Source organism: Athene noctua, chromosome 7 (genome assembly GCF_965140245.1).
Source record: "Athene noctua chromosome 7, bAthNoc1.hap1.1, whole genome shotgun sequence".
NCBI lineage: Eukaryota > Metazoa > Chordata > Aves > Strigiformes > Strigidae > Athene > Athene noctua.
This window is the reverse complement of record NC_134043.1, coordinates 41318385-41462563: the sequence shown is the minus strand read 5'-3', so window position 1 is coordinate 41462563 and position 144179 is coordinate 41318385. Positions and strand designations below refer to the sequence as shown.

Sequence of the window (144179 nt, the reverse complement as noted above, 5' to 3'; positions counted from 1 at the left end):
GCCTCTCTCTCCTGCCTCCTTTCATGCAGTCAGAAAGACCACCAGCAAAATTCACCATGGCCTTTACTTCTAGGATGTGTCAACTAATTCCACAGAGGGAGAGCAGCTAAAAGGAACTGAAGGTTGAAAGAGGATGCAAGTTACTTTTTAAATTAATCAGGAGGCAGAAACAAAGAGAAAAAGCCCTTTCCTTTGCCCTCCAGCTGCCCGGAGGAAGGCCTTTGAGAATGTGGCGTATTGCACTGCAAAATATAGGAACTAATGCTTGCACCTGATAAGAGTGACGGTTATATGGGCAGAGAGGGGTGCTGTGCTCCAGCTCCCAACAGAATCCTCAGTGCCCCTACCTTGCCAATGACTTTCCATATGATGAACACATCAACTGAACTCTGCCTCTTCACAGGTCTAGAAGCTGGCTGGCAGCTAATCTACAGCAGAGGTAAAGAAAAATCCTCCTCCAAAGACAAACCCTCTGCAAGAAGGTTTGAAACAATTGGGTCTTTATTAGAAATGCCAGGAGCTAAATAATGCCTCCCTTCACCAAGCACCTGGCTCTCCTACTTAAGCCACAGGACCTGAGTCAGATAAGTCTTATGGGCTGCAGCACTCTCTGTTTGGAACATAAAAACAGATGGAGACATCACATTCCCTCAAAGCAAGAGTTAGGCTGGCTTAGCTGATGCTTATTTCAGATCTCTTTAAAATCCTACAGGAGAAGGTATGCAGCAGATATGCCTCTCTATTTCTGGCACTGTTAGCAATCTGAACTGCCTCTCCTTACTCAGGCTGTAGGAGCATTGTCTTTTTTATTAGAGCACACCTCTGCAACACGCTAGCTAAAGGGAAAGCTTGTGCTCATTGAGCTTGGGAAAATGCTGAACTCTGAACACTGCTGACAAGATGCTAAACCATGTCAACAGACTATGGAACAAATACATTTGCAAACAAAATGTGTTGCATATAGATTGCTAATATGTTCTTCAGAGTATAATGGTGTCATCTGAGTGGATTTAGAAGATTCACTGCAAGTCCTGTAAGAGGCATGAAACTCCCATATTAACCTAGCTTGTATGAGCATGCCATGAACTCAGGGGGAACCATGAGGGCCTCTCTTGCTCCACCACTGAACTCTGTATTGTCCAGTAACTCCCTGTCACGCCCACTTCCAGAGATATCCCTCAACAAAATGCAATTCACGCAGACTTTAGAAGGCAGATAAATACACTGAAAATTATCAGCATAGAACAAACATGATTTAGCATGCTCAGGGGCCAGATCAAGTTTGCACAATGCTGGCGACTGTTCCACTTTTGACAGAGAGGCCGAGTCCTGGCGATGTCTTTTCAGCACCCATCTCCAACTGTGGAGAAGCAACTTAGCAAAACAAGAAACAGAAGGTGGCTACAGCTGTCCTGGAGGGAACCTGATGATCTCCATCCCCAGACCCTGAAGTCTAAATCACAGCTCTACATCTCAGTTCCATTTTGATTGCCCTCTGCTATTCTATCAGTAACAGCTACTACTGTCTGGATCTGCTTTGGGGTATCAAATTCTAACCACTGTCAGCTTCTTAATGTTTGGGGTTTTTCTTAATCTAAAGATGTATGTTAATTAATAACTCTCCCCCATGAAGGACAATGATCTGAAGAACTTGGCTTTGCTACAGCTTTACGGGGCTGAAATCCATTTCCCTGTTCATATGACAGAAAACCTGGGAGTTACAAAGACATTTCTGGAAGAGGCGAGTTTTGGCACACACCTTTGGCATATACTGCATAAATGATGGGAAGAGTTGTTCCTGCGTAACGCGAGAACTCAAGGGAAATGGCAGGTGGAGTAGGAGCCTCTCAGTTTCCAGACCTCAGTCTCGCAGCAGGCCGTTCCCTCACAGGGTCACCTTAGCCCTCAGTGGAGCAGAGGGCCGCTCCGGGCAGGCCGCGCTAGGGCGCAGTCCCACACGCACCCACAGCAGGAGCACCCTGCTGCCCACCCAGCAGTGGGGCCGCGGAGCAGCCCAATCCCACTGCCCCCTAGTCCCGCTCCCGCTTTTCCAACATGTTTTTATGTCTCTGCACAGATTGACTGTGGCACATTTATATCCAGCAGCGTTCCTCTACAGCAGGGGATTCTTTGTTGTGAATTTATGGCTGGATTATGTCCCTCTTTAAGCTACCTCATAGGACAAAGCAGCTGTAACACATGGTCCTCACAGCACTCCCGCTCTGGAAGGAGGTGTGAGCGATGGGCACTACTCTCACCCAACCTCCCTTATGTTTTGCCACAACAAACCCCTCTAATGTGGTAAGAAAATTTAGGCGACACCCTTTTCCCTGAGGTAAGCAGTTTTAAAGCTCATATTTCAGCCGAGCAGTGTAAGAAAAATAGGAAATGAAATATGCCTGTCTTCTGAAAGCGTATTTTCAAAATTCAAGCTGTATGCAGAGTTTTGGTTTGAGCTGCATCATTCCTATTTAAAAGTCCATTTCAAAAAATCCACAAAATAAGTATACAACAGCCAAGTTGGGGGTTTTTTTGCTGACTCCTCAGTGATATTACGGCATGTATGCAAATAAGGGTATATTTATTTGTCCATGGTGATCTCTCTCAGCTCATTTTTCTGCCCCAAGAGAGCAGTCTCAGAATTTTAAGTTTCCTAAATCAAATAGTAATAAAAAAAATACTTCAAGCTAGGGACAGTGAGGATTACTTGCTCATGGTAAATTCCCAAATCAGAAGTGCTAGCTACTGTACTGCCCCGTGGCTGCCTAACACCCTGTGTATACTCCTAAAAGACTAAATGATCTGTACCTGTAGGTCCTATCAAATGCATATAATAAGATATTGATTCAGTTCTGATTGCTGTAAAACGTCAGTCTGGAGATGGACACATGGATGCAAAGGTTACAGTTGGCGAATGCCTCACCCATTTAGGGTGTGTTGTTTGCGCTTCTGTTTTTACTAACAATTTGGTTGCTTTGTTTTGGTCTTAAGAGCTAAATAATGAAACTTCACTCATCAGGCGCAGAAAACAGTTCATAGCCTGACATCTTCTGTGACAAGGGCTCTCCTGATTTTCAGTCTTAATTTTCTTTCCTTTAATTTCTATTTCTTAATTGGAGTAGTGTATGACATGCTAACTAATTTCTCTCCATCATTAGGCTGTACTCCTGCACGTATTTATGCACATGATTAACTTTGTTATCACAAGGAATCTGAAATGAAGGCGGTAAAGCAATAAATGTGTATACACGCATGGTGTGTTGGGGATCTGAACCTCCTCAAATATCTGTTGACTCAGACAGCACTAATCTCTTTAAACACTGCATTGTCAACCTACATATTTTGCCTAGGTTAGCCTCCTTTCTGAAAGCAATCCATCCAGATCATCAATCATGTAGTAACTTTTCCTCGTTAAATATCCAGCCTCTTCAGTTAATTAAGTATCCCAATATGAACATGATATTCCAGATCTGTTTTCTTCACATCTGTCCACTAGCATATAAGACTCCTTCACACTGTTTGTCACAACCATTGATGTACATCCATGTTCAGAAAGACACAGCTCCCAACTGGAAATGCTCCTGGGGGTGAACAGCATATGTTCCATTTTATGACACTGGAATGGATGTGCATTGCTCAAAAAATTTCCATACTTTTTTTATAATGCACAAAATACATTAAGTAAGACAGAAAGAGTAAGAAGATCTGGTAGAGTAGAGCATTATCTACCAAGAGGAATCAGCCAAGACTAAAGGAGCAGTGTTACTTACAATGCTGTAAACTGGAATTCCTAATTTAATGTAATGCAAAGCCTTTATCTCAGATAAGAGCACTAGAAGTTCCAGAACTTTTCTGTGTTTTCCTTATGCAAAAAAATCTAAGGAATAAATAAATAGGAAGTGCAAGAATATTAAGTAACAGCATGGTAATAACTTTGAGCACAGGAATGATTAAATAAATAACTAACTTATTTAACCCTTATTATCATACACTTTAAATGTCTTTCTCAAACACAGATGATCCGACATTAATATCCAACAAAATCCAGGCTCTCTATAAGGTGCAGTGCATAACTGACAGCAATCCCTAGGATTCAGCTGATACTTTCATCAGACAACAGCAAAAAATAAAGTTGCATGAGCTCTCACCACTACTGTAGCCCCTGCAAGCAGTAGCAGGTGGAAAGTCTTCGAGCAAATACACAGTGCTGTCTTTTTTAATCATGAATCTCCCACACATTATAATACATTCAAGTGCTGTGCTTGCTCTTTAAGACGGCCTCATCTTGATAATCAATGTAGCCAGTCTAGTGAAGTGCCACTTTCCTGCTGTGAGAAGGCACAATTCTTCTTACTGCCACAGCCCCCTGCTGACATGTTTTACAACATTTAAGCAGGAAACTGTTAAACCTTACTTCTCTTTTTTCCCTCTCTGCAGACAGAAATCTTCGTTCCTGCTGGTTTCTCACTTGAATTAAGAGCCGTTAAGATGTGCCCTGGCTTTTACCCTGAGCATTGCCCTAATTTTAACCTAGTGCAACGGTTATCTTAGTTTTACTCAGATTTTTAAAACTGACTCATTCAGTAAGACAAACTGTGAAAGTGTCTGGTAAAAGAGTAGATTTCCAATAAGCACGGTAAAAAGGTCACATACACCAAGTTTTCTTCAGAGGCAGGCAGGAGGCAGCTTCGGTGCATTCACATACAAACCGCATCGAGTCAGTTCAGGGCATTCTTGTTGCTGTAAAGAATGCAAAAAGCCAAAAGGCTGGACTTTTAAATCTCTATCTGCAACGTCAGGCACGCGTTTTCATGCCGTGAGCCCCGCTTCTCACCAGCAGCGCTTTTAAAGAAGGAAGGGGGAAATGAAGTTAAGGGACTGATAGCTCTGTCAAGCTGATAAGCACCATTAATAGATGTTGAAGTTTATGACTGGGAAGCTGATACAGGTGCAAGTTTTATGAGTTTGAAACTTTACTTTGACATAATGAGTAAAGTTAAAGCTGGAGGCCTTTATGCCATGATGAGAGTCTCTGTCAGTGAGCACTGTAACCTAATTAGTTTTGATGCAGCAAATCAACAAAGCCACTACTGGTTATGACCTCTGCCAAGAGCATGAGAGAGCGAGACAAATGAAGCTTAAGATGTTATTAGTTGTTCTGTTGCAAAGTTCCAGATAAAATATGACAGGATGTTGTTGCTTGACTTCGGCATCAGTTCTCCAGATGGCACTCAGCACTGGCTTGTAGCGAGGCTTGCAGGGAGGCTGCCACATTGTCTCTGTCAAAACGAAAGTTTTCCAATTACAAAGAGATAATGCGAAGAGATGCAAACTTAATCTCCTGAACGAAAGGTTGCAAGCTGTGTAATAGCAGTCGAGGGGAGAGATTTCGCATAGTTCACTTGCTTTAAACACTGCTGTTCAGGAAAGCTTTATTATCCTGCCCAGTAAAACAAAGAAATCAGATGCACTTGACTCTGTGCGTTAGGGCAGCTGTGGCTGGACACAGCCGTGTCACAGCCACTCTTGTGGAATTAGTGGGTCTGATCCTCCTCCTGGGCTGGTGTAAATCAGGGACAGATGCCCATGAGATAAAATGGTGTAAAATGGATCAAAAAGGAAAATTACGGACCTTTAAACTATCTGAGAGCTGTTCGCTTTTATTTAATGGTATTCTGCCAGTTTGGTTGAGGGAAATAATGTGTTTTGTTTCTCAAATTTTAATGAAATCTTTAGTGGAAAAAACAAACAGAATGTCTTGCAAGTGGTGAGCTTACAGGATTTGACATTGATGTTATGAAATATTATCTTCATATTTATGATGCTGTACCAGGCATGCTGAAGTTATTCAGCAGCCACAGTGACCGAATGACAGGCTAACAGCCCGACAACCAGCAGAAACAGCATCTCACCTAAAGATCATTTTGAGCTGCCGGGAAGCATCAGGAATTGTATAAAGGCTAGGAAATACGGTAAAGTATCCTCCCCTTGACCCCTATGCATAAAGAACTGTGAAATGAATGGACCACATCCATTCCAAAAGCTCTCAGTAGCAGAGCTTTCACGTGTCACTCGGTATCGCCGAGTCACGACTGCGCTTTCCAGGGTGAGTGCCCGCTCCCATCTGACACTCTTCTGACCTTTGAAAGCAACGTGCTTCAGGAACGTCATTTGAAATACTCCGACGCAGGAAAATTCGCTTTACGAGTTAAGAGAAAAGTCTTCATCCTGCGGGGGTGGTCAGAGCGGCACACAGGTTGCCCAGAGAGGTTGTGGAGTCGCCACCCCTGGAGGCCGGGCCGGGCGGTGGGTGCGCACCTTCGAGCCCCGGCCGCGCTGCCTTTCTGAGTCTATTCGATTTATCACCTACTGAAAAGCATCAGCCGTGGACAAACCCATTTAAAAAGAAAAGCCAAAATTCAGTTTAAAAAGGAAGTCACGTTCTCTAATTATAGGGATGTACATACGAAATACATCAGTACAGGCAAGCGATACCAGAGCACGGGGATTATTTTCGATTCCCGGGTTTCTAACTACAACACAACTACCCCCAGCACGGAAAGGACGGGCGGGGTTTCTGCCAGCGAGCGGCCCAGCACCTCGGCAGCCCCGCTCGCCTTTGCCCTGCCCGCGGGGACGCCGAGCGCCCCGCCCGTGTCCAGAGAGGGGCCTGCGGCCCGCCGCCGCCGCTCCCGCCCCGGATGGGAGGGACCCCTCGGTGACCGCCGGACGGGAACCCCGCGTCCCCGCGTCCCCGGCCGCCGCACGGCGCGACCCGCCGCGGCGGCAGCGCCACCCAGCGGGCAGCGTCACTCTGCGGCAGCGTCACCCCGCGGGCAGCGTCACCCTTCGGGCAGCGTCACCCCGCGGGCAGCGTCACCCCGCGGGCAGCGTCACCCTTCGGGCAGAGTCACCCCGCGGGCAGCGTCACCCCGCGGGCAGCGTCACCCTTCGGGCAGAGTCACCCCGCGGGCAGCGTCACCCCGCGGGCAGCGACACCCTGCGGGCAGTGTCACCCCGCGGGCAGCGTCACCCCGCGGGCAGCGACACCCTTCGGGCAGAGTCACCCCGCGGGCAGCGACACCCCGCGGGCAGCGACACCCTTCGGGCAGCAACACCCTGCGGGCAGCGTCACCCTTCAGGCAGCGACACCCTTCGGGCAGAGTCACCCCGCGGGCAGCGACACCCTTCGGGCAGCAACACCCTGCGGGCAGCATCACCCCGCGGGCAGCGTCACCCCGCAGGCAGCGTCACCCTTCAGGCAGCGACACCCTTCGGGCAGAGTCACCCCGCGGGCAGCGACACCCCGCGGGCAGCGACACCCTTCGGGCAGCAACACCCTGCGGGCAGCATCACCCCGCGGGCAGCGTCACCCCGCAGGCAGCGTCACCCTTCAGGCAGCGACACCCTTCGGGCAGAGTCACCCCGCGGGCAGCGACACCCCGCGGGCAGCGACACCCTTCGGGCAGCAACACCCTGCGGGCAGCATCACCCCGCGGGCAGCGTCACCCCGCAGGCAGCGTCACCCTTCAGGCAGCGACACCCTGCGGGCAGCGTCACCCTTCGGGCAGCTCACCCGGGGGTGCAGAGTGTTAGTGCCCCACGGGGCAAACAGCTCCCCAAAACCTTCCCCGCGTGGAGGCGCCCGGCCCAGGCTGCGAGAGGCGCTTTCCCCACTGTGTGCCTTGAGAAAGGCCTAGCGATGCTGGAGCCGCCTGCGGGGCGCGGGAGGGACACCCTGCACAGGACCGAGCGAGTTACGGTTTGCCTTTTGGGGACTAGTTGTAAAGCTAAGGACCACAAGGGAAAAGGGCTTCGAGGGATACAGAGAAATCTGGATTTTGTCGTTTGGAAGCAAATCTCCAGACAGGTCTTCAGGAGGGGCATTTCTGCACCTTTTTTCTGCGCCTTATTCAGGCAGCAAATTCAGAGGCATTACTTTCTGACTACAGTCTGTTCTTCAAACCCCACTGCTCTTGCTTCATGTACTTCAGGATGTTTGTTTCCCAACGTTTATATATCCGTACTGGTTAATAGAGCACATAGACACTCCTGACGGTACACTAATGCCTGCCTCAGCCCTAAATACTCAGTAGGCCAGAAGTACCTCTGCTTACTAGAATGGAGAGGAATGGCGATATATATGCCTGGTCACAGAGCCAAGCAGGGCCTTCTTTTCAAAGATGTTGCTGTCAATAGCTTGTATGATGCATCCTCTTTCCTCTAGATTAGGACAGGACTTCTGCACGGGTGCGAACAGCTGTGACAGCCACCGTGCTGCCATCATGGAAAGTGAGGAGTTAAAGAAGTAGGTCACTGAATGGCACAAGGCCTTACTGGCAAAGGACTGTGTACCTTTATTTCCTGCGGAATCCAGTGGGAATAGGATACTTTGAGAATCACCATCAATAGCATAGCTAGAGATACCGAAAACTTGAATCTGAAGGGAGATGTGAGAGCGTTTTCACTGCTTCAGAGTCGCATTTGTTCAGGCAGCCAGACAGCAAAGATGAGGGAGGAGTTTGTCTTATAATTACAGGATTTGTCTTCTCCAGGGTCCAGAATGCAGCTGTCCCAGATTTTATTCATACATATGGTTTAAGAGAAATGCACCTCTCCCAAAAATCTGTCCCCAGAACGTGAAAGAGCTTATATTGAAACTGGGAGCTGTACCGTGAAAAGAGGATCCAACTGAAGAGCACAAAGTAGGTGAGAGACAGTTATTAACTCGACATGTGCTCGTTAGTGCCTTGTAGGCCTCAGCTGTTGGTAAATGCTTAGCTGAAGGATGAGGGGTGCTCTGGATCTCCCCCGGGAGCTTCAGGCACAGGGAGACCTCGGAAGATGGCCTGGAGCTCTTTTCTGGGGCTGTGGTCTGCCCAGCAAGGAACAGGCAGAGCAGAGACCCTGACTGACAGGTCACTGCAGTGCAAACCATCATCCAGACGTGGGTTGGACATGAACAGTGTATAAAGAGAAGAAAACTCTTTTGCATGTTTGATTTGGTAGAGACGGGAAGGGTCTTTTTCCCTCAGTGGTTTAACTCTCCCTCAAATGAGCAGCAGACTAGGGCCTGCCGCTGCTTACAGTTCGAAGTTATACTCTCCCTTTTGTCTATAAAGAACCATGAAAAGTATCTTGCTCCAAAGCGTAGCTGTAAATTCAACATTAATAGGGCAACAGAACAGGACAAGGGCATTTTTTTTTCACTGAAAGAGCAGGATGTGAAAATCTCCAGTTCAATTGAAGGAGGACTCTATAAACAGGATTAAAGAAGTAGATAAATGCAAAACGTGAAGACAGGAAATCAGAAATTCATGCACAGAAAAATGAAAATATCTAAAGCAGAACAGCTTGGGGGAAGTGACTAGTTTCACATAGGTGTGGATGAGAACAAAACAGCGGTGAAGGAAAACGCCCTACAAGGTGACATAGGCCTTTACTGAAAAAATTAGTAGGGCTATGGGGTTTATGGGTGTAATTTTTCACTGTTTGCAAGATCTGCAAAACCTTTTGCCCCTAACCATCTCTGCACAATTAACTGATCCCTGTCTAATCTTTCTGAAGAAAACTTAATTCTTGTTTCCTCATCGAGGAAATACAGGTTTGATATAATCAGAGGTTTTGCAAGAATACATGATGTTCATCAGTATTACCTTTCATGGAAATCATTGAAAACCCCCTCTGTATTTTTGGTCAGGTGCAGCCACTTTGTTCTGGCTGCTCAGATGCTGATAGTGGTGCTCTGGAAGGCACACATGCAAATGGTAACATCAAAACGAAGAGCTCTGATCTTAGCATAATGCAAATAAAGTCCCTCTGGAATTTCCAAAGCTCGAGGTTTTTTCCATTCCAGGACTTTCAAAATTTCAAGTCCTTATTCTGTTTTAGAATGAAAGGAAATTATGGATTGCTGAGCCTATTGTTTGTTCATGTCTGTGCAGCAGACACAGAGAGCAACTGAGGCTTAAAATTCTCTTCCAGTGGACATTATGTCTGGACAGTTTTTTAATAATAAGATTCTGTGACATGGTTGAAAACATTCTTTCACAGCTGTTGATGTGTTAATCCAGCACGGGGAAGAGAAAACTGAAAAGACCTTTCAGCCATACCGTTTATATTTATATATAAAATTAGTATACGGTTAAAGCCGACAGCATGTTTACATCTGGATCCTGTATGATAGCAGTTGATACATTTAATATGGCATGTGGCATAAAACAGGATTAGATAAGGTTTTCTGCTTAGCCATGCCTCTCGCACAAAAGGATATTTATAACAATGTTCTCTACAAATCATAACATAATGCTGAATACTGTTTTGAAATGCACTGTGCATCAGCAGTATTTTCCAAAGGTTATGTCCCTGTGATTCGTGCTAATTAGCAATGAGTTGGCTCTAGGATAGCAGACATACTCAGAAGGATTTTCAGAAGTTTGATTTCAAAAATCCAAACTGACCAGACCATTCCCCAAATTAGCTGGTGTGGATGGACCTGAAAAAATAGTCTGGAGCAGGACTTCACAAAAGATCCATCATTTGGAGCTAGATTATGTAGAGTTAAGAAAAAAAAAAAAAAAAAAAAAAAAAGTTAATGTGAACTTTGGGAAAGCCTGTACTCAAAATCCTAGGCAAGGGCTCAGATGGGACTTTATTATTTGACGTTTCTCATCCACATGACTTAGTCTTCATGTCCTCCCAGAATGTGAAACTACACAGATGTCTTTTCACACAGGCCTTAACAGCTTCTAATTTCTGTGTGCTCCCATTTCCATCTCCTCGCTCCTACAGCGCTGTCCTTCCCAAGTGGAACACACAGGATCTGAGTGTGAATTTTTTGTGAAAAGCCTAACTAAATCATATTAATCTGTTCAGAGGAAACCTTCTCTCTCATATCCTGGTGCTGAGCATCTCTCTGTATGTCACTACAGTGCCTGGCAGTGTGTACTGGAGGCTGGCGTGCCTGGCACTGTGGTCCCCAGGTAAATAGGAAAAAAAAAGTGAACATGTGAACCCAAAGTAGCTATAGCATGTACTACTGATCTCAGTCCACTGGACCCTGCTGCCCAATACCTAGAAGTGATGAAGGGAACAGGCACCTGCAGGTCAACAAGAGTGAGGAATCATACCTGTACATGTACTGCAGGTACACATCCAAATCCCCTTTTAAGTGATAGAGACGTAAATGGAGTTAAAATAGATGGAAGGCAGTGCTGCTAATCGTTCTCTGGGCTATAGGTATAACACAGGGTAATGTTTGCTGCTGTCAAAGAATGGGCAGTTCACAGCCTGAAGAAAAAATATAGCTGTGTTTTCATATACATCCGCTAAAGACCGGAAAAAAAAATGCACACGATTTCTGCAGTCAGTGGTAAGCACTGCTGGCATCACTCTGCGTCTGAATAAGAATAAACACTAAACGTTATGAATATCAAAATAATGAACTATAACTCAATTTGTATTTGGAGAGAAAAATGGCTTATTTCAGTATGTATCTTGAGTGCATTTATGAGTCACATAGTCTAAATAACGAGAGAGTTGAAGCACCACAGACAGGTAGTAAATAAAGCCCTAGAAATGCCTGGTCTGGCATGTGTTGCTCTGTCATGAAACGGAAGCATTCAATAGAGAGGAAAATTGACCAGCTACTGACAGGAGATAATGGACTTATCTGTTATGGGAGTGAAGATAATGTAATATTTAATATGACATTCCTGATAACTAGTCAGGAAGATCTATCTGTGCCAGATTTCCAAGGTTATTTGTAATTGAATGCAACTGAATATCACTAGAGAGGAACATAAAAAGGAAAGAAGTCTCCTGCAATTTACTGTCAAGTGCAGAGCACCTTCAACTCTGAAGAGAAAGTCTCCATCTCAGAGAGCTTACAGCCCCCAATTTAGGGCCAATTTAGATTTAAGCAAGTAGCTGAGCACTTTGCAGAGAGAGGACAGCTCATTTTGCCACTACTGAAGAAGGCAGACGTCTTCCCATCCTCCCTGTCTCTGCATCTCTGCCCCTGCTCATGGCTATGCAGTCACGCCTGTGCATGAGCTCTGGCATCTCTCTGACCCCAAACTGAGCTGATGTAGCATAATGCAGCTGCACAAAACTAGATCTTTTTTCCCCTGTATTCCTCATCTTCTGGTTTAATGAGCTGGGTTGGCCTGTAGTTTATTTCTCAGCTGTTAGAGGGCTGGAAATTACAGCTCCCAGTAGGTACAGTCCTTAGTCCTCAGCATGCGGTAGTAGCTGTCTGGATGTACGGGGCAGAGCGGAGCTGGTGGGGCTTCTCATGATTTAACAATGTGATTCTTGACATGTTTTGAATGATTGTTTTTTTTCTGTAGCATAGGGTCTGATTCCCCACATCTGCACCAGTGCAGTATCTGCTGGTTTCAGTGCAGCTGGTGTAGGGCCAACAGGAAAATTGGGCTGCTCATGTTTGCTAGAATCATTCGCGTAAGACTATTCACTTTACATATGTGTAAAATCAAAAACCTCTCTTTTCCCATTCTTGACGTATTTTTCCACTATAATTCCAGCAAAGATGGAGTTCCTCCAAAAAAAAGCACTAATTTCTTAATGCTGAAGGCATTTAGAGAAGATGTAGAGAGCAAGCCAGTAAGTGGTATGTCAACATTTAAGGATGCAGACTAAACTGTGGTATTGATAAATCACCATAAAACAGAGCCTTATTTGGGGAGTATGACTTCAGCAGAGCTCCTCCTGCTGTTGACAGAAATTTTGTCCACATAAAGGATTTCAAATGTGATTGGAACAGTGGCATTCACTTTTCTGTCAAGAAGCGAAGTGCAAAATTAGTCTCCTGACACAATTCTCACCTATCACGTACTGTAATAACTATTTTCCTCAGACAAAAGCCTGATACTGGCACTGCAAAGTACTCCTGACTGGAAGGATAAAGTGCAGTTCAGAAATAAGGGATGATGAGAAGGAAATAAAGCATGGGACGATTTGATGGCAGCCATGGGGAGAACACAGATGGGATGGAAAACTCGAAAAACACATATCCTTGTTATTTAAAAACACAAGGTTGATAAATTGGAATGAAGAAAAGGAAGGAAGGAAGGAAGGAAGGAAGGAAGGAAGGAAGGAAGGAAGGAAGGAAGGAAGGAAGGAAGGAAGGAAGGAAGGAAGGAAGGAAGGAAGGAAGGAAAAGAGAGAAATAGAGATAGAAAGAGTGAAAGAAAGAGAAGGGGAGAAGAGAGAGAGAAAGAGAGAAAGAGAGAGAAAGAGAGAGAAAGAAGGAAAGAAGGAAAGAAGGAAAGAAGGAAAGAAAGAAAGAAAGAAAGAAAGAAAGAAAGAAAGAAAGAAAGAAAGAAAGAAAGAAAGAAAGAAAGAAAGAAAGAAAGAAAGAAAGAAAGAAAGAAAGAAAGAAAGAAAAGAAAAAGAAAGATACTGCCAGACTGCAGAGTGCAATGCGAAACTGTCCAGGCCCACAGAGTAGCTCTGCTCTGTGCTCAGAAGAGCGTAACAGGAAAGGATAGGTAGTACCTGACATGAGTTGTTCCTGGAAGCACCAGCAGCTCAAATTAGAACAAGGACTTCCCTGGCAACTTATGAGGGATGGGGTGACTTGGTTTTGTGTGGTTTTGACACATGGCAGTGTGTAACTTGAGTCACATTGCAGGATGCTCTCCAGCGTGGAAAGAAGGAGCAGAAGGAGCATGTAACTGAATTTGAGAAAAAGACAGGAGCTGGCTTTCACTGTAAGATGGAGAGGAAGTATCCCACTGCTGTCCCTAATTCTGTAGGGAGCCAAGAGTACTCTCTATGCAGACAGTGAGAGCCCCTGATGTTGAGGAACACCATTATTGATTTTTTTGTTAGTGTCATTCCCACCTATGCAACAGCTTCTGTCCCAAAACACTTGAGCCGCCATTTCAGTCAGCCCAGCATGTAATCTTGTTCTTCAACATGTCTTTTTTCTGAAACTGCTGAGAAATACTGAGGTAGAGAATATACAGATCAGTACCTTGGAGCACTGGTTTCAATAGAGCGGTATTGAGCTGTATCTATTGACAGATACAGGTCTGAGGTATCCCAGACCCTTGGCACAGATTTGTAAGGGGGTTGAATGCAATTATGACTTGGTAGAAGATAAAAATAAGGGACTGACTGAAGTATACATGGAGGTTAGCATAATGTAACAGTACTGATCCACCTACAGGATTTTTGGAAGAATCTGAAGGAGAATATTTAAGCCAATATTTCCAAATTTATATTCCAAAAGTTTATGATGTCAATTATTACCAGCATATGACTTAATTTCAAAGGCCCTCTTGTTGATGTTAATGTACAGGCTAAGGCCCACCATTACCTTCAATAGATAGGAGAAAATTAATAGGATTAAAAATCCTTCTCTCTCTGTTGCATCTTTTGATGACAGAGAAATAAACAGAGAACTGTAATTCTAAGACACAATAAAAGCCTAAATGACATGAATCGCAAGTCTTGGGTCCAATCTGTCACTGCTCCATCCATAAGGTACGTTCTGAGTTAAACTTGGGGTGTATGGCAGACGTCAATGGCAGCTGCCCAGACTTAACTAAAAGGAAAAGTCAGGTATGTAGTCACAGCTCACAAAAATACTTTTGCCAAAAAAACCCCAGTCTCTGGTTCAAAGCTGCCATAACCAGAGATAGGTCTCAGGGAGTATTTTGTTGTCACTGTTCTTTTACCTTTTCTAATTCAATGTAGACTTTCAGCATTCCCAACAACATCCTTGAGGAAAGGAGTTTCCTTACATGCTTCTTCAGTGCTTTGAGGAGTATTTGTCTTCAGTTTGTTTTGAGATTGAGCTGCCCTTGCTTCATCCTGGCATTGGAAGAGACAGTGAGAAATTAGTCCCAGGCACCACTCTTGGATGGCGAGCAGTAGCTCTGTTCCCATCATGTACATAAAGTCAGACTCTTTTCCTCCTGCTTATCATTTTACATTTAACTATACTGAATTTTACTGGCTGTATTAAATTCCGGTCACTGTAAGTTATTTTGATAGTTCTTCACAGACGGGTTTCTTCTTAACCACTTTGAATAACTATGCATCAGCAGCAAACTTTGTCCCTTTAGTATTGTCCCTCTATTGCTTGCTTGCTTTTAAAAGCTTCACTTATTCTGTAGCTAGGGGTTTTTTTCATATTTTTAAAGATAAGTGCTTTGCTCTGAGACCCTATATGCTATCTCAACAGAAACACTTTTCTTTACATACTTTCCAGTCTGCTTATAGGGATTTTACTCCTTTGAATGTACTCCTAGCGTACTATTAACAAGCTTATACATTTTCATGGTTTTTTGTTTTTTGGTTTTTTTTTAATTTTCATTTTTCCAAATATGCCTTGGTTTCTCGATCTCCAGTATGGATGCTGGATAGAAGTATTTTTTGGGCCCTGTTACGGGGTAGGTCTGCAAAAGTAGCATTTTGTCTGCAATGAGTAGGGCTGTGGTGCTTCTCTTTTTCATTTATCAGTGCTTTCTGTAGCTGCTCAGTCTTGGGCTTCCAGTCTTCCCATCATTTATTATTTTATTAAATAAAAAATGCAATAGTCGTACAGTTCCAGAACCAGCTTCATCCCTAACCCTGGGATGGGGCTGAGGCTGAGCCTGGGACCCCAGCCACAGCCCAGAGGATAAATTAATCTGGGGACTGGTCTTTGAGCAGCATGGCCTCTCCCTCAGTGGCCTCCATCCAGCAGCACTCCAACCCAACGCCAGGCTTTGTCTGTCTCCCAACCCCATCCCTAACCCTAATGGGATAAGACCAGTGAAGGCCCAGTGGGATCACAGCCATCTCAGAAGGCAGCAGGCATGGCAGCCGGGATGGGGAAATCTGCACCTTCCCGTCCGCATCTTTTGTCTCACAGTCAAATTGCCATCCCTCTCCCTAGGAGGAGGATGAGTAGAGCTGTCCATCTGTTCATTTGCCACCAGTCAGGCCTAGCTCCAGCACGTCAGTTTTGTTTTCTTCACTCCCACTGTCTTGCTCCTCTTGTTTACCAGAAAAGTCCTTTAGGCCTGTCCAAGCTTTTGGGTTTTATTCAGTCAGGCTTTATTTCTGCCCTGTGCATTGTGTTGGATTTTCGCAGCCACAGTGGCAGGGTTAGCTGGCCCTTGGTTACTGACTCTCCGAGGAGCAGAGACCCCATGCTGAGCATAGCTGGCTCCTTGCCACATGCTCCTGTGATAGAGGATGGGTGTCAGAACAAAGCTGGCGGCATGAATTGGCATGATGAGGTGAGAAAGTAGGGTGCACGGTGCTCCAGCTGATGCTTGCCAATGTAATTGCCCTTCAGGCAATAATTCTTGCCAATGTGATGGCCTCCAGGGACCTTCTGCAAGCCAGCGTAAGCCAGAGCCACTTCTGCTTCCCCATCACTCAGCTGCCGTGAGTGTTAACCTTATATTAATTCAAGACTGAACCCCTAGATTCACATGAGTCAGTTTTTCATAACAAATTGAATGAAATTACCTTTTCTTTCAAAACCCTTAAAGTGGAAGGAAAAGAAAGCTGTAGCAATGTTTGGAAGGATGGTCTTGGGAGAAAAACCTTTTGTAGTGGTACACAGTATAAACACCATGAGGAAGGTGTACTCATCTGGTGCTTGCAGCCTGCTTGGCACTTGCTACGGTAACTTGGTTGTTCTTAAACCAGCAGAAGCAGCTCTCAAAGCCACTTTCCCAATGTGTCCCTAACAATGGCCAGGAACCGCTAACCACCATAAACTTAAGGCAGAAAAATAAAATGAGGACAAGACCTGAAAAGAGCTAAGTCGGTTTCCTCAGTTGTCTGCAATGAAAACAAAATCTTAAATCTTACATTGCAAGAGACAGCCAGGTCCTTATATTATAGTAAAAGTCAGCTCTAGCAGGTCAGAGCAGGTAGTGCTCGAGGGGACTTTTAAACCTTTCCTTCTCCAGAGCTTCATGTTTCCCAAATGCTTGAGTCTCCGGGCACTGCAAAGACCTCATCCACTCCCTTCTGAAGAGCTAGGGATTGAATACCAAGGACTCTCTTCTCACTATACTTCCAAATTGCTCGCAAATAAGCTTCTCGGTTGATTCTTCTTCTGTGAATATTTTTATTTTACTGTGTGGCAAATGTTCCTCGGCTCTGGATGACGGTTATATAAATAAATAGAGTTGGGTCACAAAATGTTCCTCCTCTCTTCGTAGTTCCCCCTCTAAATGGAATTTTGAAGGTTCCCAAAGGCCAACTGACCGAACAGCAGCTAGAAGGTCCCCACCAGCCCAAGGGAGCGAGCAACAAGGTTCCTCATGAAGTAGCAACTGCCTATAGGGAGCATCACTGTGGTGGATGGGGCAGACGGGTCATGAAGTGCCTGTTGTGGGGGCTTAGTGCCAGGAGAGCTCCCCACGATGCTGCCCTGAGTCAAAGTCCCAACCTGCATGCTGGCCTGCTTGGAAAAAGCCCGGTCATTTTAAACCAGCTTTCCAAGCACCACTGCTGACCGTTTAAATTGTTAAATGTTTAAAAAGTCCACAGTCAGGAAGTAATTGGTTCCTCCCTGTGCAGTCTGTGGGACTTGGGGGTATTTTTGTAGGATATCCAGCACATTTTCAGACCTACAACATGTTCAAAGCATAAATCTCAGTAATTTGCATGAACCATCCCCCTCTGCAGTTTGCGGCTCTATGTCTTTAATAAAATCCCTACCACAGGAAATGTCTTAAGACAACTACTACTTCACAGCTTTACTACAGGTTCCTATCTAAGTTAATAAGGCAAACACAGTACCCGACATTTGCAATGATAATTGCACAGGCCTCACTTTGAACGATGGCTAAATCCGATTGTGCGTGTCTTCCTTTGCAGACTGTCTGAATTACAGTGTAGGCTGAGGCCTGAAAAATCAATGGCTGCTTTAATCACTCAATTAAGGCCTTTGAAAATCATTAGCAATTTGGTAAATTTAGAATATTTATCCATACGTCATTTTTAAGCAGACAGTGCCAGACTAGCACAACTCCATTTGTTACACCGGGGAACTGCTGCTGGAGGAGCAAAAGGAACAGCATTAGTGCACTGTGGCTGAGCAGGCAAGTCTGTCACCGAAGCTGAAAGACTGAGAAAGTCACAAGTGACCTCTGTCAGCTTTACCTGTTTTACATTATTTAGCTGAGGCAAAATACACATCAGGGGCCAGGAAAAATCTTGCTGGCTTGCAGAGCAGTAGTCCCCTACAACTGCCCTGGGCTTGGGTAAACTCCTCTGAGGCCTGAAGAGCAGAACAGACCATGCAAAGGAGAAAACGAAGCAGCGCCACCAGAATCCTTTGTCACAGAAAGAAAACCAGCTGTTTGTAAGGCAAGTTTTCAGAGGGGGACTTATGAATGAAAATGGCTCATAAGAAGAGGAAAAGGAACTTTCTGACACTGGAGACCTAATATTTAATCTAATAAAATAGAAATTGAACATGATATTTCAGTCCATCTGGACTAAATCTACATATCCGCAAAGATTTAACAGAAAGAGAGTTGAAAATCTCTCACCTTGTGTATTTATTTTCTCTAACTGCCTCTTCTTTGGAAGCAGCGGCCACTAAGTGCAGTGCTACTATCCTAAATACGCGGTCTCTCTTTCTGAGAAAAAAAAGAGACTCTCCGAGAGGATGAACAAGTTGGTTGAGCTGTACCCCAAGGCTTCTCACCCCTCTCGGACTGTTGGGCTTGTGTGAGTGATATTTAATTTTGTGGAACTTAAGGTAGCTTAATGAACTTGGAGGAGAACGAATAGCGGGTTGGTGGCAGATATTCCTGACAATCTGTCACAGTTTCTTAACAATTTTGGGGCTCAAAATACACTTTAAAGCGAACTGTCTGTCCTTTGGCTGCTGGCGGGAGAAGGCAGGACGTCGCCCCGCGGGCAGCCCCCGAGCAGGCCCAGGCCGGGGCCCGGGCCCGGGGTCGCGCCCTCCCGCCCCGCACGGGTGACTCGCCGCAGCCCCCGCCGCCGCGCCCGGCTCCCCCCGCGCCCCCCCCCGCGGCCGAGCCCCGCCGCTCGGGGGGTGCCGCGGCGCCCGCCCCGGTCGGCCGAGGTCAGGGCCGGGCCCGGGGCTCCGCCAGCCGGCCAGGGCCGCGCGGAGGCCGGTGCCCGCCCCGCCCCGCGCTCAGCGCTCGCCCCGCAGGGGCGGCCGGCGGCCGTACCCGGTGCGGCAGCGCCACCTAGCGGGGCGCGGCCCAACCCGCGCCCGAGGAGGCGCCCGGCGCCCGCCGCGGCCCCGCCGACACTCCGCGGCCGCCCGGGCGCCTCCCGCCGCCCGGTCCCGGGCTGCCGGCCCGGCGCGGGAAACGCCGAGGAGCGGGCCGCGCCGCTCGTGAGCCGGCCGCGCAGGAGCGGGGCTCCCCGCGGCGGGAGAGCTGTCGGCAGCGGGCCGCCAGCGCCTCGGCCCGCGGCGGGCACACGGCCACCGGCCGCCGGGCCGGGGGCGGCGGCACAAACCGCCGAGGCCGGGCTGGGCAGCGCTCGGGCGCGGAGCCGCCGCCGCTGCGGCCGGCTTTGAAAAGACCGCGCAAGGGAAACCCCAAGCGTTTTGCTTGGCTGTTTCCTCGGCTTGGTATTTATTTGGCTGTGCCTTTTATTTTATCGCCCGCGTTTCCTCATGGAAACGCAGGAAATTGTCTGAGCCAGAAAGGCCAGCATTTGAGTTGTCCTAACTTTAGTTTTTCTTCAGTGCCAAGTTCAGACACGCCATGTTCTTCATGTACGTGACAGTTTCTATTCTCCTTCTCCCTCACTCCAGCAAAACTCCACAGTAGTCAATCTTTTTCATTTATTATGTCTGCTAGTTTATAAATGCTTGGATCAAACATTATACAGCAGGCAAAGGAAAACTGCAGTAAGGTCCATGATTTACCTACATAACCTACCGAACTAGGTAACATCCTGCTACTCTACAGCATAATCTTCCAGAACTACTGTGTAATTTAATTCTTACTCCCTTTAAGAAACAGGTCATCTTACAGTCAACTAAACCAACAAACAAATCTTAAATGATACCTTAATGTTTTCAGTTCTTCATTAAGTTTATACTTACGAAAAAAAATAATGTTTGGAAACAGAAGTGAATAGAACAAAAAATTTTACTAATCATTCCAGCAGTGAAAAGACAGAGCATTAGCTTCCCAGCTAAAAGGGAAACCCAGGCAAGGGCAGAAAAGCATAGAGTGTATTAGTATTTCCATTCAGAAACTGATAATGAAATAATTTGTCACTTTAATTCCACTGCCTATAAATTAGGAACCGTAAGTACTCTTAACCTCTTTACTTAGCATGCAGCCAAGAGATTCCCAGCTTGGTTCAATTTTTCACAAATGTAGGCAGATTTAAAATGCTGGAATGCATCAACACAACTGTAGACTCCACTTGCTAGAAGCTGCCTTCCTTGGTACAAGAAATGCCATCATGCACCACTGTACTTTAACAGCTTCATTCTGCTTCCATTTACCGCCTTGGCATCTCCAGCCCCACTATTGCTGCCTGGCTCCGTGAACGAACGCTCGACCGCATTATTTCCAACCCATCCGTATCCTTCAGAGATACATCCAACTGCTGTGTTCAGAGGAACGGTCCCCCACAGGATTTGTGATTCACCCCTGTCTACCTATATGATATTCCAGAAAACTAATCTCCAGATGACAGCTCATTCAGCACTACCGAAAATTTACCCACGCTGAAGCTCCTCTTTAAATAATGACCTGACATTTGTTCTGTAGAGGGAGACAAAGCCCAGACTGATGAAAACAGTTGGCAGCTGCTTTCATTTGTGCCATTCAGAAGCCAGATGATAATTTGTCCTCGGGGACCCATCACTTCTTGGCAGACAGACCTGTCCAGTGCACTTTGCTATTACTTTTGCCGTTACCTCCCACCCCTGGTGCATGCAGCACACACACAGAGTCAATATTCAAGGCAGACTACGCTAAAACTGACTGCCAAGAGTCATAAAGGATTTCATGATACTGAGAACTGGGATATAAGATCACAGATGAATTTGGTGATGATAAATACAAGGTGGTGGATATTGGGAAAGACAAATTTGTTAGGCCTACATAAAAGGTTACATTAGCTATTGCTCAGAAAAGAGATTCCACCATCTCTGAACACAGCTTAACAAAGACGTTAGCTACGCAAGAAGCAGTGGTCAAAAAGGCAGACTCTTACTAATTAGGCAAGCAGACCAAACCAGAAAACATTATTCCAGATGAATTGTGAGTTCACCCTTTTGCATACAGCACACAGCTCTCATTCCTTTAAATTAGCTGGAGCAGAATTACAAAATGTACAGACAGGGGTGACCAGGATAATCAGAGTTATCTTCCATACAGGGAAATGAGGACTTTCCAAGTCTGGAAGAAGGGGCTACTAGGTGCTGATAATAACAGTACATAAAATCATAAATGGGATCAAGGAGGAGAACAGATGCAATTATTATTTCTTACGGTACAAAACTAGGAGACATAAAATGAAGTGTTCACATAGCAATTACACGTGAAATAATCACGTAACAAAGTATTTTTTCACACAGTCCATAATTAAGCTGTAGCATTCACTGTCAAAGGATGTTGTGGATGGTAATGATTTAGGATGGTGCAAAGAGATGTGTATCTTGGACAACAAATTTACAAAATGCTTTCCAATGCTTGGAAACACTACACAAACAGGTAGGGCTGTCCACACTTTACCTGCAGAAGACCAATAGCAACGAGAGACAACTTTATGGATTTGTTATCCATGCACGTGGTTACACCACATCTTACATCCCTACAGATGCAGGGACTGTGCTCAGACATAGGCACCAAGAGGGGATGAGATGTGCACATTTTTCATACTATGTCTCTCGTTCTATCTATTCCTGGCAGGTTTTATTTTTAAGGATCCCCCAAATTGTTGCTAGCATGTTGGATGCTTTCCGTTCTCTCCAGCAACACAGGCAGACATAACTGCACTCCAGAGAGACATGCACGCAGAGAGGTGGTGGAAGACAAGCTGAAGCAGTTTTCCTCCTTTATGGATAAAAAAGCAAAAGCCCTTATGTGCTGCAAATGTTCCAGTAATTATCTTCCAAGTGCATTATCTGTTCTTCCACCTAAGCTACAGCTGAACGTGTCTAATTATCACTGACACCAGCAAGGTCAGGCAGCAGTATAAGCTGCCATGCTGTTGTCTCACTTCTCCCTTTAAAACATGTGCTCTATTACAATATCTCTCCTGTTGTCTTGGGATCCTCTCCTGCCACTTTCAGTTAGGGTGGTTAGTATGGGAAAGGGAGCGGGTTCCGAGGTGCTGCAGCCTTGGAAGGTACCACGCAATGCAAATGCAAGCGGTGCCACCATGCAGAGGCTGAGGGGATACTGTACACGAAGCAGCACCGAGTTCTCAAATGCATCTGTTCCCTAGCTATAGCACGGGCTGCAGAAATACAACGCTGCTTTATATCTGAGTCAAATCTCATTTTAGTCATGCTACTGTTGCTGTCCTTTGAGGCTGTTTTAGTTCAGGATGCCCGCACAGGCCTTTCTTCTTTCAGACAAATATCCAGTGCTGAGTTTTGCTGAAGAAAACGCAGGAAAAATGAAATTAATTCTTCAGCCTGGAGTCAGGAGTCCTTCCTTTGCCATCTGCGCCCACGCACACAAAACCCCAGGGGCAGAAGACCTTGAGACAGATGTGGAATCTGTTGTGGTCTCCAGCCTCCTCCCCTACAGCGCCGTGACCTGGGCAGGGCCATGGGGAAGCCGTGGCAGCAGCAGTGGCAAAGGGGCAGCCAGGGCTGCCCTGTGGCTCAGACCCACACCCAGCTGGTGTGAAGCCCCTCGGCCCGAGCCCTGCAGCTCTCCATCGTGTTGCAGGCAAGGGGGGATGCTGCTGCGAGGCCACAAATCTGGTTCCCATACATGAAGAAAGGGAGAGGCTTGTTCTCACTTTCTGCAATACCCATGGCCACAAATAAGCTGGTACAGAGCAGGAACCGGTGTGCAGCAGAGCATAGCAGTTTCCTTTTCCCCCCAAGAGGCAGGGAGGGAGCAGAGCACAAACCAGACCCAGTTCAGTTCCTGCTTTCCTTAAGGGGCTGTGCAAGCCTGGCCCATGGCTCGGGCTACCCTGCAGTCTTGCTTTCTAGCCTCGTATGACTCCTTTCCCATCCTGGCCTTAAGACTTTCAATGATTACTAGTCAATATTGATCATTAAGCAAGACTGTCTCCACATAAGGTGCCCCACACACATCGCTAGGACAGTACAGAACACGAAGCAGTTCACCAAGAACATGTTAGTACAGAAATAATAAGGCTGATATATATTTGCCTTTCAATTGTATTTAATCTATTTATATATAATACATTTATACCCACCCAGCCCTTCTCATTTGATATGACAAAGAATTGGCTCTGAATGTAGCCACCACCTCAGCTGAAAAGCAGAGAGATGTGACTCTGCCCGTTTGGTCTGGCCCTCTCTGTTCCTCATCAGTGTCACAGCCCAAGGGCTGGGACAGTCCGTTCCCACCTGAGCGTGCCTTCTGCCAGGAGGTCACAGAGCCCAGTTCGGGCCCCTTCCTGGCCAGCTGCGTGTGTTCCCCACTCAAATCCCAAAGGTAACAAAAGAAGAAAAGCCCATCCAAAATGGAGAGGAAGAGGGGATGTGCAGTACCTTTAGCTGGTCTTTGCACAAAAATGTAAATTCAGTTCACTTTTTCCCAAATACAGAGGCCAGCGATTAGCAATAAGAAGATGGAACTGAAAATTAGAACCGTAAAATAGGATCAGTGCTGTGCTTTGGTAGTGTCCGGTATTCAGCCCAGCAGATCCAGGAAGGAAATAGTTTGAAAACACCAGATGCTCTTTGCAACTGATATTTTAGATATATTTCCAGCAGGGATTTCTCCCTCCCCCCCATGAAAACAGACACACATTCTCATTTAACAACTAATTGATTTATTTAACAATACAAATTTCTTTCTACTGCATGGTTTAGCAGAGAGAACTTGAGAAACAAAATTAGCTTCTTTTCTTTTTTTTTAAAGTTTAAATGTTTACACAAAAACAACCTTTACTTCAGTAAATATAAAATTTACACACAAAAAAACCTACATTAAAAAAGAACAGAATCATGACAAACCAACAAAACAAAACAAAAAAAAAAGGATGGGAATTCAGTGTAAAGGATCCAATTGCAAGGAAGGCAAGAGGGGGCAACACTAACAAGGCATCCCACTTGTACACCTAGGTATCTGAAGTTGTAGGTACAATACAAAACCAAAATACATTAAAATTAGGATTAAAACCTGTATTTTATACCATAATATTTTATGATATAAATATCTGTAAATTCTGTAGGCAACACAGTTAACATGTGAAATACATAGTTTGCTCTTCACTGGAAAGTCACTGGAGTGGTGTACGAGCCCCGTGTCACCCACGAGTGCGCTAATGGTCAGCAGCGAGCAGACTTTAGACGTCCAGCCCGGATGTGATAGCCCCTTGTTTCTTTGCCAATCTGTGCTATTTCTCACACGTCCAATGACATAATGAGAAACTCTGGTCACCTTCAGCAGTGATTTCCAGCACTTCATCTCCTGGCATTAGTCTGTTACCTGACTTAGGCATATTCACCTGCCAGATCCCCTGTTTCTCATTCCCTTTTGCACTTTATAACCTGAACTCTAAAGCTATCTTGTAGCTACCAAGAGAGACTGGCTTCTAGGTTGAGATATTTGGGATACAGAGTTCTTCAAGCCACCTTCAGGAATCTGTAGAAATATTTAAAGTAGGGTGGACAATTCATGGTCAAAGGTTATGTGATACAAAAAACAGGGACCTATATAGTGATGGCTAACTTTAGAGCTAAATCTTTAACATTTTTTCTATTGCTTTAATATTTAAACTTAACATTCAGTTTTCATATATTAAATGAGCAAAGCATCTTATCGATGGAAGTGCTACATTATCTCCAAAAACACCAGGTAGCAAGGGAGACTGTAAAGTTTAAAATTAAGTGTCATTTTAAAAATCATTTAAAGGGATCAAGTCTCTTTTTTTATAATCAATATTGTGACTGGCAACCTATAAAAGCTTAAATTATAAAACTATTAGTGACTCTACTTTTTAAACTGTATGTACTATAAAGCTGTATATCTTTGTTACTTACAGATGTTACAAAGTTTCCAAGCCAGAAAGTGAAGGGGGGGGAAACGTAGTCTAAAAGTTTTACAGATTTCATTTTCACTAACAAAGGTTCATGTCCCCCACAACAGCTTTTATGCCATAAAAATCTGATTAAATTTATTCTACTACTTTCTTTTCTGGACAGATGATACAGTGTTTAATCATGCTTTGGAAGACCATTTTCAATGGGTCACTGTAGTTCTCTAGATCAGCAAGTCCGACTTGCCCTACTCGGAAACAAAAGCACCAGACTATCTCTAACTTGGCCCTCGTCCTGCAAAGAAAATCTGTAGCAAGACTCAGGCAGTCTGTTCTGAGAGCAGGACTGGCCCTGAAGCAACCAGCTACATTAACTTCTGGAGTAAGCATACGCCATGCTCTCATTCCAACTTGAGAAAGAGTCAAACGGCATTAAATTTAAGGAAATTGTAGAAATGACATTTGTTCTGTTAAAAACAAAACAGGGAAAACTTAAACAATCCACAGGTGTGCATTAAGCATTTAATAGCAAGCTTTTCTTATGTATATTAATTTAAAGATTATCCACAGGGATCTGTGATACATTGGCCCTGCCTTGTTACTATAATTAAATTTATTCAAATATTAATTTAAAATAGGAAAACAAAGAAACTACTCCTTGGGGAACATGTTTATTGTGTTTGAGATGATACACTGGGTGCTCTCTGAGCTACAAAGGGAAAAAGGAAATCCTTTCATTACAAACTGACAAAGGTAAAAGTTAAAACAGTTTTCACAACAGCATGTACCACATATTGGAAATAGATCTGGGTTTAATACAAATGACATAATTCCTAGTAATCTACAGCTACCTTTAATAACTTCATACAGATAATGAATTAGGCTAAAATGCACTATAATATTTGGTTGACTTCAGGAACAGTATCCTTAGTACATCACAAAATACATTTTGATATCCCAAAGAAGCAAGACTTGCAAGTAGGCATTTTAAACATAACTAATCTACAGCTACAAATTTCTACTCTTGATAGCATTTACCTTTTTGGGGGGCAGTATCCCAGTCTTCAAAAGGATAAAAGCAGAGTAGAATCAGTATAACATATACACAGAAGTCCGTATTGTAAAGGCTATAAAGATTTGTTGCACACTGCAAAGTTGCCTTCTGCACCTTCACACTGCACAAGCAGTTTGTCATTTATGTTGCATATCTCTTGGTCCACTGTCTGGCTATCCTGTCATGTTCTGCTCTGTTGGTCAGGTACTGAGTGGCTATGCTTCCAACCAGAGGGTCAGCTGCAAAAGGCAGGAGAAGATGCATTAGAAACCATTCCGCAGTAAACAAACAAACAAATGATTTAAAATACAGAATCTGTTCCAAAATAGTCTTTGACAGGCCAGAAAATGCTGTGAGGTATAGTGGGCCTCTCATACAAGACATTTCCAAGAGACAGCACACAGGGCACAATGTACAGAAAAAGAAAACACAACAATCTGTTGTGGTTACCTGCATATTAACAACTCTTGCCCCAGCCAGGTGTGCTGCTTTCACCCCTTTGGAAGGGCTGCTGGGTGCGGGGGACATTCAGCGACTCCTGTCACAGTGCTGGACAAGGCTAGCGTACTATTAGGGGATCAGGACTGCAGGACACACACCGAGGGGATCCAGTTTTGTTTAAGAGTCATCAAACTTTTGTATCAAAGAGGTTGATCTGTTTCTCCCTAATCATTACCAGTCTTCTGTAAATGAACTGTCATCTTAGCACTACTCCTCAGTTCCTGCCCTGACTGCAGGCAGTTAGCACTCACTGCCTAACGATACTGGTCACACAGTTGTTGCTGAGCTGTACTGCTGCCAGCGGAGTTCCTCCCTTCCCAGCAGGAACAAAGAACTCTCTCTGAAAAAGGGAAAAACCTCTCTGAACATTGTCCCTCTCACATTTGCAAGATTAAACATTACGACTGATGTCTTCAGAGAAGAGGCTTCCTATGACCCCTTCTGACCTAAGGATTTATGAGTTTATAACTCAGGAGAACTTCTTTGCTTTCCTGGATCAACCACTCACTTGCTGGAGCTCCTACAACACAGACCTTCAATGACATCAGCTGATTTTCTCCACCATACCTTGGGAAAAAAGGGGCTTAATGCTATTTACTTTCTGTTGTGCTACAGAAGTGAAAAGTGCCATTAAATCTGCGACTGCATCCAAGTGGGAGTGTTTCATCCCCAATTTTAAAAATACTGGTTTTTATTTAATCTGCATACAATCAAATATACCATTACATTCCATGGCAACTAAGTCAAATGGCTAAGAGTAAACTATCAGCTCCTTACCTGGGTTGCAGTCTGTCAGAAGAGAACAAATAGACAGCAGAACCTTTGAAATAGTCAAAGCAGGGCTCCAGTTGTCTTTCAGGATATCCAGACAGATGACTCCCTGACTGTTGATGTTGCAGTGATAAATTCTGGTACGGAAAGTAACCTGGAAACAGGGCATAAGAGACAGAGTCAGTCATTCAGTGTTGCCCACGGATGCTGCCCCTTTGTCTCCAAGCAGCAGCAGCAGGAGCAGCACCTGGGGCTTTCCCAGTTCTGCAGCGCTTCTGTGGAGACAGCTCCTTTCTGCTCGTTTTCTAAAACACAATTATTTATCAGAAGAGTGCGTATTTACCGTAGTCATGGCTACCTTTAAGAAACCTACCATGGAGATCTTTGGTGCGTAAACTGCTTTCACACAGGCTCTCCGGTACCCACAAGAACGAGGACCTACTTTGTAGTACTGCACACTCGTTAATGAACAAATTGCACGTCAGGAATGATCTAATCGCAAATATAACTTTATGCGGTTCCGAAGGTGAAGAAGTAGACAGAATTTGGCTGAATGTGCAATATTAGTTTATCTTTTCCTTTCTTTCAATACCCTAACTATAGACCATGAAAATTAATATTTTAAATTGGAGTATTGTATTATTCTTGTTCAAATTAGCAATTAAATCTTTGCCTTACCCTTCATTAAGCAGGACATAATATACAGCCAAAACAATGCTATCACAATAACACCATCCTTGTTTTTAAATTATTTCAGACTAATATTGGTAGCGCATGTAAGCATTACTGTGCACAAATAAGAAGTTAGAAAGATTTAAGTACTTTAATTACATAAAGCACAAGAAGATGAGGAAAATTTTCTGCAGAGGGGCAAAATCCATTTTTATTAAACTACTGAAAATTCAAACATTATCATGCTCTAATAAAAAACCCTACAAGATTTTTGTGAGGAATTTGTCTAAAACTCTGCATCTTAACTCAGAGAACATTAAATTTTGTGGGTTTCAGAGAAGTGTGAAGTACATAGAGATTATATTATTCTTTATGCTGTAATCCTTCGGGGAATGAAAAAGGGTATTTGATTTATAATAACAACGTTATAGCCACAAGGGTCATAAGTTGTAGAAACGCTGTGTGGTAGAATGTATTTAGTCTTTGTGAATGCCAGCAGTGTCCTTTCTGGTGACTTGGTCAAGAGACCAAGGTAATTTGGCATTAAGGGAGGGGAGAAGGGAAAAACCTTTAGCTTCTCTGGTATCTGTTAGCAAATTATAATTTCTTAAGTGTCCATACTACTTCTGAGCAAAGAATGAAATTTTAAGTTTAGTTTCATTTAACAAAAAAAGTTTTGCTTAAAAAAATTGTCAAACAAGGTTGCTGATTTTACCAGCAGTAAATTGATTGACATTTTACAATAACGGAAATTATCACAGTAATTTACCCAGTTTAAAGTCACAAAATATATCACTCTAGTTGTCTAAACTTCTTTTAGCTTTCTGTTATTTTGATAAAAATTATGTGAAAATATATAATATAGAATCGGGTTCGTAACAGAAAAAAGTTTACTACACATATATTTTAGTAGCTGGAATAAGAAGAAGGAAGCATAAGAAGGTCTTGTGCTGTCTTTATTAAAATTAAGATTCTTGAATCTTAACTTTTGATCACAATTATCATCTCATTTATCACTTGGTAAAGCTTGGAAATCAGTATTGACTGTGGTAATCGTGAAATAAATTAGACACAGGAATTTTCTGAAACTGCAAGGCAAGATTTTGGACCTCGTAGTTTTCAAGAGGCCATAAACAATTTTGATATTCAGAAAGCAATGAGCACTTGCCGCAAGTTACATTCTTCTCACACATAAAAAAAATAATAAACACAATTACAACCTTACCCTTACCTTTGGTGGCTTGAATGGATAGTCAGATGAAAATGTGATATCCAGGAAAAAAACGCCTCCTTCGTATACAGAACCTGGAGGTCCAAGTATAGTAGATCTCCACTCATAAATGTTATCTCCTTTAGGACCGGCACTGTGTAAAAAAAAGAGGAGAGAGAAAAAAAGATTAGGCATACATTTGAGAGAGGTGTTTTATGGATTTCCTTCTGCATTCATTTTGTAATACAAACCACCTGCCTATCTTTAACATCTGCCTAATTTCCAACTGATTTTCGTGGGTTCGGTGTTTTAAAAACAGGCATGAAAGCTGGGCACTCCACTGTCCCTTTGGACACACAGCAATGAAACAGATTGACCAACAACTACTGGACTGTCACTGTCTGAAACATACCCCCAGATCTGCTTTCTTGAGTATGTGGTTGCCCTGAGCTACTATACGATGCCCTTCCAATGACATCATATCCATACACAAAAGGAGTTGTATATCTTGACCACAATCATCTTCTCCAGGCATTAAATGGATCATACCTTCCTTAAAAATGTGACTTGCACATTTATTGCCACTTGTTTCATGGCTAGAGTGAAATGTTACACCATCAGGCAGGAAAACTGGGGATGGGAGAGACAGACTCAAGTAACCTGGAACTGAGCTTCTTGCAGCACTGTCAATCCAAACAACTGTTTTCTTCAGGATGTATTTGTGTCGTGCCTCCAGGCAATCAGCATTGAGACTACTAGCCAAAAATAGTTTATTTAAGAAGTACAATACCGAACGCATTTCTCACTAGGGGAAGTGTTATTGCATAATTAATTATTAAAATAAAGCCTTGAAAGAAAGGATAACGAACAAGCATTTTCTCGACTTCTGAGCCATCATACTTAATGCTATTATCACACAGTAACTATCTAACATCCTTACAAAGAAAAAAAAAAAAAAAAAAGCAAAGCACAGTCTTATTTCTGTAAGCAAGTCTCAGGGTGAAAACTAACCTAATCTTCCACAAAAGGTCCCGAATTTGAACTGTTGAGATCCAAACTGACTGCTAGGGAAAACACCACTGCTGAGCTCATGCAGGCACACCGGATTCATCACATCCATGCACACAAGTCAGTAACGTGGCACTGTAAAAGATCCTTTCAATTCTCCCCACCTTGGCAGCCTCCCAGGCACCACCTACATCTCACAGACACATGGTGGTGAAGCATCCTCATCCTTCTCCCTCTGTGGTCCCAAGGAACAGGCACTGAGGACTGTCATATGGGATGAAACATGAAGCAAACAACTGGGCACAGCACCAAGCTGTAGCCTGGGAGTTTGTGGTTTCTGGCATTGCTCGACACTCCAAGGAGTCTCCCTAGGAGCCCTCCAAGTGTTAAGGCTCTTCCCATGTCACGTCACCTCATGTATTTGTCATACATATGTCCGTAGTCTGTAACATGGCATGCTGGACATTCATCCTTCCTACGTAGCCAACCACATGGAGACACTCAACAGAGGAAAGGAATATGAACAGTCTGCACTACGCATCTGCAATTCCCGCACCAAAAACTCAGCTATTTTTACATTAAGATCATATCTGAGAAGCAACCAAAAGCTGATTTTCATTATGAATTCCCTTTAAATTCATAACTTCCCAACATGTTTTTTATCTTGCAGATGTTTCATGTACTAAATGTTTAAACTGTTGCAGGCCTTTCATTAACAGACAAAATAGTCATGGATTTTGGCTGACATCCTATTTAATTAAAACCAAAAAATTATTTGATGAAGCTGTGGCTATTTTCCTGTTGCCAAAATGGAAGTAGGTAACAACAGTGTGCTGATCTCCAGAGTACAGCTAAGAAAGAAAAACTAGAAGTGCTGTCAAAATAAAGTTTGGGTCTAAAATCACTGATCTTACCTTTCTATTTGCAATCAATACACAGAAGTGGAAGAAAAATAGTAAATAAAATTTTAGGGAAAAAAAGAGAAATCCAGAGGCAAGGAGATCCATTTTCAATGATGTAATGAACCATTGGTACTCTCAGTCATTCCAGAAGATAATTCCATTCATGCTCTCTAAAAAGCAATTAGTGTAAGAACTGAAAATATTGGGGCAATAATGATAATATTTAAAACCCACATAGGCCACTGAAATGTTTTAATTAATTCTTGACATTCATCAAGCTTACAGCCAATTAGTATTGTGCTTGGAAACCAAATTTCTATGGAGCAATTCAATTTCAGCATTAGATGTCCTAATGACTGTTTCATAGTTTAATGCAGAGGTTAGTGGTCCCGTCTCGTGTGTCAGGTACCCTTCTTTCATATACCTCTAACAGCTGGATGTAATTCAATCAGATTAATGAAACAGCTGAATTAAATTAGTGACATATTTCAGCCCAATGAATCAGTCACAATTAAGTGTGGCACCAGTCTGGTGCCAAACTATCTGGTAATCACTCACCAAGTCAGAGCAAGGGCATCTATCAGCTAGTAGCCAGAAGCTAAGTGCAATAACTCTCTGTCCATTACTATCTGCTATCCTCTTCTAGGCTACAGCTAGCAATATATAAAAGGATCGGGTTATAGTGAGAGAAGAGGAATTCCTAACCTTGTAAGCGGAAGAAAATGCTGTGTTCAAAACCCCTCCTACTGCTGAGAAAAGACTGCTGCAATGTCAAAATTAACACGAAGTTGTAACAATAACTGCACTCAGATAAGGAGAAAATAGTTAAATCAAACAATTTCATTAGACCTGATTGAGGTTTGTGAAATTTCTCTTTAACAGCTGAAGTGGTGTCTCACTTCCAGTGGTATAAAAGATACTCCTGCTTCATTAGCAACCTGAAAATCCCTGCAATTACTATATTATTGGTGTGAGGAGACACGAGATTAAAGAGCAGAGACAAGATACCACACTTGGCTTCTACCACCTGTATATTTCCACTGGGGATCATCCTCAGCCAGCCATACCCTACCTTGTCTTTTGTATACTTAACCAAGGAAATCTTTTTTGGAAGTAAACAAACCCACGCTCTAAGGCTCAGCAAAACATACCAGACCTATTCACAGCAGTCTCAGCCTCTGCAATGATTTCCACAAGGACAGGACACTGGGGTTACTCCCACTCGGACAGCCACAGAGAAGAGTAGAAAGGGCAGTCCTGCCACAGGCAACACCTGGGTTGTGTACTGAGCACCAGAGCCCTGCTGGAGTCTCCGCCTTGGACTCTCCCTTACCTCAGAACATCTTCTCGGTGCTGCAGAAAGCCCCAAGGAGGGAACTGCCCCTCCCTGGTGCAAATCTAATTTCTCGTTCCCACAGAGGACAGCAAAATACCTGGGCTGAAAACTGGGAATAAGGAAGTTTTACTCTGCAATTTTCTATTTCATTGATACACCCAGAAGAAATACTCTCTTCCTTCTGCTGGGCATGAAAGAGGCTGGCACAGAAGGTGCTTCTAGGGGCTGTACTTGAGCTCTTTATTCCCAGAAGTTCTCCTGCCGTTCAAGAGACTCACTCTCCTATTGCAAACGCAGGCTTCAAGCACCTCAACTGAAACCCTGAGACCAGTGTGTCGAGTGCCACACTGGACAAACACCTCAGGCAGAGCACTACAGTGGGTAACTTCCATGGTTTTCTTCCCTTTCCTTTTCCAATCACTGAAAGACCCAGCTCCTTTTGACTTCCCCCATGGAATCCTTAAGGACACAAAATCCTCCTCTATTCTGCCCTTTAAAACACAAAATCTTGATGGAGCCACAAATGTGATGACAACTTCAGTGTTTGGGCTACGCAGCATACATGTGCAGTTCACTGCTACTAGCCTGCTGCCCTCCTAAATTAACTCACAGAACATTGCAAATTCAGTAAAGGCAACACCAGTATATTTTCAATAAAAGAACCACTTGATTTATTTTTTTAAAATATGGGCTAAAAAATCATGGACAGAATAAGAGCAAATTAATTGAAATGACAAAATATTCTTTGCAAAATTAAGAGGTTTTTACTTTATACACAAAAGCTGGATTGATTTTTTCAAATAAATTAGATAAATGGACAGAATAAAGTTAACCGGCTACATCTGCTTCCTAAGTAAATATTCATTATGTCACTTCACTGAGGGATATCTACCTGATCCAGATAAGACAAAGGATTTATAACCACTCTCCGTCCAAGCTAGTCTGCTGAACAGATTTAATTTACAAGTGTGACTTCAGATGGTGAATTTGAGAAAACGTGAGGTTAAAGTCTAAGGGGCCCATGGGGTCACACCAGGTCCTTTAAACCTAACTCCACTGAAGCCTAGCTCTCAGGTTTCACGAAGATGAAGAACAGCTTTTCCAGCACAGCGTTATGAGCATTCACCCGGATGCAGCGGCATTCACACCAGCAAGAATTCTGTTAGACTCCTGATGCAATAGTTACAGAAATCAGAATGCGGCATTTGTTACAGTTCACTAAATCAAAATGCATTAAAGCTGCCCATTTGGAACTAGCTGCAGGATGAGAAACTAGGACAAGAAATTTCCAGTCTACATGATGCTAGTAGCATGCTGCTTTCTGCACTTGCTAAATGCGTTTCTCCTGTCAACAGCACTTCTCTGAAACACATGACTCTAAATTTGGTGACAGAATGGAACTTCATAGTACTGACACTGTGATAATTAAGAAGAAAAAGAGTGAGGGAGAATGTAATTTAGCTAGATTTAATGTTAACTCTGTGTTATGCTTTATTATGAGAAACAATTTGGTTTTGTATTAGGATAAAATGGGGGGGGGGGGGAATCTGGTTTTTAGGAAGCTTCTCAAGTCTGTCAGACTCTAAAACAGTCTTACGAGAAATGTCATTGGTACCATAAAACTAAAGGTACTGGTTTATATCCCAGGATGCCCATCAGGGGTGCCTACACAGCACTAGTTTAAGTGGTGGAATATTTTCTTACATTCTCCTTTCAAAGGCTCCACCTTTATGTCTGACACCCAGGCAGCTATCACAAAGGCAGCAGATAACAAACCAAACGAGGTACCTGAAGTAAGAGTTATGTCAGGAAAGAGACCCCTTCATCCTCCCCAAACTTTTATCTCAAGATGAGATTCAGCAAAACTCCCAAAGCTCTTCACAGACAGCTCAACCACAGCGACTCTGTCACAACGGTATGATTTTTACAGCAATGTAAGTGAAGACAGTACTTCAAGAAAGGTGTATGATATCTTTATGGATTTTTCTTAATTCAGTTGAAGGGAGTAAGGAAAGGAAGAATGAATGTCCTTACATATGTTCCACAACCTCATACTTGAAAAATCTGCTTCCTAAAGCTACATAGTTTCACAAAATCCACAACACAGCTTCAAAAATTGAGGTTTACAAATCCTGCTGTAAGAAAAGCACTCAGCATGTTACCAGCACAGGACAGCAATGTCTCAGCTAAACCTGCTGGATGATGTTCTAGTTCAGTACTGTACACTACAGGCTAACAGGCATGTAACAGATCCTACCAACATATACAATTCAGGCAAGTACAGATCCCATCTGTAGTGAGCCTGCCTGCCTCACCATCTAAGCTTCTAAGCCTGATGAACTCATCTCCAGTGGAAGGAGAAAGCCTCAGGCTCTGGTAACTTCAAGTTACCGCAGAGATCGGGACTCTTATCTACCATGTAGGGCATCTAGTGTAGATGCTGATGTTTGCACCTCAGACTTCCCAGACGATCAGGGTAGACAGATCGGTGACTCTCTGCAGCACAAGGAGCATGTAAATACTCCCTGATACCAAGGTTCTCCATCTCCCTCTGGTGACACCTACTTTTCACTGACTGCATGGGGAACTTGGCTCCTAACTCAAGCCTCTAAAGCTTAGTACTTCAGAAAATCCTCCTCACCCTCCATGCAGTTGTCTAGCTCTGTGTTCAGACGCTACCTATGGCGCACTAGCTTTTTATCTAGATACAGATACGCACTGTCATGCTGCTGGTAATTAAAAAAAAAAAAAAATCTCAAAAGGAACCAAAGAATCTCTGGTGCAAGCTGTCTGAAAGTTAGTTCAGTGTTACTCTGTGAAGCCTGGAGAGAGCACAAAGCAATTACTGGTAGTTTTATTTTAATGTTAAACATGCGAATGGAAAGATGCTCAGATTATTTTCCTCCTTTGATATTTTCAGTATTTTAAAGAAAATTTATCCATTACCTTTTCTTCTTAATCACCTTTTCCCAATTTCATCTTTTCCCAGTTGTGGAGGCGCTCTTATATTTTTGGTTACAGAGCACCAGAAAGAAAATTAACATTAATTAAAAGAAATACGTTTGTGGCTTTCAGTCACATGACATTAGAAACTGACAAGCATGGACAGTGATTTCCATTTTCTTTATCTTTCAATGTCTCGTTTACAGGGCTTTCTGGAGTACTTATTCACAGAGTTCAGATTATCAGCGCTAGGGCCTAAGCAGCTCTACTTACAGAATCTGGGTAGTACATCCTATATACACAGAAAGCATACAGGTTTCACCAGCAAGAGACTCAAGTATAGCCCTAATTTTTGGATTACAGCATTTTTCTAGGGTTGAATACCTGTGGGTTGTCTACAGCAACATATGAAATCAGTGTTGAAAATGCTTTTTGATAAGGTACTCACTGTTATTAAGGTTTCCAGCTTGTATGCAATTTCTTACAAAAATAAAGTTTCAGTCTATTGTGTTCTTTATATAGCTACAACTGTTCAACTGTTCTTATTTTACCTGCCACTAAACTATCTGCTACATCTGTTTGCTGAAAAAGGTTATTTACTGCTTCTAGCAGATCCACAGAGGCTCTGTGTAACGGAGGATACATGCAGTGTAGTTCACTGTACAAACCCTTGCTTTTGTCACTTCCTTAAAGTCTATCATGCCCTTAAGACTGAAATCTAAAAATTACTGCTAAAAAAAAAAAAAAAAAAAAAAAAGCCTATTTTAAACTCATGGATCCCCTGCTAATTCAGCTCGCTGTAAACCAGTGCAGGACTTGTGCCTGAGGCCATGGCTCGATGCAACAGTAAATCCAACTTGAGAGCTCCTCCTACCAGATCAAAAGCAGCGTGGCTATTCAAAGCAAAGTGCTGATCCAATGTAAACTAACTTGGCCAAACTGTACACGTTCCAAAAACGTCAGTGGATTAGCTTTGTAACACCAGGCTTTATGCTTAATCAGGTATCATTTGTCCTCCTGCAGCCAGCGTAAAGAGGGCATAAACTTTAGATTGCACGGTCCGGCTTAGAAATGTAATCATGTGGTATATTTGGTTCATGTCAAATTGTACCATTAGGGGAATCTAACCAAGTGCAGATCTGCTATTAATCACCCTAAAGAGAAAGATGCCAGATTGTAGTGTTTTACATGATTAAAAACTCTGGCACTAAACGTGCCATTAGTAGAAGAATATACACTGTTGCTACTAAGAGAAGGTGAGTAACAAATCATTTGATAATTCCATCAAAGCTGTTATATGTAGATAACCCAAGTAAAGTATTTTGGAAAGCTGATAGGTTTTCCACTGCCAAAAGCCCCATTAAATTAGTTCATTGCTACAATAGCTCAAATTTACTTTCCCCTTTGTATTCCTGCTAGTTCCTAGTACCTTTCTTGATGCTGTTAGAAGTCTGCTCCTCCAAAACCGTAGCCAATTACAGAAGCAGAATTCCTATAATTTTTCTTTTGAAGAATAACTTATCCCAGAACGCAGTTCACTAAACTGCAACAAAAATGCTGAATTTAAACCAGGTAACAAAACATATCAGAATGTTTCTATCATCTATGGCCTTGACAGTGGAGTTGTAAATATATACAAGCCAGGCAATACATAAAAAGTTTACTGAACACAAGTTCTTTTTGAGAGCTCACAGGCACGAAGAAAGGTTGTGCTGAACATTTGGTTTATTTTAAATATCTTGAAATCTGTATAGAAGTCCCTCTCACACGCCTACAGTAGAGAAATTATCCATACACCCTATCAAAACACAGAGCAGGACAGTCAGTGAAGGGAAACATTTTGTGCTGCTTCGCCACGTGTTCATAACAAAGGCATAATTTAGTGTAAAATGAAAGATCAGCTCCCTGTGTCTTAAGTGTGGAAACACTAGTAGTACTAGTGGCAAAATGTATGCTATTTTCTTGCGGATAGTATAAAGCTCAATTTGTACTAAGGCCAAATAATTTTGTCAAAGAAATCTGTCTACTAGGTAGATATAGAGTTCACATTTTCCTTCCACTCAAAATTACTGATGAACCTGTATTTAGCAAACATGGCAAATTTTGCTTTTTTTTTTTTCCATGAGAAATGATCTTTCTCAACTCCCTAACAAACAAATTCATTTGGGATGCACCCATATTTTATTCTTCAATATGTTATAGCTTCCATACTGATGCTAGCAATCCATACTGAAAGAATCACATGGTACCTGAGAAATTGCGTGGCCTTAGTTGAAGGCATCTGCCCACAAACACACAAAATGAAGGTACTCAGACACAAATTGTTTGCCTGATGTCTTCCAGAAAATGTGTGCTGTAGAGTAGGGCTGCAATGTAAATCTCCCAAATCACAGGCCATCCCCTTACCCACTGGACTGAGATTACACTATTAGTAGCTCATTCAATGGTTCTGTGGCATTCATGAGTTTTAGATATCAGTTGCCTCTATTATTCACTGCAATATCTTCATGTCAAAAAGCTGAGTGACACTCAGAAATCCAGTTTAGGATTTTCTACAAATATTTTCAATGACACTTCTAATGTCAACAAAGAAAATCTGTTATTACCAACATCCTTTATGCACCCACTTGGATGGAGGAAGAAAGAACAGTTAAAACGATTACTTTCACTAAAAGATCTAATTAATCTAAAAATACAGCTGGGTTTAAGACTGTAGTAAACTTATAAAGACTCATGCCCAGGAACAATAACTGGACAATTTTCAACAGGCTAAGCCTGCAAGGCAACTAAGAGCTGTTCAAATTAAGTCCCCAGCTATCAACGTACCCAAAATAACTAAACATCAGGCAATTTCAAATACTGACAGATGTATTAAAAAAAATCTTCTACTGCTCTGTGGATTATGTTTTCTTCTTTAAGGAACATATCTTCAAGGCAAAAATTGAAAGGAACTCCACCTCAGTGTTCTTCGCAACAGAAAGCACATTAGTGAACGAGAGAATCAACAGTCTAACAATTCAAGCCTAAAGGCAGAATCCATGATTAAACATGTGAATGGTGTTGTTGTGGAAAGACTTTCTTCTATTAATAATATCGTAAAAGGAGAAAGTACAATCTAATGAACACAATTTATTTGGGTACTTCATGAAGGCTCAAGGAAGAATTTCTGGGAAGTCTGCTTCACTGAAGTGCAGGTTGAATCCATCTGTCAAGATGAACATCCAACATGTCTGATGCTACCACACTGGAACTTCCTTCTCCTCCTCCTCCTCCTCCTCCTTCCCTGGGATGTCCAAGACTGAGCTTCACTACCATGTCACAGCAAATAGCTAGAAGTCCCCGGCCCCTCCCCTCCCTCAAAAAAAAAAAAAAAAAAAAAAAAAAAAAAATCAGCTTTCAACTTCAGCAACAAAGTTACAGCTTGCCAACACAGAGATGGAGGAAAGACAACAGCCTGCTGCCATTAAAACATATAAACACTGTGAATAAGAGGCATCTGCTTAGGGATTTCATGATCCTTAATGCAGGCATTTTAGTTTCATACTTTCAGTTGTTTCATGCTAACTTCCTGAGTGTTGCCCTGTAGCAAACACTGAACGTTTACCCTCAAAAGAAGTCTGTATTGTCATTATCTAAGTCAGTTCTTGATTCAGTCTTCTAACCTTCTAGCATAAGCTTTCTTCCAAAACTAATTCTATTATTACTTTTAAATCACAGAATCATTCAGGTTGGAAAAGACCCTTGGGATCATCGAGTCCAACCATCAGCCTGACTCTACAAAGTTCTCCCCTACTCCACATCCCCGCAGAGCTCACCCAAACGTCCCTTAAACACACCCAGGGATCGGGACTCCACCACCACCCTGGGCAGCCTATTCCACTCTCTGACCCCTCTTTCTATGAAAATTTTTTTTCTAATGTCCAGTCTGAACCTCCCCCATTGCAGTTTAAAGCCATTCCCTCTTGTTCTGTCACTAATCACCTGTGAGAAGAGACCAGCACCAACCTCTGCAATGTCCTTTCAGGGAGCTGTAGAGAGTGATGAGGTTCCCCTCTTGCCTCCATCCGTTTTCACATCAGATCGCACAGTGTAACAGAACAGAAAATGCCATGTCACAGCTCCCTGTGTTGGATGCCTAACTTGAAGCCATAAAAGTCTGATGGAAATCTCTTAACTAGTAAAAGGCTATATTTCTCAAGAATAGAATTGACCTTTCCCAGTTCACACACAAAGACCTTCCCCACCTCCCACACAGTAAGGATGACTTCTCAAGTCTGGCTCCTTTACAAACATGGCTGGGGTCACTTCGTGGCTTTTGTCATTAGCTACTTCAGCTGAATTGAAAGAAGTCATCCGTTTTGAAGGGGTGTGAATCTGGTTATCCAAAAACCAAGAACCCTATTCAACACTATGGTCCAATGTTCAGAAGGCCTTGCCTGTCTTTAGTCCTTGTCTTCCTTGTCTTTAGTCCTGTTTCCTACTGGTTAACAAAATTACCTACACTGAGGATTGATTAAATGAGTTTTTAACTTTTTTTTTCACAAGATTATTGGTCTGAAATGATCATCAGAACTCTGGCTACAGGCTTTAAACCGATTAAAGCAAAGTGATGACAAGCTTCACATTCAGTGCAGGGCATGAGTTTATCACTTGACAATTTTTATATATTTTATCTATTATTTGATATTAGATTTTTTTTACCTCTGTCCTTCTAACAAAACAATTCTGCAAATAAGTTTTTGCCAATCTGAATATATGAAGGAAACCTCTGGGGTTTGCTTTTCACATTCCAGTAGACCCGAGTGCAAGGTGACTGGTGCTGTCCCACAACCAATTAACCCCAGCAAGACCCACCCCATGCCTCCTCTTACTCCTTCCCCTCCCTTGACACCTGTAGTGGTGCTTGTGAAATCACATACTGAATTCCGCTGAGCAGGTTGAGAAGTAACCAAGGATTGCTGTCAGGCTGCCTGGGCTCCTGGAAGCATCAGCACAAGAATGGGAGCGGAAAGCTGCAGCAGGAAGTAGAACGGAAGTGGAGGGCTGCAGCAGCTCAACCAGAATTGACTTAAAACATGCTGGAATTATGCTCTGTGAGTGCCATTCTGGATCTACAGTGTCCTATTTATCAAAGTAGAGGCTCAGGATCCCCTCTCTGTCTCTTCACCATTATAGTCTGTCTGTCCATTTAGTACATAAGCTGTAGAGTGACCCAGCATTACGAGCAGTAACCGTCCTTTACTGAGCATAAGGCAGACTTGATTCAGGTGCTAAAACATTAGAATCACAGAATGGTTTGGGTTGGAAGGGACCATAAATGTCATCTAGTTCCAACCCACTGCCCCGGGCAGGAACACCTTCCACTAGCCCAGGTTGCCCAAAGCCCCGTCCAACCTGGCCTTGAACCCTGCCAGGGAGGGGGCAGCCACAGCTTCTCTGGGCAGCCTGTGCCAGTGTCTCACCACCCTCACAGGGAAGAATTTCTTCCTTATATCAAATCTAAATCTACCTTCTTTCCATTTAAAGCCATTGCCCCTTGTCCTATCCCTACCCTCCCTGATGCAGAGTCCCTCCCCAGCTTTCCTGCAGCCCCTTTCAGCACTGGAAGGCCGCTGTAGGGTCTCCCCAGAGCCTTCTCTTCTCTGGGCTGAACACCCCCAACTCTCTCAGCCTGTCCTCACAGGGGAGGTGCTCCAGCCCCTCATCACCTTCGTGGCCTCCTCTGGACCCACTCAAGCAGGTCCATGTCCTTCTTGTGTTGGGGGCCCCAGGGCTGGGGAACCTCTTGTGGCAGCACTGCAGGTGGAGTCTCACAGGAGTGGAGTAGAGGGGGAGAGTGCCCTCCCTCAACCTACTGGCCATGCTTCTCTAAATGCAGCCCAGGACACGGTTGGCTTTCTGGGCTGTGAGCACACATTGCTGGGTCATGATCAGTTTTTCATCCACCAATACCCCCAGGTCCTTCTCCTCAGGGCTGCTCTCAATCCATTCTCTCTCAGCCTGTATTTGTGCTTGGGATTGCCCCGACCCATGTGCAGGACCTTGCCCTTGGCCTTGTTGAACTCCATGAGGTTTGCACGGTCCCACCTCTCCAGCCTGTCCAGGTCCCTCTGGCTGGCACAGCCCTTCCCTCCAGCGTGTCAGCTGCACCACACAGCTTGGTGTTGTTGGCAAACAGCTGAGAGTGCACTCAATCCCACTGTCCATGTCACCAACAAAGGTATTAAACAGCACCGGTCCCCATACCGATCCCTGAGGAAGAGCACTCAACATTAGCCCAAGAATGTACATTTCACTAGTTGAATACGAATATTTGGAGAGTTTCAAAACAAAGGCAGTTGAGGATATGAATCTGGTTTGTATGATGCAGAATTGGAGAGAGCTGACAGAGCTGACAAGTGTACCAACACTTGGTACACAGTAGATATAAATGTAACGTGTATTAAAAGCATTAAAAAACCCTGTGAATACCAGTTTTAGTTCCAAAAGCACAGCAATTCAAAGGAATGGAGAAAGCATCATGCATACAAATACACAGAAATCAATGTCTGATATGAGTTCATTTTACTCCACAAAAGTGTACTACACTAAAGAAAAAAGTGAAAATAATCTTTCAAGGGAAAAAAAAAAGTCAATAAACATCTAAGTGAAACAAGTCTCACTCAGTAAAATCTGTTTATTGAATGGCCAGCTCCAGCCCAACTACTGCTCCCTTTAACGATGTTAATCTAATGAGTAGCTCTTCCAAATGAATGTTCTCTGTGGAGACAGCTGTAGCATACGGAGGAGAAGCTGTCTGGGTTAGCCCTGTGCAGAGGGCTTTGTACCCCTCCTCGAAGACAGCTGCCACCACTCAGGATGAGCTAAGAAATTTGTGACCCACACAGAGCTTTGCTGTAGAGCTTGGACCACTGGTACCAGTGGACAAAGATACGCTGAAACCTCATACCACCTTTTCACACATCTGTCTGTTCAGAACTATGATTAAAAAGAAATTCAATTTCCCCCCCCCCAGCTCAGATTTGAGGCAGCTGTTAGGCAAGTAGCAGTTTACTGCCTGCAGTAGGATGCAGCATCTCAGACCTCAGGCAAAGCCAAAGCACATGGACAGCACCGACCTCTTCCTGGGTGCTAAATCCTTCTTTCCAATAGATCGGGTTGCAGCACCAGTTGCACTGCATTCAGGAACTAGATACTGCTATGGCACGGACACTGAATGGCTGTAATCTCAAGAAGAAAAGGCTCAGACTTGCATAGGTTTTATTTGAGACTATAAGCATGATTTATCAGTGGAAAGAATATGTTTAATGACTACTGTTGCTAATATTCATCAGGTTATATACAAATTAAGCCTATCTCTGCCAACTTGTCCTAATATTATATATTGATACATAACTCTACTTCATATTCTCAGTTATAATTTACTGAGCATCATTAACCACACATTTGCTTACATTTGCAATCTAAGAAAAATAATGTCCTTTCTGATAACTAATCTTAACGGAGCTTGCTCTTTGCTGCAAATGCCCAATTTTAAAGCACAGCACTGCTAGAAAAATTAACTTAAGACAGGCTGCCTGCTCACTGTACTGAAAAGATTCAGAGCTGAAAGGGTAAACATTTTTACTAGTAGTTAGTCTGCTGGGATTGATTAACAATGTTTAGATGATTTTTTTTTTGTTACAAATATTTAAAGAAAAAGTAGCAGTAGATACGTAATTTTGATCTTAACCATTTTTACTGCAGGTGTTTACAATGAGATCAATATTCTGTTTTTACAGACAGAATAATAAACTTGCTAAAACTGACTGTACAGGTAAGGGACAGAATGGGGTACAGAAGTAAAGTCTCCCAAGTCTCTGAAAAATAACCAAAGCACCAGGTCTCAGCAATTCCCACTCAGTGCTTGAAGGTTCATATGCCTGAACTTCTGAAACCATACAAACACACTTCATCCTATAACCAGGATATGAAAAGGTGATCCCAATAGCCAACTTAAAAAAGTAATCCAAATGGAAAGTTTCCTTCCTTGTTTAAACCTTCCTTAACCAAATTTTAAAAATAGTGCTGGAAACAGTAGTAGTAGTAGTAGTAATAACAATAATAACAACAGTAATGATAATAATAATGCAAGGATCAAACTCCGCGGCCTGACTCTAGGTCGCTGGCATCCCAGCGTGCTGCCGTACCGCCCTGGAGAAGGTTACTCACAGGTGCCCAGCTCTAACAGCAGTCCCAAGTACCAGGGCATTTCGGGCCGGGCAGAAGGAGGTAACTTCAGCCGATCACACTCCAGCAATTCCCAGCTGCCGCGCATTCCTGGGGGAGCGCAGCAAACTGGTGTGGGGTCGACTGGCAGGTTGGCTCAGGGGGGAGAGTCATAAACAGCTCTTTGATAGCTTGTCCCTCTCCCCCACTGCACCAAGCAAATGCCAGCAGAGGAGGCAATCCTGCAAAGGGAGAGATGCCGCACATTTCTTTTGTAGGAGGTAGTTTTCCACAGAGGTACCTGGAGGCTCTCCAACAGCCCACTGATAATTTGTGAACATAAAGATCTAGCTTTTCAGGGTTACTCTTTATTTCCCTCCTGTTCCCCCTCCAGTGCAAGCAGCAGCAGCTTTCGCAGGGCAGGACTCCATAGGAGCTGGAAGCTAATTACCAGATGTCTTGTAAATCTTTCCAATCTGCACAACTTCCAGTTTGCAATGCTTAACATCAGCTCTTCTGGAATGTTTTCATCCTTATTTTTGTGTAACAAATTTTCAACAAGCCAGGAGTTCTTTGTTCTCTCCTAATAAAACAGCCTAAAATGTTAACAGTTCAGCATGAAACTAATGAACTAAGTGCACTTTTCTGGAGATCTGAGCAGAAGTACAGGCATTTCCAGATTTATGTGAAAATTTTGTCATTCTGGAAAAAGTGCTTTGGGCTGTTTCTTTAAAATAACTGTAGAACTACAAAAATGAATACAAACAATGGTTGATAAATTATTTATGTGTTTTGCCAAACGTATGGTCACTCAAATGCTGCACTTATTGAGGATATCTTGAAGGAAAATCTTCAAGGGGGCTGAAAAGAGAAGTGGACCAAGCCAGACATTTGCTTGGATGCAACTGTTCTGTCCACAAAATTTTACTCCGAATTAACTGCTAGTGGTAACGCAGAGATATTCTGCAGAGTGTTGAGCATCCAAGTCTACAATTTACATGAATGGAAATGATTTTCAATTGCCTCCTTTTGGGGGATAGAATGAAAAAGATGAAGAGTGAAGAGTTAATCGTTTGAGTATTTCTGCTCCTTCAGTAGTGCTGACATAGGACACTGTCAGTTCTCTCTAACCTCTTTCAGTGGGATCCATAACAAGTAACCATATGGATTTAGTATGAAGCAGGAATATAGACACACCCAACTCACACGATTCCTTCAGCTGACAGAGTTGTTGAGAGGGGTTTGAACCACCAAAGGCGCAGCTGGTAATATCTCCATAGTGCAGCTGATTGCACAGCGAATGCCTGACCATGCTCTGTGCTATGGAAGGGAAGATGACTCTGAATTACCTGGGAAACACAATCCTATGCCCTGGGCCAAGAGGAATGAGCGACATATAGCTTTTTGCTAGCTGTATAGCAGGAATGTTCTGTTTAACATCAAAGTGGCTTTATTTAAACCTTTTTGGCCAAAAGAAACAAATCAAGAACTTTCACCTCAGGCAAACACTCAGGCTGCTGGATGTCACCTGCTCTGGAAAGTCTCTGTCATGACTAAAACTGGAAGCAGTACCTTCACTTTTTTTTGGTACAGGTTCAACCCTGTGGATGCTGCAGATTACATGGTGTAAAAATAAGTAACTTTTTTCAGCACTCAGTATTAAATGTATTTAGATGCATACATTTTGGATAATAAGCCTAAAATACACTGTACTTCTTGGTAGTTGAAGATCATCTGCTACAAGTAGCATCTTTCCCCCCTCCAAAATACCAACTTAAGTACCTAAAATATTGTTCTCAGAAGATTATTTTCACAAAAGCATTCAGGAAAACTCAAGTTTATAGGAACTGCCACTACAGAAAGAGCAGCTATGCCCCAAACCAAATGACACTTAAATCACATTCTTCATTTGAGATGCTGTTGCAAGCACAGTATTAACTACAAAACCTCTGTTGCTAAAAAAGAAAAGTGGGAAACTTAGAATTAGTGGCTGTGTTCATATGTGAACAACTATCCAGGAGGATTACGGTTACATGAAACTCCCATTTCGGCAGGCGCAAAATGACGTGATCCCTCCATTACCAGTAAGGCCACAGCTCCCAAGCAGCAAAATTCAGTGAGAGAGGACTGGACCCTTCTATCATGTTACATCCCTCATGCTTTCAGAAGATTGGAAGCAAGAGGCCTCATCCACTCAGAAGAATTTGGCACAACAGGGTCAAAGAGCTGCCAGTTTACAGAACTGCAACTGCAGTGCTTGAAAGACAGTGTTCCTGAACTACAAGGCTGTGATGAACTTGAGGCCCACATGGGTATGCCATACAGGAGCCAAAAGCATAACGCTAAGGCAGCAATGGTGTTTTTTTTTTCCAATCAGACTAAAAGCACTAAACTGTATAAAATATATTCTAGGAAGGGAAGTACTGTAAACTTTGTGACCATTCTCTTGATAAGAGTTGATGCTGAAGCAATGACACCAGTAATTTCTATCTTTTTCCATGTGGTTTTCTTGCATTCAGTGGGAACAGTCACCCTTGTCAGCTCTAAGGAGACCACCCTAAGTTTTTGTGTATTAAAGATAAAAAATAAGATTCACGGTGTTTTCCTCCAGGGCACTTGGCTCCCTATGCTATCCTGAATGACTTAAAAGCTTACGAAAGCTTCTTTTCTTTAAATATTAACAAATTTCAGTCATTATTACAGCCAATTTTATGAGCGTGGCTTTGAGAAAAGGTAAATCCCCTAACATGCTCTGAAACAGTGAAGCTACAACACTTCCACGTGCCTCTCAAATGCTTCAGAGCAGGCACCTCTCTTTAAAGATCTGCCCTGGAGAGCCCTCTGGACCCGGCATGACCTCATTAACCACTGACTCATCTGAGCCATGAAAGAAGCAGCAGTCCACCTTTAATACAAGGCACTAAACCACTGAAGGTATAAAGACAGTGATTAGCAATATGAAGTGGAGCATATCATGATGATATATTCTTGACGAGGCTTCTTAGCTTTCTTCTTTCCATTTTTAGAGATTTATATATATTCTGCAGATTGGCATTTATGTCTTTCTCAGATCAACTAGGCAGCTATGCCAAGCCTTCCTACAAACAAGAATTACATTAGTCACTTAAACATCAGCTGCCTACCTACATAATCAAAAACTAATCCACTCAGCTCAATCATACTGCAGTTACAAATCCTGACCAGACCTGCAGTCCAATGGGGGGAGAATTTTGTGGAGCATAGCAAAGGGTGAAATTGCTGGGCTCTGGGGAGCAGGTGCCATCGGGATGCACCTCGGAAACCCAAGCATCATCCTGAGAGCGGGTATGGAGCAGAGAGGAGCCATCTCTTCAAATGTCTGGGCCTTGAAAAACCTCTCATGCTTTGAAGATCAAGCTCCACCTCAAAACATCTAAAAGCCAGGAGGCAATTTTGCTGGCACTCCCAACAAGTGCTGCCTAATAAACAGGCACAGGCTGGACGATAGCTTCTGAATGGTCTTTAGGCACAGCTCCAAGCAGTGCATCATGGAATCAAGGCACAAGGTGAAGCAGGTACGGTAAAGGGCCACATTCAAAACAACATGGTACACTCAGTATGCCAAGCACAAATAAACTAAATATAGCTGTCTATTTGGCATCCAACAGAAAAATAAATCCCAGCTTTCAAAACACTGACTTTCCCCACCTTTATCTAGTTGCTGTTTGATTAATTTTGACAAATTAGGTCCACAAAACTAATGTACTACTTCTGCAGACTGTACGTTTCCAGCCTCCTCATAGTTCAAATTTTCAAGCTCTTCTACACCTTCCCACTCCATTCACAGACTTCTCAACCTCCCTTCAGAGAGAGGTATAGTATAGCAAGGAAAGTATGCCTTCCGCTAAAGTCTCAGCCAGCAAAGACCACACGCAGTTCTCCCAGAATGTGCCTACATTTGCTCTACCTCTCTCCCTCCGTCTGGCTCAGCTGAAGGTCTCCCATCCAGTCTCAAAGAGATCTTCTTTGTCCTCCCATGAATATGGCCCTAGTACTCCCTTCAAACTGTTACTCTCTTACAATGAAGATAATCTTCACCTCATGAAGACAAAATTCATTTTTCTTGACAATCTAACAGACTCAAGGAAGAAATATTAATTATAAATGACATAGTTATGTTTCATATCTATTGAAAATAATCATCGGATAGATGTATCTTTCACCATTGCTCATTCCAACACAGATTGAATTATTCACCTGAGACTCATATTCAAAAAACTGGAGAAGTCTTGTTTATAAAACTTTTACTCTGAGCCCACAATAACCACATAAACAACCAGAAACTACTGAAAACTAGAGCATTTTTTCTTTCTGGATTTCTAGTCAAATGAATGCAATGATCCTCTTTGTGCATGGTAAATACTTCTTAATTGGTTTATGCCTGTTGCACAATAATATAGAAATAATCTTTTTTTTTTTTTTTTTTACTATAAACTAAGTCTAAAGACGATGATATGCTGCCTCTAGCTGTTTGCATGTTAATCTCAAACTACATCAATGCATATCTGCTGTAGTTACCTGAAATACTTTGATCTGATAACAGTACTTATATTTCTACTGAAAATATTTATTTCTCCTTAAAAATATTTCTTTTTAATCTAGAAATATTTCAATAGTGAAGAATAGAAAGAGAAAAGGAAAATGACAAGGAAATATTAGAGAAGATTGATGAAATAGTTATAAGCTAGGAAATGCTAAATTTTAAGGTACACAACCTTAACTCTAAACTCTCCTACAAGTTCCTGAAGTTCCCTTTAGCTACCTGACTATACACTCTATCTTAAAGAATTTTTCCCAATTTTAGTGACACAATTTTAGTGTCTTTTAGTAAGACAAATATTTTGTGTCTATAACCTATAAAGCAAATTGTCTATACCAAGCTTTCTGCCAGTCAAAAATAGGAAAATACCAAAGAACACCTATGGCTCATATGCTGAGCCAAGTTCACCACTAACATAGCCCTTGAAACAACTATGTGGAAGACAGTTCCACTGCTAAAGTGAATTACATGTTATAGCATTATTAACCTTGATAGCAAATAAGAAATCTTATCGAATAGAGGGTTTTTTCCTAGAAAAGACAACAAACTAACACCAGTGTTATAAGAATGATGCAAATACACAAGAAATAAAATGTTGCATGATGTATTAAGCGTGTATGAAAATGTAGGCAAAAATAGCACCGTCAATTTGAGAAACAAACAGTAATTTAAAGGGACCGTACAGTATAGGTCAGTTGTAGATACAATTTTAGAGATACTGCAAGAAGCCTGCTTAACAAAATGATGTGTATGTATAAACATTCAGATTTGCAATTGTTTTACACTTGGGCATTGGTAAAGTTATCCAAGCAGAAGCAACTGCTGCATTCCTTCTGAGCTTAGTATTCTGAATCCTCATTTTTGTAAGGAAGCTGAAAAATGATAAGGCATTAAAAAACCCCTCTGACTTCTTCACAGTAAATTCTCAGCCAAACACTGCGAAAGTCTGCTTGCTTACTCTCAGTCCTCTGACCATTACACTTCATACACTTCTCAAGCCCAAGACTCTCTGCTTCCTCCCTTCTTTCAGCTACATGACATCACTCTTGCTTTTCTTCAACTTGTAGCTAAATCAGAGCTTGAGATAATATGTGTCAATATTGAAATATCCACAAAAAAGACATAGGATTCAATAATTTACTCTGCAGACTCCCAACAGTAAGAATGACTTTCATCTTAAAGAAATCATCTCATCTTCCCTCTATCTCTGTAAATAAAACTGTCCCTCTTTTAAAAATTTGGAACACGTAAGCAACAGAAACACTTGCTTTCTTTAAATTTAGTTTCCTCAAACACTTTATTTTTACTTTAGCTGAGGACCCAGTTTCAAAATATATCTGTATTACTGAAGAGGACAGAAAATTATCCCAGCAGTGACACGTCTAACCCCAAAACAACTCTCCATGATGGACAAAGAAAGTTCATCAGCCTGAGCCTGGATATCCCAGTCTCACAGCACAGAAACACCCACAGAAGACACATTGGCAAAAGCACCCAAAACCCAGTTAAAACCTACAAAAACATTCTCAGGGATTTCTGCACAGCTACTGAATCATGACTGAATCCTTCAAGAATGATCAGTCTCCAGCAGTAGAAACAAGCAACTAGTAAGAAGAGCAGCAGAAAAACTCCACCAGCATGTCGTGTGCATAAATAATACAGGCAATACTAAAGTTGCTCTTCCCAAAACTCACCTCACTGCCACCACCTTTTCCCAAAACTCACCTCAGTGCTACCAGTGCCACCACTAGTGCTCTGCTCTGGTAATATATGCCAAGCCAGAGGCTGAGAAAGGCAAGAGCTGGCCCTGTCTGTGGTGACTCCATGAATGAAATCTGGAAACAAGCCAGCTCGCGTCCGAGTGCAGCATCAATCCATTTCCCCACCTGACATAAGACAGGTAGCACGGAGGAGAAGTCAAAGCCATCTACATGGCATTCATGGATTCAGGCCTTTACCAGTGCCTGGGATGTGCCCTACTCCATAACTGAGGAGTTTTGAAAGTCAAACACCACCTCCAGACTTCAATGGATCCCATGGGTGTTGTAATAACAAAAACCCAACAACAACAAACCAGAAAGACCCAACACCCCAAAACTAAACTCTCAGTCTATGTGGTTGGGTTTTTTTAATCATACTTTCCTCAGAAACGCCAAAAATAAACTCTGCCAAGGTAGGCAGTAATCTGCTGACTTGACAAAGGAAACCAGCCTACGTCAGCAGACACACTGTATCCCAAGGAACTGTCATTAAATTAAGGTGCTCGCATGGGATTTTAAAGAAAGGTCTGGCTGGAAAGGTGTTGGCATTGTTCCCTCAGCCCTGGCGACCTGGTCCCATATGTCCTGCACCTAGCTGTATACTAGACCCGTCACTGGTATTAGATGGGAATACCCGTTGGAGGAGAGGTTACAGATGTCTTTGTCCTGGCAGAAGTACTGCGCACACAGCAACAAATGATATCAGGTCTGAAATTTGACTCCCAAGACAACATTCAACTTCTTTTGTGCAGTCTGATGCAATGTTAACTTCTGAATCCTAATTATGATCATTGAAATTTCAATAAACTCACTCTACTGTTGAACAACAAACTGAAACATGTTATCAGGCAGGGATTTGTTCAGAGCCGCCAAGGATACACTTGGCATGTCCCACTCCTCTGTTCGTTTCAGTAGGGCTGTTCCAGAACAAACACACATTCAGAAAAATTTAAATAATCTGAAGCAGCTGGATGCAATCTTGATTCTTACTTAGGAGAGCAGCATTCAAAAACATGTCCAAAATTGAACCAAAAGCTGCGTGCTCAGGTCCAAACTCAGAGGGTGAATTCAGAAGACTGCTGAGGAGCTGTCAGCAGTGGGTCTGTGGGAACTGGTGGAGAGAAGCACAGAGGAGAGGACCACTTTCCTGGTGCTTACGGGAAGTCAGACAGCAGTTCAGTCTTATTATCTGGGAAACGTTACAAATGTGAGCAGTGAGAGGCCAATTAAAAGGTGACTTAAAATGATAAATGAGATCAGCGTAATACATATAATACCCTCTGTTCCTAAAGAGATAGAGTTTATGTTGGCTGGAACAATTTTCGAAACACCCCATGCAGAACATATTACAGGAGGATATTCTGTGCTCCCCTTTCATCAAGATTTACCAGAGACCCCAATCAGCTCTCAGGGAACCTGGGGGATCTAGTGCCTAGAGTTGGTTTCTCACAACTAGCCACTTCCTTCATCAGTCTGACGAGCAGGCTTAGCTCCTCAGCGTGTAATGGCTTTTAGTTGCAAATCCAGGAAATGTGCAACAGGGCAGGAGAAAGGGAAGCAACGAAGACCGAAAACACAGGACATTTTTCTATTTAAATGCTTTCTGGAGAGATGTTCCCCCCACATTTAATGGAGGAGGTAGAAAAGATTTCAGCAAAGCTATTTTAATCTGTAGCTTTACCCAGGACGTATGCAGGGTATATACTGGTTAGTATATTTAGTTGGTATAAGAAACATTTGCTGGCATTAGCTATGCAGAGCATTATTAAAATGAACCAGTGTCCTCAGTCCCTTTGACCAAAATCTGTTCTCAGTCTCATCTGAGGCTTGACTAATGTCACTGAAGTTAATGAAGTTCCTTCATACCAACACGATATTGTATTTTAGACACTAAGAAATGCTTCTAAGAATTAATTTACTTAATTCAAAATTCATAAAAAGGCATCTGCTTGCGCTTTTATCTATAAATGTATAATAAAAGTATAAAGAATACTTTCATGTATAGCTAATGAATTAACATTAATAATTAACAATTAACAATTAACAATAATTAACATTAATAATGTATAGCTAATGAATTAGTATAGCTAATGAATTAATAAACAGCATTAAAAGAGGCAATAAAACTGAAAATGAAACAGACCTCCAGTGCTTCAGATAAAAAACTGATTTATAATTTCTTCAGATTTAATGTTTGTTTTACAGAAAAATCTCTCTCAGAACCTCTACAATCTCTTCGAATAAAATGCAAAATCTCTTAGAACAAGATACAATCTCTTAGCATAAGATACAAAATTTCTTCAGGTTAATTCACTGTTCTGTTGAGAAAAGGCAAAAACCACAATCTTCTTATTTGGGTTTCTCGGTAAACAGATTAGATCCACCGATGCAGCTACTGTGTTACATATGCATGTGACAGCCGCTGGCATATTGCTCTAGCAGTGCTCAAGAACACATTTTTCTACCAGTTAAACAATCTTTCCCAAAGTAAACACATCTTTTCCATTATCACAAGCTATAAAGCAGTTCAAGAGCCCTGAAATGATCTTTTCATTAGTTTGAGATGCTTAAGCATCTCAGTACTGAAACGTCCCGTATAAGCCTTATGAGATGGGAAGAGTATAAATCCTGCTCTCCCATTCCTTTAATGAGAATGCCTAATAAAAATGTAAACTAATTCTCTTGGCTGCCACTATCCTGTCTACTGAATGAAATCTTCCTTTTCACCCTCATATATTTATATAACTTTAAAGCTACGGTATCAGCATGGCTGTTTGAGATTACTCATCCAATGCCACAAGCTGGCACTAATTTCTTAACTTCATTTTTTTTTTGCCTTGTCTGAAACCAAACAGGATCACCCACCCTGTTAGCAAATTCATCCTTTTCAAGTCAACACTGTAACAGCCTCACCAAAGTCCATGGTCCGTCAACAGAGCCATCACAAACCCTTTAGCTTGCAACATTTCCTTGCTGAACGTCTACTTCAGTAAATTCAAGTTACCTATTTCATTATAAATATTTATGTGCTTTGAAACTCAAATACATATTAAATAAGCTTAAATTGCACTTTCCTTTCTCCCTCTGTAAATGCCTCCTTGTTCTAATCCAAACAACTACAGACAGTGCTTCTCCCACAACATTTGTCACTGTTATTAGCTGGGTGTACTCTTCAGTCTCCTGTTTGACTTACACAGAGGTCCTTGCTCAGCCCTTTCCCTGCTTCCCTGGGGTCCTTCTGGGGAAGAAAGAGTTTCAGGCAGTCAACAACCTGACTGTCCAGCAGCAAAAGGAAGAGAGTGGAGATTTTGGCTCATTTTCATGTCTGACCTGGAAGTCAGCCAAGAATGCCAGCAGCACCTCTGCACAATTCGAAAAGCTATATAAGAAAAAATAATCCTGAAGCCACCAGCTAAAAGCCAGGGGTTGTTAGAGAGATCCCAGAAAGCACAGAGCAGCACCATGCCACCCGCACCAGCCTGCTTTTACCACCGCCCGGCCAAGAGCAGGGTCGCAAGACATGTTTCAAAGCAAAGAGGCACCATGGTGGAAGCTGCCAGAAAGAACACGTAGATGAGACTGTTGGGAGAGGTGGGCTGCCTTTTGCCATACAAAGCTGGAAATGAAAACATGCTCATTTGGTCCCGATTGGCCACTGAAATGTCAAGCCTACCGCTAAGGAAGCGTTTCTCCAAGCTCACTCCTGAAATCACACATCTTGCCAGGGACCAAACAGGGAGAAGGCTGTAAATCTGCTCTTCCCTTCTGCAGTAGACTGCTGCTCTTGTAGCACGGTTAGCAGGTGAAAAGAATGGCTTGGGCCCCAGCTAGCCCAAGGTACTCCCAGGGGACACAGGTGGACGAACTGGTCTTTTAGGTGTGCTTCTCCACACTCTTGCTGGGCGCCCTCCCTCCTACTGCCCTGCGTTTGCCAAATCACAGCTTTGGAACGGACTGGCAGGCACCCAAGCTTGTTCCTGGCTCTCCCAGGTAAACACTCACTGCCAAGGAGATATATTTTCCCTGGAAACAGCAATCCTCCCCCTCCTTGTCTCGCATCCAACAGGGTGAGGGAGTGTCTCCTGGGCCAGAGAGCAGGCTTCTAGGCAGAGAAGGCGCTCGAGTGGAGTGCCTGTGAACATCAAGAGAAAGCAGGACCTGAACACCACTACTCCTCTGTGGGTTTGTACAACAGGAATTAAACCACTTAGGAGACAGCCTCCAGCTCATCTGTTTATTATAAGGTGCCTAATGCATAATTAGGTAGGCGGCCTTGCCCTTCAAAGTCCCTCTTCTTTCAGCCTGTGCTCTAACCTTTTGATGAAAAACAGAGAAGAAGGGAAGCGAGTATGTTTAGTACATGTAATATAAGCAGGTCTGGTGGCATGCTGATACTTCCCAGTCTCCAAGGAGAGGATAACAGCTGTCTTGCTGCTTCAGCCTCCTGCTCCTGAGTTGATTCACACAGTGTCTGAAAAAAATAAAGCCTCCGAGCTGGGCGACAGGCAGAGGAGAGCCTCTTGCACAAGGCCTCATTATGCAGCCCTACACACAAAAGGTCCCACACTCTGTCCCCAAACAAATCATGAATGCTTTCTCCCAGCAAGCTCTAGTCAACCCTTCTGTTTTTTCTAATGCTTTGTTTTTATGAAAAAAAAAAAAAATTTTTCTTTTTACTTCAGTATTGCCATTTTCCTGGAGCACGAGAAGATACAAGGCAAGGAAAGAGCTTCTCCTGAGAAACACTCTGCTAGTCTTCCCACCCCAGGCTGCTCTTGTTGTCTTCTCACACAAGTGCAGGACGTGGAGTGGGTGTCTCTCAGGTGCCCTGGCCGTCTTGCCTCGGTTGCATTGGTCTCTGGTGCATTCATACAGCTCCTCACAGGATGCTTCCATACTGAGCAGGCAGTTTTCGAGATGAAGTTAGGTCAGCTGGTTTTCCCTTACGGTATTCAGCCCTCTGTGAAGCTCTGTCTTTTGGCACACTCGGCAGCGTGTATTGTCAGGCCTGGCAGCTCACCTGTGCTTCACGCTCCCCGGCAGCCTCCCAGCAGCGTGGGAAGGGGAGCTCACCGCTGCCGCCACCGCCTCAGCCCCGCTCGGCCGTTCCTAATGCTGGCAGCCACACTCCCCAGTTCACACAGACAGCAGCTCCCAGACACAGCGAATCGAGACAGACCCTCTGGCAGCTGCCCGCAAGCCTGGTCTACACTTTTTTAATATGCACACAATTCCATGCAAGAGCTCAGTGACACCACGGTGCCCCTCACCAAAGCCCTGCCCACACAAGGGCTGAGACCTTCCTGAGCTCCCAGCTTCTGGCACTTAACGTGACTTTCTCCCACAGTCACAGAACAGACCCAACAAATACCATCCAAACTGTTTTGCTGTGAAACAACAGAAGTGGGATGAAATCACCTACAAATCATAAAGGTGTGTTTCAAGCACTGAGGGTAATCAGAAGTTTCTTTTTTTATGGCAACTGATTTAAAGCAAACAGAGAGATTCACATGCCTGGCAGTGAGGTAAGACATCAGATCTGCTCTAGATGATCTTCTGCAATGTTGACATTGTACTGGGCAGCTCAGCTCTGCACAGAAGACAACAACTTCTGAAATGATGGCAGCCACTGTAACACAGATCCTCAAACCTGCTTCTCACAACCACTAAAAACTACATTTGCTTCTAATTGGCATTTTTCCCACCCTCCTGGAAATGCCATGATTAAACAGTTGGTTTTTTTCCAAAAAGTTGTGACTTAAAATAAACACACAAAGTTTCTTCTGAAAATGAGACCTTAATCCCAATTTCAGCGATCATGCAACTGCTAGAGGAGTAGCGCCGCTCAGCACCCAGGCCAGGCATCTCAGCCATGGATGGGCAGGCAGACACACAAAGCACTGGCAGCTGGGCAGCTACCTCCAGACATGACCATTCCTGCCTGCTGCCTGAAAAGGACCGATTTTCTGGGGTGAAGTACCCTAAGGCTCATCTCATTCTGTCACCAGACACCTCCTAGTCAAACAGGAGCTGCCAGGGAAAGGAGTGAATGAGATTTGCAGCAGCAGTTGCTAAGGATTATAAACTGCTCTTGCAACAGAAGAGGACAGCTCAGAAAGACACTGACTCCATATCTGACTTTTTATTCCACCACCCACTCAGATTACAGCCCAAAGCCTTCACAGGGTACTACACCCTCCACCATTTGGGTCGTTGACCATTTATGTGCACAGCTAACGAATTTGAAAGCTGCAAATCAGGCAGGGGAAAAGGGGTTTTGACATCTACGACCGCTTCATCTGGTTTACACCTGCATTTATGGCATACGTGGAAAGTGCATCCAGATCACACTTTCTTCACTGTTGAAGTGCTAAGGCTTGGACAACTGGCCCAAACCAGAGTTGACCTATATATGAATCCTGTATATTTTATAACTGAAACCATTGTGCCAGTAGGTATGGTACCAAGTTATAACAACGCACTTAATGCTGATGTAAAAAGTGCTAAAGCATTGAAGTACTGAAGCCTGAACAACAGGCCCCAAGCCGAAGCTGCTAACTTAGTATGTAATCATTAACAAAGTCTGTAAACTCGCTGGTGAAAGATGCAGCTTAGACAAAATATAATCAGCAGTGAGGAGAGAATGTATCCAGCTTCCCTTGTTTAGCTTGTTCAAGGCTGAGAACCCAAGTATCTGGCCTTGCTGGAAACTCCCTTGGTTTCGCCCCCTGAGCCCTGGCCAGGCTTTGAGTGGAATCCAACAGGAGAATGAATCCAGAAATTTTCCGCTCAAAACAAAGGTGCCAGCTATTCCGGCTGGTCCATCTCTGGTATCTAAGGCTGGGCCCACTCACAGCGACTCTGGACGCCTCACCTACGGGTGGAGGCACCGCACAGGATTTCCCACTTGCCGGGACAGGCTCTCCAAACCCTCGGTGTGACCAGGGCTGCCCAGCCACTGTGGGTCTGGATGATGAAAATATATGCAAGTGGTGATGTATTTGTCTTAATCTCCATTCTCTCTCTCGTGTAGTAATGATTTAATGCATTACCCTTTTTATTCCTGTTTGCTGCTTTAAATGCACTATTCTGCTTTTTCTTACTGCATGCTTTCTGTATTACACTGTTACATTGGTTATCAGCAGTAAAATACACCTACTCTTTTCACTCTGGTGTCTGAGTTCAACTGGTATCCTTAATCAGCAGAACAACCATAGACGGGGACCACAGGAATTACCCGTGTCATGTAGAAAATCTACTTAACTTCTACCAAGGACCAAGATCCTCTGTAAGACATTCTGAAGGGGTAAGTGCTAACTCCCTATGTAGGTAACAGCCTGAGCCCTATTTCCTAATAATGTCTGACCTGGAGGTCAAGACAAGCCATCCAGTTCTCTTTTTCAGTCAAGCAGGAGAACCGTTAGCTATAGAAGGTAAACTCTTTAGAGCAAAAAGTGTCCTTCTGAATGTGTTTGTGTTAGGATTAGCACAACAGAGTCCCCTGACAAGCAACCAAGGGGAAAAAAAAAAAAAAAAAAAAAAAAAAAAGAGGTATTTGTAGTGTTGAGGAGGCCTGTACAAACACAGTGCAAATGAACAAGAGCCCATGTTACCTTTCAACCCTCTTACTGAGTAGTGCTAGTGGTTGCCCACCCTTCTCTCACATGTGAGCCCGGAGACACTCCTGCCCTGAGCATTACACCCTTCAGCACTTACTGATGACAAAAGAAGGTGCAGTTTACACTTACTTTTACAGCTCCATTAAAAGGTGACCTGCAAATAAAAAAAAAAATCAAGCACATTTAGTATTATGTGCTGAATGCCCCCAAATAAACAGGATTAGATGAGCATTCAGCCCTCATGTAAAATCTAGGTGAAAAAACTGGCACTGAATGTGTACTTTGATTTTACACTCATGAAACAGAGTCCTTCCTAACAGCAATGTAGTGAGCAGCTCCTGACAACTACTTGCTTCACATTTCCGCCTCTCGCTGCTTGCAGACAGCATACTGGCATGGACATGTGGCAGAAATATTATTCCTCTGAATAGCATATTCCTGAGAGCACCACAAGAAGGCTGGCAAAGGCAAGAGGACAGCAGGCAGGTCCCACTTCCCCTGCTTTCTCTCTCGTCATCCTGCTCAGGCACGAAAGGCCATGCTTTCCAAATGCACTGACCTGACGCTGGGCTAAACCCCAGGCGAAGCCACTGGTGGATCAGACATCTTTGAAGGTGACACTTTGAGAGCTGTTAAAAATATTAGCAGCGCGCTGTGCAGCTACAGGTAGAACTTTCTCCTGTAAAGTATTGATTGCAATAGCTCTTTCTGACTTGCGATCATCACATTGCTTTCCCCTCCTCCTTCTGTGTCTGGACTCGCTTCACTGACTCCCTTTCCTTGGACCCAGCTCAGGAAAGTGTTTCTGCATGTGCTTAAAATCCACCAACTTCAATGGGAGATAAGCATGTGCTTCAGTACTTTACTGACTGAGGTATTAAAATTAATGTAGACCTCACCCACCAGTGCTAGTGCTCTTTTGTACCAAATTTTTGTACCTTTATTATCAATTACTCTTTATAAAGTGATGAAAAATTAGTCCATAAGTGATTTGATTACTTCATAGCTACTCCCATTCACTCTAACTTAAAAACACAGGGACACGTAAAAGAAGATTAAGGGTTTTTCTGTCACTATAGTCTTATACTGCTCCCCCAGCACACAGAGAAGGCTGTTAAGCATTATGCTGCAGTTCTCAACCAACCTTGCTCTCCCCCCAGTTTTTATTTGCCATTTCTCCAAACTGAGGCTTCACAAAAAACTACATTAACCTACAGAAATACACTGCAGTGGTGTTCAGAAAGTTGTTAAAATGAGGTCTAGCACCCAGTTTCAAATCTCTAAACAATAGCTTTGACCTACTGTCATCAGAGTACATTCTAGTACATGCTTACTGTTTGTTGGTTTCTTTGATTTGGTTTATTTCTAATTCTTCTGCAAAAACTGATACTGCTTTAGGTGTCCAAGCTGTTAATGTAAATCAGCAACACTATCCTACAACTAAAACTCTACTATAAAAACTTTTAAAATACTGTTTTGTAAATACAAGTGTTAGAGCAGCTAGAGGTGTTCACACTCTCTACATCTAAATGTAGAATTTCAGGCAAATTGATTGACATTAACAAGAACCATTATTTAAACTAAGAAACAAAACAAGCGAGTTACACCAATTCCTGCCAACAACAATTCTTTAGTTTTTAGAAGACTGATAAAGACATCTGCAGTGGGTTAAGACAGAATTTTAAAACAATTTTAAGCAAGAGATCTTTTAAATTAAAAGTGTTGGTGAACACAGAAAAGGGAGTAGATTATGCCAGATTCACACTTACATTTTAGAAGAGGCAGATGATGGAGTTGAACTGAAAGTACTGGGCAAAAGCTGCTTGGGTTCATCATTCCTCCTTACCATCTTCCCTCAATATACCCACCTACCTGATGTCTTTCTGCTTTTGGCTAAATACGCTGCTGACATGAAAGGCAAGTTTCCTTTTGCCTTGCCTGGGAAAAAGCATGCCAGAGAACAGCGTGCAGGCATGGTCATGCCCCATGTGCAGGCATAGCGGTGTCATGCCGCTGCTGCAGCCAGGAGCATGACTGACCGCTAACAAAATAGAGGAAACCAAGCCAGAAGAAAAATGCATGGTGTCTAAACCACAAAATAAACAACGAGAATAAAAACCCCAAACAACACTTCTGTTGATTTCACGTTGCCTGTAATAACAGTGGTCATCATAGTTTAGAAAAAGATACCATCCCAGGAGCCTTCCATAACATAATACTAGCATGGCTTTTTGTTGTTGTGTGTCGCATCTAGGATCCTCCAAGCAGTCCTTCTGCTAATATTTCAGCATACAATTAAAAACAGCTAATTGTGTGTAGAGAGAACCATGCATGAAAGGGTGGCATGGGGTCTGGCTGACCCTGTCCCTCAGCAAGTGACTTCAAGAAGTGTTCAAGCAAGCCAAGTAAGACAATAGAACCACAGTAGAAATTAAAGCAGACTGCTTGGCTAAGAGCTACACATGCAGAAGTAACACTCAAATGAGACTCCTTCTCTTGAACAATTAGAAGTATGATTCAAAAGGAAAAAAAAAAAAACAAAACAAAACACCAAAACCCAAAACCCCAAGATATATACACTGAAAGATTTAAATATTTTTTAATTACTCTATCGATTTGCATTAATTTCAGCTATTTTCAAACTAACACTCAACTGTTTGACTACTAGGCAACGCCATCTAGTGATGCTAGTTGAAAAAAATAACGCTCCTTCATTTAAAATGTTGACTTGCAAAATTCTTGTTAGTGAAACTACAGTTTCAAGAGGTGTAAAGTTTCCAGTAGCTACGAGCATTTTCAAACCTACAGCATAAATTTAGCAAAAAGGTCTGAACCATTTTATTTACCCTGAAGTAATTTACAGAACTGACAACACAGAAAGTGAGCTGGGTTAATCACGTCAGAATTTTAACATGCACACCATGTAGACTTGAAATGATACAGGGATACAGTGCAAAGCCCAATAAATTACCTTCCAGTTTTGGGAATAGCTACAGATAGTATTTGTATAATAAAATAATTTACCTGATTTTTTTAAGATTTCTGTTGCTGTAAAATACCTGCTTGAAAAAATTTACCCTAGTCTTACAATATCAAGGGAAAAGAAACCCTATGCAGTTTAAACTCTCTTCTTTTAAGAGGTGGATCCACTCAGTCATCTGCTGGCGATAGCTGCTAGCTGTAATTAGCTTCTGGTGGAAATTGCCAGCAGACACAACTAGAAGTTTAAATCAATTGGCTCTGCTTCCTCCTTACAAGAAAATTGGCGTTTCAGGGCTGCATTCCAGCATGATGGATCTAAGAAACCAAAGCCAATTTGACAAGAAAGGGAAGTGTCCTTTTTCATGGCCTGCTTTAACCCTGAACATGCCGCATGTTCCTGGAGAGGATGTCTCAATTTTTCTTCTTTTTTTTTAATCCCCAAAGAAAGTAAGTACAAATATACAACAAACATTCCACCGAAAAAAGCCAGTGTTCAGCCCCAATTATTTTCACCTCACAGCTGTAAAGATAGGAAAGGGAGGGACAAGATACTAAAAGTCAGAAACTAAGAAATGTGAAACAGGACTTGCAAGAGGAAGCAGAGGCTGATGTGCAGAAAACCAAGTAAAACCTTCAAGCACTGGTACTGCCTCTGGTTCACACTCTATCCAAACGCCATGGGCTCGCGACAGTTCTGCATTTTGGCTGCACCATATTGCACCTTTCAATAGTACCACAGCAACTGCAGCACAGGTACCTGCTCTCACGCCGCCCTGCTGCACATCCTGCTTTCCCTCAGTTTTCTGCGTTTGATCAATATTTCATTATTTCAACATTCAGGGCTTCATCAGCCTGTAGCGGCGTATGGGCTGTGCATTTTTGTGACCTGTCCTGAGCTTGTCCTCCTTCATATAAACTTTGTCAAGCAAATACTGAATGTTCAGCTGCCACGAGTAAGTGGCACCATTGCTTTGCCAGCATTGGGCTTTGTGTAAGTCTTGCTGGGATTTAACTTCCTTGTATCTAACTCCTGGGGTTACCTGAAGACCTCGAAGGGTAAAGAAACACTTCCCCAATGCCACCATTAATTTGCAATGAGTATGTCTAACACATAAGCAGTCATTTTCAGTGAAATGGTATCTATAACTGGATGTTGTAACTACTCTTCAGAAATAAAAAACAAACCATGTAAAAATCTACACTGGGGGCTTCCTGAAGTCTCCATGTCAATGGCGCACATGCACACCTACCTTACCAAACCTGGTGACATGTACACAGTACAGATTTCTGTCAGGCTATCTTTCAGCTCTCACTTTACATCTACACCACAAAACTTAGTCAATGATGTCTTCAGACTCACCAGAAACTAACATGATTTGAAACATCTAAGAAACTCACATGCAAAATACACTAAATACATCACTTGCATGAAAGCTTAATGGAACAGGGAAGAGTTTAGTCAAATAGAAACTCAAACATGGCGCTTTTTTTGATACTAGACAGACCGGACACATTGTAAACCACTGGAATTATGTAAATCCTGCTGCAACAAAGTGATGGGAGTGACTGTTTTCATGTATTTCCTGAAAAGACACACAGTGACACACAGCAGAACTGCCACAACCATTCACACCACAGCTGCCCCATATAGGCACAACTCTTTCCTAAAATCTTTTAATACTCACTTTGTAACCCTGCTTACACAGGTCAGCTTCCAAAAAGGGTGTCTGGGGCGGTTATTTAGCAGAACTTTTCTAGCAGATTAACAAGAAAAAACACATGTGTGCACATGCTTGAGTATATTATCACACACAGTATTACACTTTTCAGAAAGCAGGTTTAAGAGCACTCTAAGAATTTTATTTCCTTTTAAAAAAAGCCAATTTTAATATCAAGCCTCTTCCAGCATGCTAGATGGCTTTAGCTGGATGGATCCTTTCTCCTCCAATTAAGAAGAAAAAATTCTGTAGATCTAATCCTGCCTACAGGCTACCTTATCTTTTTCTTTCCTTTCTAAAAAGCCAACACTTACTACTTAATTATAAATCTGGTGTTTTGCACAAAAACGGAATCTTTCTTAAGCTCTCTTCTGCTCTGCATTCCAAAGCTGTTTCCCAAGACTTTTATCATGTCTTTCTTGTTAAACAGTTATTAAAGAAGCCATAGAACAAATCCTGATTTTTTTCTTTAAGCAGTGGAAAAGCAAAGTTTCTGCCAAAACCCCTACATAACCAAGAATGTCAGCTAATGTACATTCAACTGCTTTCAAGGCTAAAGCAGTTTGCACTAAATAGGAATCTCACCCAGGAGTGGAAACTCTCCAAGACATATGCTCTTCAGAAAGAGAGTGAGCAAGAGATTAATAGCCGTACAAAGAGGAGCAGGGAAAACTGCATTCATACGTAGTCCAAGGATTCCCTGCACACTTAGGTGCTGTGGAGTGCTTAGCCCTCTAATATCCTGGTTTCACACCCTGTGGCTCCATCCCCCAGGCAGTGTGGAGCTGGAGGACACAAACCAGTAGTTCAGCTCTGCCATGAGTAACAGGAACCTTAAGTCTTTCCTGATGGAAAGCAGGCAGCTGCCAAACCGAATGTGCTTCATACAGCACTCTGCCTCTCTGAGACACCGTTCACTCAAAACTCAAAGTTGGCTTCACCCAAAGTATCTGTCTGAGCAGAAATACGGCCCATAGGCTTTGCTACTCCCGTTGAGATCTCAGCTCGGTTTCTGTATGCTTGCTCTTTTCTAAAGGGCAGAACAAAGAGAATATTTGGCTTTAAAAATGCCTCAGAAAATTTACAACTGAAAAATTACATGAAAAGTGTACAGCTTTAATTACATCTCTCAAGGGGACAAGATAGCATTTTTTGCGTCCCCATCTTGTCTTTGCTCTGCCCTGGAAATTCATGAGATGATTGCTCGTATTTGTAGGGGGAAAAGTGACCTACATTACATCCTCAGCAGATCATGTAAATATCAGGAGGTAAAGTCTCACAGAATTAGTTTACATTTGAAACATTTTCAAAATATTGTTTTAGCTGGGTATAATAGACCACCATAAGATGTGACACACAGCAAACACAGGGCTGCAATTAAACAGCTGGCAAACAGCCAGGAAGAGATAAAGGCCCAGGCTGTCACTTGCTAGACAATATATATAGCTATTTTGGCAGCCAAAACCGAATGTGATAATTGAGCCATGACACATTAAAAAGGCACACAATTTCCAAGGAAAGAGTTCCTGAGCACTAAACAGGGAGTATCTATAGTGTGCTTACAGTGAACCAAGATTTAGGAGTAATAATAAGATCGGACTGATTACAATTCTGTAGTGCAAAGCCAACCTTGTTTAATGCACTGCACCACTGTAAGCAGTAATATACAACCAGACAGAAAAATACACGTGCGAAGCCCACAGAGGCCGTCAGGATTAGAAACAATGGGAATCTGAGGAACGTGTGGCATTGTGTTGAATTGTTTCTCTACATATTTTTTATATTAATAAGGATTTTATACAGTAGCATTCTTATTTTCATAAATTACAGTGCATTCGATTTGACTTCCAACACTGGGAAAACCCCCAATCTATATAAATCAATTTTAAAATAAAAATATACAGTAATACATGAAGAGTAAATAACTCCTCAGACTCACACTTTTGCTGTAAAGAAAAATGACTGCTTTGTTTAAGACATGAAGAACCTTAACACTGACAGCAATAGCTGTTTGGAAGACAAAGTCCGGGAGCTTTTCTTGTGTTTCACTGCATGTTTTATTAAATAACCTAAGGACACAACAAATGAACAAATGTACCAAATGAAGACACAGTTTTAAGTTAACACCCAACAGCTATATAAAGCCTCCTATAAATGCACTCCATCAAATTAACATGCTGACATCAATTGCATTTCCTTCTTCAGCAAAGGACTTGAAAGCCTATACATCGTCAGCCCCCAGTCCATTCAATCACTAACCTCCCACAAAGTGTAGGTACTTCATGATCTAAAATTACGCTTATATAAAAGAAAAGCTAAATTTAGCTCTATAATAGGAAAATCCCTATGAAGAGTTTACTTCCTAATCTTATTCTAAATTTAACCACATTAAAGATGCAGTCAAATAAAGAAATTGCATGTGTACCATCCCCAACTAAAAGTTGCAGTGTAACAAGAGAGATTAAAAAAATTGTAAGACTCCACTTTTAGGCCCGTTAGCACCAGTGATATCAACAGCACAGCTCTTCATAACATCAACACCAGTGAACCAGAACCGAGTGCAGTGATACTGGCAAAACTTCTGGAAATGATCTGCAGCACTGGGCATCAAAGTAGAAGGGGAAAATATAGAGACATTAAGAAGGAGTCCCTTCAATTTAACCTAATTTCTCATCTCAAATAAAAATATCAAGGTGCTCAAAACCAAGCAGATTTCCTCAAAACAAATTCCCTCACCCACCTCAAATGCCCAATGCATACTTCATATCTAACAACCAGAGAAAACTGGCATTGCCATACTGGGCCAAAATGAAGAACGAGCATCAATACTTGACTTCATACTAAAAACAGTACAAGAAACTGTAATAATTATATAATCTACTTTTACAAAACGATCTTTAATGGCTGTGATAGTAACTTCATTAAGTGTCAGTAAAGGAAATGAAAAAGCTTGAAGGTGAGGTCAGAACATGCACTTTTGGCTGCTTCATCAGGAGATGCATCAAATATGTTATTTCTGTCTGAGAAACAACGGACTCCCAAGGGTAGCTGTTATGCAGTCCCAAAAAGAAAAATGAAATCTTGATACGAATTCTTCTGACCCCCAAATTAAAAGGAGTGTAAGGAGACAACTGCAAGAATAAATTAGTTGATCTTAATCTGAAAATGTCATGCTACTGGGTATATAAATGGCATATTATAATAGTGAAATATATTAAGGAAGCATCGTTCTTTTCTTTTTTTTTTGTCCCCAATACTGCAGCAGACACACAAGCATATTTTATTCCATAGGCTCTGCCAAGTGATGTTTAGTGGCAGCTGAAACAAGGCCAATTCACTCTCCCTTCAGAAAAGCATTTAAACACACATACAAGTTTTCCTGAAAAAGGTGAGAAAGGTGTGGTGTGCTTTTTCTGACGCAGGGCCACAAAGCAGAAAGGCAGTAAAAAGGTAGAAACAAAAGAGGAATAAAGAGAAGTAACTCCCAGTTAATTAACATAGCTCATACACTTGCCCCTTGCCCAAATATCCTATGAAATCTCAGTAAAAAGATAATTTTTCATGGATTCTGTATTCTGGCCTGACTGTGGACAGACAGTTATGAAAAGAGCTCTGAAGGAATTAAATGACATCCAAAAAGTAAATTTTCATACAGATTAAGGGAAAGTATGATGGAAAACTGTTTTAGGACAAGAAACAAACATACATAAATATAAGTAGCTTTGCAGTTTGAGAACATTCAGGGACTGTGAATAGAACTGTGCCAGGCAGAAAAGGAAAGACTAAGTAACACATATCAAGAGTAATACTACAAGTAGGTAGTTTATTTACACCTATCAGGGAATCAGGGAGTGTTTCTCATTATGATTATGTTAACTCCATTCAACCTTTGGCCACTACTAATCAGCTGTAATTGCAAAAGAAACTTTGTCTGAAAATACAGTGAATTATAGGTAAAAGTTTTTAATGTTCTACTGCATAAAGTAGTAGCTGTAAAAAGGTGTGTCCCAGTATAATGCAGAGTACTAATCCTCCCCACAAAGTAGAATACCCTGGAGTAGATAATGACATTCTCTGCAAAGTAAATCCTCTCTTTATTTATACTCTGGCACAGTTTCCCAATGTTTACATTTATTCAACAAGCCAAAAAATTACTCAAGACTTATTTTTTCTTTATATTTCATGTTTTGAAGAACAGTGAAGCTCTGAGCACCTGGGCCATAATTAAATCTATAATTCATCCAGCAGCATGAAGACTAATACACAAAAAATAAATTAACTTCACCTGTCAGAAGAATTAATGATACCAGGAACAACTTATTGCAGATACCCAAAATGAGAACAGAGAGGTTTTATAGTAAAGCCTCTCTCTTTCAAACTTCACTTAGGAAGATCTTTTTCCTCAAATTCCTATTCCAGTGGTAATCCAGACTCCAAAAACTTTAGAGGCTAGGAAAAAAAAAAAAAAATCCAAGAAACTACTAATTGACAAATTGAGAGGCACAATAGCTGTTAGCACAGTCACTTTGGGTCACACTACAAGCGGAGCACAGCTACCCAGTGTGCTGGGCCAACACTGTTCCTCGCCAGGAGAAAGAGGTGCCCTTGGCTGGCACCATGCTGCTGGCGCTGGGGCAGAGCTGGGGCACCCCAGGGACACGGTTGCTCTGAACAGAGGTTTCGGCCCCTTGGGACCACATGAAGCTGGCCCAATGTCACCCAGTTTATACACCCCCCCTAGGACAGAAGAGCACAAAGGTGTGTTTCTCTGTCCTGTTCTGCATACAGACTGGATAAAAGCCAGGGACTGGCCTGCACCTAGCACAGAGACTGTAGTTACCCACTCCAGCCGTGCCAGGATGACTCACGGAGCTTTGCACTCTGACAGCTGACTTCGTACCAAACAGAGACGTTGCATGTGGAAAGCACAAGCAGTTGCAGCACAGCATCCCACAGATGCTGCTTGTCAAGCATTCACTACTAATGACATCTACTGCAAAACTAACCCCTCAGTTTTGTGATCAGCGACCAACTTCAGAAAAAGATCAACAGAATTACTTTCAGAAACAACATTCAGTGCACTGCATGGACTGCTCACTGCACAATTTAGTGTTGCCTTTTTTTTTTTTTTCCTTCAGGCTTCAAAAGTCAATGGCTCTTTCAAAGTTAACAAATCTCGAATGCTTCTGGGCATAAATGGATTTGGATTTGGACTAAGATCTGGGGCAACAAGGTCTCTTGCAACTACCTGTTCTTCTTCACGTACTTTCAAGAAGCAGAAAACCAAAGTGACATTTCTATTGGTGCAGCAGTATTTTTCGAACAGCACTCTTATTTGTCCACCTCCTGAAACTAGCTGCTATCACACTGGCAGGCATGTGTCATCTCTAGTGGAAAGTTGCCCAGCCTGGATGGAGGATTTTATAGAGGGAAGGTATCCATCTTATCTTAGGCGTAGGAATAGGTACACTCCCTGTCCCTCATCTCCTTACTCCCATGTTTAAAAACAAAAAGAGTGCAAGCACAGCTGAGTCTGACAACCCAGATAAGAAATTTTATTTACATTTACTCTTCAAAGGTCAGAATCTGAATACAAGAGTAAAGGAAAATTAAGCACACCAAATTTGCATTTGTCAGAAAACAAAGCAGAGAGTTACCAAAACCTCCATCACAGTCCTGCCCGAGTGAAAAGTAGACAGTAGTCATTTACAGCACAAACACCAAGCACGGCCTGCTCCTCAGCTATGAACACAGAGCAGACACAGAGCAATTCAGAGGCAATGCAAATAGCCTAAATAGCATCCAGCAGGATGAGGAGTCACATTCATTCACTGAATGGCACAGTCCTCTATGTAGAAGGTACAGGTTCCCTTAGAGGGGAACAACCTGCCAGCACTCAGCCCTACCACCCTGCTGGGACTCGGGCTATTTCAGTCGGCAGAGCTGTACCAGGGAGCCCAACAATGCTCTATGCCTACAGCCATGCGAGCCAAGCAGCCAAGAAATCCAGAAAGCTGAGTTCCAAGTTCAAAGATTTATTTTTCCAGTGTTACATACAGCCTGGGTATTTGCGAGAACAGATTAATTTTGGCTTATGATTTCTAGGCTAGCAAAGCTTTGTCTGCCTCAGACTACAGAACTGTCACCCATGCTTAAATGGGATAAGGACCCAGGGACTTTGAAATTTTCTAATAAAATCTCAGTGTGAGAGTTAAAATGTCAGCACATAACTGTTTCACTAGTGATCACCTAACAGAAGCAGACAGCAAATACATTTGACCCATTCCACACACCCCCTGCCTAACTCAATCCTTCATGTGCTTCCATTTCTCTCATCACACACTAAGTCAGATAGGAGCATACAAGGTACAAAATTAACCTCATTCCATGCAAAGCAGAAGGTGCCACTGTACAGATTTCATTAATAAAAATTTAAAATTTTGCATCAGCTTCTCCAGCATTTGAACTAGGCTGGAGCACAGTGACAGACCTGGCCACAGACACTGGGACGCAGCTGGCGCAGGGCACTGCAGACGCGCTCCGCGCCCACCACCCAAAACACAGCACTGAGTTGTGAGGTCGTTTGTTGTGACCACCAATTCCCCTTAGGAAAGGGGCAGAAAGAAACTTAAAAGGAGAATCTGAAAACACCCGATAACTATTAACAAGCTAACAGTTACACAATTTCTCACTGCTTGTATCTGAAGGGATAGAAGGCTAAAGGTGAAGAAGGTTAGCTAAAGCAGAAGGAACCTTTTCCATCTTTCCAGTTGCCTAATGGAAAGTGCCTAAAGTGGCAATCATTTTAACTGTTAAAAAATAAAAAAAAACACAACACTTTTTTTTTTTTTTCCCCTCAACATACTAATACCTTTTAAACGAATCTACTACTGAAAACAGCTTCACATATTAACTACAGCTTCAGTGCTATAAACTCATGGTTGCACAGAAAAAGTTCAAAACATCTCACAGATGCTTCTATACCTTGGCATCAACTTCCAGAACCAGCTCCTCCTTTTCACCTCCATTAAAACACTACAGAGAACAATAAGGATCACCATCACACAATGCTAGGCCAAATTAATTTATTAGACCTTCAGCAAATAATTATTTCTAGTTCCTTCTGCCCAGATCAGAATTACCAAAGTCAAACTGAACACATTCTTACAGCATTTTCTTTCTGTACAGAAAGAAAGAAAAAAAAAAGATAACAAAACATCTATCTGATCAGTACAGCTCACATCTTTCTCTATGTCCTCCATCCCTGACCACACCTTCACTAATTTCTAGTAAGGCACACTTGTCATTGTATGGGAACATCCTCCATAATGCCCTTTATATCTAGGAGAACCACACAGTGCTCAGTCTACAATAGTTGTTTTGGTATCGACAACCACTACTGTTAGCTTGCCTTCTAACTGATAAGAAGTTATTTTGTTTCTTCTATTCCTAAACAAAAAACCCAAGCAGGCTTAACAAAACACGAAGACTTAAAATAATGCTAGTCTGCGGTACTACCATGAAAAATAGCCAACCAAAACACCTGAAACAAAAATGCTTTCACTGCATTTGTTCTTAGAAAATCTAGACAGTAATTGATTTCTCCACATATTGATCTATTTAAGGTTTGGTACTGCATATTATCAAACAAAACACTGCTCTCTTACTGCTCTGTTTTGTTACTGTCCCTTTTACTTCAGAAAATTGTTCCTTTTTAAAAAAACTGAGTCATGGTGTGTTTGCTCTGGTGTATCAACTGTAATTCTGGCTTTCAGTTACTTAAAAAAAAAAAAAACAAAAAAAAAACCCGAGGCAAACCAAACTCAAAAAATGAGGTAGCCAGGTTGCTACTGCAAGTCTTCACAGTACCCCAGCAATCCCAAGCATGCTGTGGAGGAAAAGGAACATGGAGCTAGGCACTACCTGGCTGTTTAAAATTTGTATGGGTATCAAACAAAATATCTACTCCAGACAAGCAAACACTTCTGCAGCCATAGACTGTGCTTCAAATAGTTTATCGTGTGAAGATCACCCTCTCAGATTTGATTACTATTTAATCATGCTTGTAGAATTTTAGGTTGTATAGTCTTTCCACCTCTTGCATAAGTTTGTTTAATCACTCAGACTATGCTTAACGTGCAGTAGGTTGTGCTGTGTAACTTAGATCACTTAAATTTGCTTCCATGGGAATATAGTGTTTGTTACAGCGTTCATTACATGTTGATTTTAGTCTCCTAAGACCTCTCTTTGCTTTTGCTTTATAGGCTAGAAATTAAATCAAATCTCCCCACAAGATGTTGAAGTCCAAAACTCTAAACACAAAACTGGGCTTTGATATAATGGGTTTGGTTCCCTGGGCCCTTGAGGTATCTGTAGAGGGAAGTGTCACTAAATCTGTAGTGTCCCACTACAGCTTCCGTCATGGGTACTAATGAAGTAGACACAGATATGCCCTAGGTATCTATGAACAAGTTAGGACGGGCATCAATGCGCAATGGTAACACAGAGCTTATTGTCAACTAACCATCCCTTGCACCACTTCACTTGTCCCATGGATCCTCCAGTCTGGATGAGGTCTCTGATGCTGAGATACCAGGGGGAAGGAAAAAAGCTAGTTAAAGTATAAGCATACCCCAGGCAGTGACTGCACAGTAGACAAGTCCTTTGTTTGCTAGAAAAGGTGCTTGTGTTCAGGGAGGAATCTGGCTGTCCATTGTCTGCTACAATAGCCACAGCTTCACAGCAAGAATCACCATCAGCTGAACATATCGCCTATTGCATAGCTACTAATCTACTGTAATGCTTTTTTTCCCCAAAAAATCACTCTGCTCAAAGCATTCACAGTCTAAATGTTTTACTTAGACTGCAAACAAAAGTAGCTTTCTGCTGCTAACCTTCCCTTACAGAAAGAAAAACATCAATGTTTCTCTTTGCCATTTGTTTTCCTTTTGTCCCATGGAATCTGACCTGCTGATGCTCTAATGATTTACTCTGTCTTTAATATTTTGGTGACTTCCATGTCTAGGTTTCAGAGCGGAGTGATAATAACCTGAGTTCAGACTTAAACCACCCCACAACAGCCTCCAGCTCAATGAACTGACCTGGCACAACTGAGAACGCCCAGCTTTCTGCAGCACCCAGTACTGCTAATCCAGTTATGGGCGGCTTGAGTGATAGGCATAGCTACATTTGCTCAAGCTATGCCGATCAAGCATCCACAAGTCAGGCTGGCTTTGCACTCAATGCTTACCTTAATTTGCTTACTGATTTCCAGCCCTGCCACTGAAGCTATATGAAGGGTTTCTGGCAAGGGAGGAACCCATCTCAAAGACAATCGAGTTGTGAATCCTTGAGGCTGGCCTTTAGCTTTGCCGTCTGCTCTTTGCCTTCCTTGGCTACCTTCCCAGCGCCTGCACCCTTCTGCATGCCTCAGAGAGGAACTACTGAAGTTTATAGCAGCATTAACTCATCAACTGGAAACCTGCCAGGCTGCTTACATTTTCACTACAATCTTCTGAGCCCTGACTCCAGAGGGTGCTTAGAGTTAGGATCCATGGTCAGAGGCAGTATGCTATACAACTGTTTTCTGATGTGCTTGGATCCATTTGCGCTGTTGTGCACAGACGCATTAGGGCTTGCCATCTCTAAAATCAAAAAATGTCCCTTGCTTTGTTTATCTCAGTGTTAGAGGTACTTACGTGCCTGCGGAACAAAAGCAGAGAATCTAAGCACAGAGCACATGAGGTATCAAAATACCAAGATCTACTGCACAGTCAGTGTTCTTTGTTTCTCACAGAGGTGACATACCTTTGGAGACATGATGACATGTGTGTAGCTTATTTCTACTTAGCAGAACATGACAACCTTGTGAAAGAAAAGTAGGATTGGACCCAAGATGGAAAACAAAGCCAAAATAGGTGAAAAAAAAAAAAAAAAAAAATCAGCAGAAAAATCATTTGCTTTTCCTAATTGAGAACAGGACAAAACCTGTGTGCTACCGGTGTCTGTTTAAATAATTGCTGTTACTGTTGTTGCTTGAAATCACAGAACCTGTGTATTTTTCAGGATGTTTTTATACTACAAAACCACTTCCTGATGAGCTTTCCTTTAACATTGTCATTTAAATCCAGTATCACAGACAGCTTGGTCAAACTGGTCCTCAAGAGGTCACTTAGTCCATTTCCTGCTTAAAGATAGAATCAACAGTTTCTAAACTGCTCCTGCCAGTCATTTGTCTGAACTTTGCTATTAAAAACCTCTGGTGATGCAGATCCACCACCTCCTTATACATACCGTCTTTATAGCTAGGTACTCCTCAGGTCTAATTAGGGCTTCATTATGGCAATTTAAGTTGCTCTCCATAACCACCAGACAGGACTAGCAACAATCACCTTATTTCCTTTGCAGCAACTTTCTTCCATATGCAAAGATTATTCTTTCTTACTTAGGAAAGTAAGATAATATGTATTCTGTCCAGCTAGCTCATGTCACTTTGCAGTGTTGTGCTTAAAATCAGAGAAGGTACTCCAGCTGGCCTTTACTAGTGTTGAACTGAATGGGATGGCTTTATATACCACGTTTCCAACACTTTTTTTTTTTTTCTTTTTTAAAATACATCTCCCCATTGTGACTGCTGTTCTATTTATTTCTCTTGCTGTGGCCTCCTATTGTTGATTCCTGGAAAGCCCATGATCCTCAGAGAGGCTACACCTTTTCTGAAGAACTGTTCCTCATCCAGTCTTTTTCTCCCCATGGATTTTTGCATATGATTATGCCTACTAAGTGCTGCGCCTTGCAGTTCTCATTATTAAATTACATGCTATTTTTAAGGTCACTTCTTACATTTGCCCACATCATTTTGCATTCTAGTCCTGTCCTCCAATGTGTCTACAACTCCTTTCTTTCCACCGTCACCTCCAAATGCAATAGTTATATGCTCTAGTCCAGTATCCATGTCAGTAATGAAAACACCAATTACTAATGACTGCAGGATGGTCCTCTACAGAGCCTCTCTAACAAATTCTTCCAACCTGAAAGTGACCCACTGGTAACTACCATGGTCACCCTGGTGTTTCATCAAGGCAAACTCTTCATTTGTTTCTGAAAGCAATGCTTACAGCAGTTTCAACATTGTCAACTAAACCTGTATCTGAGCTGCTAAAATACCTAGCCAGTCTGTTTTACAGTAAGTGCTATAAAATTAACAACTGCTTCAGACACAGTTCTGAACTAGATAACAGTATAATGCACTCTCTGCACAGGGAAAATTAATCCAAATTAACCGTAAGCAGGCTAGGACTCGTTTATCGCTAGCAGTTACTGGCTTTTCAAAGTAAGGCATCAATTTGAAGTTACAGCACAGTTCCTGGCTAGCCTAATGGCATGCATACTCCTGTCCTAGATGGCAGCTGGAAATCCTTGCTCCTGCCTACTTAGCCCTGAACTCAGAAAACATACTCAAGGTATTTTTCATTATGTCTGTATTACCTGTTTCGAAATGTTCCACATCTATGCAAATCCTAGTTACACCAGCTCCAAGAAAACTCCACACATCAGTTCTATATGAAGCAGTCACCTCATTTGAAATAAAGTGTTTAATGTAGTTCAGCTGATTCTCTGGTATTTGCATTTTGTTAATTTGAATTAAAATTAGGTATCCCGAGTCTGTAAAAATAAAGATCAAATCAAATCAGAGTAACTGATATACACAGACAAATCAGTCTGATGGGAAAGCATTCAGTGTGCTAGAACCTTGCCATACATACTCTTTACGCAAACTAAATATGACAGGCTGGCAGTGGTGAGCAATGCACAGTTTGAGTGTAAAAAGAAATATATATATATATGTATATATATGGCATCTTTTAAACAGTTTTTATCACAGAGCCTGAAGGGCCTCCGTACAGTTACACAAATGGATATCTGAAAAGCAGATTTGTCCTTAAGTCTAAGGACACATTACTTTGCAGCTTTTACAAATTTTTGCACAACAATGCTTAAAGAATTGTTTAAAAAGCTCATGCAGCTCAGGCTCTTCTATTGTTTCCAGATAAAAAGTTGACCTAATAAGGGTCAGTTCTCTAACACCAGTAGCTGAGTGAAAAGTGTTTGAACTATTTCTACAACTCTAGAGTAGACAGAGAGCCATGATTTTTTTTTTCCTTTCATTTTGACAATAATGCTAATAAAAACTTGTGAAAGACTTATATGACCTTTTGACTAACACACAGACATTTAGGAGCATGTACGACAGCATGGTGGGCATTGCTTACACAAGTGCTTAACCTGCAAATATGTAAGCATGAAAACTTACTCCCGTGCGTAGATATGTTGATTTGTGTTGCATAACCCTGTCTTAATTATGCCACTGAGATTACTTGCATGAGAAATTCACTGTGTGGGGGTTGGTAAAAAACCTTGGTTTATAGCTTGCAAGAGGTCGATACTAGCACAGGGAAAAAAAAAACTTGAGGCATTTTGAGTTAGTGGATCTGTCATCTACTTTCAACTGAAAAGAAAGTAATTTAAATATTCTCACAATTCAAAATATTCAGGAGTTACACAATCTTCCACTGTTGCATTTTTTTTAATAAAAGCATGTTAAATAACAGTGCACTCTAGCTCTACTTAACACTTAAATGTTTTACTGAAATGTCTTTCTAAATTTGTTTCATCCCTACTCCTTAAACAGTTTCACTGACTGCCAACAAACAAGGTATAAGCCACTCTGCACACATAAATACAGCAGAATCAGGCTGTTACTACAAATGGACAGAAAATAAAAAATACCAGACCTCTGACTGCTGTGCTAAATTACACCACTCCTTCCTACTCTGACTTAGACTATACTCTTCTGTTAAGAAAGAGGGAGGGAGGAGAATGAAAGAAAATGCTTAGCAGAAACAATTCTAGATAAATCAAGGCTATCTCTAGATAAATCTATCTTTAAATCACTGCGAGCCACTGATTTACGTTCAGCAACTAACAATGAAGGAATTGCTTTAGAAGGAACCACATGTTCGGAGCTGGAAAATACTAAAAAGTGTAGTATTTCAATATTCACTCGAGCACTACTTCAAACATGTTCTTTCAGGAGTTGCGACCCCTCTTCACTGTATTTTTGTAACTGCAACAGCAAACTTTTGTATAGGGAAGGAAACGTTAGAAATAATCGTGTGGGTTTGTGTTCTCAAAACCATTCTGCAAACTTCACCCTTCTTTTCTTGCAGCACGCATTTATTGCACCAGGTGGTGAGAAAGTGCATGCTGGGCCAGGAGAGACAAGTATAATGTAACTATCAGAAGATACATTATCAAGCAGAGTTTGGGTGATGTTTTTTAAATTTTGCTCCTTCAGCTTCAGCAGAGGCATTTCTGCACACACTCCTAATACCACTGTCTCTAACATACCTTAATCAACTTCTCCTTCTACAGGGAACTATTTAGCATTCACAGCTGGGGTTTTCACTGCAGAGGTGAAATAAGCAAAACTGACTTTTTTTTTTTCTTTCTCAGTAAGAGTCAATGAAGACTTTTGCCCAATAAGAAATTAACAGAATAAACACAAAACTGGGGAACTGCCATTGATCTGAAAAGTCAACAGCTTGACTGGAAAAAAAAAAAAAAAGTACACGTAAAGACTTGGGCAACATTTATGCTATGTACAGGGGACTGGTATTTGACTGCATTCAGAATATTCCTCCTCTTACTGATTTTAAAAAAGCAACAGAAATAATGCCTGGCTTTGACAAAGAAGAGATGGAAACTTATTACATTTGAGAGACAAAGGAGCGGATTGACTTATTCATATCCTGGTGCGTCTGACAAAATGCTTTGTGTGAACAATGCCTACTCTGATGGGAGGGAGGAAAAATCCAGCAGAGTTAGTTTGAATCACCTATTTAAACCGTTTAAGCAAACTTAGACGATTTTTTTTTTCTTTTTTTTTTGTTTTTCTCCCCTCCCTGGGGAGCACTATGGTGAAATCACATGAATCTGCTTCACTCACTGACTGGAGTAGGCACCTCCATGGCAGAACTGGAGCAAACCACAGCTGTGCAGTAACATCTTCAACAGGCACAACTGTTTGCAGAGTAAACATTTGCCTATAACTTTACTGTAGATAGAGTATGTTAACAAAAGGAAGGCTTCTACCAGCTTAGCTGCGGCGCCTTCTTCACTAACACAAGGCTGCGTTAGCTCAAATCCAGCACTACCTCTGCACGTGGAAGAGCCTGCACCACCAGCACAATTGTTCATTGCTCCTCATTGTTTCAGACAGCTCAATTGAAAGAGCTTAAATTGCTTGTCTGAAGAATACCTTCACAATATTGCTTTAAATACATACTGCAATGCTTCCCCACTGATGGGGTAATAACCACAGTGAGACAGTTACAAACATCTGGATTCACGGGTCCATAACTAAACCAGTAATAGCATTCGTCTGCCAGAGTTTTGCAGACATTTTTCTTTGTGTCAAACTCCAGACCGTGGGGTTGGGTTGGCAACACTCTGCAGTGTAGAATTAGCCCAAGATGTGGCAGTAATGAAAGGGACAAATGCAGTCCTTAAGAAGCAGAAGAATCCTGTATTAAAACAAAACCCCTACATGTCTTGCTCCCATTGTGCTCAGTACACATACTTCAGAGTGTTATTTTAAAATAAGCAATTTTTAAATGAACTACTCTTAAATTATCAACCTACTTGCAAGCCTAAGAGAGGCTACAAACAGCAAAATCACCAACTGCTACCTTTTGTAGTATTGCTCAAGAAATCACCTTAGTATGTATCAGCATACAAAGCCTGAAAATAAATAGTGATTGAGACAGTAATCTCTATTAAGGAAAATCTTTTCAACAGACTTATCAGGTCAGGCACTCACTAGCTAGAGGATGAGACAGGGCAGGGAGCCTTTGGGACAATCCAAGCAGCTCTCCCTTGGTAAGAATTCCCATTTCCCAGCAGCTACAAAGGAGGAAAGTTGTCCCTCTGACCAGTGCTCTAAGGCACGTGTTTTGTCCAACCTTTTTTTTTTTTTTTTTAACCACTTGTTTTCGATGTGTGATCTTTAATTTAACAAAGAGAAGAGATTAAAACCAATTGACAAAAAAGAGTATAAAATGCTTAAATTCTCCCATTTGCACGGGAAAGATGCAGTATCTCAATTCACCTCTTCTTACACCATATGAATTAAACTCTGGGTAGATACACTGATTTTGGTGTTTGCTTTCATTTTGAAAGTTTATACCAAACTGGATTTGTTGTAAAATGGACTGTAAACTATAAACTAAGTTGGCACAGGTGTTACTAAATTTACTTAATACTGGGTTGAACTTCAAATACTTTCCCACAAAGATGAACAACGATGAATTTTAGAATGGAAATGAGGAGGAGTGAGGAAAGAAGACAGGGAATATCTATTTTTGCTATTGTGGATCAGCAGAGCAGCCAGGAACAGCTAAAGGAAGCTGTCATAAATCATGGTACCCCTGGGAACGGCCTCACTTGTGCCAGCCCTAAAATCCAGGAAGTACGATGTGTGTCTGAGCTGGCTGTGCCCTGCTCTACCTGAGCTGCAGCCTCCAAGTTGGGCAGGTCAGAACAGCAGCCTCAGATATAACCTTAACTACAGAGTGGTGACCTCTGATCTAAACAGTTTTATGCCATGAACTGAAAATAGTTATTCCAGATACGTCAAACCTATTTAAGAGCATCTCTGCAGCCCAGATTTACCACGCAATACATGCAAGATCTTTGCAGCATTTTCTTAAGAATGTATAACGGTGGGGTTTGGCACACTTCCATACCTTGAAGTATGTATAAGCGCTTGGCCATGGTTTGAAATTGAGCTGCCTAGGAGCAATAGGGCCAAGACCTTTCTAGCTTTGCTTTATGCTATTAAAAGCACAAAAGAAATTAAATACAGCACACTGCACCAAGTAGCACAGCTTTGAGTTAAGCCAGGAAAGGGAAGAAAAAGGCTCAAATACCTGTGTCCTCAGTTTACCTATCTGTCCTAGTGCTACATGGAATGTTGGTCAGTGACTCATTTCAGGCTCTTCTGTTGGACAGGGGAAAACATGAAGAGAAAGCAGTACTTAATTTCCCTCCGACATCTTCAGAGGCTTAAGACCAAATCTTATTTTATTGGTTTTGATGTTCTATCTTTCTTGGAAATCACAGGAATTTAAAGTATTACTGTATATTAAAGAGTAAAGCTATCAGGATAAAGATAATAAGTTTTATACTTGGTACCCCCAGGACGTGGTTGTATTCACTGCTCACAAACATGACGTGATCCATGGCAACACGATTTTTCTAACAGTTCATTGTCCAATTAACAGAATCAGAAATCAATCTCTACTGCTGAGACAAGCAAGCAAAAAACTGCTATTTAGACATTTTACTGTGCCTGTCATTCTGCTATCCCAGGGCCTAAAATAGAAGTTAATGTGCAGCCCAGGCCTGCTCAGCACACCCAGGAATGGGACTCTCTTGGGACTCTGCATTTTTATAAAACAGATGTTACAGCAATAGATGTGGCTGTGGGAAATTTTAACTGCTGAGGAAACCTACACCTCTCTTGCATGAAAATCACAGTGCAGCCAGTCAGCGTCATTTTAAAGTAGCTAAATTAGCCTCAGATCCCTCTGATGGAGTGACTCCATGTGCAGTTACAGTAGCAGGTAAGAAGTGGCAGAAGTCATCAGTTAAACACAGTACAGTAGAGTTCAACACACTCTTTGGTATTTGTACTGTATTCTGTTACAGTAACATTTAATGTTTTATACATTCCACTATCATATTTTAAAAATTGCTATTTTTTTATCACTCATGTAACTGAGTAACCAGAAGGATTATTAATGTCCAAGAGCATCGGTTGGCAGTTGTATTCTTGTGAAGCCTGCAACATGTGGGCTGCAAATGATAAGGGTGTGCTCTAGAACTGGAGGAAAAACAATGCTGCATGGAGAAATCTCTTTGGGAGGACTTATGACTTAAAGTTTTTAATTTTCACAGCACGCGTGATTATGCCCAAGTTATACAGGGTTTTAAATAATTTTTTACAAATTATTTTTCTTTTATAAGAAATGTAATAAGTAGTGTTCTGGTCCTTGTTGCATGATGAGCAATGGAGAGATGTCATATGCCTGCTGTGTCAGTCTGTTGCCTAATCCGTGCTACTACACCCTATCAGAAAGTGTGTTACAAGCTTCCACTGCTCTGCACATAACACACGGCTGCTTTTACCTCCTGATACCAGAAAGGCTCCTTCTAACAAGTCAATTCCAGTGTAACGGTAATCCTTCAGGCACTGAAACTCTGTTCAAACTGTTCATCCTGAAAAGCCAGAATTTCCGTTACAGAAGTCAATATCTCCTGTGAATATTTTTTATTTTACAAAAGGTAAAAATGCACTCATCATACAGTTGCTGTTGAGTAAAAGGGTTAAATTCCTCTTAAAAAATACTTATAGGACCAGAGGCACTGACATCCTCACTGGCAAAAAAATAATCTTTTCCCCTACACTCTGTAGGAGAGAAACTTGAGTAATTTTAGACACATTGGGGGGTTTTCATCATTCTCAATAGCATTTCTGGGCATCTGGTAGTACCAGCTCACAAGAAAAACTCTCTGCGGTACCTTTGTGCTAATACGAGAGGAATATGCCTTCCCAAGGAGCTAAATATCAGATGGTATGGGAGAGTGTGAGGGGGGAGGCTTCTTTTTCTAAAAGCCAAGCTGTAACTCCCTGTACTCAAAACTGCTACAATATCTTTTTAGCAACTATAAGGCAAAGTGCTGGTACTCTATTTTCATTTAAATACTTTCTCTCCTACCATGCCTTATTTGATGGTCCGAGTATAAAGTGCATAACCAACACAGAAGTAAATCCCAGTAATTTATTAGAAGTTATTTAAAAAAACCCACAGACCTCCCCTGAAAAAACCCAAACCAACAAACACAACAGACATTTGCTCTCTTGACACAGCTTGCCTCTACTGAAGAGGGAGAGCCACTGACCCTGCATGCAAATACATCAGACTGCCATAGGCAATCTACAGCACAGTCCTCAGGGTAAAACACCTTTACCACACATTCAGTATAACACAGCTCTGGTTAGTCCCCGCTCTCACAGATTAGTCAGACAGGAGAACAACTCACATTTTAGTGAATTTGCAAGACCTGCACCAAATCTTTCCAACTATTCAAAAAGCCAAACAATTCCAACATAAAAAAAGAAAGCACTTCCAGCATTTTTTAAAACATGTACAAGGCTTGCTGTTACACACAAGCTATTAATCTGAAGACACCTTGCGGTCAGAAATCTTACTGAGATGCACCAAATGAAAGAAACATTATTTAAAGGTAGCTTTAATGCAAATCAGAATGCTGGATGCTCACAGCAAATGAGAATTCTTATGCATCCTTTAAAAGTAAAACACGCAGAAGATTGCTACTACTGAACTTTCCTATAGATCAAGCACTCCAGTTACTGTCACTTTATCTAAATCATTCAATCTTCCAAGTTTACAGTTTCATTTTCTATAACATAACAGACATACCTCCCAAGTTTGGAACTTCCTTAAAAATATTCTCTATCCAGAGGCTACAACTTTGACCAACACACAAATTTAAAGGCAATACTTCAGTTTATCTAACTGTTAAGCAACATACTAAGAGAAAGTATACAAAAAAAAAAAAAATCACATATGGTTCTTTACCTTTACTTCAGAATGAAGTGATAACTATAAACCTGGCACTTGAAAAAGCCAGTTCAAACTACATCCAGACGTTAAGTTGAAAGCTCCAGAGTATTTTGAAGTTCATATAATTAATGTTTCACGAAGGCAGCGACCAGCTACGGAAACCAAACTGAATACACTTTACTATGTACATCAATCACTAATGACTACGCCTCCAACATGCAGACAAAATAGCAAACTTGAATATCAAACGTTCTTTATGCTTGTTCAATCTACTGTACGCAATTTTTATCTCACAGTCACCGGTCATAAACACTAAGTTTCCCATTTGTTAGCCTGAGCACATTAATCTCCTACCACTGTCCACAATTTAAGAAGACGTTACATACCTGCAGTTAGGAGGAGGATCAAGGGTTATTTCAGCTAGCTCCTTCTGGATTCTGTTGGTGAAATGAGAACAGACACAAAGCATTTGAGATAGTCTATAGAATAAATCAGGGAATTACACTGCCCTCTACCACCATGCAGTTAAATGCAAGATTGGCTTTGCCTTCAGTAATGCTAACATGGCTGCTTCCTCTTTGTTCTCAGAGGCATAACCCAAATCCCACAGCTGAGAAACTTTGCAGCTTTTTTCCTGCTCTGTGCTGTATGTAAACACAACACTTACAACTGAGCAGGGTAGAAATTTCCCACAAGTATTCAGAAAAGTAACTCTTTTTCACATCCGAGCACTTTTTACCAGAGAGATTTTCTTTTCAAGCTAATATGCAAATGAGGCGGGGGGGTGGGGGGGGTGTGTGCTGCACAGGCAGATTTGACAATGACTTTAAACCGGCGCTACAGACCTGTGAGGCTGAAGAAGTGAACCGCACTGGCAGCAGACACACTCTTTTCACAATATTTTACCTACTACTTTGCAGCATGTTTAAAAAGTGGATTTGCAGATCTGCCAGGCTGTCTCTGTTACTGGAATAATCTCTCTGGATCAACTTTGCTTCTCTCCACACCTTCTGCTGCATTTCCTCCCTCAACCTTATACAGTAGCTGTATTTACAAGATTAAGAAGTGACATAATAACTTGAAATAATCTGTGCTTTGCTGTACTCTATTAGAACCATTCCCGAGGTGTTAAGATCCAGAAGAGGAATACTGAAAACTTTTTGTCAATTTAATAGTTTTTTCAGGTACTTAAGAGGTGTAATTTCAAAAGGTGCATGGTAAATTCCTCTTAAAAAATATAAGACTTCTTTTCAGAAGAGGGCCCATACAAGCAAGACTGTGAATTTCATGTGAATAGCAAGTGTTACAATATGAGCTAACAGAAACTGCTCTGCATGCTCTTGCACTAGTACCAATAAATTCAGTTAGACTACTGAACTATCCAAGATGTAGGGAATTAGACTTGCAACAATTAAGTGAAATAAAGGCAAGAGGGGAAAATTTAGTCTCAAAAGCCTGCATTTCAGGCTTTTCAAAAAAGATAAGTAATAACAAATTATGAAGCCTACACAGAACTTTTATTTCTTTAGCCAGCCCTGTTTCAAAGGGTTTCATTAATAAGCTCAAAAGTCATCAAAGCCATCCGGTCATGCTCTGCAGCAATTTTAACACATTTCCAAAAGTATTTCCTGAAGTTAAGTCCAATACAAAATAATTAAAGTGTTCCTAAAAGTTAGAACTACAGTATTCACACTGAATAAGCAAAACTTGAAGCTACTACGGTTACTCTACAGCTTTTCTTGCTACAGGATATTTGCAAATGTTTGTAAAGAAAAGCAACTCCAGGGAAAGGATTGGAACGTTATGTTTCATCTCCGAAAACCACTGGAATTGAGGGATTTAAAGTTTGCTTATTTCACACAACTGAACTTAAGAGAAAATTATCAGAGTACATGTCTCGAGAGCTGGACTCTCAGTAACTTTTTATGATAATAAAAATGCAACAGATATAACTGAACAAGGTTTCTGAAGATTTTGATATTTAAAGGTAGAGGCTACCTGTAGAACCCCATTGTTTAAATCTGCAGATCCTAAGGGAGAAAACATGCCTAAGTTTCTCCTGAAAGAACTGCAGAATGAACCCCTTACTTGAAGGTGCGTAAGGCTCTCCCATGCATTGACATGAAAAGCTAGTCATAAGGCCCACGGAAGCCACTGGGGTTTTGTTACTTCTTTAATTAAAGAGCGTCGCTTGTCATCAGTCTACAGACCATAATAAAATACACCAGGAGGACTCCACCCCACACCAACCAGGCATGGAAACCTAACTCTGAAAAAGATACACGGCGCTGACACCCTCTCATGCATTTTTGCAAATGGGAAATGTATTTAGGTGCCCCCCCAGCCAGCCCGTAAGTTACCAAATTCTCAAAAAACTCTTAAAAAAAACGTAGGACAAATCTGTGTAATTATTACTCCAGTAAGACTTGGATTAACGAAGATACTGCCTGGCAGGCTCCTGTACTACGAAAGTTGGTACTTCACTCTCTTCCGCATACCTTTACACAAAGAACCCCTCCACCTTGACAAGTGCCATGCAAATACAACGGCTCAAAATACTGTGCAAAAATACCACAGAACGTTTTGCTGCCCCCTTTACCTTTTAGCACTAGTAGATAGCTTAGCAGTAGTTTTGCTGGATAGTTTGGTGTTCTTCTTCTGCTGGGTGGCAGAGGGTTTTCGTTCTTCTTGCTCTTCAGGTTCAGGTGCAGGTGGATCCCTCTGATCGGCATCTGAACTACCGCTGCTGGTACTTGGACTTTCATCGTCTGACCTCTGCCTATCACTGGACATCGTGGGGAACTTTTTTTAGGGAAGAAGTAAAGAGGCAGAGTTAACACAACAGGCAGGACTCTCTCTTGGCATTCCCCAAGTTCCAGAGAACACCTGAGTTGGTGACAACTCCGTTTCACTTCAAAATTAACCAAAATGTACTTCTTTGTCTAGTCCCCAAGGGCTGCAGTTTGACAGCTACAAAGCAATATTTACACTTCTGAAAATACAGATATTTCCAATTTTTAAACCCACTCGCATTTTTTTCATACTTTAAACAATATGCCAATTGTCGACTTTGTTCTAAGGCATGAGACAGATTTAGCAGGGTACTTAGGCAATGAACATTAATAACTTATGACACATTGTAAATAACAGACCTCACTGAAAATGTTTTTTAAAAAGTCACTAATACCCTGTAAATATTTACACTGGAGCAGAGCATTTTATTGGGTCCAAACGCCAGATCCCCCCTCTCCCCCTCTCTCCGAGAAAATATATTGCCAATAACACTTGGGTTGATTTCAGATGGAAATGTACACTTGCTCTGTGCATTTAAAGGGCTGGGCTGGGGAGGCGGCGGGGGGTGGGGGGGGACGGACACGACACGACGAGGGTTTTTTTTGTTGTTGTTGTTGGGTTTTTTTAAAAGAGAAAAACCCCCAAGATGCATTTAAAGCAACTCGGGCAGCAGCAGCCCCGGTTATTTACATGGCCAGCAGCGAGAACTGCATTCGGCCACCACAGAGCTGCCGGAGGGGGAAGAAGCATAATTCAAACTGCACCTTCTGCACAGCTCTCCCCGCCGCCGCTCCCCGCGCAGCTCCACCAGGCAGACCGACATTTTTCCGCCGACCGGGGAGGGGGGGGGAGGGTGGGGGGGTGGAGGAGGGGGCTGCCCCGGCGGCCGGGGGGGGGCCGAGGAGGAGCGCGGCGGGGAGCTGCGGCAGGGCTGGAGGCGGCCGCCCGCCCGCCCGGCCGCGCTTTGTGGGGAGAGCCCGGCGCGGCGCGGCTCGGCTCGGCGCGGCGGGCGGCGGCGGCGGCTCCTCGCCCGGCCCCGCACCGCACCGTGCGTGTGCACCAAGTGAGGCGTGAACTCAGGCCGGCTCCGCGCCCCCGGCCGCCGCCAGGCAGCGAGCGCCGAAAACAAGAACAAAGCTCCTCTACCAGCCCCCCCGCCTCCTCCCCGCCTCCCCCCACCGCGCTCGCCCAGCCGCCGCGGCAGCCGCCTCGCCCGCCTCTCCCTTACCTTCGCCGGCGTCCTGTCCCGCTGCTGGGTCGGAGGGGCGGGATGGCGGGGGGCCGGGCCGGGCCCGCGGCGCCCGAGGAGGGGACGGAGGCGGCCGGGGGGCTATACGGCGGCGGCGGCGGCTCTGTGGCCGGGCAGTGTGGAACATTGAGAGCCGGAGCAGGGGGGGACGGGGGGAGGCGCGGTGCGGCCCCGCGGCCGGCGGGTGGCGCTGGCGGGCCCCGCTCTGCGGCGCGGGCTCCCGCGGCGGGCCGGGGGGCCGGGGCGGGGGGCGGCGGGCGCGCGCCGGCGGGGGCGAGGAGGGGGCGCCGGCCGCCTCCGGCCGCCTCCGGCCGCCCGCCAACCCCCGCCCGTCCGCCCGCCGCCGCCGCCGCCGCCGCGCCCGCGGCCGCCGCCGGCGGAGCTCCCGGCGAGCGGGGGGAGGGGAGAGGGGGCGCTCGCTCCCGCCCGGCGGCCGACGGCGCGCGCCCCCCTCCGGCCCGGGGTGCGCGCACGCGCTCTCCCGCCGCGGCCGCGGGCGCGCGTGCTCCGGGCCGGGCAAGGACAAAGCGGCGGCGCGCGGGAGGGGAGGGGAAGGCTGAGGCGGCGGGGGGGGGGGAGCGGGAGCCCCCGACGGCCGCTTGGCCCGGCCCGGCCCCGAGTCCCCCGCCGACCGCCGGGCCCGCGTCCCGACGAGCTCCTGTCGCCGGCCGGCCGGCGCTTCGCCGGGCCGGTGCCCACCGCCGGCTGCACCGCGGTGCGGGCCCGGGGGCGGCCCCGGCCTCGCACCTCGCACCTCGCCTCGCGCCGCGCGCCCGGCGTCGCGGCAGGGACGGGCGCTGGCCGCCGACGCAGGAGCGGGACGGCGGGTGGTTTCTCGCGCCGCCGTTGCCTCCCCCACGTATCCCCCTCCAAACCCCCTCTCCGCTCGGGGCACCTCTCCACGCGTGGGAAGTGTCGGAGCTCCGGTGCCAGGGGCGGTGTGGCTGCAGGAGCCAGCAGCCGAGCGGCGGCCCTGCCTGTCCCGCCGGCCGAGGGCCTGAGGAGACCCGGAGTGCCGCCCTGCAGCCTCGCTGCTCCTGACAGCACCATTGGGGGTGAAACACAGAATTACGGTTGTGCCATGAGCACCCAGCGTGCCAAATTCAGAGTGTTCTAAAGACGAGAGGGGATAGTAGATAGCAGTTGCGGTAGGTGTCACAGGAAGATGGTACAGGATGGAGATGCAGTTTATTTTCTGGCCCGACACAAATGCGCTGTTCTGGTGTACACTTGAACAGCTTTTCCTGCCGTATGCCTGCAGTACACCGTGTGGTAAAAGCAATCCACCAATTGAAATAATGTAAATATTCCAAACTTAGAGCCTGATCATACCGGCAATAAAATCTGCATGTAGAGGAAGATGTATTCTATCTGTGAAAAGTAAATGAGGTTGTGGATAACTGGCTTCGGCAGAGAAGGCATTAACGATTACTGTACATGTTTGCGCAGTTTACACGAAATCTCAGGCTAACCTCACTGTCCAGCGCGAGGGCTTTTGCCTCGATGGCTTTTACCTCAAGGGCTTTCATTATCAACAGCCTGATGACTTAAAACTACTGTGTTTTCTTAGCTTGTGCGGGATCCAAGGGGTCAGAGAGCGCCTATTGTGCTCTAGAGGGAATAAACCATCGGTGTGTCAGGGAATACCCTTCTCTGGGTAGCTGGAGCTAGCTCAGTTGAAAAGTATGCCGAAGATTTGGCAAGAGAGTTTGAATGATGTGATGTGGAGGAATACTGGAGGTTTGTTTGTTAAAGTAGGCTATAGAGAATTCCCAAATCACCACTACAGGCAATTTGCCCCTGAGGTATGCTGTAGAAAATTCCTAGCATAAACAGTATCTGGCATGATGAGCAATCTGGGCATAATTAGTAAAAGGGAAGCATGGCAATATCAAAAATCTATCAGTCAGCACTGAGAGCCTTTTTTTTTTTTTTTTTTTTTCCCCCATTCTGTTGATGATGCTGAAGATAAGGCTTGCTGGAGCTTTGAAAGTCAGGATTAAGTGTTCAAATTTTTGTTTTGTTTCAGGTGAAAATTAACACAGGTTTAAAAAAAAAAAAGTACTAGAAGAATGTGCATCTGCAGAGTGAAAGTAAATAGATTGGTCAAGAGTTACACACCATGTCAGCTACTACATGTTGCGTGGCTTCTGTGGCTTTCAGGTTATAAAGCAAAAATAAGAAAGCAAGCTCATTTAATAGAGACTAATTGAAAAGCCAGCCTACGTTTTATTTTTTTCCCAGCCTTTTGTACCTTATTAAAACAGATTTACTACAACAATGTGTGGATATAACAGATGTTTATTTGAATGAATATTCATTCATTTGACATCAGGTCTCAGAGGATGACACTTTCTTCTTATGAGGTTATATTTTCTTTAGGTATATTTGTTATGTTGTCAGCCATAGAAAAAGTACTGTGCTGAGACACATGGTACAGTTTGAAGGAGAGGGAGAAACACTGATTTTAATAGCCATTGTTACAACGTCACATGTCACGATCTCTCTGGCTTTTCATAGCCCTTGGATTTTACATCAGTGTAATTTTAACTGATGTACCCATCGTGAATGTTTTTTCTCTGCCAGTTTATTGGGTACTTGTACTGTGAAAGCGCAGCTGGTGTTGTGAGGTGCAGAGCCTTCCTAAGGACGTTCAGGCTTGTCTGAACCATCCTGGGCACTCAGGAGTGAGTGAGGCCTTCATTTTTTTCCCCAATTAGTTGCCTTTGTTTGTGTTTTGGTTTTGGTTTTTTTTGTTTTTTTTACAAAAGCTGTTGGTGTTTTTTCAGAAGCCCAGTGTCTTTTTGTGTACATCTCCATCCCTTTTTTGTCAGAGAACAGGTATGAAGTTACTGTCAGCATGCGGAGGTTTAACAGCTGCTTTGGGCTGCACAGACATCTGAAAATATTTTTCTAGGTTTAGGAATTCACAGTTCAGTCTCCTCCATCTGACATGAAATTCTGTGATAGCAAACAACTCAATGCCTGGCACCAGAACTAGGGTGAAAGGCATTTTCCGCTTCTCACAAGAAAAGTATGAGGGATGGAAAAATCATTGCTTGATCTCCTTGCCCCTACCATTTTAAGGGTGTACAGATGGTAAAATAAAGCCAGCATACATTTTTCATGATTAAGAGCAGCTCCACTGAAAATACTATTTAATGTTTACAGTTGTATACTCCATCTTCTTTATCACAAAATCATTGTTTCCTGACTGTAAATATATCTCCACCTAGCAATGCATCTTTCTGTTCTATGTGTTTTCCCACACCAGGCTGTGTTGCTGAAGCACCTGTTGGAGCTGTACCGCAACGCCAAAGCTGGATGGGCACAAGCTGCAGAACCAGGAAATGAACAATTTTTTTTTTATTTTTTTTTTTAAAGTAGATGGGGTAAAATTTAGATTGTGTTTTTATTAGTACTTAGTGTCATAGTGCAACTCATGCTCCTTGTAAAGTAGATAACTTTTCCCAAGGTAATTCACAATTTTACCAGAGAGAGCTAGGAAAGTAGATCAGGCAAAAACCTTGGGCCAGGAAAAGATGTAGTGACTTACAGAAGCGAGTGCAGGAAGCCTGCTACAGAGTCAGTAATTGCAGCTCATCCTGTTGTGCCTTAAACTTAAAATCACTACCATAAATAGGATTATGTATGAATTGTGATGCTATAGGTTCCTTTGGGTTTATGAATTAAAAACAAGCCCCTAAAGAACAATGTTCCTACCGTGTTTCAGTTGATTTGTAGCCTCAAGAAATTACAAGAAAAGCAGAGGTGATTTTTTTGTCCTCAAACCAAGAAGTGAAGTAAGCGTGGCAGTGGGCAGGAACAAACAGTTAGGAAACCACCTCCCGGTCCCTTTGTCAGCTGCTGTTTAGCCCATCTGTTGGTTTTGTATTGCCACCTTACAAATCCTGGCACGGGAATATGGTGGAGGAAGGATGGGGAGGGGGGTGGGGGGAAGAGATGAAGGCAAGAGCCAGAACACTGCTGTGCTTCAGTTGCTCTTGTTTGAAGAATGACTTTTTGGAGGCTGTTGTAGCTCAGCAATAGTCCTGAGACTGCTCTAATGCAGACTGTCACGAGGCCTGGAACTTGGGAACCTCAGAGGAGTTTTCTCTGGATCCTTACGTGCTTGAATAAAGCCAGGAGGAGAGTTTTATCAATGGTATTTTAACACGGGAGCTGGCTAGTTAGCCAGAGTTTTGATAGTGTTGAACATTGCTGTATCTAAATCCATAGATAAATACTTAACATACATTAAAGCACTACAGATATTATCTCCATCATAATTCTGTGAGGTAGATATAGTAAGTTCTACTGTATACTATACATTGTATTTAGCAGTTGGTTTTTTGCACACTAAAAGACAAAATGGTCAGTTGGGTACTAGGGGGCAGATTCGTGTTAAGCACTTAAAAAACAACAGGTAAATACATGTTTTTGAAGCACAAAGTCATGTGGAAATGCTTTAATTTCAGTGTTCCCATGGAGTCCTTGTATTCTACTGTGTAAATTCTTTCCTTGTGTGCAGATTATTGATGCAAGAAAAAAACATAATGGCCCCTTTTGAGTTCCCGTAGTCATTCATATGAATCCAGTGTCTGTGCATGTCAAATGAGTGTCAGTGCTTTGAAAAAATCTATACTTTTTTGTTGAAAGCAGCTTGTACTAGCCAGCTTTTAACCTCTATAATTTTCATTGTACTTGGAAAGCTGTAAGAAAAGTGAGGAAAATTAAATAGCGAAAATTCAGGTGGGACTGGTCTGTCTACTGGACAATAGTGATTTGTACTCCATAAGGGTATTTTCCTCTATAAAAAGCATTATTTCAGTAAGAAAGCATTTCAGTAAATAAGCATTATTTATCTGCAAGCAATGTTATGAAGAGACTTTTTCTTTTTCTTGAAACATTAATTGAAAAAGTATCCTTGATGTATATATGGGTAGTTTCAGCTTGCTTTAACACGGTCTTAATTTTTGGTACAGTATCATGAATGTTTGACTATAGTAGAGTAAAATGCAAATACTGACAGACTTTTACCTGTAGCAAAGTGTGAGAATGGCAACTCTATAAACAACCTCATAAACTCCATAACATGAATCTGTGGTGTACATTCGACAGTATAGTATGTAAATCACCAAGTTAGGGAGTACTTGGCTCTACAGATACACCCTGGCAGACCACCACCATTCTTAGAAACTTTCATTGTGAGAATCTGCCGCTTTTCTGCACATGGGGCATAGTAAAACAATGCTGTCATTCTCAGTGTTTGCTATAAAAGTAGTAGCTGTTGTAGTGAATAATGTTGAAGGTCCAGTAAACTTCTCATTTCCCTGTTACAAATAGAGATATTCCACCCCTAAACCATCTCAGATTAAATTATAAGCATGTACACAAGCATATCTCTTAGTGCTATCTACAGACTGCTGAGATTGGAAACCTTTGGCTACATAAAACCTTTGGCTCCAAAAGACCAAAGTTTGAGTGAAAGCTGAAAGTTAACAGGCTGGTAGTAATAGAGCTAATATCTTCATTCATGCCAGCCAGAAGAAGGCAAGATAATTATAAAGACAGATTCTCTGGACCGAGTTGAGGTCAAAAAGAAACATACACACGGGGCAGGCATTATTCATAAGGAGATTGATGTTTTTTAAAAAAATATATATAAAAATTTACAAGACTAAATTTGTCCATCCTCAGGGCGTTATTAAAAAAATAAAAAAACAAAACCAAAACAAACTGATCCCGGACAGCTCCTTACTGCTTCAGTCTGGCTAACCTATTTCCCTGGGGTTAGGGGGGTAAAAGCTTTCCTTCATCACCTTTAGGGCTGGCGACAATCCGCACAAACAGCTTTATCTGGTTTATCAGCAGTTTGACACATCAGCCCCCAACAGGCTCTTCAAATTCTGGTTTCTGACATCCCATCGAAGAGGAAGGAAACGATCAGCATTTAAAGAAAATCTTACAAATCCCTGGCAGAAATCACACCCTTTAGTGATGAGTCACGGTGCTTTACATTTGCCTGCCTGGAAAGCCTGTGACACTTCTGAATGCACCCTAATTATAGGGTAAGGCCTGTACATACTTCCCATTATCATGTCTGCTCTACAATAAAGAAGCAATACCTTTTTTAGCGTATAAAGATTAGGATTACCAAAGACTCCTGTGGAGTAGCTTTGTGGCATCTTGCTTTTTGACTGGGAACATTACTGTCTGCATTTATCCACTCCCTTCCTGCTGCAGGAGCCCTAACCTCCCACAAAGGGACAGGAAAGACAGGTCAGGGCCCGATCATGATAAATCACCACTGGAAATAACTGGGCAGGCCTGATCTTCCACAGCCTGGACTCCTGAGCTTGCTGGGCAGTCTCTGCAATAGGAGTAGGTGTTGCAACTCCCAGCAGTCTCTCTTGTGCCCTGGTCAGTGGAAGTTGTTCCCATAACAGTGGCAGCAGGGGCAAATGTGTCAGAAATGGATCTCCACAGTGGTGGTGAGAGCTGTGAAGGGGAGACAGCCCTGGCTGAAGAGCTTCCACATACTTGCTCTGTTACCTCCCCGGCTGGAGCAGTCACATCCAAGCAGGGAGCCTGGGTGGTGCTGTCTGAAATAATTGTAAAGCCATCAGAGATGGAAAGTCAGGCCCTGGAGATGCACTGGAAAAACTCAAGGGCAAGAACAGATTGAATCCTGCAGGGTACGTGGAGGGTTTATGTTTACCACTGAGCATGCTGAAACGTTTCTTTGAGGTATTTGAGAAGTGGAGTGGTACAAACTTAGAAATGAGCTGCTTTTGGTGTTATATTTTTATCAGCTCCATCTGTGTGATGTCAAGGTGTGACTATTGTCAAGTAGCTCTTTTAGTATTGCCAGCCAGAAGTCTTTGCACAGGAAAGAAGTTATGATTAGCAGGTGTGAGACCAGTCTGATTTTAGTCTTGTCCCATGGTTTCAACAATAAACTCTTCTTTCATCTTTTGAGTCTTTTTATAACGAGCATTTCCCTTTTACACTTTTGAGCAACATCCTCCTTCCAAGTGAGAACTGAACCAGGCTCCCTCTGGAGTCCTTCATTGCTGCTAGGCTGGCTGGGTGGCAGCTGATGGATGAGTGTCCTTCCTGGCCAGCCACGTGTGCTGTCTCTACTGCACTCCCAGCAGAGATTGAGAGAGCAAGGATGTTCTCCGTGCCCCTGCAGAGCGCAGCTGCACTGCTGAGTGCAGTTATTTCTCAAGTTGGTTTTGTCTTAAATACCCATTGCGTCGTTTCCCTACCTTTACTCACATGTGTGTCAACAGACTGACTGTCGGTGTGTTTTCCAGTGCAGTAATCCCAGCTGGTACTGGAGCCCTCCTTCACAATGCAACATGGCACTGCAGTGCGTGCTTCTACTTACAATGTTTAATAAATATGTAAATTAATCTACTCTATCTCTTCAGGTAGGAGGGCTGTATGACTGTACTTGTATATCACTGAATATGCTATTCATGATGATGGCACAGTGTGGAGGGGCAGGAGCTTGAGGTGAAAATTTGAAATATAATTAGCACAATGAAAGTGTCAGTTAAAGCCTGTTTAAAGTGTTTTAGTGTTTCCAACTGGAGTTAAGCTGAAACGATGCTCCTGTGTTCTGCACAACACCGGTGAGGGAGACTAGCTTAATTCACACCAGCTCTGCTTGGATCAGTCTAACTATAGGACTGCCTATTCATACTTGAATTTCTAACTGTTATCTTTTACTAACACTTTACCATGTTCTCACTAATATTTAATGTGAATATTAACATAGTGTGTTTTTAAGAGAGCTTTTCAGTTAAATAAAAATAGAGGAGACTGTATGATGCCAGAACAAATAAGAACATGGTGCTAACTTCAAAACAGCAGAAAAAATATGCCAATGAAGCTGCTTCCACTCATCTAACATCAAAAGATTACTTTACTTTGTACTGTATCCATGATCTTGAAAGCCATGAAAAAATCTCTCAGGGGTATTCTTATTCCTGAGTTACCTTACGTTGTTTTAATTAATTAGCTAAATGGAGATCATCATTCCTGAGGTCTGCTTATTTTTGTCCCTGTTTCAACTATGTGTGAGAATGAACTTTTGGCCTTTGCTGTCAGGCTGATCATGATTTTAAATAGTAATGTTCTTGCTAGTAGCCTGTATTAATCCTACTAGTGGAAATTTTGAGATAGGGAACATCTTGGTCAATGGTATCAAATTAATTTAATTTAGTGTTGAACTGGGGCAAGGTATTTAAAATTAAGTGTCTGAATGCCTCCACATAAACAGGTGGCCAGATTGTTTAAAAAAAAGGCAAGTAACTCCCATCAGTATTTTACATATGATATCTTCTAATATCCAGTATAGATATCTGACATATGCGTGTGATATTTTCCTGTGTCAGCATCAAATCAAAGATAAGGGAGATGTAGAACCAAAATGGTTCCGTTGGTCGGAATTGGTTAAAGCATACCCATTTCATAATGGACATTTTACAATGTGCGTTTTAAGTCTCCAGAGTGTATTTTTCCTGTTTAATTATCTTCTTCAAACTTAACTTTGACATAGTATGGTGCTAATATAATTCTGGCTGAAACACTTGTTTGATACCTCTTTCAGTGAAGAAATACAGTGACATTAAGACCAATTTTATCAAATTAATAGCTATTAAATTTTGGTGACATGGATAAGTGATTCAGAATGTGTGAAGTCCTGAAGCAGACAAAAATCTTCTTAATGAAACATTATTTTTCATTGGTTTCTTGTACCAAAGAAGCAGCGAAGTCAGTCTTTACATTCCCAAATTTATCATCTCACAATATCCTACCTAACAAGTAGACGTGTACATGAAAAAATAGTTTTTAAAGTGCAAATCAATTTATTTTCGTTGCATTGTTTCTTAGCAGTTAATATGCTATTGATGGGGTCATTCTGAACTATCAGAAAGCACAGTTCACACAAAGTAATAGTCCAGCAGAATAGGAGGAGCTTTTCTGCTGAGTCTCAGGGCTAACAGGCAATAAGCTGTGGTTCTGCTCCCAGGAAAAAAAGAAAAAAAAAAAAAAAAAAAGGAAGGAAAATGAGAAACAAGTGGGACAAAGCACCTATCTACCACACCACAGTATTAGTTATACATTTGCATTGTCCTCTACTACACATTGATACAAGAAAACCCTACAGAGGTGAATAAATGCGCCACTGTCTTGTGTTACTATAGGTGAGTTGATTGTGTCTGTTTCTTTTGTACTTTGTTAACAGAAAAATCATGCTGTTGATTGCAGGATCCAGAGCTGTTGAATTTCAACCTCAGAGCTGATCTACAGCTTCACCCTGACCTTTATTTAAAAAATCAGATCAGGTGGTGCCATCTAGCCGAAGTCAGTCCACAGAGCTGTTCAAAGTAGCAAGGAGGGAAGGCACGCTATACTATTCAGCCACAAATGCTAAAATGGTAGCAGTATCATCTGAATGCATCTACCTTCAAGCCAGTTCTCAGATCTCACCACAAGACAGGGTTCCCAAGATTGATGTTTGTAGGTTTGACATGCTGGTGAAGCTCATTTCCTAAGGCACTTCAATATTCACACAGACTGTACTTGGACATTCCCAAATCATCTATCCAATCAGTCACATGATTGTCATTAAGATAACCACCTTGGCATATGTTGGCCGTGTCACAAACTCAATTACAAACATAGATGTGGCCTAAAAAATAAAGTTGCTCACCTACCCTGTCTGCCCTCAAACTGAAAATCTTTCAGCTCAGGTACTTTAAAGCATCCACTAAAGAAAAAATCACCCATTTTTTTCTGAGAATGTTGGTCCTCCTGCAGGTGAACACCACTTATAAAAACACTTCACTTTTCTTCCAGTCTCTTTCTCCATTTTCTTAACAGTGTTGTCAGATATAACAGGAATAAAGCAAATACAATTTGTGACAGTTTGCAGGTCATGTCATACTTGCAGATAAACCTGCAGATAAACTCCATCACTGAGGTTTCCACAGTCTGAAATTTAGCTCTTTGTAGTGTCTTGAGGCTGTGGGTTAATTTCTCACACTGGGCTGAACACAGTGAACTGTGGAGGGACCGTAACTGTAAGGAGATCTGAGTATATTTACCAGACCAGGTCAGCCTTCTTTGATGGGCAGTAATCATGCAGCAGGCACAGGACTTAATATCCTGCAAAGACATTGGCAGGTTTCTAGGAGAAGGCACTCCCTAGAAACCTAGAATGTGCCTACTTGTGATTGTGGGTGATGCCTGCCCACCTTTGCTGCAGGATGCTTCAGCACCTGGCAAAGGAGCTGTGAGATTGTCAAAACTGTATCTGAAGAAGGAAGCTTGTCTTTTGTTCAGCACTGTGCTCAAGGTAGACCACTTTTCCTGGTATTTCCACATACAACAGAACTTCAATTAACAAATAAATAGTCTTTTTCTGCCCAGCGCTCAAAAGGGGAGATTTCTATTCTGTCTTCAGGTTTACCCGTTCACTAATAGTTACCCTGCTGCCTGGAATCTAAGAGGTTTGCTTCCATCTGTAGGCTGGCCCTCGACAGAATTTGGGTCAGTTTCAGAATATCATTATTAAATTTAAAAGCTTTGTTTTCCAAGTCACTACCTAGAACAGCTTATTTTCAGACAATGTTCTCTTCCTTCCATCTGCTGTGCTTTAGGAACAGCATTTCTCCTAACCTCACAGGTAAGTCTCATGACAGTAGAAGACATAGAAGACTTTTGAACCCCTTGCTGAAACAGATAAGAATGATCACAACTTGCACAGCCTTCAGGGTAAAGTATAACATGTTATTTTATCCCTGCTATCCCCACCATGTACACAGCTTAAAGCAGCAATGAAGAAAAGAGGAAAGCAGAAAAGGTCAGAATGGAGAGTGAGAAGAGGAAATAAGTTAGATAAACCCCGTCTGGGGAAAGGAAAGAGCGAATTTATACTTGTGGCCTGTTGTAATATTGTTATTAATTTTTGAGAGAAGATCATATACTGTGGGAAAGGGCAGAAGAGATTGACAGATAAGATAGATAGCACTGCTACACTCTGACCCCCACAGTCACAGAACTGTTCTGTGTCGGAGTTTCCTCATCTGTAAAATGAGAATTGTTCTTGCTTACATTTCAGGGTCCACAGAAGCATTAATCAGTGCTTATTGTTGAGGCTTCTTGAGACCACCAGTTGGAAATACAGAATAGCCTGTGTCTTCTGGGCTGCCTTTTCCATCTCCCTATATTCTAGCCAAATTAATTTTAAAAACAGGTACTATCAGTTTCTTGGAAAAGAATCAACTTTAAAAATGAGAAGAGGGAAGGGTTGTTGTGAAACACATGTCTAATTTTAAAGCAGAGGAGCGCTGCTAATGCACTCTCCTGTCTGCTGTGGTGCTTGTGTACCCCCTCCCTGCCCATTCCCATCAAGCACAGCCAAGCCTCAGAGACTGCTTGGACTCCTCGTGGGACTGTTCTCCAGAAAGAAAACTGACATTTTCCTTTGAAGGAAAGAGATAATTTCTTTGCAAGAGCTGAAAGTGAGATACCAACCTTGCCTCTTACCACAAAAAAGAGGACTGTTCAGCAGCTGCTGTCATAGGGAAGGTCAAACTGTGACATTTCTTCTCTGGAGAAGGTGTGATAGAGAAGTGGAGAGGTCTCACCTCTGTAGGGGTAGGTGACACAAAACTGTAGCTCTTGTGCTCCTCTCTTGATGTCTGCGTTTCCACAGTTATGGAGGATGTGATTTGCGCCAGTGTCATGGTTCTGAAGAGCATGGTGGGCAGGGGCAGTTGTGGAGGGGATTACCTTTTACATCATCTTCAGCACTACCCACCACAGCGCTTGCTGATGAGATGGTCTGGCCCTCATTAAGTCAGTGTCAGGAAAGGATTAAAATCATCCAGTTGCATTTCTAGGTTTTAAATTAACATTAGCCCCACAATAAATTACTAAATAAAACCAAAGACCTTTACATCCTTAGGTCAGGTTAATTTTAATCTTTAATATTATTCCTATTTTTACAACATTTCCCAAACAGTTAGTGTCAGTGGCTACATACAGTTACTCTTTATTAGTGACTCTTTAGCTGTCACAGAGCTCTCTAACTTCTCTCACCATGACCTCTTTCCCAAGGCAATCCTGGAGCATGAGCCTTCTGTTACTGAAGTTTATTTTCAAACATCATTCAAATATCTGTGCTGAACAGCTTCTTATTCTTGCAGTTGCAGTATGCAACATCTTTTTTTTGCTCCCTCTGCTCCATCTTGGAGAGTATCAATGACATCCAGAGCCTCTGATCACTGCCATCTCTTATGTCACCTAAAATATATAGGTTTTTTCCTTTTGCAGGTTCCAGTGCTTGCATCATTCCTCTGTGCTCCCACAACTGATATTCTTCACAGGAGAGTCCCACAAAGTGTTTGCTACAGCCCCCAACAAGCTTCCAGTGGATCACAGGAGCTGTGAATTTTTAGACTCTTGAAGGAGCAGTGAACTACTTTGACTTCTTGGCAGTCTACATCTGCAGCTGTTATATAAAGCTAGTTTTCACTTCCTTGCCTTGGAACCGCTGAGCAGATGCTGCTTCCTCAGAGAAGTGGAAGGACTGAGTGGATAACATCTCCTCTGAGATGCCCTCATCTTTTTCCCTGCATAATTTGCATGAAGATGAATGAATTTGTGCTTGCAAATAATTTGAGACAATGACCTCCAAAGGGACTAGTTGTTAAGCAGTGTCAATCTTTTCTCCCCAACAAGTCCATTTTTACTCTCCGTATTCTCATCCATTATCTTGTTCTCCTCCATTTATTCCTCCCTCTCTTACCTGATTTTCTCTCTCGTCTTTCTCTCGCCTTGCATTTGTCTGTTTCCATCCCCTTAAGTTCTCATTTAGCAGGTTGCCCACCCACCTCACTGCCTCACTTGACCTTTCATTCACTCTTCCCATTTGAATGGCTGCTTGTCCAGCCTTGTCACCTCTCACGGTAATAAAACAACTGCTCCTTGTTAGTGCTTCCTTCATCTGTATTTAAGCCTGGCTTCTTGAGGAAACAAATTTTCTGTGATTATACTCTATGAATGCATACATTTTCCCTTTACTGTGAATAAATTATTAAGCCTTTGGCAAAACTTGGAAGAGGAGTGAGAGGGATTTGAAGTGTCTTTAAAATTTATCAAAGAAGATGGCCACACAGAAGAAAAGGGGGTTATTTCGTGTTCCTCTGAAAAGAAAGAACGCAGTTTGAGCTCATTCTCACTAGACAGTAGAAAATCCATGCAGAGGGCTGTGGGACTCTCACTGTATTAGGTATTGCATTATTAGAGATTATATTGTTAGAGCTTCAGTCTGGGTTTCTCTCCTCTGTGGACTCTCCAGAGGCACACTCTGATTTCTGCTTTTCCCACAGTTGCAGCCTTCAAATTATTTCTCTCCTGTGTGTATTCTTCGCTGTCCAGTAACAAGTAAACTCATGGTATATTGTTAATATTATTCAGTAACAAAACCAATCAATCACAATGTACAACTCCGATGGGAAGAAGACCTCATGGATTTTGGTATTCACAGCACTATTGTTTTCTGACACTTGTTTCCTAATCTATTGTCTATGTATTGTTTAGATCATAAATATTTGGATAGGGATCATCTCTGGTTTTTTGACCACTATATTGTACTGGAAAAGTCAGCAACGGTGATAGTTAGAAAAATGGTTCCCATAGCTTTTAAACATTTCTATATGTTATGTTTTAGGAAGATTAAAGAAAACACATGCTTTCAGTTGCACTGCCTTTTGACAGTAGTAAGCTGAAGCTTCTTTAACACATGCTTGGAATATTTCAGTTTTAACTTGGTACTATGGAATTCTTATTACAGGCATTTCTCAGAAATACAGAACTTACAAGTGTGAAACATGTTGTAAGAAATAATGAGCAAAGATAAGTAATAGCATCCCAGTTGAAATCAAAGCAGAAAATAGCTAAATCATTTGAAAAGAGAATTATAGTAAAGTAGCTGTGCAGTGTACAATGATGATAAGTGATAGTGGTCTACAGTAGAATGGACTCATCTTGCAGTGAGCAAGCCCAGGTCCTACAAAAATGGCAGGGAATCACTCCTGGACAGAAATATGTAATTAGACAACATCAGAAAACATGAAAAAAAATCTGTTTTTTTAAAGATAATTTTATGCAATTATTCCTGGAGCAATCTTGATGCACCTGTGTAGCTCACCCTACTTTATCCTGAATTATATAGGACTAATGAGTGTAGAGAAGTATTTTCACACACACACATACAAGAAACACAAACCAAGGATATGAAAAATTGTAAATTGTACTTAGGTGGATTTAGTGACAGTTAAAAATGAATCCAAGTAAAACTGGGAAAATTTTTGCATCCAGTGCAGTCTGCTGTACACTCTGTGTCCTGTGTGTAATTAATCATTTACACCTCTGTGGAATGTCACAACTCTGATTCGGTAACATTTTGCACTGGAATAAGTAATACAGTAGCTGCAGGGGTTTGGTAAATAAATGGCTTTCCTTATTTACTTATTATCTTTTTCCTCACCTAGACTGTGTTAAACATGTTTCAGACCTGACTTGGTTTCAAGTATGAATAGGTTTTCAATAGCAACATCATATATCTTACTCGAAGGTGTGAAGGAAAGAGAGAAACAAAAATGTTTTAACTCCAGTGCACTGTTTTCATGCTTCAGCATACTGATGTCCCCTAGGTGTCATATAAGTGATAAATGAGCACTTTTGACAGCCAACATATTTCTATATAACTTTCTTCACAGTAAGTGACTAGTTATCAAATTTAATTGCTAACTATTCTGTAACTTAGCAAAACTTCTTGAACATCATAGAATTTCATGGACAAGTTTGCAGGGAAAAAGGCCTGACTAGATCCTAAGAGGGGGAAAACAGAATGTATTCTGATTCAGTGTTAACTAAAGGGTTAATCTAGATGTTTACAAATATAACCAGTTCTATATACACCCGCCACCTTATCAGCCCCCATCTTCAGCCAGTAGATTGGTTTTCCTTTGAAGTTCTTTTCTATGGAAAGAGCTGTGTGAAATGTATCATGTGGAAAATTAGCCCACTGCATATTACTGTTTTATGGAGCTCCTGGTAGACTACAGGGAGAACTGAATCCCTAGCAGTTTTCATTTTAGCCAGGAAACAAAAGTAATGGTGATGCTGTCACCAATTCAGCACCTACATGAACAACACAGAAGGATTACTAAGAATCCCAAAGCGACTGTTACTACACGTCATCTTTCCATGCTGTTGATAGCACTTAGACCGACTGTTGTTATCATGGGAAAAAATGAGCGGAAACCAGTATAAAACCCCAAAAATTCAATTCAGACACAATTTATACAGTTTAAATGGTTGATTTCCATGGAGTTGCAATTACACTGCAGCAGGTCTGGATCTGGATACAAGTTCCCTGCCAGGAGCTGTTGTACTGCCGAGGTTTCTCTGCAGTAGTGTACATCAGCTGTCCCTCCTGCTTTATCAGCTTTGGTGCCCCTAAATTGCCAAATTACCTCGATACAGAAATGTAGCTCTGTTTCTGGAATGTTCCAGCTTCTTTCTTTTTCGCAACTATATTCACAGTGTTGCATGTTATTATCATCCCTTTGGATTGCTGAGGCAGTGAATGAATTTAGACCTTCAACAACAGCAACTTCAATACTCTTACTAAAGATGAGATTGTGATCACTATGTCCTACATTCATCCTACACTGATGTCTTTGATCACATCCTCTCTATCCCAGCCAAATCTACGTTACTTTTTCCTTTGAGGACTGATGTGCAACTTGAACTCACTGTTTCTGATCTAAAAACTGACTTTAGTCTGAGTCCCCTTTTGTCCCCTAAGTTTGAAATCTTTTCTGGTCCACACTGAGCAGTGCTCTCCATTTCTTATCCATTGTTTGTCATGTTTAATCAGTATCCAAAGGTATAAAATACAGCAAGTAAGAGCTGTACAAAAAACATTTGACCAATTAGATGTCATTTCTTCCTGAAGAAAAAAAAAAATCAGATGTTTTGATAAACTACTCACTTAGCAGGAAAGAAACATTATCTTTCAGTTGGTGTCTTTTCCATATGTATTTCTTTTCTGATTATGCCAGAAACAGCTGTGTTTAGGAACCTTTAACCTTAGGAAATGTAAAATCTCTAACTTACCTTAAATAGGAAATAATTTTATGTCAACAAATGCTATAAAGGCAGTGTCTTTGCTAGGTGTATTCTGCAGGAATCAAGGAATTTATGCCATACGATTTTTTCAGAGACATTTGAAAATATTCTGGTCTTTAATGTCTACTAGTATGTATCTGCTACTTATAGGGACTTTTTCTGTAGGCTGTTCAGCACATATGGAAAAAAGTCTTTAAATATGAAAATAAAAACTTGCAATTTTCCCTTCAAGATCTAATTTATATTATATACAAACAGAAACCAATAATGTTATATGCAAACATGTATATAACATTATATACAGTACTGAAAAAACCCTTCACAAGATTGTATATTTTTGTTGTATTGTATACAATGTTGTATATTGTATCCCGTGTAAAACTGAAAAAAATTAGGAGTAGCAAATTAGTTTTCATTGAAATTTGGACTTTTTTATTTCCCCCAGGTGAATGTGTCTTTTTCAACTAAATGATCTCTAGTGAAAATATAAACCGCCCGTCCTGTAAGAATAGCACATTGAGGGGTGATGATGTAGCTTCACAAGTCACCACATCATCACTGACACATCATCTGCTGCTGAACATAGTACTTTATCTTCAAGAGATAAATTCAACATAATTGCAGGAAGAGAAATTTATGTTAGACATCAAGAAAAACTTCCTAGCCCTAAGTGTGGTACAACAACAGGCCAGGTTGTCTTGTGAGATTGTGGAATCAGTGAGTATTTCTGAGAAGGTGCTAGAGGAAAATATCCATCAGAAATAGCTTAATCCCGTTCTGGAGTAGGGAGATATATTCCTGTGATTTCAGGCATGATTGTCTCATTGTGACCAGAACAGCATGGTTCGGCATTGGCTAAGAAATCGAAAAAATTGAAGCGTTTGACTTCTGTGAGAAAATTTTTCTCTTTTCACCAGAAATGAGAACATGTCAGCTGTGAGAATGTCCAATTTGTTTCACAGTCTTCAGGCGACACTTACAGAAAAGAAAAATAGCGGGCTTCCTAGCCTCCACCTTACCTAGAGGGTGCTTTCATAGTTGGAGCAATAGAAGAAATCTCTGCACAGGTCTTGCTTTCTCCAAGAGCAGTCTAGGTCTTGAATGGCAGAGAGCCAAAGCGGACATGCTTCCATTCACGGGGTCGCCAAGAAAAGCTACAAGCTGACCCATTGGCCCTGCACGTAAGTCCGTAGGTGAAAACTGTTATTAATTTTGAGAGGAAACAACCTGTTGAAGGGAAAAGTTCCCAGTGATGGGCTTATGGGCTTTCTTCTCATCTTTACTGTATTTCTGCTAGAGAATAAATCTGGTCTTATGTTAGCCTAAGGTCTTGTACACACAAGTGGAGAAACTGTTTCCCAAAATAACGTTAACTTGTGCTTACATAGTGCTTTGTATTGCTGTGTACACTGCTTACTTTAATCGTTTAATGTGTGCACTGCTTAGAATGTTAATCTCTCTGTCCAGGGCAGCATTACAGGTGTTGAGAACATAATTTTTAATTTACTGGCTTAGTTTTTGTATATTTATCAAACAACAAATTTTATTTATATTTATTACAACAAATTTTGTGTATTTATTATAAATTTTGTAATTTTGTATAAATTCACAGCCTTACTCATCATATCAACATCTTTTGCCTTTCATTTCCTTTTCATTAAATACAGCCTCACCTTCTGAACATACCTCTTGATGCAAGGAGTGCAGTATTTATACACCCTGATTCATCAAGCATGACATTTCCCCTCCAAAAAACTTTTCTAAAGTGTTTGCTATTAAGTTAAAAACAGATTTTAAATATTTAAGCTGAACTGGTGAGCCTTTTAAAACATTTTCAAAAGCTTTAAAAGTTAGAAGCACCTGGGTAGAAAGGCTTAGAAAATGTCTTCTCAACCATAACTCTAGAGTTGCTATAGCAATGTTGTAATAGTGCCTCATTAGTAGAAAACTACCTAAATATAACTTTAAAAAATCTGTGAAAATTTGTGCAATAATTTTTTTAATGTCAGTGCTGGTAACAAGTTTAAGAATCTGAAGACACTGGCCACTTTGTTTTGGGCTGCTTTAAGCCAGGATGGAGCATCCTGATTTTATCTGTTTTGCTTTATCCAAGCAAAATGGTTATCTAAATTCTGTAGATAACAGAAAAGCCTATCTGAAGCTAACTCCAGTTCCTATTTTCATGCACCAGCAACATACGCAGCTCTGCACACCCTCTTCTGTGCACAGTGTTCCCTAAATAGTTTTGTGGCTTTAAATGGTGCCTGGCTACGGCATCCCCCTGTTAGAATGTCAATTGTAAAATGATCCGTTACCTCTATGCCATGTGTTGGTTTTGTCTTCTTTTGATTCTTAACCCTCCCAGTGTGTTAGCAGCTATATAAACCCCTGGAATTGAATTGAACCAAACCATCGAACACAACAGTGTTTCACTAACTTCAGCTGAAGGGTCTATTAGTTTTTCTTTTTTCCATAGTATTTCCTATTCCTGTTACTGAATATAATAATGAATAACAGCAGGTAAGATGTCACACTGCATGAGAAGTTAATACATTTTTCATGCTCTTCACAAAAACCTTTTGAATGTCTACCATTGCTTTGAGGTCATGTCCTTTAGGAAGGAAAAAGGCCACTGTGACCAGAGAAACAGTTTGTCCTGAGCCCTCAGGAAGAGTTAACTCCATCATCCACAAGACTTTTATTCATAGGAGCTATTGCAATCTTGATTTTTGCTGTTGTGGACATAAGAATATCAAATTTTGTGAGCCAGGCTACTTTTTCAAGATTTTCATTATTTCTACTGTTTCCTACTCAGTGTTTCACCAGTAAGGGAGCAAAGCAAGCAAGTAAAAGTAGGAAGAAATGACAAGAACTGTTGATGTCATGACTCATTGATTTACACAATTTCAAAAAGCTCTTTGGTAAAGGGAAATATATTTTTTTTCTTTCTGTACTGAAAACATGCAGTCAGAACATAGTGTTGATGACAGACTCATTGAGTCTACTTATTATTAAAGTAGTTAACAAGTACTGAATAAGATAAATATCTTTAATTTTACCTTGCAAGGTTTAACACTTTAACCAGAAGTTATTTAAATCTCTTCTGTAGAATAGGACACATTTTCAGGAATTTTCTTCTGACTGATCAGACTTTTTAAATATTGTCATTCTTTTAAGTTTATAGTAAAATCACTTCACTACTTTTCTCAATGTTTTCGTTGAACAATATGTCATTTAGGTTAATTTTTTCCGCTTCCGATCAGAACATTTTCACATGGTTTCTGAAGGTGATGATCACACATTAGAAAAAAAGAAGTGCTGGTATGTAAAATAATTGTTTTGATTTTCATGGCTTTCAGGTTCAGATTCCAAATAATCCTCATAGGTGATGATTAAGGTTAATAGATGATTAAGATGATGTATCTTTATGACTGAGGAACGATAGGGTGAAAAGGAGGGATTTCTGTCTAGCAAAAATTAAACTTTATAGTGACTTTTGACACTTACTCTTTAGATTTGCCTTAAAAGCTTTCTCTAGGTTAAACATTCCCAGATTATCAGTAGATTCTGGTTCGAGTAAAGTTCCTTGTGCTCAGGGAATTGCTTTCATGTTTTTGTAGATCATTGTTAATTTTTATTTTTTTTTTCTGCATCCTCTTTCTCTAATCTCTGTAGTTTCTCTGTAGTAGCTGACCTTTTTCGTAAAAGATGCTGGTTATACCTTCATTTCTATGAAGTATGTCATTTAGGCTATGAAGCCTTAATTATTTTAGCTTGCAGTGAAGTTAACTTTCTCTATATTTTCCAGAGTTGTATTCTGCTGCCTCAAGTATTTTCTTCTCTTTTTTTATTATTAAGCTTTTTTATTACGCTGTTTTCCCCATGGAATTAAGTAATATTTCAGTTATATTTTTAATCCAAAGGCTACTCATTTCCCTCATTTTTTCCTTCCCTTGGGGAAATTATAATACTTCTGCATGATTTTTTGTGTAATTCTTAGGATTAGAGCTAAAACAAGTCCTTAATTATTGATTTAATCAATGAATGCTGTAATGTATTCACTTTCACTTTTTTTTTGTCCAGTCTTCATATTTGCACAGTTTCTGAATATTTACTAAAACTTCACAAATTTCAGAAGATACATCCAAACATACCTTTCTAAGGTGTATTTTTCTTTGTTATTCCATCTCTATTTTATTTGGACATTCTAAGTCATCCTTCAAGAATGGAAATTTTGACTTGTGAGCTAATTGATCAATTACGTTCCATGAAGAGTCAATACGAGCAATTTGCAAACAATGCAGAAGACTATGGTATACTTACATAGAAGCAATTTGGTGTGTGCCTACATATAAAGAAAATTGTTCTCAAATTATTCACAAGCACTAAGCTTATAGTAAATCTTATTTGCAAAGTGTGATTTGACCTGATATATATGAAATTAAATTTCAGTTGATGTTGCTTAGCCTTTTTGTCAGATTTAACATCCCAGCTTCCGGTAATGACAGCAAAATGAATTTTATTTTAGAGCTCAACCTTCATAAACCGTTTCCCTTTTAACTGAATGACTGCTCTGTCCAGCTGTATCCTACATGTTCTTCACTCACAGTGTGTGTAATTCCTACCCTTTAATATAATTAATTCATTCACTGTTATTTCAGAATGCTCTGCATTTTCATTTCCAGTCATCACGTCTATGTCCTCCAGCTGATTATATGCAAGGACATAATGCAGCCAAAACTGTGTGTTTGGACTGTGCCAAGGACAGCAGAATAGTGTAAAGTCTGTGTAGGAGGGTTCTGTATCTGTTTGCTGTTGGTGTGACAACTGTAGTTGCTCTCCACTGCCACACAAAAGCGTTCTGATGCCACGTGGCCACCTGGACCCACGTAGATCTCTCTCAAGGGAGGGTAACGTTCTGCACCTGCTTCTCCCTCCCTATTAAAAGTTGATTATGTGGACAGCCTGGGAGAAGTAGGATGTAAAGGTATTTTTCCACCAACCTGTGGGACTTAAATTCATGATTGCATTTCCAGGCCAGATTTGCTAAGGAAAACTGAATCAGATAGCTGGCCACTTTCAAAAGTCAGTTTTCAGCTGGTCTGCAGCTGTCTTTTTACGTAGTTCGGCCTGTGACTCTCTAAAAATGCATTCAAGGGTATTTCTGTAATTGGGAGACAAAACTGCAGGGAGTTATCTGGAAGGAAATGGAATTTTGTACTGGCTAATAAAATACTGTTATAGGCTGTAAAATGACTGGGGTTTTTTCTGCCACATATTAATAAGAAATTATATATTTATTAGAATTACTGTACCAATATGAATATTAACTTTTAGGTATCATAGAAGCTATTATCTATCCTAGTAATTTTTTTGCATTAAAGAAAACCTACTGTCAATAGCAGTTTTGCATAGATAAACAAAATACTTTGAAACCAAAAGTACTTGGCACGTAGAAAACTGCTGATAAGAACAATATTTCTTTGTGTAGGATAATGTCACCACCACAACTTGTATGCCAATAGTAGCATTTTTAGGACTTTTTTTCAGTCACACTTTACAAAAAGCATTGGCAATGGCATTTCTGACTTCCAGTTCATTAAACGTTGACAAACACAGTCCTTGCAATTGTTTTGTGGTGCTTATATAGCCGTGTACCTGGGAGCGCTCTGTTTTACATGCATGTTGATCAAACACTATATTTATTCTGTGTTGGGGATTTTTTATTTTAAATTAAACAGTCAAATCTACAAACTACATACCCTTTGAAGCAAGTGCTTCTCACCTAAGGGAAAGAACATACTTGCCGCCTCTTACTCTCACTTATTCTGTGGGTGTCAGAAGGTGAAGCAGAGGGAAGAGAAGGTGAAAAATATTCCTTCTTAAAAATTTTAATTTAAGCAATAATTATCTTCAAAAGAGTTGTTCTGACAATAGCAGCTTAGGTCTGGTGCTCAAAAGGGGCATGGTGTGGCAGCGAGACATGAAAAACTGTGAGTTTGTAATCCTCCTCGCCCTCTGTACCTCCCACTGAACATCCTCAACAGAAGAACAAAAGCATGTCGGTTATCAGTCTTCTGCATCTGAAGGGAACTTGCTGCTATGTACATATGCATACGTATATGCCTAAAAAGAATAGCCATAGTGCATCATTACCTAGCAATAGAGCATTAAAAAAAAAAAATGCAAACCTGATAAACAATTATTATGCAGATGTTAAGCATTTGTTTGAAACCACTGTGTGTGTTCACCATGTCTCAGCATCAATTGGGAATAGCCATATCAAAATCTAGAGGATGATAACAAGTTAAAAATAATCAATAGTCATTTATCATTTAATTTATTACTACTTTCTCAAATTCTAGAAGAGTGCTTGATATAATCAGCTGAAGATATATGAGGATAATTTAATACATTCATAGTTAGAGGCTCCAATTGAGGCTTCAATTTCTTTCTGGGCTTGATTATAGATCTGTAAAATATGTCTTTCCAGCTACATTAATTGGTAATTTGACAGAAAAAATTACAGCAAATTAACCTCTAATAATCACATTTTACTCAATGAGTTTGTATCTACTGATTTGAGTATAGAAGGACAAAATACTTAAGTACATTAACCCTAGTCCACAGAGAGTACTACTGAGACTGTGCCCTTGGGACCAAATGTTGTGTCCCGTGATGCTAGCTCAGTTAGGTAACTTCTAAACGTCATCTAACTAGACTGTCCTCTCTGTATCCTTCTGGACTCATCCCTGCCCAGCTGGAAAAAACTGATTGTTGATTCCATTGATGAGGCCACAGAATGAAACACACCTTTAGGAGTAAGGCACTAGCTGCAAGTGTCTTTTGGTCAGTAGACAGAGTTTGATAAGTCTGAGTTTGAGACTAGGTCTGTGGATCCAAACATTGGATTTAAGTGTAGCAGGAACCCCTTGTTGCAGGACGAGGCCAGAGTCAAGACACACACCAGTATGGTTAAAAGTCACGCTCCCCCCTTTATTAGAAAGCAAGTCCTTATATATTCTTGTGCATGCTAAAAATAGCAGCAAGTCCTTGGATACTTGCTGTGCCTTCTAAAAATAGTGGCAAGCCCTTATATACTTGCTGTGCACTCTAAATATAACAGCTAGCCCTTATATACTTGTTGTCACCTTGCGTTACTCCTGCACATGCTCATTTCAAAAAACAGCTCCCCTCGGCACTTCCCACAAACATTGCTACCCACATGCAGCCAGTAGATAAGTTCCTGCTTTTGTAATTCCAAAGAGTCACTTCTTTATCAGTTTCTTCCTTAACAAGCACATTCTTTTCTTCTGGCCTTCTTGCTTTTAGACATCGTAAATCTTCTGACCCGAATGCTGGTTGTACTTTTGCATTGTCAGTCTGTGCGGAAAGTCCGGCATACACACCCACATTTGAGTTCTGCTGAGTACTTATGCAGGAGCACAGCTCAGACAGACTAACCTGAAGAAAGTGGTTATCAATTTATAAAGCTAATTATTATTATCCTTGTGTGGTAGGTGACCAGAGGAACGCTCATTTTGCTGTGGGATTTGAACTGACTTTCAAAAAGAAGTTTAGGACTATAGTTCTCCCTTTAAGATGTGACAAACAAATATCATTTATTCCTTCCTCTCCTTCCATCTTTTAACACACATACAAAAATCCCCCAATGGGTCTGGCAACAGGTGAAAGAAGAGCTGGAGGCTAGACACCCTCCGATAGCTGGAAGTGATTAAGGAATTAAAGACAATCTTCACTATTCCATATCTGCCAGATGGTTACTGGGTAAGTTAAAGTAGCAAAGTGGCAGATTAATAGGTCACATTCTTCTTATTTTCATGTATTTACATATCTGGGGCAATGCAGCAGGCGACGATCCAGACAGTGTGAGGCAAGTAGAACTAGATCACAGGTACACAGCAAATATTAAGCGATGCTATTCTTGGCAAGTTTTAAAAAACTAATAATCAATTCCTAACATTAAAAAAAATTATGAGCATATAGCTCTATATGAATGAGATATTTACACTGCACTGGGACATTGCTAAGTATCAAAAGTCTGAAGTAAGAACTCAATTTTTTTTTTATCTTGGCACTATATTATGATTTAATTTTCCTACTCCCTGTGTAATCTAAGATAATTCAATGTGCAACACATAATTCATTACAGCTTTAAAGTATTCACCTGTATCTTTTTTCATAATTAAATGTGGACATTTTCATCTGCAGCAAATTCACAGGTTTTCTGTTATGGATTCTTACAGTATCACATAGCATATTATTTCCCTAGATCTGATGGTATTTACACTGGAGTGTAGAGATTTAAAGCAAGTTTAACATTCAGAGTAAACGTAGTTATGTGATGATGTGCAAACCTAAGAACAGCAGGGAAGTACACTTCTTTGCAGCATACAACATATAACTACACAACAAACACTGGACTGACAAACCCAGATCTCCAGCCCGTCCTTCTCAGCAGTGTCATACTGAATGTGAGTGTACAGTTTTATCGGTTGACGACATTTACAAGGTCTTTAACATGTGAGATTTTGTTAATTGTCTTTGATATGTGCAGTACTGGCAGTATTTTATTTCACTGAATCCTGCAAATCGCTCAGCCAACTGACCCGTGATTGCCAGTGCTCGATATGAAGCTTTGTTGGTTAGTTTTGATGAGGCTCAAACTTCCTTGCGTGATCACCTTCCCCAGATGAATAAGCATACTTCAGAGAACAAACATTCTAGTGCAGAAAATGTTACCAAAAAAAGGTAAAAAAAAAAATAAAATCTGATTTTTAAACCTTTTTTATTTTCAGATTAAAAACCTGCCAACAACTTGCTACCCGTATTTGGCAATATTCTCTGCCTTCTGAAATTGTATGCTAGCCCTGCTGATAAGGCCATCCATCAGGCCCACAAACAGAACTAGTAAACATTAAAAATGTGAATGACTATTCCTGGAAAAACATTTGCACTATTTATATTAGGTCTAATAATGAAAACTTATGGCAGCAAACCACTCCAATTCATACTGAAGCAACTCACACTGAAGAAATGTTTCTGTGGAAAAGATGAACAGAACAGCCAGAAAGAAATTTCTAACAGCTACAAAGACTGTAACAAAAGCAGACATTGTGGCAGTAGAAAACAAATTGCCAGCTATTGTAAATCCTATTATTTTCTCAATGTGCCTAAATAGCATACTACCAGGACTCCCACTGACATTACTAGCGTGGAAATAGAATATTATTGTGAATGCATTTTCAAAATATTATAGAAGTCAATAGAGTCCACATAACTGGCTATAGAATATGCAGTATAAGCTATCAAGCTCTCCCTTTCCTTTGGTGTCAAAAAACATGTTCCTCACACGAGTGAACCTGGGTTTTTTTGGTAAGGCCTCTCTTTTACCACAATAAATATAAGTAAATGTGACTAGTGCGTTTGCAGGTTTAGAAGACATTTTACCACCTGATTTCCATTTGACTCATGCAGTCTGCTACAGTTTTGACACGTCTCAATTTCATCACAAGACTTTTCCCCTACGTGAGGCATGTTGTGAGGAAATGCGACATGTCATGGCTGAGTATCATATCCATCTCTTCATGCTCACCCACGAACCGCTAGAGATGATTCCAGGTCAGTTGTCTTGGATACAAAAAAAGGTGACACTGAGCACTACAATGACGCTGAGCAGAGGTTTTTCCAAAAGATCTGTACAGAAAGAGAGTTTTGTCCAAATCTGTCATATCTATCAAATTTATTTCCTCCCTCCACACTAAATTATCAGTTTATACATAGAAAGTGAGATTTTTTTTAAAATCCCTTTTCTCTTTTCTAGTCTGTAGTTACATTGGAAAAAGCTCGGTCATACTCCATAAGACAAACGGTTCATTTTCTTGGTGACGCGTTGTGGAAGATACGTTCACACCCATGCGTGTATGAGTACACACACATCCTATGCATCCATACTCTAGAAAACTGAGCTTGCATCATAATATTTTGAAAAATTCCTAAATGATTTACAGGCTTTAATGATCAAAACAGTTTGAAGATTTAGATTCTAAAGCAATCAGGAAAATAATGATTTTTGCAATAAAAGCTGAAGACTTAAAACACTTAAAACACAGGAAGTCTTGGGTTCACCAATACCATTGTAAATTCAGTTCTTTCAGCTCAATTGTTTTTGTTGTCATATGACACTAGTTAGATGTTCCTCATGGGAGTTTCACAGTGTATTAACAGATATGATTAAAAAATAGTTTGTTTCAGATGTGTAACTTCTAAAAAATAAAACCAAACTGCTACATAAATGTACATTATGTACTGTAAATATACAGTAAAATGTATATTATTTTAAATTCTGATTATTCATACATTCTGATACTGGTTCCTTACATGGTCCTAGAAGTTTAGATTTTCCAGCTTTTTAACTTAATTTATAAATTTGAGGGGGAAAGCAACCTCTTAAAATTATAATTTTGAATAGGTGTGTAATTTGCTTGAGATACATGACTTTTAACTCAATGGTATGGTATGGTATGTCAGATTTCTGCGTCATTTCCAGTGTAGAAGCTTTACTGTCATTGTCAGATGATTTAAAGAGATAGGTTTTCTGTAATGGTGGCCGATTTTTATTTGGACCATGTGCATAAAGCCTTGCATTTTCAATTCTTGCTTTTCAATTTTAACATGAGTAATTTGTTTCAAATAAAGTTTAAAGTATTCCATGAGTTGGGAGCTGGGTCTGTATGAAAATATAATGGATATTAGGACTTGTGAATGTTGAGGATTGGCGGCACTGGGTTTAAGATTATAATTTTTACCATACAGGCACATAGTACAAATTTTCAGAATAAGCTCAACTTATAAATCTTTCATTATGTTTGTCAAGCTCATTAAGAGGTTCTCACTGAAATGTACCTAAAATCTTTTATGCAAAACAACATTTCCATAAGGAATTTCATACAGAATCATATGAAAATTTGAGAAAAAAATCTTGCTACTATTGTAGGTAGTTACAGTTTTGGTATAGTCTGCAATATCTTCAAGATCTTACTGTCTGTGTGTGCATCTGTGTCTATGTGTTTGTTGAGCACATGATTTTACTACAGTGCTACCTTCCTTTCTTTGGCAAAATCTAATCTGTTTACAACGAAAAGTTCATAGTATACACATGTTTGAATATCTTGTGGGAGAGATAGGTGATACTCTCATGGTAAATTGAGCATAAATTTATCTTTGTGTAGCTCAGATTTCTCAGCATGCATATATAATTTGGAGCATTTAATACAGTCCCTACAGCACACCTGAGGGACGTGCAAATATTCACACGAATAGCAACCTACATGCAGTACCAACCTCACAATAGACAGGGAACAGATTTTCAGTATGAAAGTGTGATAGATTTTAACTTGCCTGATAAAAATTTCTGAGCCCGTTCAAGAAAGAACACAAATTTAGTGGTGTAAGATTCATGTGGCATGCAAAATTAATTGCAAACCACACATGATTAAACTTTTACAGCAGACCTCACACTTCTTGGTGTTGCTGGAACATTATGAGGCAGGTTACATACATTCCACATCACATTATATGTTTTCACAAAACGCGCATTACATTGCATCTTAAAAGCTCTGATGCAGAAAGAGTGTTAAATCTCGTAATACAGACTTCCAGGGATCAGTATGAATTTCACTGAGCAAGACAAGCTGCATATTGTAATATAGATTGGACACTCTACAGCTGAGTCAAACCTTAAAAGTATGGATGGATTCAAAATAAATTACGTGAGAGTATGTAATACTAGTACTTCCAAGAAAGTACCAGCAACGTTCTCATATACCAGCTGCAAAAGTTAATAGATTTACATTCTTGCACATCTCATACCTGCACATGCACACACACCTCTGTCCACCTGCAAACGCCAAACAAACAAACAAACACCAAAAAAAACAGTCCCACAAACATAGAGTCATTATTAGAAATGTAAACGGTTCAGATAACGGAGAAGCAGCGCTTGGGTTAGGAAGGGAAAAGTCACTGAAGTACACTTCAATACAGTGGTTAGAGAGCTAACGTATCAAGCAAATTCCAGCAGCTTGGGAAAAAAAACAATGCAAATTCAACAGTAACCGTGATGAATAATTCAAAGTATACCCTCAGTGCAAGCTTTCCCGCACAATTTTCCAGCTTGACACAAATTCCAATTTTATAATGTTTGTACAACACAAGTTTCACAGCACACAGAACTCATATTGAATAAATGAAAATTATCTCACATGGAGAATTTCTACACAATGTGGCTGAATGTGCAAACTGTGTTTTGCAGGGTTTGCATGTTTATTAGCCCCAGCAGTGGGCTTTAAACTTTCACTCTAGTTCTCTATTGATATAATCTAGTAAATAGCATTAAGAAGTACCTGCTGGAGACAGATGTCACCTGTTCACTTCCAGTTGTTTCACATGCATGCTGTGAACTTGTTTGCTCCTCCTGCAGCTTCTACAGCCTTAGTAGAAGACAGATTTTGAAGATGACATCGCAAAACTTGTGTTGTACAACACATTTGCTATTTATGTTGCACAGATTTCTTCATGACTTGATGCCAATTTGCATCAAAACAGACACGTTAAATAAATAAATAAACAAATGTATGTATTAATTACCGGTATCTGCTTTAAGTTTGGAGGGACAAAGCTGTTTTATCAGTATAGGATCTTGCCACCTGACTTGCTAGCTGTTCATTCTCTCTGAATCCTAATAATTCTGAGGGAGCAATGAGACATACTAGAGCGTATTTCCTCCTGTCAGCCAGCCAAAGGATTAGAGCTGGGGTTGTTATTCACTACCCAACCTTAGCATCAAAACAAGTATTTTTTTTTTTTAAACTACAGTTTGAATTTGCTAATGACAAAGGGAACTCCCAGTGGGTGTGACAATCATGAGATAATCAGCTTTAGAGGATTAGAGGACCCCAGGGGTGTGATTAGCTCAGGTTGGCCAAGCCCTCTGTCATGAATTAATTCAGAAATGAATATTTGCATTCCAACACTGCATCTTAGTGAAACTGATTTCCAGGCTAAGAAACATTTTTTTCTTTTTATTTTTTTCCCTTTTTTTTCCTTTTTTTTTTTTTTTTTGTCATGAAAAGCAATTCACATTTCACAAGACAATTAGCAGCTGTGGCTAATGAAATGAGAGATGATTAAGCAATAAGGATCTGAATTTTGTGCGATTTACTTCTGCCAATGATCTTTCAACGCAAAGAACATGTTCATTGTTATTTTTAGTCGGTCTTTTTCCTACACTTTCGTTAAATGCTTGATGGAATATTTTCAATTCATTTGATTCTGCGGTTGACAATCAGATAACTTTTCCTTCCATAATTAGCAATTATCAACTGTACAAAAATACTGAATGCTGTTGGGTTTGCATGATAAACAAAAAGCAGAAGTGATGGTAGCAAGTTTGCTGAACTGAAATATATCTTTTGTTCGCTTGACAGCTATTTGGGAATTTGAAATGGTGTTACATACTTAGGGATGCACTGGTGAAATGGCCTATATGTCTGGCAGTTACATTAAATCCAAGCAGGAAGAATTGTCACCTGACACAGATTTAACCAATGCATTTGATAAAATAGGCCACAGAAACATCATCTGACAGTGCGTCAGTAATTTAAGTCTGTTTTATCATATAAAGGAGAATAATTACATGCAATAAGAGAACAGATACAGATTTGTATGGCTAACTTTTTGCTCCAAGAGAGTTCATTATATGTACGGAGGATAATAGATGAATAGCAACCATGTGGGCTGCTTAGTATGGGTTACATGTGCACTATCTCTCTTCTTTATATCCATTTGCCTGCTGGTTCCACAATCTGTTCTTCAGTGTTGGCAATTTCTTGGATACATTTTTTTGTAATCTACTTGTTCTGATCATGTATCTCAATTTCCATGTCTATAAAATGAAGATGATAATGATGAACTCTCTTTAAACAGTGCTTTGAAATTTAGTTACAAAAAGCATTAAATACCATCAGTAAAGACAATTCATTTTGCTGTTTTCTTGCCTGGACTTACTTTTCTTTTAAAATTGTTCATTATTCACTTTGGGGAAAATTAGGAATAATTCCATTCCTGTACTGCCTATATTCCCATCAGAAATCGTTTTTTAACTGAACAAAGATATCCCATAGTTCTCACCTCTGACTTTCTGCTTTGTCAGTCCATTTGTCTCTCATATCCATCAAATCGTAATTAACCTGTATGTAAAATGTTGCCCTTTGCTGAATTTTGTTAGATTTTCCTGTTACATTCCCTGTGAGAAACTGATGATTATTTTTTGGTTTAATTGTCTGCATTGTCTGCCTAAATACATCAAAGCACTCATCAAAATCTGAACTTGTATTTCTTCAGCAGTAGTCATAGCTGTAACCCCGATGACAGGGGAGCAGTAAGATTGTGTAAAAGCCCATACTTAAGCCTCTTAGCCTGAGTATTAAATTGTCCTATGCTATGTGGACCTGGAGAAAGGAAAGGAATGGAGATTGGAGTTGATGGGCTTTTGTGGGCTTTGTTGAATCGTAACATGTGTTAATCCAAAACCTGAAGGTTAACTGCTACTTTGTACTTAGTATTTGCATCTGCCTTGTTTCCTTAGAGCACTTCTGTGCTTAATATCCTTTACCTACATATTAAAAAGAGATTTTAAAGGAGTGTCTATGGTTCTGTATCCCTGTTGAGATTCTTCTCCCTTAAATCCCTTTGCAACCTGTTTCTCTCTCTTCCCCTATTAATCTCTCCTTGAGCACACTCCCAGCCACTGACAAATTTATCAATGGGTTGTGTGGTTTGAGGACTCTGCCCTAAAAACTGAAAGTCTAAGTGGAGTGGCACAAATCTTGTCGTATCGTCATATGCTGCCATAAAGCACTAAACATAAAATGAAGTAGACTTCTTGTGACCACTGGAGTCATTAACAACCTGACCGTGAAAAAATTTTAGACATAATTTCCATTTGATTTTAGTGCCTCCATAATTCTGGCCCCCAAAGACAGCTGAAGAAACAGCTTTTAACTGCAAATGGTCTTAGCTTATGCAATAGAAAACAGACAGCACTGAAGGCAACTTCATTGATAACATTGCAGTTCATTCATATTCAATATAGCACACTGCCAGTGAAATTCTATTCTGTATTCTGCCTAATAAATACTAAAAAGCCCCCGTTCGTTGTATAGGGACAGTACTTTCCTAAGGTGCACGTTGCCAGTGTTGGTGGGAGAGAGCAGAGGAATAAATTCTTCCAGTATGACTGCGGCCAAAACAGTCACTGTTTGGGGTGATTTTTTTTCCCCATAGCCACAGTCAACAAAAAATGCAGAACTGCTGGCTGTCAGAGGAGAAGCTGCTGCTGTACACAACTGAGCAAATACTGCTGCCAAACCAAGAGGGTTTTGCACAGCTGGCCCTCTGCTCCTTCCGAGCAGCCCATGGCTGAGCCCGCTTGGATCCAGGCAGACCCCTGACTTCACAAAGAAAGGCTGCAGAAACTGCAGAGTAAGAGGGTGTAAGAAGTGGCCCCGTTTTCTATACTGGCTATTTCTGTGCAGATGTATTATGTCAGAAACAAAGGAGTAGGGGGACCAAAGCTCCAAGATGCAGACAGTTGGGTCCAGCATGACATTCATCCCGACAGAAATGTGGGTTGGATGTACGCATGGGACTTCTGGAATATCACAAGGTGCCTTTCTATATCCTCAGGTGCTGCTGTGTTTCAAAACTGGCCCTTAATGTTTCCATTTCAGGAGTTAAAGTAATTTGCACGTTCCATTATTTCCCAATTCTAATTCTTAAGTACTGATTTTCTTCATGTAGACTGAATAGAATTTTTTTTTTTGCAATTCAGCTTGAGTGATTCACACTAAACCATTTTAGGATGATAAACAACCATGGTACATTATATCTTCCATATTCTCCTTAAAAGGGTAAAGAAATCTTTAAAATGTTTTAAGCTGAATTCTATCCAAATAAAAAACCATTTTCTGCATCTAACCAAACAGCATGGATGATAGGTCAATGAACTGAATAGATTCTTCTCAGGCCCCTAATGCTATGACGAGAATGAATGTGAAATTTCTGCTGCACATGTTACAGATAATGGATTTTCAGCAGTTACTCAGAGAAATATCCTTTTAGATGATGTATTTTATTTACAACGACAAATAAGTTTTAATCTTTTATTGGAATACAACTTATGTCACTTTTTTGATTAGGTTTGTTCTGCAAACAACCTGCTAAGATTAACTGCAAGGGCATGTAGGTGGTAGTAATGCAACAAATATAATGGAGAGAGGTAACTGGGGTTTGTAATCATGTTTTAACCATACTGCTGTTTGAAACAAGGACCATACAAAGAGTCATATTCAGCACTCACTAAAAATACAAGAAATCTGGCTTCTCTACTAAAGTTATGAAAATGTTTATTCTGGAATTTGTATATAGTGCTCTAAGTTTCTGTTATTCAGCAGTCACAACTAGAGGAGTCTGCACCAGAGAGTTGCTTCAAGGTATTGAGGTGTAGTAGTTGTAGGGACCAGCAGCTAAAAGGCTGTGAGTCCTTGAAGTCCTCAGCCTGTGTTCTCTCCGTGATTATGGTCCACATCTAGTTGCTGTGGTCAGCCATCACTTCTTGCACCAGTTCTGTGTCCACCCTGACCCACATATTGGAAAAATTTGGCTCTTAGCGTTTCAGAGGAAGAGAGTACAGAGAGGGATTGAAAAGACAGGTTCCCTAACTAATATTATAAAGCATGAATTAAAGCTTCTGGTCCCTTGTAGCATGATCCAAGATGCACAGTATCTCAGGGGACATTTGCAGACGACCTGCAGCTAGCTCACAGGAGATGGATCTTAACTCTTTAATACAGTTTCTGTCTCCAGGGCGGAAATTTTCTTTGAGTTCTCAACAAGGGGCTATAGAACCATGAAGAAAATGTCCTCACTTAGCAATAATACAAAGGCCTAACTAACCCACACATTTTTTTAGTTGTCTGTATTTTCCCGATAGAATTGGTAGGAAGGTCTTCCAAAGACTCCTTTTTAGCTGTAAAATGTTTCTAACTTTGGATTTTGTGCAATATTTTTACACCGTTGTTCTATGCTTCCCTTACATGAACTAGTAATTGGATAAGCATCACGGACACTTAACAGTCAGTCCAACATCTGATGGAGCTCAAATGTAGATAAACTTGCATGTGTTTTGTTGCATTTCTGCCTCCTGTTAAAGGAACACCCAAAGGCAGTGTTTCACATTCCCAGATTTTTCTCAACTAAAATTGAAGTACTGGATGGCCTGCTATTCTGTATGTAAACACAAAAATTTAATTAATACATAATAACTTTCAAACCTAGGATACAGGGTCAGTTTCCGGAAGGCACCCAGTGCATATTAATTTATGTGTCAGATTTGTAACACAAGTGTTCCCACAACACAGCCCCCTAGAGAAAAATGTGTACTCATTTTCACTCCTGTAAAATTTGAGCATGTCCAAACCAATGTTTAGCATGGAAACAACTCTGCGGTGTGCGGTACTGCTGTGTAATTATGGAGCATTTTAGAAAGTAGTCTCAATAGGTATTTTCCAGATATAAGTGTCCAGTCCCTCTCACAGCAGCAGAAGTAATTATCCTTTTTTTAAATAATAAGTGCTTGCTAACCAATATTCCCCCCCTAACACCACCACCCCCCCCCCAAAAAAAAAGAACTAGTTTTGCTTTAAGAGCACGAAAAGAATGACTTTGCTAGCTGTTCATTACGTAATATGTTCTAGAAAAAGCTTGATAACAGTTCTTTATATTTCTGAAAAGGACATTCAAATCAATTTACTTCAGTAAGAAATCAAAACACCTTTCATGAGAGGCGCATTGCTGGGTACACACGTCTTGCAAAATCTTACAAACTTAAATATGTGCATTGTACAGCAGTTTCAAAAGACCTCCTGTCCCTTCTCAACATAAGCCTTCTTTTAAAAAGTAGAAGTCTTTGGAGGTGTATGACCTAAGATAAGATATTGCTGTCAGCCATCACCTGCTTCAGAAAAACAGGCAGATTCACCACCTGACAGCAAGGTTAAAAATGAGATTTGAAAAAAATTTTAACCCAGAATTAATTACTGACTGGTAAAGGCTTATTTTTCAGGGCTAGACTTCCTGACTTCCTCAGATTGTTCTACATTTATTTTCTCTGTTTTAATTTTGTGATGACAGCTCTATGACTATCTGCTAGCAATGTCCAAATCCCTTTTGATTGCTTTTAGAAGGAGGAGGGTGGCTGCTTAGCTGCAGGGAAGGAGCTGAGGCACAAAACTTCCCACTCCCTGTGCTGCCTTGTTCGGATGTGGAGACAGTCAGTTGTGGATCTCATAGCTGCATTTTGGATCTTTCAGAGCGGAAACTTTAAGGAAGTCTCTTCCCAGAAGAAAAAAAAAAAAAAAGTGATTTCAATTGTCTTCTTACTCAGCATTAAGTTTTCTCCGCACTCACACAGATTACTGATTATTTTCCTAATATCTGTAAGGAAAATGAAGGTACAGATGCAAACTTCGCAGCCTAGGCCTGTCCCTAATATGTGCCCACTGAAAGAAGAATCCTTTGCAAATGCATTGAATACTTGGGATTAAAAGATTAAAGGTAAAACACAAAAGATTTATGCTATTCATAGGAATATATCTGAGAGGGAAGAAGAGGGGGATTTCTTGACAGAACGCAAAAGGTGAGGTGAGATAAATGATGCAGAATATGCATTATAATTAAAAACTCTAATTACCATATCTATATCCAAAAACATACTTTAAAGTATTCTTTAAAGACAGATGGTCATCTGGTTAGGGCTCAAAATAGAAACTCTGGTGAGTTTCTGATTTTGAACTATGTCTCTACTAGTATTGGGTGATGTAATAAATTAATACAACAGCATCACAACTTAGTGATTATTATCTTACTGATTTGTACTGTTTCCTTGAAAATAACCAATGGTCTAAATTCTCTGAATGAAATTCAAACCTATTAATAGATTATACAAACGATAGTTTTCTATCTTGCAGTTATTTGTAAGTGGAAGTAAAAAAAAATGCCTTCAGATCAAAACCCGTATCACTCTAAATCAGCAAACAAAATCTAGGGAACTGAATGAAATATCTGCCAGCCTGTTGAGAGAGTCTGGGCACAACTATGTGCATGTCAGGGTTCTTTTGAATCAATTTATCAATCTTCTTAGTGACAATCTTACTATTGGAATGAAGCCTGACTTTAAACGGCTGAAGTTCATACTGGCGTTAATCTCACAAGTTAAGAGGAGCAAAGAAAAAGACCCTGCTTAAAACAAATAAACCAGCTATCTTAACAAACATACAGAAAAAAAAAAAAATTACTTTGAATGTCACTGAGTGATTTTAGATAACTCTGGCATCTCAGTTTAACCACTGTTTTTTTAAGTTTATTGCACATACAGCTTTGATTTTAAATGGTAAACTGCCTTTGCTTTTCTTTTCCCTTTCGTTCATAAAAAAAATTGACTTAAAGCTTCTATTTCTAAAGGAAATGTGGACTCTGCTAGCACAAAAGTCTGTCAACAGACCATGGGTAATATTGTGCATGGCATGGTGTATCTATTAGAAGTTAGCTGCCAGGGTTAGCTATAGGCCTTCCAGTAAACTGGCCCAAGAGGAGCCCATAACATACCCAGTGGTATTACATTGACATTCATGTTTTCTGGAGAGAGGGAAGTTAAAGTATGACATTGATTTCTGAATGCTGAGATGGTGGGCCAGCATCTCCCTGGGCAAGACGAAATACAACACTGATCTTGTAAGTCTGGAGGGGCTTACTGCTGTCATTGCCAGAGAAAGGTGATAATGTCCAGTACCGTGCCACCATCTAGGCATTTTCACCAGCTATCCAGTTTGCCTGGTGTTAGTACTTGCTCTGAAATATGAGATCACCATGGAAACTAGTTAGTGTATATAGTACCGAGGTAGCCTGCAGTTATTACAGCTTTGTAGTCCATGCTGTTACGTGTGAACAGGTTTCTGGATCTACAGAATACTTCAGTTTCTCTCATTTAACACAGTTATGTTTGATCGGCAAATAATGTTAATTATTGATGACTTTCCATGTGATACAGTGATGTTTAGTCAAGTGTGAGATGCATTATGTTGAATCTCAGATAAGAAAGTGAAGTATTAATCACACTTGGAGCATCTTCAAGCTACGTCCTAATCCTAACATGCTGAAGCAGGACAAAATGGTACAAACACGAATGAATTAGAACAGAAACTAGGGGGAAGTGTTCCTAGCTCTCATAGTAGTGAGATTCTGGTGGAGCTTTCCACTAATAAAAGGACTGTTTCAAGTCCATTGCAGAGAAGGCTGTGGTCCTACAACACAAATCAGAAATCTTGAGGAATTCCCTTACAGTGTTTTGGCCTTTTCTTATTTACTTCATCCCCCAAAAGAATGAGGGAACTTGTGATCTACAAAGTTGGGTGCCCTTTGGTTTTTCTTGAATTCCGCATTTCACTTGTACACTTTCCATGTGACTACTTGTATCAAGGAACAGAGTGCATACTTAGTATGTGTCTCCAGTCAAACTCGGATTTCACAAAGATGATTTAAAAGTACATCTCCAACTATAATCACACATTACTTCATATTAATACAGGGTTTAAGTCTGAGTAGATTTTATAGTATAAAAAAGCACCTTCTTTATCTCTATATGAGTCAAGTGAATAATTCACCATGAATAATTTATAAGAAGAATTGTGGTTTCTCTTTCATGTACCACCTACGTGAAATAATTTCATTTATTTTAGTTTTTTCTTTTTTTTTTTTTTTTTTTTTTTAATTCAGAAGTAATATGCGCATCAGAACGCTGAGCTTCCTTACCTATTGATGCCTGGTCAAGTAAGATCCATGTTTCTGTATCTTGAATGGATGAGGAGAATATAAATATGTTGTGGAAGCAAATGTTTTAATTACAGATTTTAAATCTGCTTTTGACAAACACTGCTTAATATGAAACATGCTCTCAGAAGTTATTACCAGGAGCAATGTGAATAAGATAAGATGATTACATAAATCAAATACAACAGAGTAATCAGAATCATCTCTCAGTTCATGTGCAGGTATTTGTATGGTGAATCCTCTTTTGGAATAGATATACAGAATGTACGTTGCCTATTTTAAAGGACCCAAAGTACCCCTGGGGAATGGAGCTGTAAGGCACTCTCAGGCAGAGAGCATGCTTTCTGGCTCTGTGGTGCCTTTTAGGAAGGTCTCCAGAGGGAGCGGCATTATATGACAGAGAAAGCCTGGCTGAGGCAATCACATTATTCCCTTGGTACTTCAAAGACTGCCTCTGCTATACAGGTTAGGGCAGTCTCAGTCGCTTTTTAATACATGCCAACAGCTAGACCAATTCCAGCGTGTCCAAAAGAGAGAAAGTAGGGACTGGCTCCCTTCTAAGCCTGTGCTAAGCTCTGCACCGTCTCAGAATGAATCAGGTCTATGATACCTAATTTATAAAGACTTTCAGACTCTTAATCCTATTTAAATTTTAATGTGAAGGCTTGTTATAGTTTCTATAATTTGAGGCATTAAAAGCAGATGAAGCATCTTTAATCATAAAAGCTTCATTGCTCTAATTTATGATACCTGCATTTTAAGCCCTATCATAAAGTGGATTGTGTTTGGGGGATGATAGTTCACAGTAAGGAAATGCGATCCATCAGAAAACCTGTTTACATTAAAAAATTTTGACAGCAGCAGTAATTAAACCTGTTTCCCAGGTGCAGAGCAATATTTTAAATGCCCTTCTGGCTACAATACCATTTAGGTTTGTCTGTCTTTCTCCCTTATCATCTACTGCAAAAACAAGATAATGAGAAGAGGGCAAAATAAAAGGAGGGCTGGACTAGCAATTAATAATCTAAGTATATAATCAGTACATTAAAGTCTCATTTTAATTGACTTGTGTATTAGTTTGTATCTGCTATGACAAGTTATAGCTTTACGTGATCATTTCTGACTTTGAAACGTGAGTTGGCTTTAGAGCATAGTTGCGCAAACCTTTTTACGCCGACAGCATGTAATTTTTTTCTGTGAACTTTTCTTTGAGTAACAATGTATGAAGACTGGCAAATCCTAAAAACCTGATGAACTCATGAAAGCATAATTTGGACAAGTATGTACTTGTGCCATGAAGCCAAGAGTAAGATCTATTTGACTTACACACAGCATAGATGAAATGCTGCTCCCTGTCAGACAGCTAATATTCTTTTAACACCCCATGCCCAGGCTAACTTGCTTCTTATCAGCCTCCTCCCTGAAAGTCCCAAGCTGACAGGTGAATGGGTACTTAACCATCCATTTATTGGTATCTTTTGGGAGTAACCAGTCAGCCCCACTCTCGTCTTCATTCACCAGATCAGCTGGCCACAGTGCTGCATTTCCAAACCACGCATCTGGAGTCTTTGAAGGAGATCTTTGGAAGCAGGGTCCCAGGCGTGGGTCTGCTCTTCGTACTATAGCCAACATATAATTTTCTTCTCCCGAAGACTTGGCCCTGGCACACCTGACTGTTTAACTCTTTCCTGGTTTTGAGCGCATTGTCAAGGTCACTATATCAAAAGTGGACAGCTCAGCTTGGGAAATACGAATACGTCGGAGGGATGTGATGACTCCTGGCAGTGGGCTGAAGGCAGGAATAGCAATCCAGCCATAAGAAGTTTTGAGAGGGAGCACAACAGTCACAGGTCTGAGAGAAAGGTTTTAATGCAACCTTATTTCACAGGCAGGTGTATGCCCACCTTTTCCAATGCAATATTTTCTACAGCAGATGAACAGAGAATTATCACCATTTGTAAGTGCTTGAAAGCATATATATCACGTGCTTAACTGAAGTATTTATCATTTAAGAACACCTTTGAAAACATCAGAAAGCCATCATTATTGAAATACTAAATGTCATCATTATTGTTCCTACAGAGCTTATATGCAAATACAGGCCGCTCCTCAGAGCTTGAATTCACAGGAAATTAAATGGAACAACTTTTTACCTCCTTCATGTTTGGTGGTTTGTTTTGTGGGTTTATTTTTCCAAATCATGAAATAAGGCATTGCACAAAACTGGCATGTCACTTGTACAATCCATAGCCATTACAATAAAATCTTCATCGCTGAATCAGAAACTCTGGGAACACCTTCATATTCAGTGCTAATTCCAGTCATTTCTATGGCTGCTCACCAGCTCTGCACTGTGGTGGGGAAGCTATGCAGGAATATTAGTAGCATGGCTCTGCGCCTGCTGTAAATTAGGCCCACTTCAGAATAAAAAGAATTTTTGAGTGTTTATTACTTTCTGTAAATATACAAATATTTGTTAGAAGCAAAAGCCACTCTTCACTCATTTTATTGATAATGGAAGTGATCTGCTTTAGCACAGCTATAACGATCTTGTTTTTATGCATATGGTCCAGAAGCTATTTGTTTAAAAACCACAACAAGCAGATCACCCGGGACGTTGTTCATAAAAGAGAAAATGTGATCATTATTCTTACAGTTATTGTCAGAGGGCATAACTGGGCATAGCGAGCAAGCTGTTAATACTCTACATGTCCTAATGCCTCTACATGCTGCTCAGCAGAAGCACAGCCACACATGTTTCTATCTGGGTTTCTAGGGTAAGAGGCTGCCTGGATCACCAAAGGACTGGCCAGGACTATCTCCTTAGCAGCGTAAGAAATATCTCTTAGGAATTGTTGTAAAAACCTGTACTACAGGAAAGATCGTAGTTTGCAACTATGACTTATGTTAGTCTCACAAAACCAGAGCTCTGTGCCACACTGTGTGCTGGTGCTGTATCTGTTTAGTGTTTATATACCAGCAGTCAAAGTACTTCTGTAACCGTAGGACTGGGTGATGTCCTGTCTTGTTCATTGGGGAATTAATTGTACTTGTTTTAGAGTTAGCTGTTAAGGAGATTAGGAAGGTGAAGCATAGCAGGGTAGCTGTGGTTGCATGGCAACTGGAAAGAACAGTAACATCTGGTATTCTTTTTTTTTTTTTAGAACCTATAGATCTTTGTGCTATCAAATGAGTATTATTATTTCTACCACTATGCCTCATTTTTCCTATCTGTTAGCCAATAGGCAATATCCTTGATGTTACCAGTTAACCCAAGGGCAAAATTAGATGTAACATTGGATGCTGTGATGATAAAGTCAGCTTCATATTTCCCAGGCACAGCTAGACCTAGAGGATACTCTCAAGAAGCAGCATAGAGGAAAAGGTCTATCCTTGTATGAAGGACCAGCTTTGAGCCAGTGCTGTTAGCTACTTGAGTGTATGGTGTCTCTCCTGCCTGCTGAAACAATAGATCTATTTGAAATTTTGTTTACTTTCCTCCCACAGGGCCATTTCTTTCCTGTTAAGAGGGTAGGAAGACCAGGCCATCTGTCACAAGAACGGCATCGATAAGAAAAAGTGCATTAACTGCACTTTAACTCATCTTCCTTGATAATTTCCCTACTTGTGGCTCTGACTGCTTCGTGTTTTATTTCCGACAAACAGAAGAACCTTATTAAAACAGTGGTTTGCTTCATTCATTTTTGAAATAAAAACTCAGTAAGTGATGGGGTGTCAAGTGTAGACTAGACTGGTTTTGTTCATCTGCCTTTAAGCATTTGACATCACTCACCCACTCTGTGATTTTCTTCACTGGTTACTTTAAAATAAAAGGAACAACAGAGGGGTTTCCACAGAGCTTCCCACCAGGGAGCAGCAGACGTCAGGCGCACTCAGCAAACACCACAGCACTCAGCAGGTACAGGGACTTGGAAAGCCTTCCCAGACTTGCCACCCCAGAGACAAGCTCTATTTTAAGCTCTTCTTGCCTCTGTGTAGGCACCCGAACCAGCCCATTTCTAGGGCAAAGCTGCTGATTTCATCAAGCCTGAATGGCAGTGGGGTTTGGAGAGCTGGAGCTGTGAGGGAGCGTGTGCGTGCTCCCCACACTGCGCAGCACCCCTCTCCTCCAGGCCCAACGATCTGCCCAATGCCAGACAGAAAATAAATACAAAGGAATCCCCTATGCCAAAGCCTCTTTTTCAGCCCGAACACTTTGCTGGGAGAATCAAGCAAGGACCTGGAGTCTATGAACATGGACACGGAACCGTTTTCCTCAGTCAGTGAACTTCAGCAAACCCTGTGTGTGCATTTGCTTGGCTGGTACAATACTCATTGTCTCCCAAGAAGCTGATGACAGCATTTTGAAACAGCTAACAATTGTATAAACATGGAAAATTAATTCCTTATATTTTAAAATATTGGCTAGACTAGGAGATTGAATAACTGATGCATTACAATTTTCTTTTGCATATTCTGTCTTCAAGACTTCATTTTTATAAAACCACTTTTATAAATCCTCTTTTGCTACTTCCAATTCATCCTTTTGTTCAGGTCTTTTTGAGAGTTAGCCCAGATTAGAATTCATCAACTCTAAAAAAATGAGATGCTAAAGGTATGCTTTCTTCAGTGTGCATCTCCAGCCTTTCTTGACAGGCTGTCAAGAAATATGTCTCTAAAAAGCCAAGTTAGATCCTCAGAGACAACCAGTGAAGCAGTTCTTAGTAATGTGCTAAAATCCAGTCAGAGTGCACCTTATTGTTGCTGTGTGCAGTGATGTGACATCTGAGTTATTTGTTTGCTCTGCCATAAGATAGCATTAGTGGGTATAATGTGAACAGATCACTCATTTGTGGAAATATTTATGGTGCTGCTTTCGAGGGATCATTCATTTCAAAAGCAGATGGCAAAGCATGGATATTCATGGACTACTTTAAAAGCTATCTTAGGTAAAATGTTTTCATACAGAGCAGCTAAAGCATGTAACAATCTGATATTTTACAACGCTTACTACTTAATGTTTACATATATTTACAATAAATCTTCATAAATGCTACTCAAGCAAGAATTTGCTAGTTCCAGTTTTTATTGTAGTATATCCCATGAGTTCTTTATTGCTCAGGCCCCTCACCCTGCAAATAACCTACACGAGTTAAACAACACTCAGCTGAGGGGGCCTACTTGCATTCAGCAAGACTGAGTGTTTGTAGCATGGCAAACTCCAGGAGCATGTGGCATGTGTCGAGATTTTTGGTGGTTTGGGGATTTGCAACATCCAGTTCAGCTGAAAGAAGTCTTGCTTATAGAAGCGATGGGCTTGTCTGCTCAGAACTGCGAGATCCTTCTAAGGTGTTACGCTGGGCATCCAGAAGATTAATATTTTCTAAAGATGACATCCAAAGGCTTTAACATTCTGCAAATACGAATTCAGATAATTGTGAGGGATCTGTTTAGATCATTTCATGTCCTTCTTCCCTAATTGCCTAAAGCCCTGCTTTCCATTGTTTAATGTTCAGAAAATCAGGTGAGTAAAAGTCTGTTAATTGTGTTGAGTTGGAGGACTGATCTTTTTCATGGAATAGGTGATTTAACAGGTATTCAGAGGCCACAAAATTCTCAGCTTCCCAAATGCGTTTGGTATCCCTTCCTGGGCTGCCTCTTACTCCCTGTCTTCTGTCCTTCAGGGAACATCCACGTGCCCCTTTCACAGTGGCTTTAAAGACCCGTGTATGTTCCAGTGGCGATATCCCGTATGTCTTGCTATCTAAACCCACACACTTAAGTCTGGAAGTGTTTTAAGCCTTACTTAAGTAAGGAAAAAAAAAAAAAAATTATCCCCATGGGTTTTAAAACTATTCCCACAGTAAAACTTGTGACATAGGGTTTTGATCTGCCTAGTTTAGCTAGTGTTCTCTTGCAGTTCTCTTGTTCTCACTTGTCTAACAGTTAAGACACGTCCCCATTACACTGGTGTACATGAGGTGTGGGTTAGGTGCCTGCCTTTGGTGGTGCTTGGCTCTGGGAGCACCTGGAGCCGTTTGGGTTGTTATTGCCCTTCAGCGGTTTGCAACCAGCGCTGTGCTGGAGGCTGCTTGATTTGAGAGGGAGGTGGCCAAGGCAGGGCTTTCCCTTGTCTTGGGGCTGTGGGCTTGGCTGTGGTACAGGAGCTGGTAGGAGCATGTGGATGGTTGTCAGCCCTACATAGATACATTTCTGCAGGTCTGGGAGGTAAGTTATTGAGGTTTTATATTGCTGAGGCTGCCAGGCTCTAGATGATGAGTAATTTCAAGAGAGGAGGTAGGGACTGAAGTGCATTAAGATACCACAGTGTTTCCTAAGTGAATATCTTTTGAAGTGCTTGGTTTTAAATTTGCTGGTTTGATTTCTTAGAGTTGTATGAATATGGAAACATTGAGCTGAGTGTGGGTCAAGCTTTTTGGTTGTGGTCTGTCCTGTCTCTGAAAAACTACTGGTGCTGGGGACAGATTAATTTGAAGACTGATGGGTTGAATGTACTGGTCCCTGCACTGTGGGCATATCTTTAGGTGTTAGGGAAAGGCATTTTTTTCCTTTTTACAGTCTGTGTGGGGTCTAATCTTGTTACTAGTTCTCATGATAATAAAAAGAAGTATTGTGCTGCTTCTCTCTACCTTATCCATCCCATCTGGAGTGTAGCTATTCTGTATTAAAAATAAATTAAATCCTGTGACTGAATGTGACCTCAGCACCACATGTGAGCTGTGGTCCTCCTCTGGCAGTGCCTTTGGGAAGGGGCTGTCCTGCAGACCTTCATCTAACTTGCTAATTTATTTTCCAACTCAGTTTTCCTACAGCTTCATAATGCTGTTCACTTCACTCTTTCTGGTCCTACAAATCAGTCTTGTCTCTCAGCTAACACTAAATGTTCTTAGCGGCATAGCAGGAACAAAAAATACTTTGGGAAATATCTTACTATGAGCAGTTCAAAGGTCAATGCAAGAGCATGTACTTACGTGTGTATGTATATAGTGTTTATTAAAATGTACTTGAATAAGTATTAATAATGAATATAGTGCTAATGTTTGTTATAGATTTTTAAGCCACTGGGGAAAGTGGAGTATAAACTGTAGCTTGAAATAGTTCCCTGTTAAGAAATACCTAGATTGCAAATACTGCAGTGTGCTCACTATTCTAGGAAAGCGATTAGTTAAATCTGATTAATGACATAAACTATCCAAAGGAGACATTTTTCAGACGTGTTTTAATAGATAAACAATTGTGACCAACCATATTTAACAGCATAACAAAGACTGAAGCAATTATTTTGGACTTAAATACAATAGCTCTGTTATCTCTGCTTGTAGAGAAAGATCTGGGTAGAACAGACCTGGGATTTTTGTCTATTCCCTTGGACTCAAAGTGCTGCTGATTTTTGTAGAATACAAGTTGGAAACTTAGATTCAGATTTTCTTTAGTTAAAGCCTAGTGCCTGTTGTTAAGATAGTGTGTAGAATTTGTGTGTGTTACTCGGGTTAAATTACTTAAGTCTGGTTTTCACCAAGTTAGTGTCATTCATGCTCTGTAGTGCGGTTCATGCTATAAAAGCCTATGACGGATTCTCTCAAATTCCTCATCTTGCCTGGCAAAAGGTATAATAGGGGATAAAAACAAAACAAAGGAATGAGACTCAGCAAAACTTACTGACTCTGCACAATGTTCAGGCATGCAGTCTGTGGGTGAGTTTAAATGAAACAAGAACACAGGGGACTACATTTAATTTAAACACCACTCATCCTAAAATAACTTAACCTGCAGAATGATTGCTGTGCAAACACTGTAATATTATAGCAGAGCTGTCACTTCAGTCAGTATTTAATAGTCTCTGGCCGATTTCATTATTAACACTTAAAGCACTTCATGAAGTGGTGAAAATACAGATGTGTAACCCTTACTGAACTCTCTGTAATCCCACAGAACATGTTTGTAGCTACCGCCTGCCACTTCTCAAGGGGGATAGGAAATGCTTGCGAACTGGACTGTTAGGAGCAGATTCCTAGACTCCTCCAAGTTTCAAGACTGCCACAAAATAGATGAAATTGGCTCCTCACAGCTTTTGCTTCTATGTGGTCTGTGTGGAAATCTGATAAGTGAGGTGTAATATTTTCTTCTCCTATCCTAAATTGTTGGGAATATTTTTTTTCCTTTTTTTCTTAAATTTATATGAAGACCAGGCTCTTATATTGCACTAGCTGGAAGACATATCACAGGAACAGCCCAGGAGTGGATACCGAAAAAGGCTGTAGCTGTAGAAAAAGTCATGCTGTTACACGTTTGGGTTTATTACCCCATATTCCAAAAGTTCCTTACCAGAACCTGATGACTGTGGAAAGAAGCAGGCTAGCCAAAAATTTTATATTTATTTATATATTTTTTGTGTATATAGATGTTACAGTTATGTGCATCTATGAGAGAGTACCCCTAAATCCAACTCTACAAATCCACTTGCCTAATACCGGGGGAGAGTGCTTGGGCTTCTGCTTGTTTCAGCACTGGGCTTTGGTTGAGATGGCTCACGTGGCTGTGACTGGGTTGATGGTTATAGTTAGTTAACAGCTAGCATGGGGCTTAGCCAAGGGCTCGATCACTTGTCTGAAGGAGCTAAAACGGACTCTCTAGAGAGCCTGGATTTTTCCTTGGTTCCTGGCATAAGCTCAAGTGGCAAGTCACAACCTTTCCACATTGAATTACAGCAGCTGGGAGGTTTTCATGCCTGTTGTGTATTTCTATTAATGACATGTTAAGTAGCCTTGATTTGAACTTGGATGTTTAACTTTAGGTCCGCCTTTGGTGGCACCTGGCATGGAATAAGCATGAACATGGAGCTTCTGGCCTTCCAGGCAAGGGCAATGAGTGGGAGAGATGAGGTCAGTGATGCAGGGGTCTCTGTCATTAACCATGTAGAAAAACCCTTGGAAAAAGCATTCCTTTGTCTGCCTTCTTCAACTTCTGTAACTATCTGGGAATGCCTTAAGGCCTTTGACTGGTATTGAGTGGTCACTTGAGTTACTTTGTTCTGGTCTGAAGCTTATGTCTTCAAATGGAGAAAACATTCAGAATTTTAATTCTGAATTCCCAGCTGAGGTATCTCCACTGGGCACATTAGCTGATCTTTCTGGAAAAGTGCTTTTCAGATGACAAAAAAGCTAATAAGAGTGCAGCTAGATTCTTTTTTTTTCTTAAAATTTATAACATGTCCCCACTGTGCTTTTCTTTCATGTTGTTTGAATGTGTCACAAACTGTGAAACTTACGAAATGCTGAATCTGTGTAATGCATTGGTGCTGAATTTCTGTGGTCTAGAGGTTGACTTGATGGGACTTTCGGCTCTGGGAGCACTTGGGTGTAAGCTGTGCTTGATTTAAAGGAAAAATAATGCTTAGAACATTTTCAGACTTCATGTGATGTTTTAGATGTAAAAAATTTCAAAAGAAGCTTGAAGCTTAAATTAAAATAGATAATACTTCCCAGTTGTCAGTACCTCCAGAATGTGGAGCGAAAGACATAGACTCATAGAATAGTTTGGGTTGGAAGGGACCGTTAAAGGCTGTCTAGTGCAACCCCATCTCCAATGAGCAGGGGCATATTCAGCTAGATCAAGTTGCTCAGAGCCCTGTCCAACCTGATCTTGAATGTTTCCAGTAAGGGGGCATTTACTATCTCTCCTGCAACCTGTTCCAGTGTTTCACCACCCTCACTGTAAAAAATTTTTTCCTTGAATCTAGTCTGAATCCATCCTCTTTTAGTTTAAAACAATTATATCTTGTCTGATTGCAACAGGCCCTGCTAAAAAGTTCATATCCATTTTTCTTAAAAGCCCCCTTTAAGTACTGAAGGGCTGCAATAAGATCTCTCCAAAGTCTTCTCTTCTCCAAGCTAAACAACCCCAACTTTCTCAGCTTTTCTTTATAGGAGAGGCGTTCCAGCTCTCTGATCATTTTTGTGGCCCTCCCTGGACCTGCTTCAAAAGGTCCACATCCTTCCTTACTGCGGATGCCAGAGCTGGACACGGTACTCCAGGTGGGGTGTCAGAAGAGTGGAGTAGAGGGGGAGAATCGCCTCCTTCAACCTGCTGGCCCCACTGCTCTTGATGCAGCCCCAAATACAGTTGGCTTTCTGGGCTGCAAGCGTACATTGCTGGCTCATGTCCAGCTTGTCGTCTACCAATACCCCCAAGTCCTTCTCAGGGCTGCTCTCAATCCCTTCACCCCCCCCCAGTCTCTGTTGCTATGGGGTTGCCCTGACCCAGGCACTTGGCCTTGCTGAACCTCGTGATGTTTACACAGGCCCACTTTTTCAGCTTGTTCAGGTCCCTGTGGATGGCACCCCTTCCCTCAGGCACATCAACTGCACCACTCAGCTTGGCGTCATCTGCAAACTTGCTAGAGGGTGTGCTCAATCCAACTGTCTGTCATTGATGAAGATATTAAACATTACTGGTCCCAGTACAGACCCCTGAGGGATGCTTCTTGTCTCCACTTGGACATTGAGGAGAGCTAGTTAACTCCCTGACAAATTGAGCTAACCTGGTCTTAAAATTCTCACCATGTGGTAGAACCTGGAACAGGATGTGCAGCCCTGTGTTACTGTGACAGATTAGACAAACTGTGCTATTTCCATGTGCCTTCCGATGCCTCCACATACCCTACTTTGCTCCTGAGGTACTTGCGCCGCCTGGTTGGCTGTGTGCAGCTGCCATCACTTGTTTCTTGATCTTTCTTCTCTATACGTGTGTGCGTACTCTCTAAATGTACTGGAGGAGTTAGTATGCTACAGTCTTGCAAGTTGGGATAGTGTTTAGATTTTTTCTGGAACCAAGCAGCAAGGGATTTTTTTAGGAGAGAGGGTTATCTTTGGAAGACCAACCATGTAAATTTGCCTGTTCATAGAAGCAGTTGGACAGTGAGAACCAAACTTTTTCCATGCCTGTTCAGTCTGTTCTTCTGTGGTTCTGGGCTGTCTGGCTCCTGTGATAATTTAAAGTTTGTGCAGGGTTTCTTGCACTATCAAATGGTTATGGGATCAGCCCTTTAGTGCACTAACACAAAAGCACGTGCAGCTTGGCTCTTGTGGCTGATGCTGGCTAAAGCTGAAGGAAACTCTTGGTGCTCGAAGGCAGAGGCGGCAGGCTGGTCACTGCCTCTAGTGGGGAGGCAGGTGAGGGGTCTGGCTGAGGGCCTGAGATATGCAGGAGGAGTCTGATGCCTGTTCTGGCCTGTGCTGGAGGTGGGGAAGAGGGCAATGGGAGGCCACTACTTAATCTCACGCAGCTCTGAGAGATGCATCAACTAAACTGGACTTGTTCATTTAGTAAACTAATAAAGAAGTTGTCTCCAGGGTATTTATTTCAGACAATTCTAGTGAAGTAATCCCTTAATTCCTCAGCGTAAATGCTGATGAGGGTTTACCAGCAAGCTAGGTGGTGTGGAGGTCACTGTGTGAGTGCTTACAGAGCGTATTTGGAAGCAGTACAGCTGCCGTCCTGGGGGCCTGGGAGCTGCAGGCTTCCCCTCTGCCCGACCCACAGCAGGCTGTCTGCGGGTGGGTGCCGGGGTTGGGAATGCTTGTGTTTCCGAGCTTGGAGGAAGGGGCTGATTCTGCTTCAATTTTGGCTGAACCTGCTTCTCCTCTGAATGTTCTGCTTCTCCTTGTCCTCTTCTGCATGCTGCTCTGCCTTCTCTCCTCTTCTTTGAATTTTTCTTTTTCTGAGTCCTCCCAAGTAATGAGAGAAGCCCCAGCACCAGTTGAAACTACGCCCTGTTGCATATAGACTTCTGTACCATTTCCTTCATAGGCACCATCTTGCCCACAAAAACATAATGGTATTTATGGTTTAGATCGAATGATTTATTCACTTTATACAAAGAGTGTTCTGCTGCTTTGGAGGCCAGGGAGTGGCTTGTGCTTTTCCACTTACTCAAAATGTATGTACGGGGCTTCAAGTAGCTAGGTTTACAAGTTAGGAATTATTTATCTTCATTCTAGTACTGTGGGAGCAAGTCAAAAGAAACCAAAGAGAAGTCACAGCCCACAGCGGACAAAGGAACTAATACATCAGTATTTTATCAAACTCCCTTTCTCAAGGGAGCTGGTGTCCTGGGAACGCCAGGGCAGAGGCATTTAGGCTGCATGACAATGAAACACTGTGTGAGTAAATCTTGTGCCAGTATCTCAGATGGTAAGCTAAATGGTTACAGAATGGCATATGGTGTTGAGAATGATGAGCTATGTTCTTCAGTGGAAGAAAATGTAGATGGAATAAGTAGCTTATTTGCTCTGAAAGCTTCTTTGCTCAGGGAAAATTTCTTAGTGGCTGGAGCATGGCTGTGGTCTGAGCAGGCACTTCTGGCCTCAGCATGGCACCACTCTTCTTCTCTGACTCTCTTCTGTAAAATATCCCTCCTAATGGTTGCAACATTATTATGTAAAAATATATTAGAAGTTTGTTCTTGGATAACAAACAGATCAAAACCTGAAAGAGTTGGAAGAGCAGAGTCATGTAGAAATCCAAGACTTGTAGCAGCTTTTCTGCTGCAGAGGGATAATGATGGACAACTACTGTGACCAATTCCTGGTTATTAAATAAAAATGTAAAGTATTATTTTCTAATAAACTGGGTTCTTTCAGCTTCTTCCACTTCTCGGTATCTCAGCTCAGACCTGAGGCTGGTTAACATCGATAAGTTATCATAGTAGAAGTTCCAACATCTTGTTATGTCTTCTTTCCGTATTCAAACAAGAAATGATATTACAATGTTTCCTGAAATTAAGTATTTTAGAAGGCATTTAAGACTTCAAATTGACTAATAGACCACTGTAATTTTAAAATGTACTGTGCTTTATATATAGTTATTATATATAGTTTTTGCATTATTTCTGGTTAGGTACTGAGTAATTGTAATCCCTGACAGGCTCCATAGTCAAAAGGGGCTGTTTTAATTTAATACTAGAAGCCTGAAGATATTGAAAGCAGCTGCTTTTCTGTTTAGAAATAGTTTAATACTTTGATCTGGAAAATAACGATGTGTCTCATTATAGGGGGGGAAAACAGGGATATTTTGATCTAGAAGACGAGGTAAGAAGTTTCAAGGAGTACTAAGTAGCAGCAGCCTTCCTTAAGTCTTTTAAAAATAGAATATTTCAGGTGTGCCTTAATCTGACATGTCGTTATGATTATGAAGCTTGTAACATGACTTGGTACAATGATGTGTTGTATTAAATGTTATCACTGACCTATGTCATGAAATAACATATGAATAATAGATGTAAAATCAGATTTTATTTTGAAGTGTTTTTTAACATGAAATAGAATATAAAAACTTCGCCCTGCTTCTGGGAATTGTACTGAAAAAACAGTGCAAGTTCATGCAGTTTGAGTGACACGGGACACTAAATATGTGCCTGTTCCTGCAGCCTGCAAGTATCAGTGGGGTGTTGGAAATAAGGCTGTTCACACTTCATAGCCTCAGCAAAGGGTGAAACTTAGCCTTGTGGGGATCGGTGGCACACTTGCCACTGACCCCAGTGCGGTCAGGAACTTGGCTGCAGCTCCAAGAGCAGCTTTGTGTGAGCAGCCCCCGCTGCCTTTGTGGAAGTGGGGCCAGGGGAGTCCGCGTTCCCGCGGGGACATCAGGTTGTGCCGTGCTGTGGGCTGTCATGGGCGAAGCCTGAAGGCTGCTGAGGGGGTGGAGAGGAACGTTCTGCCGAATGGGCGAATCGTGGTGTGACTTCTCTCTCTTCTCGCAGCAGCTGTTGTCTTAATAAACAAACCATCTTCATATGTAACATTGACAGGCATGGGAACTTTAACTTGGCATGTCTAAAATTGCAATATATGATTATATTTTGTAACAAATATGTAATCTTTCTGAATATTTGAGGCCTAAATGCAGACCTTTGATAGGGAGAACAAGTTAATATCAAGGCCAGCATGTAGCAGCCTCATTTTCCACTTTATTCAGATCAAAACATTGGGTTACGAGACCTTAATCAAGGCTTGATTACTGGAAAGTCTTTATTTGAGCTCTTTCAGGGTATTAAACTACTGCCTGTTAAATGGATTTTCCTGGTGGTAAAAGAGTAGAATATCTTGGGCAAGATGGGGGAAAGAAGGGGAAACATCAAGGGCAGTGAAATTACAACTTAAATTATCTTGGAATCACAGAATAGTTTGGGTTGGAAGGGACCTTTAAAGGTAATCACATCCAACCCCATCTCCAATGAGCAGGGACATCTTTAACTAGGTCAGGTTGCTCAGAGCCCCATCCAGCCTGACCTTGAATGTTTCCAGTCCGCCTCTCTAGACAACTTGTTCTAGTGTTTCACCACCCTCACTGTAAGAAATTTCTTCCTTCTATATTGTCTGAATCCACCCTCTTTTAGTTTAAAAACATTATCCCTTGTCCTGTTGCTGCAGGCCCTGCTATATGTATATTAGCATGACAGCTTTCTTTGTCTTATGTACTTGTTGCTAGTTCAGTTTAGTACTTGACAATCTTCAAGAGTCAGTGGATTCTACGATGCTCCTCTGTAGTTATTTCCATTCTTGCGGAGGAGAAGCTGAGAGTCGGATAAGTTAAGTGATATGCCCAATGTCACACAGGAAAAAATGGGAAAAGTAGGCATTCTTGTGTCCTCCTCCGGTGCCTTTGCCTACTGTGCACTCTGCCTTGTTTTAGGGAAAAACCATAACTCATCTTTTCTTGTATTTATTGCTGTGAGATACATGTTTTTCAACACATCTCATAGAAGCAAACTGGATGGGAAGCTAGAGAACGTTGGTATGTGTAGAGTTGTTTTGCTGATGGCCTTAACTGGTGCCACTTGTTGCAAGGCCTTTTGTGAGGTTTGTCATGATGACTTTTTTTTTTCCGGTACTAGTAGTTTGCCTAACGAGCAGAAAGAAGTGAACACGATTATCACTGTTAAGTAGAGAAACACTACTTCAGCCTGAAAGTTATGATAGTTGCAGACTTTACAACCTGTAGGATATTTATTGTTTAAGGTGGATAGTATTACTAATGTCAGTAAGTGGTGCTACAGCTGCTATGTATGATCGCTAGCTTTGTGTGATGTACACGTCACAGCTTTGATCTGTGTTCACCTTTCTAGTCTCTGCACTATGCTCATGCCCAAATCAGTCCTGCTGAGAAATCAAAACAGATGTAGTCCTAATATTGGTTATTTTCTCCAGGGTCTCTGTCTCCCTCTGGATTAAGTATTTGCAAGGCCAGTAGCACTTACAAACACAATTCTGGGAGGAGATGCTCAACCATGGCCGCAGCTCCTGCTCCAGAGTCTTTCCACACCTTTCCTAAGGCTCAGTCTTGCCCCACTGTGTAGGTCCACTTGTTTATCCAGGATAGAATAACAGGCAAGTATAATAACCTATTTTGGTGAACAAATAGTTCATACGTGCAGTGGCATCTGAGTGTTCAGCAGCCTTGACTTGTTGCCTCTCCCATACTTAGATGTTTTCTACTTTCCATTATATATGTTGTTCTATATAACCAGGTAAGGCTTGTGTGATAGGTTATTTTTCTGCTAATTTATCTACAGTCTAAATGGACAAATTAGTATACCATGAGTTTATGGTGTAATATTTAAATGCCATATTTGGATCTTTTTATATTTTCCTCTCTAAAATGCTACAGGTGTCTTGGATACCTTCATGAGCCATTTAATAGACTACATGCATTTTACTTATTAGTCTGTTATCTGGCTGCTTATCAGCTTGTTCTCAAGTTCTGAACATGTTGTCCTGTTTATAATAATTGGGCTTTGTTCTTACCAGGTTTGTGTAGCGTTGTGTTAGAGTATTTTTCTGAGTATAAATAACAGAGGAGCATGCATAACGTTTTGCCATGTTACAGAGGAGTTGAGGATTACTGTGTATGAAATGCATTTGTACTTTTAACTGACAAAGCTATAATATTGAGAAACTTGATGGATTAGACCTGCTAAAATAGTGGGGGAAAACACAGACCCTCTGTAGAGATAAAAGAAGCTTAAAATGGGAAGGTGTTCAGTGAGGATATCCCTGCCTTTATGTCTACCTATAGAATTTCCTGCCTCACTGAGGAGATGTGTGGACAATCTGCTACTGTCTAACTATTAGGAGAAAAAGGGAATTGTAGATCAATTTGTGAGCCTGCGGTGAAGGGTGACACAGTCAAGAGCAAGGTAAAAGTGCCTATTGAAATAGGTCAGTGCCGTCAGAATTTGTCCAAGGACTCAGGGGTGCAAAAGTCAGGCCAAATAAAAAGCAAAAGCTCTGTACTTGTCTTCCATAGCTTACATGCCTTTAAGTCTGAGTTGGATTTTTCAGTTTGTCCCCACAGCGGTTCCTGGTGCTTTGTGGCAGAATGACAAATCTGTAGCCTGGCTGCCTTGTACGTGGTACTGCAGAAAGGTCAGTGCAGAGGGAAGGAGGAGGGACAGTTGAGCATCTGTGTTATTTACAAGGTTGCCTACCGGTGGAAGCAGGGAAAAGCCATGGAAACAGAGTGGAATGTGGAAAGATGGAAGCTGAGAAAGGAAGCCACAAAAAAAATACAATATAAAGGCTGTTTCCTATCTCTGTCTAGAAACATTATTACTAGTGTTTAACTGCATGCCACTGTGAGTAGGACATCACACTGAAGAAGCAGGGTAAAATTATTATAGGTGTTCTTGCTAACCAAGTACGACACCAGAAGTGATTTAAAAACCCCCTGGTTTTAGCCCCAAGGTTGCATGCATGGTCCCAGGCACCTTGTTTGTCTTGCTGGATGTTCTGCTTGTGGGGAAAAAGAGAAGCTTCCCGCTGGAAGCTGAAAAGGTAGTCATGGGGAGCTCTCACCCCAAAATTTGATACACCAGGAAATCACTTACCCTGCTTAAAAATGCAGTCAAAAGCAATTGCATGTGACAATAAAAATACTCCAAGGCATTTGTAAGCTTTAATGATTTCAGTAATTAGTCCACATCAATTTAGATATGAGATATGGTAGAGCCAAAGTAAATGCCCAATCTACTGTATTGAAGATCTTGCTTATTATAGTGTGGTTGAATAAACAGAATGTTGGTAACCCAGAATATCTGACAAATAACTGTGCTAAACTGTGGCTGGCATACAGGATTAGGTATAATGACCCTTCATACTGATGTTTATGGGTACAGCAACAAAAATATTAATGTACATCTGTAGTCTGGCTGAGAGCGAGAATTAATCTGCGCACAGGCGAGAGCTGTGCAGAGACCTTCGCATCCCCCGTGTGTGCCCCGACTCTAGGCTGTGTCCTTCTGCAGCTTCCCATTTATACACTTTTTCCTTTTGGGTGGAAAAAAAGTATCGATCAGTGTTGCTCTGAGTCTAACAGTGTTTTATGAGACTAACAGTGCATGACACTTGATATGCAGAAAGGAATGTAGTCAAGTACTGTGTTCGATTTAGATGGAATAAATGCAATTTAGCTCTCAGCTAACTGAAATACAGTTAACAACAAATCTGATTCAGCATTATCTGAAGCAAAAATTATTCATACTTACTTAAGGAGTTTTATCTCCTTTAAGAAGGTGCTTGGCAAAGCCAGAACTGAAGGTTTTCCTTCATTTAAGTACTGGTTTTGATTCAGTTGTTACAGGATTTAGTACCCTTTATTTTTGAAGGACTAATCAGCTGCAAAATTGAAACCCTCCATTGAAAGGGTTATTTTGTGTTATTGCTCTGCATGACTTTCCCTTTTACAATGACTGACTTTGCCTCTGAATATTATATTTACTTTCTGTCTGTATTTGGTAGAATTAAATCTGATCCTTTCTGGCAGAAAAATTAACTTGAGGAAATGTTGAAATACAAACGCTACTTACTGCAAAATTTTGAAACGGGTGTACTAAATGCATTTAATTTTTGGTCATTGAGCTAACTTTCAAGTTCAAATGTTCATGAAAAACAAAAATAGAAAATATAATATTACCTTGTTCTGAAGCTGGGTGTCTTGAAAGTTACTAGATAAAACAATTAGCTGGAGGAACAAAAATAAAGGCACTGTTTACTCACAGCTGGAAGAGCTTTCTTTATATAAAATGAAATGGAAAATCTTCGCAAAATGTCTTGAGAAAATGCTTCAAGAGATATTCAGAAGCAATGAAAAGAATTTTTCCTTTCTATATGCTTTGCAAAGATATTGCTACCACCTTCTGAATTACAACGTGAAACATTCTCTCTTGTTCGGTCTCTACGTCTCTGAGTGGAGATGTATTAAAGCTCTTGCTCTGAGGCAGGCACCACGAGTCCGCAATGTGGCTTTTATGTTGGATCCCCGTAGCAGCAGGCAGGAAGCTTTCAGTGCATTCTCCAATATATATGTGAACTGAATTGTACATAATTCATAGATTTTATTTAAAATAGGTGAAGAACAATGCACTCAAAGTACTCTTCAGGGTAGGCTGAATTCAGTTCTCCAATACATTGTACCTTTACAGATGACTTTTTAGTTTCTGGTCACTAGTGTCCTATTTGTGGACCACAAAAGGCTTTTCAACTCGTAAGTATGCATTTACCGAATGAGGTAGAAAGTCGGAACTCTCTTTTGAAAAGATAGCAGACAATATTGCTTTCAGTCTTTCCGTAGGTAAGTATTGTTTCTGCACTACTTACATTTAGAAACCAGGATGATTTTTTCTGGAGATCAGTTGATTGCTATGTTCAGTGCAAGACTGACCAGTTCCAAATAGGACTGGGAGTAAGTAGCTGTGGGGACAAAAAGGAAACCATGGGATGGACCTCTTTAGCGTAAAGCTCAGTTTGAAATGACTTGAAAATAAGAAAGGTGTACCATCTACTTCTGCTAAACTTCTGGGGTTGTCTCACTGGCTGTGTGTGTAAAACATGACAGCTTTATTTCTTCTCCATGTTTAAAGCAATGCTCTGTGTGTGATACTATAGGTGTTTGCACATCATAGTTACCAAACTGTCATAATGCTAACTGGTTTCAAATTGTGCTCATTCACTAAAGTACACTTTTTTTGCTGTTGAAATGTTCTCGGAGGCTGTGTTCATCTCTGCACAAGCTTCACCAAGTAGCCGTTTTATGGCTTCAGATTACATGACTGAGATCAACTTTGTCTCTTAAACCACTTTACACATTTTCTGGTAAATGTTACAGGTTACTTTGGATCTCCCAGGCAAATAAAGCCCTTTGCATGGACAAGAGAGCCATTAGAAGTAGCAGAGCATGTAAAGTTATTAAATATACAATCTTGATAACCTGGTTACTGTTTGTATTACATTTCCTTGTAATCTGCAAAGTTCCTTGGAGGAGCACTTAGCCATGTTGCATTCTTATTAACTGGAAGCTTAAAGTGTGAAATAGGGCACAGTATTTATGCTTTGCTTTCTAAGTATGTATTTCCACACCTGGTTTTCACAACTCTAGACTGACGGGTGTTAATTACAGTTTAAAAGTGTCTCTTTACTAAAAAACACTAAAGCTGATGCTAAAGAGTTTCTTTGAAATCCTGTCAAGACAATTGATATCTGAACATAGATTAAACCCAGTATGTGCTAAATCTCCTCCGTTGGCATCATGGGAGCTGGGAACTCTACCAATTCTTTGGCCAAACTGAGTCTGCCCTGTACTGCTTGGGAACAAAAACAATTTGTCACAACATCAGCAAAAATTATCAGATGACACCTCTCTTAAAACTGTAATAGGCTGTACTTGCATTCACTCCAGTTTTACTAGAAATGGGATATTGCCATTTCTGTGAGAACTCATATAGGGTCTGGTTCAATTTGTGCATGCTGGCTTTGTGTCTGACAGGTACAGACCGTTCTGTACGTGACTACTTATCCTATAGAGGATCTTTAATGCCCTGATGAGATCACATCTTTCTCATTTAGGAAATACAGGAGTAGAGCCAGTTCTGACCTGGATTGTACCCCATCTGAAACCAATGGGGTGGTTTGGTCTTAAATGAGGACAGAATTTGGCCTGAGTTCAGTGTGCTTTGGAGCAGAGGAAACCAAGAAGTGATCTCATCAGATATAAAACTTGTAAAATACACTCACAGAGTTCATGAATGCTACCTTTGAAAAAAGTGTTGAGTTTAATCTTAGGACCTTATAGGCAGGATCTGAGAAAATTAGTTAGCAGGCCTTTGTAGGGACCGTTGCTTAATATTTATTTTCAGGTGCACCCTGAAAGAACTTGTGAACACAGAGGTCTGTTTTATGATTGGTTATCAGATTGGCCCCAAAAACTCTGTGAGAGTGCAGATCAGAAGTAACTTTATTTTGGTCTCTTACTAGAGAGAGATCAGCCCAGGTGTGGAAAAGTGGAAAGTCTTGAGTGGTAAAATCACAACTATGCCAGCTAGTTCTTGCTGTTACCCTCTCTCCCTCTTTCTCAACTACTATAAATCATCACTTCCTCTACTACTGCAGTATCCCAGGACATTGTCTCACCCAAAACTATTTCTATAGAATGAGAGAGATTTCTACCTTGAGCAAGCTGGGAGTCATCCACCCTTATCCTCCTGCCCAAATTTTCCCCCACAATCCATATTTTTTTCCAGAAAGAGTTTTCCATTGGGTTAAGTGTTTAAAAGATACCCAAAAGTTCTTCAGCTGCCTTATTGTGATGAGCATTAGTTTATTTTTTTTTCCTTCTTCATAGATAAATAGGGAGATTGACAGGGTCTTCAGGTTAGGATGTTTCCATCCTGCGACAGAAAAAAAAGCTGAGTTCTGAGGTGATAGAGCTATAAACTTCTTTGTCATTATTTGATTTATCAGGCTCTTAACACAGAAGAATTTTAATTTGTTTAGATATTTTGGGGTTTTTCCCTTTCTGAATAACTTTGGTTTTTTAAAAGCGTGCTGTCTTTGGCTAATTTAAGTGATATGCTCATGGAAATAATATAACGCTGATAACAAAATGAAGTGTCTAAATGAATCTCTGATGTCAGCTACAGCTATTAGAGTTGGAATAAGCCAGCAAGTGAAGGCATTCCAGTGCAGCTCCCGTCTGGAGCTGCTGGCTGTGAAGATGGAAAGCCATGCCCCCTTCATACCTCGGGCCAGCTAAAGAGCGCTGGCGGCACGCCAGTCCCCAGTCCCTCCTCCTTTCCCTGCCAGAGGCAGGAGAGCAATAGTAAATGCTGTCAGATGTGGAGACATCCTGCTGTGTGGCTGTGTCCAGAACTGGTGGTCAGGCAGCCTCTCTGGACCCTTCTCAAAACACCAACTGCACAGAAACTTGTCAAGCCATGACAGGCATGGCTCAAATAGTCCCACAACCTCAACCTACGTTTCTTGGCTGCTGGGTGGAAGGTGGTTACACATAGTAGTCTTGCAATTTTAGTGCACTTGTTTGTGTTTGTGGTTTATTTTTTTTTAAAAAAAGCAACTTTCTGTACTCCAAATATGAAGACTTGGTGTAGTCCATAGCTCAGGCTAGGAGAAACATTGCAAACAACAGATCTGAGTAAAGAAACAATTAGGTTTGATTACTTTTACTGTTGCTTTTTTCAATGCCTGGAAGCTGCCACCCCAACCAAAACTGCAGAAGCAAGTTGGAGAAACCTAAGCATCTTCATAAGATGCCATGCCTCTGCCTTTTCAGCTTGTTCCTTGATTGCTGGGCAGCACAAGAAAAACAAAAAAATCCCTAATGGGATTGCTCTTTCCCTAGAGAAGCAAATCATAGGAGGTGAGCACCTTGAGCGTTCTTCTGGCTGTTGCAAGTTTGAGACATCTCCTCCAGGAAGT

The 144179-nt window shown here is 41.3% G+C and overlaps 1 protein-coding gene across 2 annotated transcripts; it reads right to left on the bottom strand.

Moving 5' to 3' along the window:
• Positions 1–23959: 23959 nt before the first annotated feature.
• Positions 23960–85418, bottom strand: UBE2E3 (ubiquitin conjugating enzyme E2 E3). Of its 2 annotated transcripts, none has more exons than XM_074910994.1 (6): positions 85180–85418; positions 83758–83960; positions 81545–81595; positions 29415–29547; positions 27518–27665; positions 23960–26478 (listed from the first exon to the last, which is right to left on the bottom strand). In XM_074910994.1, exons 2-6 carry the CDS (start codon positions 83949–83951, stop codon positions 26381–26383), a joined length of 624 nt encoding a protein of 207 aa, XP_074767095.1. In that variant the 5' UTR covers positions 83952–83960; positions 85180–85418; the 3' UTR covers positions 23960–26380. The 2 variants fall into 2 exon arrangements, with proteins under 2 accessions (XP_074767095.1, XP_074767096.1); XM_074910995.1 differs by lacking the exon at positions 85180–85418 and adding an exon at positions 84716–84777.
• Between the last annotated feature and the right edge of the window lie 58761 nt (positions 85419–144179).

Excerpts from the sequence above, each read along its gene's own strand:
- UBE2E3 (XM_074910994.1), bottom strand. The coding sequence starts at position 83,951 with ATGTCCAGTGATAGGCAGAGGTCAGACGATGAAAGTCCAAGTACCAGC. Across the intron at positions 27,666-29,414 it reads ATCCATTCAAGCCACCAAAG|GTTACTTTCCGTACCAGAAT; the intron begins GTAAGGGTAAGG and ends CCCTGTTTCCAG. Across the intron at positions 26,479-27,517 it reads TCTGACAGACTGCAACCCAG|CTGACCCTCTGGTTGGAAGC; the intron begins GTAAGGAGCTGA and ends TGCCTTTTGCAG.